Raw genomic sequence first — 144,179 nt, forward strand, 5'->3', positions numbered from 1 at the left:
ATGGGGTCTTGTCCTTACCTCTTTTCACTAGAACTCGGTTCATTTTGTAGACAGTTGTACTTACAGCTTCTTTCCAAAATGTTTTTGTTACACCTCCTTGTATCAACATAGTCCTAGCAGCTTCAACCACTGACCTGTTTTTTCTCTCTGTTATACCATTTTGTTGTGATGTCCTTGGTGCAGAAAGCTGCCACTTGATACCATTATCATCACAATATTTACTAAACTCCACAGAAGTGAATTCACTGCCTTGATCTATTCTTAGACATTTTATGTTTTTGCGACTTTGTTTCTCAGCTAAGGCTCTGAATGCCTTGAATTTACCAAAAGCTTCATTCTTATCCTTCAAGAATGTGACCCACATCATCCTTGAACAATCATCAATGAAGATCATGAAGTATCTGTCACCTTGAATGATTCTTATTCTTATTGGTCCACATAGATCTGTATGAACCAAATCTAACAAGTGCTCTACTGAGAAGGATTTTCTCTTAAAAGTTGAAGAAGTCATCTTTCATAGTTGACATTCTTTACAAAGAGCATTAACTGGTTTGTCTAGCTGAGGCAGACCTCTTACTATCTTAGACTTGCTTACTTTAACAATATTGTCAAAATTTATATTCTAAAATCTCCTATGCCAAAGCCAGCTATCATCTATTTTTGCAATCATACAGTTTCTAACTTTAGGATTGAGATGAAATAGATTACCTCTGGTCTGTTTCCCAATTGCAATCAATTCACCTTTGTTGTTAAAGATTTTGCACATTCCATTTTTAAAATCAAGTGGGTATCCTCTGTCATTAAGTTGTGCCACACTTAAACGATTGTGCTTTAGGCCTTCAACCCAATAGACATCATCAACACTTCTCTTCCCATTAAGAGAAATAGCTCCCTTACCTTTAACCATACAGGGTGAATCATTGCCAAATCTGATAACACCGCCAACAAATTCCTTTAGGGAAAGACATTTTCTCTGATCACTGGTCATGTGATGTGAACAACCACTATCAATGATCCAATCATTAGAGTTATCCATTCTAGATACTAGTGCTTTCTGATATGATATGTCTTCCTTAATAGAAACAAACACAATATCTTCACTAGCATCATCATCATATTCTTCATCAGTAATACCACTATCAATAGCTACAAGACAGTCTCTCTTGCCTTTACCCTTGTACTTCTTAAATTTGTCTCTTCGTTATTCATTTTCACCATTAGGGCAATTTGCTACTATATGACCAATCTTGTTGCATGCAAAACATTTTAAAGGTAGCTTACCTCTATATTTACCAGTGCCTCTAGGCAGTCGTTTTGCCAACAATGATTCAAGTTCCACTAAGTTGTCTTCATCTTCAACATCTTTGTTGGATCTAGATTCATAGTTATGGCCAGTATCTCTACTTGTTCTCACATGTGGGTTAGAGACAGAAGCTCTGAATGCAAATTCTGATTTTTGTACACTACCATCATAGCCATTTAGTTCAAAAGCAGTAAGTTTTCCAATAATAGAGTCAAGAGTTACCTTTGTCTTGTTAATGGATTTCAGCTCCTGAATAGCTACAACTCGAATAGCATAGACCGATAGCAGGGTTCTTAGTACCTTACTGATTACTGTGGAATCTTCCACTTTCCCTTCTGCACTCTTTATCTCACCAACTATCTCTTTAATTCTTTGACCGTACTGTTGGATATTCTCACCTTCAGACATTCTCATGTCGTCAAACTTTCCTCTTAAACTCTCCTCTTTGGCAATCTTAACATGTTCATCACCACTATAAATCGCTTCTAATTTCTTCCATACTTCATATGCAATTTCAAGACCATGAACATCTACATATTCAGCATTAGACAGGGAACTGATAATAGCTTCTAATTCCTAGTGATTTTCTCGTTGTTCTTTCTTGTGATCATCAGTCAGGGATCCAGTAGGTGTAGTATACTTATTTTCTATATGATCCGAATACTGACTACCAAGACTCTTAATGTAAATCTTCATTCTGTCACTCCATATTCTATAGTTATCTTTGTTGAACTGTGGACCTTCTTTCTTCATCATGATCTACAAGATCTTTTCCTCAAGTTGTTAGGCTTTTAGATTAAGAGGACCTGAGATGCTCTCATACCAATTGATGGTATAATGAAAGAATAAGCATCCGGTAGAATACTGAGAGGGGGGGGTGAATCAGTATATTGAAAAACTGATACAAAGTTCCCAAACACAAACTCAGTCAAACAAAGGAAACATATCTCAATCAAGATTAATATTCATAAGAATACTTGACATCAACTGGTTTAACTGTTATGACAACTTTAACAATAAACAACTTCAATCTTGTAAACATCAACAATGCTTAATCATAACTCAACATATTCAACTCTCAATGCTTCTCCTTAACATGCCTAATCAGAAGTTAACCATATCAACAAATAAGATCACAACCACAAAAGCATTCACCACTTGACACAAATGTTTATACGTGGAAAACCCAAATAGGTAAAAACCACGGTGAGATGAGACTACAAAGGATAGCTATCTAAACTCTTCAGAATTTTGCCCTATTAGGAGCCAAGTTTATTAAAGCTTTACAATAATTCATGTTAAGAACTAATTCCGATTAGGAATCACATGGTTAAGGGATTTACAAATATGCCTTGATGAAAAGCACAATACCCTGTTAGGAGTAACCTCGCTGGAGGATTTAAGAATCCAAGCTAATGGACCACCTTGTTAGAGGATTTAGTGAGTAACCAAGCTTGTTAGAGCTTACCCGGTTAAGGGATTTCACTTCTACTGTAATTTTTAGAAAACAACATGTTTTCTTGATCTGTCTAAGTAGCACTACATTTGCTTGATCAAATCCTTCTAAGCTTCAATTTGCCTTCACTCAAAGTGCAGATCCATTCACTGGTTAGGCAACTACACACTCAACAAGTTTCTATCAATCTTGCCAACACTCTTTACAAACAACTTCATCGACCTTAAATACAAATCAATTAGGTCGGAAACACAGCAAAAACCCAATTCTCATCATCGAGATTACAAACAAGTCGGTACAATCTTGACCATTAGAAATCATGACAATCTCTTCACATTATTCAAGAAAATTCCAATCACTCCATGATCACCGCTTCATCGGACTTTGTAACTCATCACACACTGTGCATTAGATGCAATCCACTTTGCTCCTTCCCTAGACAGAAAACAAATGCGCCAAAACAATTTGAACATATCCTCATACAATGATCACACGTGTCTCCATCATTATCGCTTATCATATAATAAACCATCAAACTTGATCGGTTAGGGTTTAACAACTGATAGGGTTTACAAGTTACATTACATAGAAAGGTTTAACCCTTTACACTGGTTCACCGGTTCAACTCACAAAATTTACATACCGGTTTACAACATCTTCCACAAAGCTCTTCTTACCGATTACTAGACAATATCAAAAACACCAATGTCAGCAATAACATGAATACCATTACCGGTTCAATTGACATAATGACAACATATCATTAATGCAATCTCTATGCAAAATGCCAACACAAGCATTTTTTACCAGATCTTGGTGCCTTTATCCCACGCCTTCTTTGATAATTTTAAATGTTGTCGAAACAACCCTTCTAAAGAATATGTAAGCCCCTTAGCTAATGAGTATCAGAATAGTTCAATAGACTTCCATCTGTATAATTTCTAAGAAAAGATCAAAATATTTGAACAACAACATGAAATCGAGCGCCTTTATAACAACAAACAATGCTTACCATATACATCTCTTTCATCAATGCTTTCAAGAGGAAAGCAATACCTGGTAAGTATAAGATGTAACCACATAGATTTGAACACAGAGTGTAACCTATTTCAAACCCCCAAAACTCTCTATTCTTCATGTCATGCACCATGAAACTCTCTTTTCTCATGCAACGTGCTCATAGGTTCATTCTTTCTGCTGCAACGTGGACAGTTTCCTTCAAAGACGTCTTTAATCCTAAGGAAATAGAAACCTAAGATTTCTCACAGGATATGGATGGTTAATAGAACAAAACTCACATTTTCCTAAAGCCCTCTATTCTCTCCTACCAAGTTGCAATCTTTAACTGTCTTTGAATCATTCTTTGTCGTCATCACTGTTGAGAGATATGTTGTAAAAGAGGAGCAAAAGAAAACTAGGGCTTTTCCTTTTACCTAAAACTCTAACTGCAGGTCATAACTCGAGTTGAGAGAGAGTCAAACATAATATTAGTTTGATGAAGACAAAGAAATTTCTCTCCAAAGACTCTAAACTCAATGTGGCCACTTGGAGCTTTTTAGGGAAAACATGGGAATGAATACATTTTTATTTATTTTTTGGACTTTTGACCTCTTAATGAATAAGCATGCAATGAGTAACATTGACTTATCATAATCAATTGGACATTTAAAAAGAGTTGAAAATCAATGTCGATTTATTTTGACACTATTAGGCAAATAAGGTAAAAATATAAAATAAGAATGGCAACAAGTTGTTATGGTGAAAATTAGGGTTTCCACCATTGGATGTTGTAAAACCTCTAATTTTTCTTGAGGACCGCTACATTAGGGAAATATAGGAATTTGATAGATCTAAACCTAGTAGATCTAGATTTTCATCAAATTCTAGGGGGTCTTCATTTTGCATCTTCTTTCCCTTAAGTTGAATTGAATTATTGAAGATGCTGAAATTAGGGTAAATGTGTTGAAATGAAGGTAAAAATGTGGAAACAGTAAGCTACAGTCGTCGGATTAGCCATGAACTTGGATCTGAGCAATGTAAGCAAATTCGAACCTACTCCCCGAAAGAGCTCCCAAAATGTTGAGATCGTAGTGCCAGTCGCCTTGATCTTCCAAACTTTTCGCACTCCGAAGGGAGATTGATTTTTCACTGTAAATAATGCTTATCCTAAAGATCGCAACTCTATACCTATTTGCTACACACAAAAAGAAGGGTAAATAGGTTGTTAATAGGGGTTTTCCTTAGGTTGTTAATAGGGGTTTGCCTAAGTCAAACCCCGGTTTAGGAATTAACCTTGAATGGAATGTTGCAAATACTAAAATAAATGATGGAAAGATATATCTCAAATCTACAATTGTTGATAGTGATGCTTTTCTTCTTGAATGTACTCACATATCTTGTATGAAATGGATGGACATGAAAAAACCCTAATCACACACGCATGCTTGCATATGAATGATGTAATTTTCTCCACAATGGTTGAATGAAGGATATGCAACCTTCAAGATCTCTAGAAATGCTTGAACACTTGAATGCTTTAGGTCAAATACTTACGATGCTTAGAGTCTTAGATTCAAAATGAATTGAGAAGGATGCCTTATATAGGGATTTCATAATTAAAATCACCTTTAAGCTGACCTAGAATTGATATAATTTCACACAAAGAAAGATTTAAATATTATGACACCGCCAAAACATGATCCCAAAATTCGAGGAGAAAAAGTCGAGACCATGGTGTCACGTCATGGTCTGGCTGACTTTTTTCCAAATTTTTAGGGATGCAAGGTATCATGATTACAAAGTCAATTCTAGCTCGGTGCAACAATTCAAGGTGCTTAGATATGTGAAATATGCTTTGGGAATTGAAATTAGGGCAAGATTAAGGAAAAATCAAGATAAAATGATAAAGTGCACACCTAGAATTAAGGGCCCAAATAACAGTGTGATGATGCAACAAAGTGAAATAAGAGCCATAATATTGAATTGAATATTAATTAATTACAATAAAGGTCCTATAATGCATAGAGGAAAGGGAAATACTAAAATAGGTGTTAGGAGAGTGTGAAATTGGACACACTAATAAAGGGTGTACAATTTACGATACACAAGTAGATTTGAAGTTTCACAGCTACTGTAGTAGTGAATTTGCATTGTTTTGTTTTATAGTTCAAATCCAAACATGTATGTGTTTATATATAATGTAAAACATTCCTTGGTGTTGTAGATGAGGTCTTGAGACCCTTGGTGGTCTATAATTTCAGATTTCAAAATGTTCATTCAATGAATATGAAGTTACATTTTTTTCTTTCATCTTGTGTAGTCAGAAACAATATAAATTATGTGAGTGACATTTTGAGGGAAGTTGGATACAATTGTTTTATGAATTGAAATGTATTTTGTATCTTTTATTGTTGTAGTATAAGTTGTTATCAGATTTTCAAAAGTTAATTAGAGAGAATACCCTTAATGAAAGTTTTACCTTGTTGTTTTGTGTGTGAAACGCCACTTGGATGGGTTGTTTGAAAAGACATACAATCCTTGATCTCCATCAAATCCTTGACTAATGATTTTTTTCGAATAAGAATGACAACTGATGCTTTTTTTTCCTACACTAGTTTTCTCTTGTCGGCCCCTACTATCACTAATCCAAAAACCTAAAATATTTCCTCTCCCCCCTATCAATTTGCTTTTACAACACAAAAAAAATAAAAATGCAAAAGGTACAACTCAAAGTTGTGACCTAAAATTAGTAAACACCTTGCCCATTAGAAGATCACCACTCATCATAAATGAAATGCCTAGCATTATAAATATCAAATGTTACTAAAGAATCCTCTACACGTCCAAAAAATTGTATGCATGACAAATTTGGATATTACAGTGTCATAAAATTACGACCCCTGCAATTTTTACCACATTTGGGGTCCTCACCTTGGCAATGACAGCTCCTTCCTTAACCAGGACCTATTTTTGCATTTCTAACCCTTCTCTCTTTCTCCTTCGCGTCTTGTGTCTGCTTTAGATCCTATCCAGGCCCCAAAATAGGGTAGGACAAGGGCGTGGCACCCCTGTCCCCCCTAGGACAAGGGCGTGGCACCCTTGTCCCCCTAGGACAGTGGCATGGCACCCTTGTCCCCACCTCCTAGGGTGGTCCTATGTGCGGGCTGCTCGATCTCCTATGCATTATTTGTCTTTGGGGTTTGTAATTCCTCTTTGTCGGCCTTTGGTGGTTGAAAATTAATCCTTGAGGCATGTATAAAAGGGAATTCAATACCCTCATTCGTGGACGGATGACAGATGATAAGAGATAGAGAGGATAAGGAGAAGATACAAGATTTCAAGGTCATTATCAAGCATTCAAGTCTTCTTCATTCATCCATTGGAGCAACATTACAACATTCATTTGCAAGCATGTGTGTGTGTTAGGGTTTTGTTATGTTACATGCCATTTCATACAACATTTGTGGTTACCTTCAAGAAGCAAAGCAATCATCAGCAACAAGTTGCAGATCTACAAGGTATACATCTCCATTGTTTACATTCAAGCATTTGCAATCACTTTGTTACTAGGTTGATTCCTCAACCGGGGTTTGACTACGGCAAACCCCTATCCACAACCCCCTTTCTTCTCTTTTTTGTGTGTAGGTTGCAGGTGTGCAGTTGTAATTGCAGGTTTGGGCTTCATTTGCAAAGACGAAAGAACCCTTTTTGTTTTGCGGATTTTATGGCAAACCATGTACATTCCCGCCATGGTCTCGACGAATTTTCTCTGAATTTGCAAAGCAGATCTGCATCAATTTAATTAACTCAGATCCGAAGTTACAGCACGGTCCCGAACTGGTAGCACCTCATTTCACTCATTTCCTCTCTCTTTTCCACATAGTCAACAAGTCAACTTTCTCATTTACAAAAGAGAGTAAATCACACTTCAACCCCTTGCAATCCACTCAGAATTCATATCCTTGTTTCCCTCAGATTTGGATCTAGTGGATTCAAACCCTCTTTTGAATGTAAAGTTCCTTTCCAAGTGAAAATCATCCTAGTGACTTCCTTTCTCTCTCATAGGTGGGGAGTTACTAGGACCCAATTTTCCACTTTATATTTTGGTGAACCTGACGTCTTACACATTAACTTTGATTTCTCATTCTTAGATCTCATTAATTGCAATTTGAATTTCAAATTTTCATTTTCAAGTTTGATCTATTTGCAAATTTTAGAGGTTAATTGCATAAAAACCCCAATTTTTCATTTTGAGAAAATTAAGCTTGTGAGGTGTAAAATTTTAGCTGCTTATTTCAGATCTGATTTCTATTTCAAAATTGCAATTCAAATCTGTCTCTTTATTCTAAAAATTCAGTGGTTAAATCATAAAACCCTAATTTTTAAGATTCTTCTATTTCTGACCTTTGACTGCAATTTTGACTGATCTAGACATCTCCAAATTGATTGTTTTTTGGATTCCGCATTAAAATCATAATCTCTCTCATCCCTGAAAATTTCAAAAAAAGTTGGTCGGACCGTGTGCGTTCTCACCACGGTCCTCGTCCTTTTTCCCGAAATTTCGGGAGATGTAATTGATTGTATTTTTCTGCTCTGATCGAGAAAATCAGCATACTTTATCAATTTTAACACTCTCTAAGGTCAAACACAAATTCAAAATTCATCAAATTCACATCTTAAAATTAATTTTCATAAAAGGTCCTAATTTTAGATCTGCTTTTCCACCAAATCCAGATTTCACTTAAGAGACTTTTAATGGCAATTAATAAATTGGATTTACTTGCTCTTTCACATGTGATTACATTAATTTTTGCATATATTTTTCATGTGTCAGATAAGATTTTCTTCCATTTCCTGTTGCTTCTCTTTCTTCATAGCACTTGGTCCTATTGTGTTGTTAGGATTTCCAAATTATTAGATCTCAAAGCTTTCATGTATCATTTATGTTGCATTATGGTGATGTTGTTAACAATGTGCATTTCCTAAATTAATCATCTTAAAGCTTTTGTAGATCCTAAACCTAAAGATCCTCACCCTTGTACCTCTCCTAGGGTATCTTGTGTGAAAGAAACAAGATCTAACGCTTTACCCAATGATCTTTCTAAAAGAGAGCAAGCATTGGAAGGTAATATTGATCCATCTTCTTCTTCTATGCATACCCTTGAGCAAAGGGGGCATTATGAAAACATCAACATTCTTACATCTTTAGATTCCCCTTATTCTCCTACGACCTATCTTCAACATCAAAGTCTATGTAGGGAGGATGATGTCATGCATTTTATTCATGACCTTTCTCCTTGCATGGAAATCACTAAAAATGAGCTTTTAGATGATGAAGATGTTCTTCTTCAATCTTCCAAAAAGGATAAGCTTGATAAAGGCAAAGAGATTCTCATTCCACATGATACTCCTCCTTCATCTATAAATCCTTTTCTACCTCCTTACACATCAAATTTCAAAGAAATTCATGATCTCGTTCCTCCATCTCATCAATTGCAACATTCTTATAGTCGTAGCTTTCATATAATTACAAAATAGGGTTTTAAAGGACAAGGAATTGGGAAATTTGAGCATGGAATTTGTGTCCCTATAAATCCTCCTACACAAACTACTACAAGAGGCCTAGGAAGTGGTACCCCTCTTTCTATGGACGAATTCCTTAGACTTCAAAACTTTAAAGATTACTTGAACAAAAACAACAAATCAAGAGAGCCCACAAGAATGCTTCTTCTTCAAAGTGTCCTTTTTGTTTTTTCATCAAACCCATGACCATAATGCTGATGATTGCCCTGATTTTCAAAAATCTATTCAAGATGGCATAGATAGTGGCAAAATTAGAATTGTGGATAATGAAACTCCTTCTAACAAACCTTCTTTTTCATGGGAAGATGATATTTACCATCCTGATAGATTAGCCGCAAGAATCTATTGGAGGTTGAAATATGACAAGAACATTTCCTTTCCTCAAATAAAAAAACAAATATCTTAAGCAAGTGAAAGGTATTGAATATTGTATTTTTCATGATTTATATTCACATTCTATTGGAAAATGTTATGCATTTAATAAATTTGTTCAACTACAATATGATCTTGCACACGTTTGTCTCACAAAAGATCTAGCTATATTTCTTGGTAAAAACAGTGTGCCTTAGCACTTATTTTCCCTTCATGTTCCTCTTCACCCTATGTCATAATTAGCCCATTTAACAGGAGCTCTTTATCATTAGTGGTGGTATTGTTTCACTTTAACATACTTTGGCACAACAACATGAAGTCCATTTTTCTTTTTCTTTCTATACATTTATCTCTATCTTTGTGCATCATTCATTATTAGATCTCTTTTCTTGCATAGGATTATTCTTATGTGAGCATATAAATGTTCTTTGGTTTTTCTCTTTGCTTAGAGAGGGGCATCTTTAATGAATACTACACTTCTTCTCTTTCCTTCATTCTCTTGGAAATCTTACCTCTTCTATGGTTTAGATTATTTGCAAGTATGATATGCCTCTTAGTAGGGAATGCTCTCTTGAGAAGTATATATCCCTTCCTTGAAAGGATTTATTCCACTAGGACGGAATATCACTTGAAACTAATCACCATCAGAAAATGTGTAATATTTCTCTTTGTTCTCCTCACTTGGGAAGCAAGGATTTTCGTTCCTTTCCCTTGCATCATTATTTCCTTTAGGGGCTGCATTGTTCATATGTGATTATCATTTCTTACAATGGTATGCTTTTATGACTAATCCCCCTTGAGGAGTATATGATACTTTTTCTCTCTTACTTTCGAAGATTACCACTTCTTGAGACATTTATTTTACATTTACTAATGTCTTTTCTTGAATGCATTCATGTAAGTTCATTGCAGATTTGCTTATGTTTAATCTCTACCTATTAGATTGTGTAAGCTCTTCTCATTGTCCCTTCGCTTGGGGGGCAATGATCCTTCTCTCTCTCTTTCTCTGGGGATCCACTTTGTCCTATTCAATGGATGGTGTGAATTGTATTACTTGATGTCATTCCTTGTGCGAAATTGTTGGTTGTTGGCTAAAGGATTCTCTCTTATACAAGAGGTGTAAATCCTTGATTACAACCTCTCTCACACTTGGTAATGTAAATCTATGATAAATTCACCCATCCCTCTAGGGGCTAAAAGTGAGTCATCCCTCATTAAGAATCTCTTTTCACTTAGAAATGGGAGGAAGGATTGCATTTTTGTTCTTTCCTTTCCTTGTTGTAGAAGATGTTATATTTGTCTAAGACAACACCTCTTGGGGGTATATGTCTTTTTGAACAAAGATCTCTTCTCCTCCAAGGATCACCTTTACACTTACAACAAGATATCTCTTTTCAACTATCTTATCCTTGTTTGAAGAGTATTCCCTCTCTTGCTTGGATTTATGACATCGTTGCATAGCGGATATCTTCTCTATGATGAAGGTAGGTATCCTTGTTCTTATTTCCTTAAGATATCAACATCAACCTATGTTGACATCTTAAGGGGGGGGAGGGGGGGGGGGGGGGGGGGCGCGCACACCCACACTACTCCTTTGTACTATACTTCTCTCATGCATTGAACAGTGAGACATTCTTGGAACCAGAGGGAAACCTCTTAGAGAAAGATGTCGTGACTTTTTGTATAGTGGGTCATTCTCGGAACCAGAGCACGGTCTCTTAGAGAGAGATGTCTTCACTTCTTCTTGTCTTATACAGTGAGACATTCTTGGAACCAGGGGGAACCTCTTAGAGAAAGATGTCATTACTTTTCTCTTATACAGTGGGTCATTCTTGGAACCAGAGCACGGTATCTCAAAGTGAGATGCCACTTTTCTCTTATGCGGGGTGATTATTCTCGGAACCAGAGCATGGTCTCTTAGAGAGAGATATCACACCTTTCTTGACACTTGTACTATACATTCTATACAGGTTGTAGCGTACTCGAGTATAGACTCCTATGAGGCGCTTCAAACCTCACTTGCACACACATGCATGAGTTTGAGTGGAACTAATGGTGTTCTCACTCTCTCTCTTTACATGGATCACCTAGCCAAGCTCTAGGGGTGAGATTTTCCATGTCCTTCTCTCCATGGATCACCTATTTTTAGGGGCGAGATGTCCATGGTTTCTTTCTTCTTCACTTTTCTTCTCATGGATCACCAAAGTGTGTATTCATGTTCTCTCTCTTCTTCCTCTTATGAACTCATAGTTTTACTATTGATAGTTCATGGATGATGTCAGCTTTGATCTTTTATGTGATTGCTTGTGTTTATGTGATGGCATTAGTCTTTGTGTCCTGAGTAGTTATTGAGACATTTGAGCTCAAGATCTCTTCGACTAGTTAGTTTGTCGTCTTGTGTCTCATTCTTGTTGTGTATCTTTTTGTGATTTGTCTCTGTTTTGTGTGTCTTGTGCCTTTTTGTTTTGTGTGCTCTTTCATATGTTGGCGTGAGTTGAGACCCTAATATTGGGGGCTTTTTGCTCCTCAATATTAGTGGTGTCTTATACTCCTTGTGGTTTTTTCTTTGCATCTCTCATCTTCATCTCTCTTTTTTTCTACTTTACTGGCAGTAGTAGCATAAGCCATACTCCCGCTAAAGTGGGGCCTAAATGTAGTGTCATAAAATTGTGACCCCTGCAATTTTAACCACATTTGGGGTCCTCACCTTGGCAACAACATCTTCTTCCTTAACCGGGACCTATTTCTGCATTTCTAACCCTTCTCTCTTTCTCCTTCATGTATTGTGTTTGCTTTAGACCCTGTTTGGGCCCCAAAATAGGGCAGGAAAAGGGCGTGGTGCCCCTATCCCCACCTCCTAGGGTGGTCCTATGTGCGAGTTGCCCGATCTCTTATGCATTATTTGTCTTCGGGGTTTGTAATTCCTCTTTGTCGGCCTTCGGTGGTTGAAAATTAATCCTTGAGGCATGTATAAAAGGGAATTCAATACCCTCATTCATGGACGGATGACAAATGATAAGAGATAGAGAACATAAGGAGAAGATACAAGATTTCAAGGTCATTATCAAGCATTCAAGTCTTCTTCATTCATCCATTGGAGCAACATTACAACATTCATTTGCAAGCATGTGAGTGTGTTAGGGTTTTGTTACGTTACATGCCATTTCATACAACATTTGTGGTTACATTCAAGAAGCAAAGCAATCATCATCAACAAGTTGCAAATCTACAAGGTATACGTCTCCATTGTTTACATTCAAGCATTTACAATTGCTTTCTTTCTAGGTTGATCCCTCAACTAGGGTTTGACTAAGGAAAACCCCTATCCACAACCCCCCTTTCTTCTCTTTTTTGTGTGTAGGTTACAGGTGCGCAACTGTAATTGCAAGTTTGGGCTTCATTTGCAAAGATGGAAGAACCCTTTTCATTTCGCGGATTTTGTGGCGGACCATGTACATTCCTGCCACGGTCCCAACGAGTTTTCTCTGAATTTGCAGGGCAGACCCGCATCAGTTTAATTAACACAGATCGGAAGTTACGGCGCGATCCCGAACTGGTAGCTCCTCATTTCACTCATTTCCTCTCTCTTTTCCACATAGTCAACAAGTCAACTTTCTCATTTACAAAAGAGGGTAAATCACACTTCAACCACTTGCAATCCACTCAGAATTCATATCCTTGTTTCCCTCGGATTTGGATCTAGTGAATTCAACCCCTCTTTTGAATGTAAAGTTCCTTTCCAAGTGAAAATCATCCTAGTGGCTTCCTTTCTCTCTCCTAGGTGGGTAGTCACTAGGACCCAATTTTCCACTTTACAAATACTAATGAGGATAAACATTATTAGAAGGTGCCTAAAGAGGAGTGGATAGACAAAAGATGTAGATATTACACTCAAGAAGTGGTGAAGACCATAAATATTCAGATCAATTATATTGAGCCATTAAACATGAACACCCCGAGTAATTTGTTTGAAGAAGAAAATATAACAAGAGTTGAAAATTTCATGATCAAGATCTAAGATGCAAAAGGAAAATGAGATTTAGTAGATGTAGTGATTTGAACTGTGCATGTTTTCCTATTTGCTAACTATATGTGGGTCCCACATGTTGTTTGGCCTTGTGGATGTTAATAAAAACATTCATTCATTCATTCAAGCCCTTGTAATTTTGTCAAGGCTATCTTGTCGCACCACTCCAACTTTTAGTCATATGGGAAGATGAAACCATGATCATACCCATGGATTGTGCTTGGAATCATTTTGTACTTCTCTTTTTCTTGTAATGGTATCTTGAAAAAATCCCTTTATTTAATTGAGTACTCCAAGTCAATTCCATGATTCAACACATGAAGAAAACAAAAGGAGTTTAAATCGTAATTTAAATTAAAGATTTTGAAATGAAACCTATGCGAGAATGTCATGCATAAAGTACAATGAATGAATGAATGAATGATGGATTTTAGTAATGTCCATGAGGCCAAAGCAACCTATGGGACCCACGGACAACACACACCACAAAATTTAGGGCATTAGGATCTTAACTAGTATGTAACCTCTTCTCAAGATCTACTCTTCTGCAATGAATTTTGATCAATAGACTTGTTTTCTCAAGTTTTGTTTCTTCAAATAGTGTGTTTAAATTGTTCGTTTTCAAAATGTCTTCATAAATGACACATATGTCACTGTATGTGTAATGTCCCCGATTTTAGCCTGGAATTGTTTGTGTTAGATTTGTGGAGAAATAAGGGGGAATTTATTTAATTTAGTATTATATAAGTTGTCTCATTATATTTATTTAAAAGCACACGTAAGATGACTTAATATTTTATTAAATTAATAAAGTGACTAAAGTATAAAATAAAAATAATTAAAAAGTCAATAAATAATAAAGGGTACCTACCCTCTTCTAGAAGGAATCTTATTATGGGTTATGAAAAGGATAAATAGAAGAGGGTGATCCATAATCAAGCATCAGTTGTTTGGTTATCTCTTGTGTTGAGTTGTGGAACTCGGGGGTTGTCCGTAGAATAGATCCTAGGGAACGATACCTCCCTTCGATCAGCATAACTAAGGAGGTGAAAGATCCTCTAAAGGGTTGCTTTGTGAGTGAAGAGAACTCAACTTTTCATATCAGGCTTAATGAGATTCTAATATCAGTCATAACAGTTTGAGAGATTACTTCAGATTTTCACTAGCCAAGATTTTGTTTGGGGGCATGTCAGATTGCAAATCTTTATAGTGAAGATCAACGATTTGGTCTAGAAAGGAGGGCAATATTGTTTGTTGTTTTTGGAGGGCAAATCGAATTGTATTGTTGTTGTTGTCATATTGGTTGCATATTGTATCATCCCCGATTTTGTTCATACACCCCCATTGTGCATCGATTTTGACATTGAAAGCTAGCAATGTCAATTGGAGGCTAAGGCGATCCCCTCATGATATTCAGTATGACAATTTGGTGACAGTTTGGGCTACATTGGTGAATCTGATCAGAACAGACCCATGGCAATTGAACCCTCGATTTGGGTTGACAATAAATGGTTCGGCTTTGAGACATCTTGTTTGGTGAAGCACCCTCATTTAGAGGTGAGACCGACCAGTTTGGAGAAGGAATTGGACATTTGTATGTAGATCACTTTGGGTTCTTAGTCCTATCACTTGCAACAGTAGAGCGACACAAGACATAGCTCAATATTGCACATTGGAGTCTCTGTATCAGTGGATATTGCTTGATCCTTCATCGTCTTATCTAAGCAAGTCAAATCAGGTTCTTAGACTTCCTACTTTCATTGTAATTTTAAGTTGTATGCATCAGTCTAAAGAGTGTCATTTGTCTTCAGAAAATCTGAGACATAGTCCTTTGTAATCAATCCATGCATTGATCTTATGATAGCATATTGAACTGGCTTATAATAAGGTTTGAAGTAGTTTGGTGGTTGCATCTTGTAGGATCATTTTTCTGAGGTTGCATGTCATCTATTTGACAAAATGTCATTCCTTAGTTATCATTGTTTGTGAGCTTCAATTGTTCTAAGTTGTTGTCAAAACATTACATGGTTGTCACACATCACTTTCAAGTTATCTATGAGTGATCTTTCATTAAAATTTTAGTGTTGATGTCCCTTATATCTAACTGAAACCAAGATCAGCAATCTGAGAACTGTTAGCCAAGTGTTTGATGAAATACCTAAAGCTAAAAAAAATCAGTATCTTTATATCAGAATTGACAAGGGACATTACAGTATGTTAGGCATTCCATGACAAAATGTCGCTGTGTATCTACTGCTCCTATGTTGCAAAATAGGTATATTATCTTTTCCCATTCTTCTTTAGGCACCCTCCATCTACCTGTTTCACACCTCAAGTGATGAGAGTTGATTCTTAACTGGACCATTAGCATTTTTACTTTTGATTTAATATTCGCTCCCATGTAGGATTTTTCTTCATGGTCTCATGGGGGGTTGAATTCTGTGATATAATAGACTTTTTTACGTCTATCTTGTTTTGTCCATAAACTTCTCCTGAATTTTTCTTTCACATTTTTTATTTATTTATGCATTGGTGTCTAAGCATTCTTGAATACTCATGTTCCATTTTTTAATCCATTTCTCATTTTGTTTCATCCATGTGTTCTTCCTTCTATCTAGTCTTTCCTCCATTATCAACTTAAGCCAACGATGTTTTTCCATATTTTGAGTCTCCTTTAGATAACTTACCAAACACACCATCGTTGAAGCTTCCAAGGATAGGTGTCGGTTTCTGCCAATAGAATCTCATATGGAACAACAATTTTAATATTGAAACTGCTTATGATTAGGTGTTTTTGAATTGTTTCTAGTTGTCTCCATTTCTGATCTGACATACTGCTGCCCCAAATTTCACATCCATAAAGAATCGCCGGAGTGACTAGCAAACCAAAAAGCATTCTCTTGGTTTTTCAATCCCACAGCTCAGCATTTCTATACCTATTTTGTAGCGAGTATAATGCTTTTCAACTTTCTTCAATTCTTTTTGCTCTACATGTTTCCCATCTAAGCTGCTTGTGAAAATCAAGCCCAATATATTTGTACTCATTCACCACTTCCAACAGGCCGCCTTCAAAGAGAAAATCATTTTGTATCTTTTTACTTCTTTGCAGAGAGAAGATCATTACTTTGGTCTTGCTAATATTCACTTGCATCCCAACTTCCTGAAAAAATCCTTCAAGTATCTTCAATTATTCTCTCAACCCCTTGGCAGTTTTAGCAATTAATATGAGATCGTCCACATATAGAAGTAACTTTATTACATAATTAGCCAATTGGACTCCTTCTCTACTAGTATTGTTGAGCCATTCTTCTAACTTATCAATATATAGCCCAAACAACATTGGGGAAAGTGGGCAGCCATGTTTGACCCCAATATCACAACCAAAACATTTTGACATTCCCTCTGAGGATCTGAATTTAGCCTTGACCTGGTCATATAGTCTATGTACTGCAACACTAAGTACCTTTGGGACACCCAATTCTTCTATCATATTCCATAGTTTGTCCTGAGGAACCGTATCAAATAATTTTTAAAGTCTACTAAGCAACAAAAGGCCTCGCCCCTTGGGTATTCCATGTTTTTTCAACCAAGAACCTAAGTGTAACACCATGGTCTATAGTAGAATGTTTTGGTCTAAAACCAACCTACCCTTTGACTCTTTTTCCTTCTATTTCTGCCTAGCTACTAATCCTCTGTTCAATCATGCTTCCAAGCAACTTCCCAGGAAGGGGTTGACCATAATAGTGTGATAATTTGATGGATTTTTTTATATTGCCGCTTTTGTAGAGAGGGATTACAACGCTAGTTGTCCAATAATCTGGAAAACCCTCTTGAGTGACATTGTTGAAGATTTGATTGATATGAGGTGTAAGGAACTCAATGCCCCATTTTAGATATTCTACTTGTAGCCCATTTATATCTCGTGCCTTTCCCCCTGCCAACCTCTTTATGCCCTGTTTGATATCTTTACTGGTAAAAAGTTTAGTAGTGACATTAATTACCAGAGATTCATGTTTATCTTGGCCACACTCATATAACATCTTTGCATATTCAAACCATTGGAATCATGTGATATTGTTCTCTATTTGTTTTCTCTTCTGTTGAAGCTCTTTCCAAAATCTTTTGGGGTTTTGTTTTCCAAGGGTAATCAATTCTATCCTTCTTATGTTCACATATTTTTCTTTTTTACCCCTTAGCAATCTTTCGTACTCTTTTCTACTTTCCTTGTCCATCCCACCTTCTCATAGATTTCTTTTTGCTAACTTGCACTCATCATCAAACCAAAGATTTGTCGAGAAAGTGCTCTTTACCTATCTCTTGGATCTAGTTCTTTTTTTACACACGACTAGAGCTTTGTGAATCAAGGGAACCAACATATCCTTTTAAGATCATTTAAGATCAAAATTTGACGTTTGCTACTAGTCAATTATTTTAAGGATAATCGAGAAGGTTGTTTGCGAGACTGTATGTATATGTATATGAATCTACAATGTATTATATGTACACGAGAACAAGAGCATTACTACAGTACAATCCTTCCCGCGGAAGTGCCAACACACCCATCAAGTTTGACATCAACATCAAGGAGTCATCAAATGATGAATGAATGGCATGTGTGCAACAACCTACACAGAGTCAACATTTGTAAGCACAAGTGTGCCCAAACAAGTGCCGATGGCACCAATACAAAAGGATCAAACACCATCATCCACAAGTTCAGATAAATTTCAGCAGACATTGACACTAGTGACTTCACTACAACTATCTCTATCTCCAGTCTTACAACACTGACTTTAATGGTACAATCCATGCCATCATTAGGCTGGGATCCCATGGAGGGGAGCTTCCTAAAAAATAGAGCTGGAGCTGCTTAGATTTTTTAGGATAATTTTAAAGCTGGCGGTCCCATGGATTTTGTTTTGCACTCAGGTTAAAAAGTTAAGCTCCTAAATTTAAGGATAACATGAACTTTGTTGTGCAGATCAACTTAAGTTTAAACTTCTAAATTTAAATAAATTAGTAGTAAATAAATTTAGTTTTTCTTCTAAAATTCATATGATTGACAAATAGCATAATATATTCCTAAGCTGGTGGAGCAATTTCTAGCCCCACCCCATTTTCACCAGCTTAAATTTTCATGCCTAAAAAGCAGGGGCTCTATTTTTTAGGAAAAGATTTCAAATAATCCAGTAGCAAAAAAATAATTTTTCCGTAAGACCACCTCTTATCTAAAAATAGAGCTTAAGCCCCCTCCACTGCCTTAGACATGATTCTAGCACTGATGTAGGCAACTATACCTACAATAGAGCATACAAGAAACATGCCGCTAGTACCAAAGAGCACAAAAGAAACAATGCCGAGTGATGCAAGTGTGTCGTGCAGGATTTCGACTAAGCTACACAAGGATCAACTCACAAAATTCCATTTTAAGCATGACTTGTTCATCTAGGCAACACTCTGCCAACTTTTGAGTTTGCCTTTGGAGCCAACAAAAGCATATCAAATGAGCCCAACACTGTAGAAATCAACTTGGCCCATGCACCCGAAGGAGTTGACATGATCACCATGGAACCCAAGGCAATGTTAGATGGAAAATTGACAACATTGTAGAGAATACCATCAATAAGATTCAATGCGAAAATGATAAAAGAAATAAGCACATTTTTATCCATAGCACATTTTTCTCACTGAGAAAGACTCCTGGTATGTATTGTAAGCTCAACAAATCTTGTGAAAAAGACTCATGGAAAAATCACGAATATCTTCAACTCGATCTGCAAATCCCTAGCGGTATTCACTAGACAAGAAACTCGTTATTGTAAGCCTAGAGAGAACCTGCAAGTTGTGTAAATTGTTTTCCATTTCTGTTTCCCACTTGAATACTAAAAAGTTCAAGAAATTAAAAAAAAAAATCCAAACGAACTTGCAGATGCATGTATGTTATCGTCCCACAACCTTAATATAAACTGATTTACATCAAGATGACTATTGACAGTAAAGAATTTTGTTTTTCAACTTTAATCATATAATTGTGGCTTAAAATAATTCATTATATAATGATATTGTCTAAGCAGTTTGAGCGCCACGAAGTTCTCAAGAAAACAGAATATAATCTTCAATGCTATTTCTAAAGCTATAGAATGTATGTGATTCATTTGGAATTGCCCAGGCCAGAAATCACCACATAATTCCTGCTAATGAATGCTAACTTTCTTTTTAGCTAGCTCTTAATTGGTTTGATTTGTATCCATCTCCCTAAATATAAAATCGAGCTCAGATTTATGTGATGTTTCAGTTCAAGATTTGTTTTCACGTAGGTGGTCATATTGAGGATATATGAGGAATTGAAGACAGTGCTTTCATATTTAACAAATCCAAAAAGTGTAAACATGTTATTATGACAAGATTATGAAAACAAATTGTATATGTTGTAGAGCTTTATAGGCGAGCAGTTGTACATTTTTTAAATGGATATTGGTTTTAGATAATAATATATAATTACAACTGTACTAATCTTCGATGGCATCTGAATATCGAAGGTAACCATGCAAATACGTATACCTGCATATATGGACATACATAGAAATATTTAAGTGTAGATGCATTCAAAGAGCAGCACAAGACTTTGTATATCTTTGTTTTTGTATTTGTAAGTGTATTGGAGATGCACTAAGCAGTAGCCACTCCCATTCTATATTTTTCATCTGCATAATTCTTTTGCAGACCCATTTCCATAGTTGGTCACTTATGGACATTAATGTTTATGTTAAAATAAATTCATTTTGTATGAGTTGTATGTGAATATAAAATCCTACAAAACCATGAAATAAAGTGCTTTCCATAGAAAGCAAACCTGAAATTTCAAATTTTATTCAATCTCTCATATCATATATACACGAAGAAAACTCATCCACAACACTTACCAATAAACTACTGCACAATAAACATCGAACATGTCACATAATATACTAGGACAATAAACATTAAAACCACCAATTGTATCCCTACTCACAATTTCAAGATTAACTTGCATTATAATCACTTGCAGATGTGGGATACGGTGGAGGTCAATTGTAGATACTGGCATGGGAGTTTATGAGTAAGAGAACTACTATATTACATTTAAATCTAGTCACAACAAGATGCGGGACATTAGCAAGTACAAGGTCTCCATATTGTTTCTTGAGTTTGGTATTCATCGGCCATCTCCTAAAGCCTTGTGGACCATTGATGAAGTCATTTCCTCATTTTCATGCGAGAACAATGTATCAGGCAGCGTGATGTCTCTACTTCTCTGCTGTGGTGTTAGCGCAATAGATGTGCTTCCAGGATCTTGAGCAGCCAAATGGTTGTTGTACTGCCAATCTGTGATGTAACCAGGGCGAGAAGCAACAGGAATTTCCTCTACATCACCAGTCAGCATTGCTACCACTCGAGACATTGATGGGCGCATTGCAGGCAAAGCTTGTGTGCAAAGGAGGGCTACTGCAATAACTCTGAGAACTTCATCTTCTATGTATGTTGATTCTAGTTTAGGATCCATCAATTCCAGCAGTCTCTTTTGCTCATGCAGTTGCCAGGCCTATAATTTGACCAGTAGATGATGGTGATTATTAAAATTTAAAATTACTGCATAATTGAAGAAAAAATACTACAGTAGTACACACCCATTCCAGAAGATAGACACTCTCTTGTGGCAAAGATGTGTCTGAATTACTCCTGCCGCTCACCACTTCTAAAGCAACAACCCCAAAGCTGAAAACGTCAGTCTTTTCTGTGAGGTGACCTCGCATTGCATACTCCGGAGCCATATATCCTCTTCAAACACAAACACTTTCCAATCAGATCATGTAAAAGTAGGCAGTGCAACATCCAACTGCTTTCAAAAGTTTCAACATGTACAGTAGCTTTATTAATCGGTCACACAAAAAAGAAAAGAAAACATTTATGAACAGATGAACAAGATTGCAAACAGGAAGAATATCTTGTTCAAGTGGGATCTTAAAACATCAGAAATTATATTGTTTTTCAATGAATGTAAGGAAATTTCATCTCTGATAGGTATCAGAAAATTAAAATCTAATACTCAAGGTGATCTTACATTGTGCCAGCAACTCTGGTACTGATATGAGTTCTGGTTTCATCAAATAGCTTAGCCAACCCAAAATCTGCAATCTTAGGGTTCAGAGAGTTATCCAACAAGATGTTACTGGCTTTGATGTCTCGATGCACTATTCGGACGCTGGACTCCTCATGAAGGTAAGCAAGCCCACGTGCAGTCCCAATACAGATGTTAAACCGAGTAGGCCAGTCCAGGTTTATTTCAGATATTTTATTCCCTGCATTTAGCATTCATGAAACTCATGTATTTGTTTCTATGCTGTGAATGGATACAAAATAACTCTTACAAATCAGGGTAACTGGTATGGCAATATATTGCTACCAAATAAAGCTTGTGCAAGACTGTTGTTTTCCAGACATTCGTAGACCAAAATACGATGTTCTCCTTCTACACAGCATCCGTGCAATTTAACAAGGTTCCTATGTTGCACTGCAGATATTGCAGCCACTTCATTTATAAATTCGCGCTTTCCTTGCTTAGATTCAGATGACAATTGCTTCACTGCTACCAATTTACCATCTGGAAGAATGCCCTGTTATTATGACATAGTCGAGAACAAGAAAAATCAGATAAATTTTAAGGGGAAACTTAAGGATAGAGAATGATTTGTAATTGCCGTGACCCATGACAAAAATAACATAAATTATGGAGAATGTTATGCATGATCTATAGAATTTATTTGTGTACACAAACCTAAAACAAAGTGAATGCAAATACTGGAACGCTTATTAACATACCTTATGAACTGTACCGAATCCTCCCTGGCCCAACTTATTTTCTTCATGAAAATCATTTGTTGCATTCTTCAAGTCAGCATAGCTGAAAATGTTTGGTTTTGTGTGAATTCCTTTAAGTGCTGATAAAGAAGCAAGATGATAAGAGGATCAATGCCATTACCAAGTTCCCCAAATTAAATTAAATTCAATTGTGAGAAACATGTAGCTACGATCCATGAAATTTGACCTCCTAAAATGTTTTCCATTTACCTTCTTGTTCCTGACCACGTGCCTCTAAGGACTTTCTGACTTTCCTTCGCCACAAAATGATAAACACGAGACATGTCAAAACAGCAACCACACCCCCAAAAACAATTCCAATCACTGCTCCAGTCTTGATTTTCTTCGGAGGGGATTTAGAAGGTGGCTTATTCGAAACAGTAGGATTGAAGTCTACACACATAATAAAATATTCAGCTGTAAAGATGTCTAGGGTTTCCAGTGCATTTAATGTTGTAAATTATGTAAATAAATCTGTAAAAAACAACTGAAGAAATGTATTGTAGTAATACAATGCTTGGTTTTATGCACAATCCTCATCCCCAATAGAAATATGTTCTGTTTATATCTTCTCCAAATTAAATTAAACAAGCTAAAAGTACTGTCGTTTTCTTTACCAGGTGTAACACTAATGGCTGATATTAAAGGTCCATAGGTTCCTTGTTTTGTAATACAGCATGTTCCCTTCCCGGTCCAGAAAAAATGAATTTCAAGAAAATTTTCAGTCACATTTGTCTTGAAAGATCGGTCAACTGCTATGAATGAACCTCCTGCCTCCTTTTGGATGTTGAAATTTGTTAATACTTTATTCCCCTACAGCATCAGTGGATAAGAAGTTGTAGAACTGAGGGATGACAAAGAGCTAGTATTTACCCAAGGAAAAAATAAAGAATCCAAATGAGATTGAATGCACTATGAATGTCACTATTTGAAACGAGCGAAGGATCAAAAAAGGGAAAAATGCATAAAATAATCTTTATCCCCCTGCACCCTCTCCCCGTAGAAAAGAGAAAATAAATAAACAATCTTTTCAAGAGGAAATAGAAATCAAATCATTAGAAAAGTGGTACTTACCTGAACAGAAACATCAAAAATGCGTTTTCCAAGACTCTTCCAGCTCGGTGTGTCTAGAATATCTATTTCAGCAAACTGTAGCTTTACTGTATATTGTCCATTTTCAAGCCCCAAACCATAGTACCTTAGTGAACTGGGAGATAAACGTGCCGTTTGGTAGAGTTCTGTATCTAATGTATTTGTGAATTGAGATTGACTCGATTCTGTAAAATTCTGTGCAGAACTGTCCAGAAAATTTCCAGTGTTACTTACTCCCCACTTTTGTGTATCACTACTCACGTAAAATGAGGCAGCATCAAGTATTTCATTGTCACTTTCATAAACATTGTTTAGCTGGGAAGTCATTTGTGAGCCGCCACAGTTTATTGCAAATTGAGAATCTGAAAATTTAGAAATCAAAAAGGAAAATCAACAATATGTTCCAGCACTATTTCGACAAGAAAACAAAAGGCTAATATTTATTTATAGTGCCAAATTAAACTAAATGCTTCATTCATACGAAACATTGCATCATTGTCATCTTTTTAATTGTTCTTGGTCATTAAAAAATGGCCAGTTTTTATTTTGTTTATCATAAAGAACTTGTCAGTTTCTTCCTATCACATTTCTTCTTTTTTCTCCTCCTCCTATCCAATCCTCTGGATTAAGAATGCAGTTGAAGTAGAGCTGAAGAAACAATGTGCGTATTTATTTTCTTTTACTACAGAAACAGAAATGCTAGTTCCTTGTAATCACAACACTGAAGATTGCACAAGTATTAAAGACCTACTCAAGTCCTACAAGTCTATTTTCTTGAAGTCTGTAGAAATGTGGAATGTTGAAGGCCTTTACACTAACATATCTTGTGTAAGTTCTTGCTAGTAAGTATGGAAATCCCAGAATGAGACCTGAAGCGTACTCCAAAGAGAATTATCTGGATATTTTTGTTGTTCACAGGTTCCAATCACAAAAGTTTTAACCAAAATTAGAGGATGAAGAAAAAGAAAAAATATGGGATATTTTGAAAGAAGTGTTCAAAATCCTTTTTCATGAGCTGTAGAATGATCAGTCTGAAATTAAAATGGATATGTATTTTATAAGGGTTCTTCTACTCAGACATGACAAGTGAATTTGAAGATCTTTAGAAATTTATGACGAATATTGAGGAAGAAAATCCCTGGAACAGATTCTGCATGCATAAATTCCAGTGACTTGGAGGCATTTGGGAAGCCCAGCAATTCTTATCCTTGTCCCAGTTTTCAGTTAAAGGAACAGAAGAGTTTGGAATGAAAGACCACGTGGAAGCAAAAAGGTTTTTGTTCGGCTATAGTCGCAGTTCTGATCTCCCCATACTTCAACTCCAAATGGACCTTGAATGCTGTCTCAACAGTCTTCTGGGCAGCCATCATTATTCTTGATTCTTGTAGTTTCACCATTGATGATAGCACATATTTCATCTGCATGCGCAATAACTTTTTCTAAGCCAGCTTCTAAATCTGATTCTTGTCTTAATGCTGGGAATTATTGGTAGTGATTATGACAAAACATAGAGAAGAAATATCTAGGTAGTTAGTACTAAAATTTGATATTTCACTTTTTAGTGAGATATGACGAATAACATCACATTTGTGATAATCAGGGAAATGTTCAAGGAAACAGCTGAAACGCCTTGAAAATGGCCAGGAAATGCTTGGTGGTATCCATAATGTCCTGGAACATTTTCAAAATGTTTTTGCATACCCCCTGACATTTTAGGGCATTTTTAAAGGTTTTCTTTCAATTGGAAATAGTAAAATGATGAAATGGGGATCCACTATGACATCTCCTGCAACTTATATGAAAAGATTTCAATGGAAGGCAACCTACCATATTTTGGATCTCACGTGGTGCTGCTAGTTTAGAGGATGCTGATAAACATAAATGAGATATATATTTCGAATATAATGGTATCGATATAATAAGATATATCTATGAATAAGATATATTCCTCCCTCTTTTGGGCAAAAATCCAAGTCTAGAAAGGAAGCTATTTGGACCCCTCCTAAGCGCGGGTGGTTAAAATTGAATTTTGATGGTGCTTCCAAAGGCAACCCAGGCCCTTCAGGCATAGGATATGTGATTAGAGACCACTCAGGGTCAATCATTGGGAAAATGGCAAAGCCAATGCCACCGGACACTAACAATATAGCAGAATTTAAAGCCTTACAATTAGGATTAATGGATTGCATCAATCATGGATTAAGAAACATCACAGTGGAGGGAGATTCAGAGATAGCAATCAACGCAATCAAAACGCAAAAAACCCCAAACTGGCGGCTACAGGCAATTCTAGATAGTATATCAGAAAACTTGACAAAGCTAGAGCAATATGAGGCAAAACATATTTTCAGAGAAGCGAACACAGAGGCAGATGCCCTCTCAAAAGTTGCAGCAGAGGGCACTTCTATTCACTAGTGGGAACAGGGAGGCAATTAGCAAGGCTAACTATTACAGGTTATTTATGTAGCAAGGATTCCCTCTAGCTTGATGAGTGCAAGGAATGGCTATCAAAGCAAACGAAAAGGTCTAACAGATCATCTTCCTTCTTTAATTAATTTTCAAATTCAATCCATGGCACTTAAGTTTGGGGAACGGCTATTTTTTTGAATTCAAATCTTGGCCTTCTTCGAGAATAAAGAGGACTCGTTAGCAGTGACGTCACTTAATTTGCTCTTTTAAAATAGCATTACCTTTTCCGTCTCCTGAAAAGCCAGCCAGCAGTAGCCGCCATTTCTAGCCCGAGGGATGCATCGTCCACAAGATAGACATCATTTCAGATTTAGGGAGATTTGGCACGATTAGGGACCAATATCCTTCGCCACCTTTGTAGGCGAATTTAATGCAAGCAACTCCTCATTAATGTGCATTAAAGAAAGTGTTGCCTAGGCTTTGCTACACTTTCTTTGCAAGCTATTATCCTTTCCTAACCTGCAAGAGATCTCATTAAAGATCAATCTACTTCAAACCATTCTCCGGACCCTCGACCACCACCAAGTTGTCAAAGAATTCGGTAGCCATGTCTGGTGAGGAGCCATATGGGTTTATTATGAGCGTTTATCCAAGGCCAATCTCATGCTTTGGTGCAGACACTCTCATTTCCCTTTCACCTTCCACTCGACAAGTCTCATTCAGGAAAATAACAAACTTAAGATTGAAGCGGCTACTGCTTCATCCAGAACCAACAATCGTCTTGGCAGTAAAGTTGATTCTGGGAAATGGGCATTTAAGCAAGGAGGAATACCCCCGTGACAATACAAGCATTTCATCCAAATTTGTTGCCTCCCTTTTGGATTTGAAGTTAGCTATGCAAGCTATTTGGATCCTCACAAAGAAGCTATTCTCAGATGAAATCCTGCTAGATTTGCAAGAGATCCTCAACAAAGTGCGCCATGATTCAGGAGCTCCTCGACCGAGTGATAGAATACTTTTCAATGTTCCCGGGGAACTCATCAAATATTATCCCTTTCTGCTCGACCTTAAAGGCAAGGACCTAGACAATCACAAAGCTCTTGCAGGTATGGGGCTCAGATTCCTCAAATGGCGTTTCCTTGGCGAGAATCCAGAAGATTTGGGTAGGGAGGAAGAACTCCTTGAATTTGCAAGGATGAATGGAATTTTGCCACCAAAAGCAGAAGAAGAGGAACCCCATGTTGAACGGGGCATGAGAGGTGGCGGCAGAGGTTTGGGTCGTGGTTCTGGTCGCGGTCGAGGACGGTCTCCTTGCAGAGGCCATGGAAGAGGCAGAGCTCCAATTCCCCCTACTGAGCCACATGAAGATCATTAAACAGATAGGTTTTATGCTGCTGGTTTATTTTGAAGACATTGCTAAGCCTTTAGTTGGCTGCTGGTTTATAAGTTTTTTCTCAAAATATTTTAGATAATCTCTGTTAAACCTAAACTCATATTTAGAATGTTAAGTTTTGATCTTAGTTGCTATAAAATCTGAAGGTTTTTTGGAATGGATGAAGAAACTGTATAGGGTTTAATGCAGTGCTTTGAAACTAGATTCCCTTATTGTAAATCCAGGGAATGATTTTAAATGTTTATCTTAGGTTTATGATCTTTTTGGAATTCTGGATCTATATAGTGTAATCTTTTCAAAATGAATATATAGTCACGGCTTTGCCTTTACTGATTAAAAAAAAACTATCTCTATACTTTCGAACACTTTTCTGACCTTGAGGAAGCCATTTCACATAAGATGGATTAAAAGCTTCTTTTTAATGAGTAGACGAAAGTAAAATATTCCATACATATTGACTTCATTGAGTTATCAAATCTAATGTTTCATGGGATGTTTTGGAAGGTTGTGTAAGAAGGTGTAGCGATTTCATAACCACTAGCAGTAGTTTTGAGGGTGATTAAAGATAAATGCAATGAGTTATATTACAAAGTGATGATGGTGTGAAGGAATCTACTAAAATTGTATATACAAATGATGAGTCCAAGTACACACCACTTTGAAATATAATTTAATAATAAATAATAATAATAAAAAATACAAAAGAATGAAAATTAAAAAAATTAATTAAAATATAATCAAATATAATTAAATTTGATTAAAGTTAATGAATGGTCAAAAGGCATGAAATGTTAAGTTGTGATTCCCCTAAATATGAAGTATAAAAGGGAGAAGAGAACTCGTTTGAAGGAGGATAATTTGGGAATGAGAAGTGCAGATCTGATTGTGAAAGGTTGTGTCCCTTTCAAAGGGCAGAAATAATGAAGAGTTGCACTCTTTCAAAGGGTGCTAATGGTGCAAGGACGCGTCTCCTGCCTAAAGGCATACATGATGAAGAGGTGTGACCTCTCCCTCACATTGAGAGATATAAAGGAAAGGAATCAAAAACATCCATTGAAATCGCCATCGATCAGATCAATCAGAACTGTTATTAAGTTACAGGCATTAACATACTTGTTCTTGATGATATGCATGGAGATGTGCTTAATATGTATGCCTAATATATGACACCTGATAATGTTCTTATGCAGAATTTAATAATAATATTAATATAGACTGCAATATGTATGACAGTGTAATAATGCCTTTCTATCACTAACTGTTCATATGACAATTAAGTAAATTATATGATGGAGTCTGTAATACCTTTCAATCTCACCATCCAATTATGGAGGGAGAATACAAGGAAACAAGAGCACTAGGCTCCAGCAGTTTTGCCAACCCCGAGTGTGGGCCAAGAGGCCAAGTTGACGAGGACCTTGGTGCTCTTGGACTTGTTGGAGAGGGAGACTCGAGGCGCCTTGTGTGATTCTCCTTGAGCTCCTTAATGGGAACGGATGTAGGGAGAGAAAGGGTTGTTAAATCCTCCATATAAACTGGGCAATATATAAAGAATGTTGAATATATGATCTATCATAGCATAATGGAAATGTTGACTAACATGCTGTGCAGGTTCTAGACCAAGCTTTAGTTGACAATAGTGTCCCTCTATTGTATTTACTATGCACTAAAATTGTGATTCTAGGTTAGAATATAAGAGGGTTCCATTAGGGGACATTGCAGCAGATAGTTACATATCCTCTTTCATGTTGACAGGCATCACCTAAAATGATCTTTCAGTTACAATGAAATCAAATAATTGAGGAGATGTAATAATACATGGATGCTCCTGCAACTGAGACAAGTCAATGATGTTGGGTACTAATTATTTTCTTGAATTCATGATTCCATATTGAGCATATGATTTCTTTTCAATTTTATCTTTATTATTTGAATTTTGAATTTGATCTCTTTTCACACTTTAACGTATTTTGTTAGGTGCATGGTGGGATGATGTTTGCACTTATACTCCTAAGTTAATCTTAACAGAGCAACTTCTGTATTTTGACCCAACCTTATATTGCTTCCACTTATGACCATTTTTGAAAAATGTTAAAACACACACACCAAGAAATGCAACCTGTTACAATAAAAGAAAAGAATGATCTTGATTTTGTGCACCGCAACCTTCACCTATATATAAAGAAATTGAAAGCCTAGATTCAGTTTCTCAATTTTTAATGACTCCAATTCTTTTGAAGTTTGAGCATTTGAATTTTATCTTCAATGTTTATCTAGATTTTACTGCAAACCTAAGTATGATTACGCGATTGACCTCAACAATATTGTTTACAACTCAATTTGGATTACTAAGAGGGAGAAGACTATGTTTTCACAGAATTTTGCATTGTTGGGTGGAGAAATGATGTAAATAAAGGTCAAGTTACAGGAGCTTAAGCTCTTTTTCCCAAAGCTAACAAGATTGCTTGTAGTTGAATATATTTTGTGTAACTTGTACTCAATAATTACTAGTCATACTTGCACTCCAGCTTCTAGAGTATGCAGATATTTGATTTCGACACTGAAAACTCTTTATTAAATTTTGGAATTGATATTTAATGGAATTGAATCATTTACTGACATAATATCAGTTTTCTATTTCTTACATGTTCTATATTTGTTTCAATGACTATAAAAGATCTAATTTAAAGAACTCAAGTTTTTGTAATCCAAAGAATTAGTAAAAAGACTTTGGGAAAAACTTACAGAGTGATTTTGAAAAGCATCAACATTTCAGGACCAAAATGTCAACGAGATGAAGATCCAAATTGTCATGGTCCAAAACATCAATGTTTCTGGATGTCTTTTTGCTAATATCTAGTTTTTTAACAATATCTTTATTTTGAAAATTGCCAAGTTTTCCCAATAACTCTTAAAACCTTTACTCCCCAGCCACATGATCACCTTTATCTATAAATATGTGGGATTATGAATCAATTATTATGTAGTTTGAAATTTTGTCTTCTCTCTTTTATGTCATATTCATTACATAGTATCAAAGGATGCACCCAAGTGATCGGAATCTTTTGAGAAGGGAAAAAAAGAAGGTAAAGAAGTCTTGCATGGCTTGGGAATTTGTTTTGTATCTTTTGTGTTCACAATAATGGTTGTTGTGAGAAAGTGTGGAAGATGGATCTAACAAGCACACTCTAGAAAGGTAGCGGAAAAAAATTTTAGGTTTGCTTCTACAAATTGGAATGAAAACGTTGCTAAAATAAGTTTCTTAGGTATAACAACAGCCCTGGCCAAGCTGGGTTTATTTCTAATGAGAAAGATTATAGAAAATCGAATGGAGCATCAAGGAGATCTTAGCAGTAAGATGGAGTTAGTAGTAGTACCCATCAACTTCATCGGCAAATAAATACCTTTCCACCAGGAATTCAAGAACTAGTTATTCTTATTCTTGAATCTTTAGTATGTTTGGTTACAGGGTAAGTAAATAATGTTTTTCAATATTTTCGAAACAAAATATTGAGGCTGTCCATTAAGATATTGGAAATAGATGCACGGACAGGCATACAATTAGCAATATGATACGTTTAGTTCAAATAAGAGCTTAAGACTTATAATTAGTTATATTTTTTTAAGCATGTGCTATCTACGGACATGCTTTAACATGATTATAGATTCAAATCTTTTATAAATGAGATTAATACACATTTTTTAATGTATTTTCATTTTCTCTTTATTGTGTCATATTTGTTTTACATGCCAAGGCAAACAGTATACTAGGCTTGATACTATCTTTCCTACTGCATTAAAAATCATCAAGTTTAAATGCTTACCAATTTAGTTAGTACTTACAAATTTACTGAGCAAAACAAAGTTGAAGAATGAACTTCTGTGTTTAAGTTGTTTTGTTTCTCCAGGGATCAGAAGTTTTATGTTTTAATGCTTTTTCCCTTTGGCCTTGTATTTTCTTTCATTGAATTGTGATATCTGCTCTGTTTTCTTTGTCTTTTGGGCCTTTGATCATGTGGCCTCCAAAGACTGGTTTAATGTCTGATATTACCGTCTTTTCCTTACTAGAGTACTTTAGCTTTCACAGTAGTAATTTTGATACTGTTAACATTAAACCAGCTCTGAAAAATAATATCTCCGCCTGCTAGGTGTAAGGTCTTATTTACCTCCTAAATGCTATTGGCTAAACTTGAAATAACTTGAATAACTTACAGCGTGGAGCTCCTTTATTACAAGGAAAAGTCCGTTGGAGGCAAGCCAATGTGCTTGAGGCAAGTCTGCAGTCAACAAAATTGCCACTGACTTGAATGTATCGTGTTTCTTAATGCTAGTTTAAAGGAAATATTTATGTCTATGAATATACCAAACAGATGCAAGCTTAAGTTTCAACTGCAAAAAAATTGGATTCATACAAAATATAACCCACCATATGAAATTTAAAGAAGAATAATATAGCAATTTTCCTTTATGTGGTAGAATGTGAACTACCGTGTCGGTAATGTTTGCTCAATATTTCCCTCATCTTTACTCTTTAATAAAATTTGACAATAAAGGGGGATTATTCTTACCCATTATTTGTCTCATTTATTTCCAAGTAATTTCCTACTAGATTTCTGCATATAGAGAAACATAAATTTTAATATGTTGTAAAATGGAACTGATACAAAGAAGCTTGTTGAATATAGTTTCCAACAATAGACACATTTACTGAAGAAAAGAAGCTGCATAAATAAGAAAAAATAAAAGTAAAGAAAGATGTAACTAGAAAAAAGGAGGCAGAATAGTAGAGTTTTATCAAATCCATCTCTAAAGAGCTTGAAAAAGTGCAACTGATGACTTGATTTCAATAAAGCTATCCACTCCTTCACTTACACTTTCAAAGTTGTGTCATTGGACCAGGTTGGAAGAATTCCTGAAAATTGATTGTAAGATAGATCTCTGGGACATAGAACATCAATACTAAAGTCAGTCTAAATTATAAGTAAAATTCAAAAGTGAGATTTCACAAACTAAAGTAACTCAGGTAGTTTGAGATTTCTGCTCCCACAAGCCCAATTTCTTTATAAATACAAAAAATATTTCAGTACATTGGCATTAACACAATGATCCAATTTCAAAACATAAGAATCAACAATTACAAATAGAAAGAAAACAGCAGATACATCTTCTATGAAAAAATAAAATATGAAAGCAAGGGTGCTCGAATGATCTTAATATATTGAAAACACAAGGAAGAGCTCCTAATGCAAGATAAAGTTCTTTCATTCAACGAAACAATTGCTATCAGAGGAATTAAATAGCTTCTTACCAATATTAGTTAATAACCTGTATACTAATGAAATTTGTTTGGCACATCCTATGCTAGCCATATATTCTAAAAAAAAATTATGTTGTTTTTCATGCAACGACAAGTTACTTCTAGTGGAGGTTTATATGTTGATTTGAACACATGTACTAGGAGTTGACAACCTAAAGAGAATTTCCCTTACCTAGAAAAGGTGACAGTTTAAAAATAAAGATTTAGTTAAATGAACCAATGGCATGGATTTTAACAAGCTCTAGGTGTACACCTAAAACAATTCTATAAGAACATCAGTGTCTCATTAAATAAGAAATCATTGCTAATCAAGGACATAGAAAAGAGAATTTCTTCCATAGAGTTATATGTACTCTATATCTCAATTATATTTCTATTGACTCTTCAAGGCTCAGTACTTTTTTCCTTCTTTTATAAATTCTCCAAGATTTCTATTGTTTCCATGTTCCCTAGTTATTTAGAATTTACCAGACATTGTACCTTCTGATTTGTTCTAAGTTTGATGATAATCACTATGCTTAAACACATGTATTGTATTATAGAGACATCCAACCACATTGTGATTTAATTAGCAAAGTTACATGACTAATTAAGAGAATAACCTTCAATCTCCATGTTCAATTTCCATAAACAACACAATTCATGCAATTAGGCTACATATTAGGCAAATTTCAATATCAGGGCCATTATTGGTTATTTTCTTGTAAACACACAATAGAAACAAGAGAAAGCATAGATGTGTTACATTGAAGAAGTAATAGCACTGCCTTCCACTAGATTTGGGAGGATTAGCACAAAACTCAACCAGTAAGAAAGAAACATATTGTGTAGGCACACATCTGTTGATGTCCATAGCTCATCCCCTTAGAATTTGAGCTCACCAACTTGAAATTCCAGTCAATTTGTCATTTCCAACTATTCTATATGAAAATATAGATGACTAAGTTTCATTAATACATTTATAGTACCAAAATGCATAAGATATTCAATAGAAATTAGAAAATAGAAAATTATATTAGTTTTGATGAAGTTCAAAAACAGACTAAAGAAACTTGAACGTACAATAGGTAAATTAGCAAAGAAGTAGATTAAAAGGGCCTCAAGCACAAAGAAAAAAGAATGAAAAAGTGACAATAGTTGAAACATAGGGGTGAAACTAAAAAGAGTAACCCCAAACTAGTTAATTATAAATAGATAAGTGGATAGAAAACCCTACAAAGTAATAGAAAAAAAAGAAGACCGACCTTGCTAGGAATCAATAGCATTAGGTGTTAGTGTTGGGTGACCTGTTGGAGGAGCCAATGATGTTATACTCTATCATTGTAGGAGTGCAAATCCCAAGTTTGATAATGCCCATCAAGAAAAGCCTAGCACTAAAAGGCTTGGGCTAGATGGTCCTAGGAGGCAATTGCTTCTATAGATGACCTCTCATAACATTCAAAAAGAATAAACTACTTGTAGTAGGAAAAAATGGTGATGTGCACTTGTGCAATTGCCCTTATATCAATGCCATGGAAGAGGGATGTGAGACGGTTGTTGACATCAAAGAGAGATAGAGCCATGACAATTAGAATGAGGGCCAATGTGTCAAGGAGCATCAGTTGCAGTAGATCATAAGGATGAACAATGTCTCATTGATTTGTCCCCATTTGTACATGAATCAATAGTATCCAAAGGGTAGTTAATGCCTCCAACATCTGTAGTAGACTGAAAGAAGTAACCAATTTGGTAGATCTAGGACCATCATAAGGAGATTTGTGACTGAATTTGGTGACCTCAAGAAGAAAAAGGAGTTAATAGAAGAAAGTGGATAAAGAACCACCAGAATCTCTATATAAACAATAATATCTCCCACAAACTTGATAGTAAATTTGTCATGTCCCCTCCTTGATCGTTATATATAGCATAAATGAAATAATTATTATTAATAATTAATATAATTGTAGTGTCGAAAATTGCATACCCCTTTGTAATTTGACCTACATCTTTTGTAACCACTTTGGTGTCCATTCCTCTAGCACTTGAGTAGGTTCACTTCAGCCCTTACATCAACCTTTTCCCCCTCAAGATGCTCAAGACACCTTTCGGCAACTATCCTTTAGCTTTCGTTTCGTGTTAGTTGTGTGTTCCTCTTGCCACTTGTCATTTTTGAGCGTGATTCATCTGGACACTAGCACACCGTGTGGATGTCTGTGCACTGCACATTAGTCCCACGATATCTTAATGTTCAAATTTCGATTTTGAGCGTGCCTTTCCACTTGTCACCTGCACATGTCGATGGAAGCGGCCTTGAATCTTTCAAACAGCTCGCCGACCCTCTTTTCCCCTCCTCTTCTCTCTTTTTAAAGTAATCTTTTTGCTCTAGCTCTAGCTCTTGGACTCTCTTACACTCCATTGGTCTCTCTCTAGAATATCTCTCTGATTCTCTTGGCTCTTATTCTCATGCACTTGCTATAACAAATAACAATCTTTCATTTGTTATAGCACTCTAAATCTCTCACGGTAATCTCTTTGCATCTAACTTGGCTTTTGTCAAGCCCATTTGGTAATATCTATCTATTTATCCTATCTTTGAGCATCTTGGGATTCATCAAATCATTTATCTTATCTTGCATTTATTTTATTTATCTATCTATCTAGCTGTTTGTGGAGGTGGAAACACCAAAACAGGGATTTTACTGAGGCAAGTCCCCAAGCAGCGCCAAACATTTTTCCTTTCTAGCATGTGTACAGGTTGCATTAGAGAAGATTTATCGAGCTGGAGGCTTCATAGCGTGGACCTATTGTTCGTCTATTTTCTTCCCTTTTCTCTTATTTCAATTTATTTCCTAGTTGTCTATATTTTTATATTATCATACTTCTTTCATTTATCAATACAACCGTTAGTCCCTTCTCTGTACGGTTCTCTATTTCTATCCGTACAGGACGGTAGCGCGTCGCGCTGGAGTCCTAGTTCCGCACGTTCGTCCTGGTCACGGAGAACTACTAGAACTGTCTAGAAGGTTTGTCTGTCTTGTATTATCTTAGTTCTATATCTCATATCCCCTAGCTCATCCTTAGCACCAGTTTAAGTGAGGTAGCGACGAATAGTTTTTTCTCTAAGATTCATCATCTTAGAGGTAACAAATTCCCACCTCTACAATAATATTTATCAATGAATAATTATTTGAAAATTATTAAATATTTATTTATTTATTTATTAAATATTATTATTTAATATTTATCAAAATTTATTACTAATAATATTCTAAACAACCTCTTCTAAATGACAATATATATTATCTGGCATATATATTATGACAACCTCTTCTAAACGACAATAGAAAACTTACAATATAATCCATCATCGAACTCAGCATTCTCTAACTATATCGTTTAAAGAAGACATAGTCAGCGACTATCTTATTGCTGACAATCAGCATACAAAGAAAGATGGATATGGAACATAGTTAAGCAATTGATGAAAGTGGAATCAAGAACAATTAGGATATATTCCTAAGTATTATGTTGCGGCTAAAACATAAGCTAATGTAACGTATGGAGAGGATATAATAGGAATAAGAGACCCCATGATATTATAACTATCATTGATTAAGATCAACTACACAGTGATTTTATTAATTAATGCAGCGCTTTTTGTTAACAAACTTCATTAAGTTTCCAACAGGTTATTCTCAGGCAAAGGTTGCCACCCTTGGGAGAAGGATGTTTGTTGGAAAGGACACCACCCTTCATCCCATTGAGGAGATATATATAGCCCACCATCCATTCAAGAAAGGGATCGAATAGGAAGGGAGATTAAAAATACTAAAGGCTGTAATAATCAGATCCAAAGAAACGGGAATCGCCCAAAGTCGCCAAGTTTGGGCGATTTCCGAGTCGAGTCATGCTCGTCGAGTCCAGTGGGCTTGGACTTGGACTCGAACGAGTCTGGGTCAAAAAATCGCACTTGCCCAAAATCGCTGAGTTTGGTGAGTCCCGACTCCCAAACTCGGTCGGCGGCATGTAACTTTAAGTTAAAATAAAAAATACTTCTAATATGTTTTGAATTGATTTTTTTTAATTTATATTATGCTTTGACCCTAAAAGTGAACTTCATTTCATTCATTTGGCAAAATAGGAGGAGAAAGGTGAGTTGTGAGGAGAAACAGTAGAAAAATAACACCTGACGCCTATATAACATAATCAGTCTTTTGGCCTCATGGGGTGCTGCCCCTCCACCCCGCCCTATATCGCGACAGGGAGTGCGCCAAGGGCGCTGCCCCTAAACCTCGCAAGGGGCATTGCCCCTTGACCCCAACTTGGGGGCGCTGCCCTCAAACCCCCGTCGTAAAATTAGGGGGGAAATTGCGCTGATAAAAGTAGGGAATTTTTAACCTCCAAGTCTGATTAGGCTCCAACTACATATAACAACATATACTTTCATTTGGTGCATCAAGAGTTGGAAAGGAAGAGTTTGCATCCCATTTGATCATATGATGACATGGATTTTTTATTCCATGAGTTTTGTAATATTGTATACATTTGACAATATTTATATATCTATGTTTGTTATTTCCTTCAACTACAATTTGCGTTTTTGCTTATGTGATTGACGTATACTTGTGTATGTAATCAAATTAGCTTCTATTTGATGATGTTATTGTGTCTTTAAGGTGTATTTAATAAAGGGTGCATGAAACAAGTTTTAAATCTTTAAAAATCTCTAAATTTCTTGAGTTTTTCACTTTGCTGAGTCCAGCCGAGTCTGAGCCAATTTTTGACTCCTGAGTCCGAGTCCCAAGTCGAGTTGGCCTCGCCAAGTCCGAGTCCCATTTCTTTGGTCACAAGTTGCTAATTGAATAAATGCCAAGATGCTGAATTCAACATATAACTCTTTCAGTCTGAATTACATATTGGGGCTTTTGGAATTTGGAAAAGTGAGGGAAGACTGCAAGGATTTGAGTGAGTGCAGATTTTAAAAAATTTGGTTGGAAGTCCAGGAGTGAAGATAGTCTGAAGTATTTGTTTCTAACTTCTAAGATTAAGTAGGAAGTAGTGTGTCTGACATATTCATTGGAAATGATACCTAAGGATGTCAAGCCAAGAAAATTGTTTCTACTCCAAGAAAAGAAGGCTGCAGAGATTGTCAAGGTGTGAACCCACTTGTCCAAAAAAGGAAAATCATGTTGAAGGAAATCAGAAAAATGACACCATAGCATCAGGAGAAACTAGAAAGTGACACATAACAAGGGCTAGTGACTGCTTAATTGTGCCAAGTGGTACCCTAATGTATAAAGTCTGATAATTGCCCTGTGTGGGAATGTTGGAAGAAGTGTAGATTCAAATGGAAGTTCAGGTAAAGAATGATTTTTTGAAATCTGAAGATACATACAGACATGAGATTTAATTTCTTGCAGCAAATGTTCCCAGATTTGATGGAGAAAATTGCAGACAATTCAACAGGTTTGATCTAAGATTCCCTTTACAATTCAATACCATTGGCTTTATATATAAATGCATCATGCTTAAAATAATTATATTTTAAAGGAAGTCTATGAAGGAAATAATTTATGCAGTTTTGCAGCTAAACTTTTTCTTCACCTATACACAATCTGATGAATACCCTCCTTGTTCAATCACTGAAAATATACCTCTTGGTGTTTGGGAAAAAAAGAAATAATTTTGCATTAACAAGAATTGGATATGGACTGAAGGGAAAAAAAGAAAAAATATTTCCAATCCAAAATGTTTTCTAGCTTCCATATTAAAATCCTCTTTTTAGTATGTTTGATTCTTGTATCTTTTTGGAGCAGCATGTAATTTGTATGCTTTGGGTATTAATAGCCAAACCTTGAGAATTATTTTGTTTGGTTTTAAAAAATATTTTGGCTATCTACAATATTATTTTATATCAGTGTGTAGAGCTTTTGTGCCAAACTAACTTTTTGGTTATGTTTTCAGGCATTTAATATTTTCACCTTGCAAAAAAAAGTGGTCTTCAAAGGCTGGAAAATTAGAGTAGATTTCTCCTACAATGAGGAAGGGGACACTATAATGGACTAATTTAAACTAAACTCTATTAGTAGTTAGGTCAGGTTTCTTGGTTATATTCAACCATGTCGTTTTGGGTGCACACTTTATATCCCCAAATTGTAATTTGTGTAGTTACCAACCATTAGACCAATCTCCTTTCCCCTCCCACTGAAGATGTGACATTATAAATATGCCTATGGTACTTTTCCTAGAATGCCATTATTGACCTTCTTATGGTAGCAACTTGGCATTCCAAATTCATGTTAAATTTTATTTATGTGCAAGCATCTTGAGATGTACATTAGTCAATACATGGGCATATCTTTGTGTATTTGTGTTTGTAAGTATATATGTCTATATATGTATATATAAAGAGAGAGAGAGAGCTTACATGTATTTAATGGATGAACTCATTTGGGAAGGAAGCTTCCCAGACAGATTATTATTTCCAAGAAACCTGCAATTGGTGAAACACTGAAATATGAGTTGTATTCAAACAGGCTATATTATCAACTATTATAACGAATTTAGTAAGATAATTTTAGAATGCAAATCCTTATGAATATACCTATGATTCAAACAAATATAGTTTTTTTAAGGAAACTCACAAGAATATCAAAGAGCTCAAATTTTGAAGTGAAGTAGGGAACTCTCCTGTGAAATTATTAAAACTCAAATCCCTGACAAAGAAAATAGTTCAGCATAAGTAGATATAGACAAATTAGATCATTCACTATACACATCAAACGTTTATCATAAATTAGACTCTGCATTTTTTCATACACATAGCCCTTGAAGCTTTGCATAACACTATAGCTTATTGAATACCACAATTTCAATCCCTATAATTATTTCTATGATGACCTTGTGAATTTTCAGTCAATAAAGTGATGGTTAATTAAGATTTAACTGTCTAAATTTTTGAGTCAATGTCATTGACCCATATTACATGAGCAGTGTCTAACAAGAACCCTTCTCATGAGCATGAATAGTCCACTTCCATTGATTGCATCTAAATGATGTTCATAAAGGTGAAGCATCAAGACTGTTGAGAGGTTACCATCCCAATACTACTTCGACTCAAGTGCGCTTAACCATGGAGTTTCCCCCAAGATAAAGCCCACTTAGCTTGCTATCCTATTGGGAAAACCTTCAGCATTGTTGTGCCTACACACACACACACACACACACAACACACACACGTGTATATATATATGCATTGTATGTATGTGTGTGTGTGTGTGTATATATATACACATTATTTATATATAATACAGCCAATCCCAAACATACCATACCCAAGGAAAAATTTTGCCATACCAGCATACCAGAACCCTATACCCATACCAGAACCAACAACTTAGCTTATAGCATAAGATAGTCTGTCTCCGTGATTTACTTAATAGGTAGCTGAGTAGTGTAATAATTTTCTCCCTACATCAGGTTTACTGAAAGAAATCAGTCTAATTGTTATTGTGAATGTAATGAATCTACAGTTACTGTATCTTCACTTCCTGATTTATCAATGAACAAAAATGGGCATGATAAGTGAAGGATAAAAAGGAACAAATCAAACAATGTCGCATAATGAAACATTAGCTTACAAGTGCTGCAGTTTACTTAATTCCGTAACATATGAAGGGATTATGCCAGAAATCTGGTTGTTTCTCAAGACTCTGCACAACACACAACATGTTAGTAACTGCTTGTAATAAACAAATAAAAACAATAGATGAATTTCCGTTTCAGTGCAAGTTATTTTACTTACAGTTGAGTTAAATTCTTCAAGCCTTGTAAGAATGTCAATGATGTGACACTTGAAGTTAAATCACTTATTCTTCTGCTTGAATAAAAATACACGAAATGGCTTTAGAAAAGGAGGTATAAGTCCAATTTTTTTTTTTTTTACTTTTTTAAATTTGAATATCAAGTAAACAAAAACAGGATGAGCACAAACACCAAAATTACAATAAATCAACACATACAGAGTTTTCAAAGAGGTTAAGTTGGAGAAGCTTGAAGGAATTGGACCCTCGAGAGCAGTTCCCTGAAGCCTCCTGCATAACTAATTGGTCAACATATATACCCAAATCTATAGAATAGAAAAAGACTGGACATCAAAATGGTAGGCAAAAGAAGAAAAAAATTCAACACTAATGATATATCTTGGTGAAAAATCCATAAATGGAGGTGAGAATTGTTTCTTCTATGTCCTATTGTAGGAAGCCTTTATTTCAAAATGCAGTCCTTACTATAATATAAGAATGCAGTTTTCTCATTCAGTAATATTGCTACCTCAATGACAGGAAATCACTGAGGAAATCAATCCACAACCTAGTTCTCCAATAAACTAAAAGTTCTAACTTCTAAGTTATATAGGCAATAAAAATTTTAGTTAAGTTGTCACAAGATGCAGATGAAATGTTAGGTGTACTAACAAACCAACATTTTGAATTGCTAATACTTCTGTAACAATATTCTCCTAATCAACGTTAGAAGTAAATAAATTTAAAGTTCCTACACCAAGAAACCTTGCCTTCAAACAGTCATAAGGTATGCTTGTAATTTGTAGTATATAAGTTATATTAAGAACAATATGTGTTCAGGGTGTGGCATAAGCGCAGATTGATCAAAAAAATGGTATTTTAGAGTTTTTGGCACCCTCTGTCAATTTTACATTACAGGGATTGCTTAGTTGCATGTGCAGCAGAGAACAAGGTTCATGGTTAATGCACAAAAAATAATTCAATGAGAACTCTACTATCTATAAACAAATGCTGATGTTGTCACATCAAGAAACTAGTGTCACAATCACACACAAACAGATGCATATTTACACCTTTCTCTTTGTTTTTCTGTGTGTGTCATTTATATATGTATCATACAACAGCAAATTTATCTCGCAACATCAGGGCTATAACTTCCCTACTGTTGCAACAAAGGCCACAAGGTCAATTTGATGGGATATAGTGATTAAAACCGGACTACTGTGAACACACACATTTGCACATGCATACATTTATTAAATAAAGGTATCTACCAAAGAGCGTATACTGAACTGACACATTTGAGTGATTTCCAAATGCTTGATGTCAACTTAAAACGATAAATTCTAAATTGTGCAGAAAAAAGTATCTTACAATTCAGTAAGATCAGTCCAGTTTCCAATGAAATCAGGTATTGCACCTGAAAGTAGATTATCAGATGCCCATCTGCAAGCGAAAACAAAAATAAGGATGTCTACCCTCCCAACGGGTGGAACATATTATGAATTCTGTAAGTCTAACATAAAGAACACAGGCTGTGAAGATTTATAGCAGAATCTCACACTGTCTTCAATTTCTTTAGATTTCTGAAAGTGCTTGGAATCTCTCCAGATATTCCAGCACTATCAATATACCTGTTTAGTCAACAAGAATAATGATTATTCTCATAATCGAACAACATCTACCACATGATCATAAAAAACCTGCTTTAATATGGTAAACAAATTGTAGGGGTGAATGATAAAATATAGTTTTCCTTAAAAATTATAAGTGGGGAAAGGTTGTCATGCATTGAGATCCAACCTTGATCACACATTTGTATAGTAAGGGATCTCCTAGTTAAATTGTAATGACTACATTTTAAAAAATAATTTCATCAGAAAATAATATAATCCATATCAACATTAATTTGATTATTTCTACAATCAAGTTATGATATACCTGTCTTACAAGCCATGACTTCCTAAGATGGCATAAGCCTGCACTATGCATATTGCATAACATACAAAAACTGAGGAATTTCCTGCATAACTGTGCACAGTATGGCAATAGCCAAAATAAACTTCCACACGTGTGCTCTATAACTTAATAGTCAAAAATAAATGTAGACTAGTAAAAACATCTGACATCCAACCTTGTTTCCCACCTTCCACTTGGACATGAATTTTATAAATTATGTAGATTTAAAAAATATCTGTGAGCCAAATGAAAAAATTCTCCTTCCTCTGTATCATCATCCCCACATCCATAGTATTATTGAACTGAAGATAAGTGATAGCCAAAGCTTTTTGAGAATAAGAAGTTTTAATATTTAGAACTTAATTCTCATGGACTCTTCCTCTGTTCATCCTAACCATTATCCTTCTTCCACCCAATTGCTAATCGGTTATGATGATGAGGTAGGAAAGTATTATTCTTAGGAGTTAAATGCATCCATCCTTGAATCAAGACTCGTTGAGGTCTATTGCTAGAATCTGGTCTTCGGGTCCTACAATGAGTGATAAAGAGAGATTGTTTTATAGAAGGCAGTTATTCAGCACACTACCAAGTTTCTTTGAGGCTAGGACTGAACGATTGTTAGACAACAGAAATGGAGAAAAAAAAAATTGGTCTCGGGTTCAAAAATCAGACAAAGTTAGATCCTTTTTATGCTAAAAGGCAGGGATCAACAGGTGACTTAGAATCTTTACTATGGAAATTCAAGTTCAAGGCAAGAGAAGCCTAAATAAGGGTGCACCTTTAATTGATTCATAATGCGATGTACCCTCTAATTTTAACTCCAATATCTAAAGAAAAAGCTTAAAGCCCAATGAATCCTTGTCTTTGAGATTATAATGGTAATTTCTCAAAGTATGAACTTCATTTCTAGAAATTTTTTAGGCTTATGTCAAATGAATACTGACCCTTTATGCAACACCATGGATCTCATCAAGCAAGTTCTTTGTAAGGTGGGAATGATATGAGAAGTGTTTTTATCTAGAGAGGCGGAGCATGAATGGTTGGAAGCATCTTTGAAAGACATGAAGAATAACAACTAACAAGTCTTTATGCCCTGGTGATCTTCCTATGAATTTTCGTAAAAAGACGTGCTCTAGTGTTGGATTACCCTATTTAAATATGTGTCATGAATCAATCAAAATGGGAGGTATGCACAAGCTAGTCAATGAATGACTAATCCTATTTATTTACAGTGTTCCATCAAATTGAAATGTCCATTAGTTTTCTAAATCTATGCTATCACCATTGATTCTCTTCAGTATTTATTGGAGCAGTCAGAATTTAGGGGCAAAGAGGAAACCATTTGCCAAGTGGTAGTCAACTCCCTTTGCTGATGACTTGGCTTTAATCTGTGATCTTACCCAACAATCAATTTTAAAATACAATACACGTTTCAATACTTTTGATCAAATTGTTTGAGCCATTATGACTGAATAAAAATAGAAGTCTTGCTCGATGGGAAAAATGACCTACCTCCATGGCCAAACCCAAGATGGAAGCTCATAAAACCAAATGAAATTATCAGTTATTTGATCACTCCTTTCAGGACTTTCCTCAATATGGCTGAACAATGTTATTGGATATTGTAAGTTTTTTAGAATAAGCTAATAATCTGGAACAAGCTTGATCTTCCCTTGCTGGAAGGTTGCTACTGCTGATAAGTTTATGGCAACAGATATATGATCTACTCTTTCTTGTTATCTTCCAGAGAAGCATATAACTATAAAGTACTTGAGAAGAATCTCAAGAGTCATCATACAAGGAAAATAAGTTGAAAGAAAAGGGCTCTCACTTCTTTCATAAGATGTGTGTTCTTTTTCAAGAGACCGAGGATAACTGAGAAATCCAAAAAAAAGGGCAGAAGAAATAGAAAAGTATTCATTAGAATAGATTTCATTAGAAAATTCAAAGGTAGAGGAGGAGAAGATATTATTGTATATTATTTACTCCAAGAATTTTAATTTATTCTTCCTATAATCATTGTGTTTTGATTTATTTATGGTGGTTTGTGCTGGTTGAAAATTTTGTACACCCGGGAAGATGTACAAAATTGTGGTTTCAGCCACAGTGTGTGAGTATAAAACTCTCCTAATTTAGGGAAGGCTCCCCCTCTACTACTACTAACACTAATCTAATTTGGGTGGGATAACATCTTATTCTCTTTCTTTAGAACAGACGATATTCTTTCTCTTATTTAAAAAAAGAAGGTACAGCAACAATGATAAATACAGAAATGAAACTTTTTGTAGAATTTTTAGAGCATAAAGGGAAGAAAAGTTTTCATGAAAGCACAAAGACTTCCATCACTTCCCCGTGACGGGAAAATAGAAATGAAAGCACAAAGTCTTCAGCACTTGTACTGTCCTATCAACCTTCTCAAAACGATAACAGTGTACAACACACAGCAGCTCAAAGTTTGTCTATATGATGCACTTCACCTTACATGCACAAGTCTTAACAATAAAAGCAGCACAAAGTCTACAAGTTATCTCCTTACTTGAGCTTTCTACACTAGCTTCAAATGTGATAAGCAGCTCAAAGTTTGCAAGACCAAGTCTGAAAACCAAACCTGTAACTCTCTACAGGATTGAATTTAAATCCCTCTTGAACAATAGAAAAAAAACACAATCAATTCCAGAAAATGTCGTCACATAACAACTTGAATTGGCACAAAGTCTCAACACAACTTGCCTCTTTTATTGAAAACAATTTGATTTACATCTAAGCTCAAAGTCTTAGAGTGCACACACAAACTGGCCAAATTTTGTTGCATTGCCAAAAGATGATCATTACAAAGAGCGCCCTCATCTATATATGGGAGAGAGGCTGAGAGCAAAATGTGGGAGAAGTCTAGCCAACTGAGACTTATTCCACAACTAACTAACTAACTATGACTTATTCAACATTGCAAGTCCTATTGCATTTCGACTTGCAATGTGATTACATGTAATTACAAGTTACTGTTGATGTTTGTAGCTAGGTCGGATTCCTTCTAGGGCCGACCTAGCACTTGTGGGTGACTAATTGGCCTACGGCCTTAGTCACATTAAATGTGCAAATTAAATATAACTTGTAATTTGGTCTGGCCCTATAATGGGCGATGTAATTTGTGAATAGGGCTAACCCTATGTTGAGCTTTGTAACTTGCAAATGTAATAGGGTTGACCCTATATTGGGCGCCAAGTTTAGAGCACTATATTATTATTAATTGTCATCTTTGCAAGGCCGACCTGAGGTATCCAATAAGGTCTAGGCACATATAAATACAAGGTTCATTCATACATTTAGAACAAACATTCACTCTGCAATCAAGCACCTTCAGCAGAGTAGCGAACTCTTCTTCTAATCAGCGAATTTATCTCTAAGGCAGCGAATTCATCTCCAAGAACAACGAACCAATTATGGAGCAGCAAATTTTATTCATGGGCAGCAAATTGACTCATTGATCAGCGAATGGTCCTATGATTAGCAGCGAATAGTCTTCTTTGATAGCAAATCATCTTCAGGCAAGTATATTGCAGATAAGTTCCTCATACTGCTGTGTATGCCCTAGTTCAGATTCATCACACTGTTGTGCATGCCCTAGTTCGTATATGCTGCTATTCTTATTGCTTCAAGTGTTGAAGCAAATTGTAAAGACTCATATTGATTTTTTGTCCAATACAAACTAAGATTAGTTGTTGGGTTTTTCACCTCCAAGAGGGAGGTTTTCCAAGGGTACCCTTGTGTTCTGAGTGTTTATTGTGTTATCTCTGCTTATTGCTTTCAATCTGATCTAAAACTAACATGGTATCAGAGCCAGGTTAAGAAGATCTTGATCAGATTATAAGGCGATATTCAGTGGTAAATAAGTGACTGAAATCAACTGTAATTTTGACACTTAGTGATCTTGTTTAGAGCCAGCAAATTCATCCCTTGTCCACAGCGAAGAGACTAGATTTTAATCAGCAACTCAACCTTATAGGCGATTTGGTTATTGATGCCAATTAATCGATTTGTTTCTAAGTCGATATTGAAAGGTTGCATCACAGGGAAATCATTTCAAAGAACAGTCATATAAATATTGTTACCTTTGACCATTCAACATCATAGCATGAGGCGTTGATTTTGACACAGCAGTGAAGGCGCTGGTATAAAATCGAATTAGAGGGAGGTTATCAAATCTACCTCAGCGATTTGACAAACATTAGAGGCTGGTATTCAAGGCTCATTCATCTTTAGAGGTTATTTGATCAAGTGCAGAAACATTGATATATCATTTTGCTTTAAGAACAAGTCGCAAATCTGAAACAAAGCTTATTTCACCAATTTCGTGTGAAAGATGGCTGGAGCAAGGCGAGCTCTCGTCAAGAAGGACATTGCACTTCAAGTCAGTTGATGGGTGTTGCCTAATGAGTTTGTGGAGAAAACGAAGGAGTGAGTGGATGGAACTCAACAATTGAAAGCATAAGCTCGGGGGTGCCCATGATATGCTGGTTGTTTTTTGCAGAGAAGCTAACAAACAGTAGATTTGTAAGGTCGGTTATGAGATGAGAGAAAGTGTTGTAGATGCATCCATCCCTATTCCTTGTGAAATTGTGTTTGATCTAGAATATATGAGGTTGGTTGCATGGGATGGCAACATTGAAGGTGGAAAAGACAAGTCATAGCTATAGGTCTAGCACAATGGTGTACCAACAATAAAGAGATAAAGTGTTTCTTTGTTGTTTGTACCTTTAATTAATGATCATGAATTTTATGTAGAGTATAAATTCATGCAATAACTTTGGTAATGATGAATCATGTATGCTTCATTAGATGAACTATTATTAATCTCTTTGAAATGCTTTCAAGACAGACCAAGAAGCATAAGAGATTGCACTTAAGGAAGGAAGAACTTGATGCTTGCTGCCATGAGACTGAGTTGGTGGCTGAAGACATTTCTTTGAAGAGGAAGAATCAACATTCAGAGGAAGTCTGACAATTCATCAGGGGCAACCTTGGACAAGGAGGCCAGAAGGTTGATATCGCTTCAGAGGGAGCCCAACATTTCAAGTTCAGAAGGAGCCTCGTCGTCTTGAAGATTTGGTTAATGTTTTCTTCTCTGCGAGAGAAGTTTGAGGTGCAAGCCCTTGCTAATGCATTCTTCTGTGCGAGAGAAGTTTGAGGTGAAAGCCCTTGGTAATGCATTCTTCTCTACGAGAGAAGTTTGAGGTGCAAGCCCTTGTTAGTGCATTCTTCTCTGCAAGAGAAGTTTGAGGTGAAAGCCCTTGTTCCACCCTCTGCAAGTAGGTATGGTGGATCCATCCTCTAGGAGTAGCCATGGTAGATGTCATGTGAGAGACTCCATGACTTAGCACTTGTGTTTATTCACCCTATGGGAGTAGATAGTGAACCTCATAATGAGATGACGACATCACATTGAGGATTATGTGATGGGCACTAGTGTTCATTTGTTTTTCCATTCATGGGTGTAGCCATGATGGATCCACCCTCTGGGAGTAGCCATGGTGGATGTCACTATGTGACTCAGATATTAAGGATTCCTCCCTAGTTAAGAGGGAGAGTTGATGTTTGTAGCTAAGTCGAATTCCTTCTAAGGTCGACCTAGCACTTGTGGGTGACTAATTGGCCTATCGGCCTTAGTCATATTAAATGTGCAAATTAAATATAACTTGTAATTTGGTCTGGCCCTATAATGGGCGATGTAACTTGTGAATAGGGCTAACCCTATGTTGAACATTGTAACTGCAAATGTAATAGGGCTGACCCTATATTGGGCACCAAGTTTAGAGAACTATATTATTATTAATGGTCATCTTTGCAAGGCCAACCTGAGGTATCCAATAAGGTCTAGGCACATATAAATACAAGGTTCATTCATACATTCAGAACAGACATTCACTCAGCAATCAAGCACCTTCAACAGAGTAGCGAACTCTTCTTCTGATCAGCGAATTTATCTCTAAGGCAGCGAATTCATCTCCAAGAACAGCGAACCAATTCTGGAGCAGCAAATTTCATTCATGGGCAGCGAATTGACTCATTGATCAGCGAATGGTCCTATGATTAGCAGCAAATAGTCTTCTTTGATAGCAAATCATCTTCAGGCAAGTATATTGCAGATAAGTTCCTCATATTGTTGTGTATGCCCTAGTTCAGATTCATCACACTGTTGTGCATGCCCTAGTTCGTATATGCTGCTATTCTTATTGCTTCAAGTGTTGAAGCAAATTGGAAAGACTCATATTGATTTTTTGTCCAATACAAACTAAGATTAGTTGCTAGGTTTTTCACCTCCAAGAGGGAGGTTTTCCCAGGGTACTCTTGTGTTCTGAGTGTTTATTGTGTTATCTCTGCTTATTGCTTTCAATCTGATCTAAAACTAATAGTTACAACTTTGCAAGTGATATGATCTACTGCAATTACAATTTCTGACATTACATGTAATTTGTCAAAATGAAATTACAAATGCATAATTGAAACTAAGTGTCCAGAGACACAACTTTATTTACATCATCCTCTTTTTGATCTTCATGCTATTATAAGACACTCTATGATTGAAGTACTCAGGTTTGGGAATAGCATCTTGAACTGGAAGAAGAACTTGCACCCTTGATAGTCTTTGTGTCCTTGGCCAACAAACTTCAACCTTATCACATGCTTGGGGTAGTACCATTTCTTCAAGAGGGAAATCCTTCTCTTCGTTGTGTTCTTTCTCCATGCTTGATTCACTTTGTCACTGGATGACTTCATTGTTTTGTTTTTTTTTGTTTTGTTTTTTAATGATTATTTCTTCGAGAGGATTCGGGATCGGTCGCCTGTCTCTGTTTGTGATACTGTTTTAATTTCGACCCATTGACGACGTCTGGCATCTCCTTCCCGTCGAGCGTCCACAACTTAATTGCCCCGTTGGCATTGACCTCGTGTACCTTGAAGGGGCCTAACCATCGTACTTTAAATTTTCCAGGTTTGATTTTGTTCCTCCCATTGAATTTCAACACTAATTGCCCCAGAGTAAACTTCATTCGCCTAAGATGCTTGTCGTGCCAGACCTTCCGTCTTTGCGGGGCTGCCTCTATGGCCCATTGTGCCATCATTCTTTTTTCGTCCAGCTTGCTCAAGGCATACAATCTCTCCCTCAAGCTCTCCATATCCCCGAGTCTATTCTCCACTGCAATGCAAAGGCTTGGCACCATGAATTCCGCTAGCACGACAGCTTCCTGCCCTTACATGAGTTGGAACAGAGTCTGGCCGATGGTCACCTTGTAGGTTGTGCGGTAGGCCCACAAGACCGAAGGTAATTTTTCTTCCCAGTCTTCTCCCTCGACACCACACGACTTGTAGATTACGCCCACGAGAATCTTGTTGGTAGCCTCGGCCTGCCCATTGGCTCACGGGTAATAGGGGCTAGACAGTGAATGGAAAATCTTAAATTCTGTAGTGAGGAGTTTAATAACGTGGTTCACAAAATGTCCACCCCTGTCACTCGTCAACTACATAGGGATCCCATACCCTGTAATAATTTGCTCATAGATGAATCTTGTTGTACTTACGACCGAGTTGTCAGGTAGGGCCCACGCTTCAACCCACTTGGTTAAATATTTCGTGGCTACCACAATGTAGCGACACCTTCTAGCACGGCTCGCCTTGAGTGGCCCAATAAAATCCAGCCCCCAGCGCTCGAATAGTTCTTGAGCATGCGAAGGGTTGAGGGGCATGAAATCCCTTTTCAGCGGCCTCCCCGCTCTCTGACACGTATCACAACCTACTACCCATTCTCTCGCATCATTATACAATGTGGGCCACCAAAGGCCTGCTAGCAACACTTTTCTTGCCGTAGTGTCCGGTCCCATATGGCCTCCCGCGAGCCCCTCATGTGCCTCCCTCATGACGCTTGGCACCTCTTCCTCCATCACACACTGACATAACACCTCGTCGGGCCCCATTTTATACAATAAACCATTAATCAGCTGGAACGTGCGGCTTCTCAACACAAGTTTTCTTCGTTCTCCCGGTGGCATGCCTTGGGGGAATACGGAGGTGGAGAGATATTCCTCGATGGCAGTATACCATGGTGGTAGTACTGCGATCTTGAATAGGTGGGCATCTGGAAAGTCATCATTTGCCCCCTCTGGCGGTTCTCCGGACCTGATCTGAGACAATTGGTCAGCAATGACATGGCTCCTGCCTGGCCGTACAATTATTGTGAACGTGAACTCCTAAAGTAGCAGTAGCCACCTGCTTATCCTACCTTGGATGATGGGTTTGTTTACCAAGTACATCAAGGCCTGATGGTCCACATAGAAGGTGAAGGGTGTCGCCAGCAAGTAGTGTCGAAATTTCTCTACGGCATAGACCATTCCAAGGGCCTCCCTCTCGATGGTACTGTAGTTCTTCTCGGCTTTCGACATCAACCTACTCGCAAAATAGATGGGGTGATCCAACCGTGTGCCCCTTCTTGAGCCAACGTAGCACCAATAGCATAGTTCGAGGCGTCCACGTGTACGTGGAATTCTCGGTCCCAGTTTGGATAGGCCAGAATGGGTGCTGCCACCAGTCTCATCTTGAGTTCCTCAAATGCTTCCCCTTGTGCCGATTCCCATATGTATGGTTCACCCTTTCTAGTTAGTTTGTCGAGTGGAAATGAAAGTTGGGCAAAGTTCTTGATGAACTTCCGGCAATATCCAATGTGCCCCAAAAAGGACTTGACTCCTGTCACATCAATGGGCAACTCCATTTCCACAATTACCTGTACCTTATCCAGGTCAGTTTTCAGTCCAGCTTTATAAACGATATGGCCCAGCAACTTCCCTTGTGGTACCATAAATCGGCATTTCCGTGGATTTAAGGCAATCCTGGCCCTTCGGCATCTCTCCATGCACTCTCTCAATGCCACCAAGTGAGTGTCTTTGCTATTGAAAATCGACCAGTCATCTTAAAAGGCTTTAAAATTTCCCACCGACATCTTGTCGAAGATGTGCAGGACTATCCTCTGGAAGGTTGCGGGAGCATTGCATAACCCGAATGGCATCCGGTTGTATGCATAGACTCCATCTTCCACCACAAAGGTGGTCTTCAACTTGTCCTCCTCAGCTATCGAAATCTGGTTGTATCTTGAGAAGCCGTCGAGAAATGAGTACATTTCATGGCCAGCCACCTTCTCCAGGATACTGTTTGTGAAGGGTGTGGGAAACGGGTCCTTGATGGTGACTGCGTTGAGGCACCGAAAATTCACGCAAATGCGGATCTGGTTGGCCTCCTTGAGTGAAATCACAATCGGCGAGACCCACTCACTTGTATTTACTCGAAATATGATGCCGACATCCAGCATCCATTCGATCTCCTCGTTCACCTTGGCAGCATAGTTTTTATTCATTCGGTACGGCCTCTTTCGTACCAGTTGGGCTCCCGAGACCAATGGTATCCGATGGACACACATTTTTGTTGGAACCCCCTTCAGATCCTTGTAGGACCATGCGAATACGTCCTTGTATTCCAGGAAGATTTTGAATGCTGCAACCTTCAGCACCGGGCTCCAATCGTCGCCTACCCAGATATTTTGGGGGTTGGCAGTGTCTCCCAAGTTTGTCTCCTTCACGGTGGGGTCTTCATACCGCATTGGCCTATCCTTTGAAAATCCGTACGCCGAAACATCATTTACCTTGGCGTCTCCCTCCTTGTACTCAGTGTATTCTAGCAGAAACTCCTTCTCACCTGGCTCGTCCTCAATCTGTAGCATGTGACAAGCAGGGTGAAACACTTCATAGTCTTCCATTTGCCAGTGGAAGAGTCCATTCAATGAGGAAGTGTCATCTTTTGAACATCCACCAAGTTCAAGCACTCCTTCCTCATTTGGTTCCCTCTCGTCTTTACCTTCATAGGAGTCCCACTCCCATCTATTTGAATCCTCCGAATCCGAGTCAGATGACGCAAGTTCCTCGCCGACAAACTGGGTCCTCAAATCAATGGTGTACTTTTGCCCCCCTTTCTCCATGGAAAGGGTGTTCTTCTTCCAGTCGTGGTTCACCTTTGCTGTAACCAGCCACCCTCTCCCTAAGATGGCGTCGTACCCCTTCTTCTTGAGTGGGATTACCACAAAATCTAGTAGGAAGGGTTGTGTGCCGATGGTCACCGGCTTGGCCATCAGGGTGTCGAGTGGCTTGATGTCGTGCTGGTCTGCACCTACCAAATTGAACGTGGGTGGCCATAGTGTTGGCTTCCCGAGCTTCTTCCACGTATCCTCTGGTAGTACATTCACCCCCAAACCTCCGTCCACGATGGTGTCTTTAAGGATAGCCCCGATAATTCCCATCTCTACTATCGCAGGATGCCGACCACTATTTAAGGCCAACAACATTGGGTCAGCCGAGGGGCTGACCGGAACTTCCGCCCGTGTCGCACGCGAAGGTGCCTGCACAGTGGTTTGTATGGAACTAAAAATGGCGGTTCTCAACTGTGGCATTGTCTCTAGAAGGTCCTTTACCCTTATAGGCACTTCCATCTGCAGTACTTGCCCAATTATGTTATTTTCGGCTTCCGTACGAGATGATGTACTCACCACCTCTTTGTTCCGTCGTTCAGTCATCATCTCACGCTCAATGTTGGCTTTTGCCTCCCGTAGTCTCTCCTTCTCCGTATGGGGGTTAGGATAAGTAGCCTTTTTGGTCTGAGCGTGGGTGATTGCCAGTACTTCTTTCTCACCAGTCTTCTCAATGTTGAGGGGAGGTTAACCCCTGGCTTGAGGCAATTTGTCTCATCGTGGTCTCCAGGACCACACCATCTACACAAGTGTTGCGATGCCTCCTCTTTCTGGCAGTCCCGCACAAAGTGTCCCCACTGGTTGCATGCCAGACACTGAATCATCGGCCATCCCTTGGCACCATACTGCATTCGACTCCGATTATTGCTATTATTATTGTTGCCTCTTCCTCCCCTTCGGTTACCTCTGTAACCGCCAGATGATGCCGTGGTGTTGGCTTGGGGCTGCGATGTGCCTGCTGTCGCTGACGGCTGCTCTTGGGTGAAGAGCACTTGGTTCCCGCGTGTCTTCATGTTGTAAGGACTTTCTTTGGTAGAATGTCCCAACACTTGGCAAATATCGCAAAAGGCCTTTTTTGGAAAAGAGCCTTTTGTGTGACCTTCCTCCTTACATTTTGTGCACCATACTTCCTCATTTTTGCTGGTGCTTCCCTTCATGCTCTTGAATTCCTTCATCATGCGGTGCATATTTTTTCGAAGGGCTTGCACCTTTTTACTCGACCCCTCATCGCTGCTACTTCCGTCGAAGGAGTCCTCCTCTTCAGAGGATCTGTCTTTCTTTTTTCTCGATGTCTTCCCTTCACTCTCCAGGTCCATTGCCCGATTATAGGCATCGTCATAGGATGTGGGGGGTACAATTTTCATTTTTCTTCTGAGTGACAATTTTTGGCCCTCCACAAACCACCTTTTCTTTAACCCATCTCCGGGCTGATTATCCATTCTCCCCAACAATTCCTTGAGGCGTCGGCTATATGCGCGGATGGTCTCACTTTTCCCTTGCTTGGTGCTCAGGATCTCTGCTACAGTTTCATTATCATCTCTGAGTCGTCGAAACTCCTTTTCGAAGGCTTTGTGCAATGCATCCCAAGTTGTCAGTTGGGTTTTGTCAGCATCCGAGTACCAATCGATTGCTACTCCTCATAGGGTGGCGGGAAATTGCACCACCCATTCAGCCGTGTCGACCACGCCATTGGCTGACCAGATTGTCTCACATGTACGACAGTGTCGTACAGGGTCTTCTTTCCCATCTCCGGTGAACTTCGGTAATTTTTGCCAATTTGCCATTACGTTTCTTAGCGGCGGCCCGGTCTGCCCTCCGGAACTCAAATTTAACCCTCCAGGAACTCCTCCTCCAAGCACTTGTCCTCCCGAAGGTACTCCGCCGAGATTTGGTCCGTTGGGTCCCACCAAGTTGCTCTGACTACTAGGGTTTGATGAGCCTACCCCGAATAGATTGCTTTTACTACCGTGACCTTCATCGGCCTCTCTATCCTCGGTCTCTGTCTCGTCTTCCCTCTTGGTCTTAGCACCTCTGTATGGTGTGTACATCTCTACCGTACTCCCGTCACCGATCTCCTCCAATGTTAGGGAAAGGTCCCCCAACCGTTTCCTAGTGGTTGCTATTAGTGTGGAAACCTGGCCCTCGCCAGAGGCATTGTTGCCATTTCCGCCGCTTCCTTCCTCGACAATCCTCTTAAATCTTCTTCGTTCTACTTGTTGTTCGAGAATTAATGCTCGTTGGGCGGCTTCAGAGTCCCCAATGTATTCCTTCTTATTTTTTTCCTTATTTAGCACATTGGGGATTAATTCTAAATTCTCTTTATGCAATAGAACAAGGCATCATATTGAAAAGAACACTTTATTAATTCATCCCTGGTATACAATGTATGTAACTACAGTGGGGTGTTCTTGTTTTATTCTCCTTCGCCCGTACACATTCACGAATTATTCATCCCTCGGTCGGTGTCATTGCGCCCCTCTTGGCGCTCGTGAAACTCCCGTAGGATTTGCTGGCATCGGTTCTCCCGATAGGTCTCTTCCCTACGGCTTTGGAGAGCCAAAAATGTCTGTGCCAGAAGGTTGGGCAAAATTGCTCATCAACCGATTTACCGTCGGGCTTACACCAAGCGCACTCCACACAGCGTCCTCTGGAACATCCTCGGTGGTGGCTTCCCTTCGTACGTGTGTTTCAATCGCCACCTGGAGGATGCAGGAGAAATCCTTCGTGAGTACTAGTTCTCCGTCGAATAGTTCTTCAGGTTCTTCGTCCGGGTTACTGCTCGTCCCTTCGGCCAATGGTTGTCCCATTATCCGTGTGCCATGTAGTATACTCCCGTGCTCCGGATAAATTTTGGCAACGACGCCAGATGTTTACCCTCTGGGTGAACAGTTTAGAACATACAGATAGAACACTCAATGCAGAATAATAATGCCATAGATATTAGATAAAACATAAGAGATGCTATTCCATTCATAATCATGTGTGTCTTTACAAGTTACCTTCCAAGGTATATAAAGGTACTGAGGGGGTGCGAGGGGCAACCGTCACACCCGTAACTACCATCCCTCGGTTACCGAACTAACAAGGACAAATACAACTTAATTAACTAGTTTTATTCTCGTACAATATTGCCACTAACATTCACTAGGATTATTGACCCTTGGGCTGCCCCTTGAATTACTATTGTATCTATTCTTCCTTTGTTCACTGATGAAGAACCTATAACACCTTATTCAAGATGAAATTGTTATAAAACAATGCCCATGCCTTGATTTGTTGGTTTGATAGATCGTGTGTGCAAACAAGACTAACAAGGGAAGAGATATATTGATGCAAAAATGGGCTCACAAGTGAATTTCGGGTTTTGAGGACTGCATTACATGTGTGGAAAAACAAGAGCATTGACTTGCAATTGTGGAGAACGAACATGCAACTTCATGTGTAATGGGAAAATAAAAGTTTGCACTTGTAATTGGATCCTAGAGACTCATTTTCAAGTGTTTTTGAGTGCATTTTGAACCAATTTCGGGTCTTGGAAGGTGAAATGTGAGTGAAAAGCAGCGAGCTTGAAAAGGTGGAAATGACCAATGCAAATGTAGGGAAAAAATTTTACACTTGCACTTGTAATTGGGTCTTGGAGATTTGATAGCAAGATAGCAAGTCTTGAATGTTTGGGATGTGCAAAATGGGGAAGAGATGCTGAAACTTTCACTTGCAATCGGGTCTTGGAGACCCGAATGCAAGTGAGTTTGCATATAAACTTGCAGCAAGGACCTTAAAATCTGATTACACATAAAAGAGGCTTAGCAAGATAAATAGACACTTGCATTCATCACTCAAAAAGATAGGTGACTTGGCTAAGACACTTTGCATTGGGGTTTTGTGGACCAATTACAAGTGGAAGGGTAGTACTTGCACACTTGCAGTCGGATTTCAAAGACCCAATTGCAAGTAAAATATACATTGCCAATGGTGAAGCATGAAGGGCTTGCAACGGGTTCTAAAGACCCAATTACAAGTGATTTTATTTTGCAAAGAAAATAACCCCTACATACTTGCAGTCGGTTTTCTAGAACCTGATTGCAAGTGACCAAGTGTGTCTCTTTTCTTTTATAAAGCGAACTTGTAATCGGGTTTCAAAACCCCGATTACAAGTAAAGTTGATTTACTTGCAATGTTGGACATAAAACCCCCACTTGACTTTGACAAGAACGCTCAAATAAAAGGACTTTAGTTGCAGTCATGTCTTAAAGACCCGATTGCAAGTTATAGTGCAACTTGTAATGATCCTCTAGAGACTTGATTTTGCAAGTAACTTGACAATTAAAACAATGAACTAACTTGTAATCGGGTCTCAAAGGCCCGATTACAAGTACGTGCATTTACTTGTAATGTCATCCAAAAATTCTTACTACTTGCATTGAGGTCAAAAAGTTCCTACTTGCAGTGACTTAATTTGCAATGACAGCAAAAGGTTCCTACTTGCAGTGACTGACCTGAAACCCGAAACTACACAAATAGCTAGGAAAATAAAGGCCAAAACCAACCAAAACTTGGGCAATGATGGCAAATTCACCCACACATGATTAGACACTAACCAATACAAGTTTTAACCACCTAAAATGTGCCTTTAGAGACAAAATTGACACATTTTGAGTAAAAATTCCTAGGGGTTGTCAAATTTTTGAAAATCCAAAAATTGGGACAACAGTTTGCTTCATATATGCTGAATGTCTTAAAGTTATTCCTCCTATGATTTATGACTTGATTTGAACTGTGTTCCCCCTTGTTCTTTTCTCAAATATTCAGGTTCAGAAGAATATCAAGAATGATATTTATTTTCAAAACCATATTGTGAAGTTGAACATTTGTAGAAAATTAAAAAAAAGTGCAATTCTTCAACACTTGACTAAATAAAGCAATAGAATTCCTTTTCAAATGACGGCTACAATTTGATGCATTCTTGTATACTAGAAAATAATATAATTTTAATACATGCAAATGAAACCAAACACAAAAATAAAAAGAACAAAATATCAAGAGAATAACCCTGCATGCACAAATTTTATGAAGCCTGAGTTTGTTCATTGTTATATTTCAAAAGTACCAATGTCGAGGCACAATAAATCAAACTTACAGTTGTTCCAATTTAGTCAGGTTACCAAGCTCTAACGGCAATGTTCCATTAAGACTGTTTGATGAAAAGCTCCTGAATTGGGAAAAAACAATCATAAGAAATATTTGGGGTCTTTTCCATTTGAATACTACTCTGAACAATTGTAAAACTAATTGCTTGTGAATGACATGAAAAGGATAAGCATGCATAGATTGAAAAAGATTATTCGACTTTAACGGACTGCACTTTTATGACATTTCTTCCAAAAAGAACAGGGAAATAATATATGCAATTCACATAAAGAAAAATCAGCTGGAACAAATAATTCAAATTGGATCCAGTTGTGATGCAATTGACTTCACCATTGTTGCATCCGTATTGCCGTAGGAACTCTAAGAAGCTTTTGTGACCCTTAGAGAATCGTCCTTGTGTAATTTGATCAATTAAACTTATATTAGACAGGAAAAAATGTAATGGTATCTATAAGTGTTGAAACAGGTGCAGGATATCTAGGTAGTAGTAGAGAAGCCCAACAAAGTTTTCTACAAATTCTGATTTGAATTTTTATTTGAAAAAATAGGTCTTAGACATGGTTCATTGGTTTGTGCTGAACTGAACCCATGGTACTAAACACATGATGGATTCAGAAATGATTGAGCCTGTCACAGAAACACAACACAAGAATGGGTTTGTGCAGAACTGATATTGCCACCAGAAAACTAGCGATGGATTTGTTCAGGGCCCAAATTGTGCTGAATAAGACATAAACTAAAACAATAGTCCACATTGGAAAATAGACCAATTTGCAAGTTGTCTGTTAGGATCGTATATTGTTCGGAGGTATATGTATAAATCTTTTAGTATGCTTTGCATAAAAGAGAGTTTTGAAGAGGAATTGAACAATAATCTGAAGTTTGAGTTCAGTATTGCAGAGCATAGTGGAAATATGGTAGTATAGAACTAAAGCCGTGAGTTCCAGACTAAGGAAAATGGGTTGATTGTTGTCTACTATAGCCTTATGAGTTTATAAACCTGCAATCACTAGTGTTAATGGATTGGACTCATTAGAGACACCCACTTGTCAGTATTTTCCTATAATAGGTCTATCCAGGCTAAATATTTGATGTTTACTATTGTCGGTATGTTCTATGTGTTTATTTTCCATGTTTACATGTATATTTCTCAACATTTCATGTAATTCATGCAACATGGTCACTCCATGAATTGGTGTCTGTGGACATATTGCTAAAACCTGTGCTGAATCACACAATTCAAGTATAAGATTAGTTTTAGTTTTATGATTTAAACATTGGTTTAACCAGTCTAATCACAAATGATATTGGTATCAAAGTTTTGAATGTAGTTAGTGGAGTTCAGTGTAATGTCCCCTACTAGGAGGCTGCCTGTTTCCCAATGAATTAACACTCGCCTTTCCCTACACACACCAACCTATCCTCTCATAGGCATTAGAAAATGAATTGAAGTCTAGCCCATTAATAAAATAGTCTTTCATGTACTATGAATGTATATGAAATTAAGTATGACTGTCATACATATTACAGTCTATATTAATATTACTATTAGCTTCTGCATAAGAACATCATCAGAATTCATATATTAAGCATACATATTAAGCACATCCCCATGCATACCACCAAAAACAAGGATGTTACTGCCTGTAACTTAATAACAGTTCTAATCTGATCTGATCAATGGTGATGTCACTGGATGCTTTTGATTCCTTTACCTCTTCATCATGTATGCCCTTTGGCAAGAGACACACCCTTTCACCATTATCACCCTTTGAAATAATGCAACTCTTCATTATTCTGCCCTTTTAAAGGGACACAACCTTTCACAATCGGATCTGCACTTATTTTAATCAGATCTGCACTTCTCATTCCCAAATTATCCCCCACTTGAGATGAGTTCTCTTCTCCCTTTTATACCTCATATTTGGGGCAGTCACAACTTATCATTTCATGCCTTTTGACCATTCATTAACTTTAATCAAATTTTTGTTATATTTAATTATATTTTTTATATTTTTATTTTATTTTTATTTTTATTCTTTTGTATTTTAATTTTATTATTATTATCTATTATTATTAAAATATATTTCAAAGTGGGGACATTACAGTCTGCCCCACTCAATATTTGCTTGTCCTCAAGCAATGATGATTCCCAATATGAAATGGCTTTGGAAACACACATGGAATAAACATGCTGGAAACATACCAGGCATGAACCAAACACGAAGCATACAAAAAAATACATTATTAGATTCCTTCTTTATTGACTAGAATGATTCATTGATTCATGTTTACCCTGCAGGATGGCAGGATCAAAGCTTTGATACCAATCGTAATGTCCCCTACTAGGAGGCTGCATGTTTCCCAATGAATTAACACGCATTACTATACATTATTATGCTTCAATTCATATTTCTTAAACTATTACACGAATTAGTATTCATAACACATTTAACATTCATTGCATCAAGTCCTATCTTATCTTCTTTCCTAATCCTAATGAGGGATGGGGATTTACTGTAATAGGGCGCTGACACCAACTACAAAGAGGCTCCCTCAAGGCCCAAGACTACGTCCCTACCCATCTTGGGCTCACCATCACTTGCGATGGGTTTACTTGCCTTTCCCTACACACACCAACCTATCCTCTCATAGACATTAGCAAATGAATTAAAGTCTAGCCCATTAATATAATAGTCTTTCATATACTATGAATGCATATGAAATTAAGTATGACTATCATACATATTGCAGTCTATATTAATATTACTATTAAATTCTGCATAAGAACATTATCAAAATTCATATATTAAGCATACATAATAAGCACATCCCTATGCATACCACCAAGCACAAGGATGTTACTGCCTGTAACTTAATAACAGTTCAGATCTGATCTAATCGATTGTGATGTCACTGGATGTTTTTGATTCCTTTCCTTTCTATCTCTCAATGTGAGAGAGAGGTCACACCTCTTCATCATGTATTCCCTTTGGCAAGAGACGCACCCTTTCACCAATAGCACCCTTTGAAAGAGTGTAACTCTTCATTATTTCTGCCCTTTGAAAGGGACACAACCTTTCACAACCAGATCTACACTTCTCATTCCCAAATTATCCCCCCTTCAGATGAGTTCTTTCTATTAGAATAATATCTTTCTCTTTGTGTTATTAATGGTCATTTAAGTTGTTTCTAATTTCGCCTCTAGTTAACGATTGTTTCTTTTAGAAACATCATCTTTGTACTCTATTTAAAGGAGTTTTGTTTTCTTGATTAATTGAACAACATCGATTCTTTGAAATCCATATGCTTTTGCATCTGTATTATGGTATCAGAGCCTTGGTTATTTTCGAAATAATTTTTCAATTAAAAATTTGTCATGAATTTTTAACAGTTTTTTTGAAAAATTTATTTGTTTATTCGAAATTGCTACTAGGGTTTTCTCTCTATTTTCTGCCCTCTCCCACGACCCGTCTCTCCTGCATTTCGCGCAACCACGCGACTTTCCTACCTGCAGATTTATTTTTTCTGCCATTTTTGGACGAAAATCTGCATTTTCGGCTAGGGTTTTGACCCTCTAGATTCAGTCAAAAAAAACTTCTGAGCACGGATTCATAGTGGGTTTTTCGAGATCTCAACTGGGTCGTCGTCAGAATTTTCTGGGTGCTTCGATTTTTGTGCCTCAATTTTCGAGCCAGCGGATCCAGATTCTAATAGCAGATTCTTTCTGGGTTTTTCGCAAGGATTTTTGGGTTGTCTTTGGATTTTTCTAGGTCAGCCGGAATTTTTTTTCTTGAAATTCGTGCTCGTCGTACTTCATTTTTTGAAGTTTGTACCTGCATCTGCCTCTGTTTTTGCATTGGGATTCAAATTTTTTGAATTCCGTGCCAGTGCCTCTTCTCAATTTTTTCGTTTTCCATGCATTGGGAAACGTGCAAGATGGCGTCATTGACCAACTTGATGTTGGAAGGCAGTAAGGTTTTGTGCACTTAGCATCTTCTTAGTACCTTGTTTTTCGTGCCTCGAAAAGCGTGAAGATGGCTTATGGGCATCGATGTTTGTTTCATTTTTTAATATTTTTTTACCTTTAAAAAAAAAATTCTGATGGGTTTTAATATTTTTTTCCCTTGAAAAAATATGTGGGTTTTAATAATTTTGTCCTAAAAAAATTATCTGTGGGTTTATGATTTTTTCCTCAAAAATTGTACTTTGTTGTAGTTTGTTTTTAGTCGCACCTGGAGTTGTTGTGCGAACATCTGCACTAGTCTCTTGTTTGCAGTCTATTTTCGGGCATCTTGCTCATCTGCAATAGTTTGGAGGGTTTGCCGATTTTTTCCTCAAAATCATGACAGTTGTTCTTGGTGTGTCTCTGGTTACAAGGAGGGACAGTTCTCCAACATCAGGTTGGACGGTTGGTGTTGTTTTGGGTATCTCCAGAAGTTCTGCAGTTTCTAGGAGGGTTGGTGGCAGACTCATCTCAAGTGGCAGAGTTAGTGGCAGGCTCTTGTCTTCTGTTGCAGCGTGTTCTGAGAAGAAGGGGGCAACCTTCTCTGTTATTTCTCTTGGTAGTTAGAACAATGACCATTAAGGGAGGGTATTAGAATAATATCTTTCTCTTTGTGTTATTAATGGTCATTTAAGTTGTTTCTAATTTCGCCTCTAGTTAACGATTTTTTCTTTTAGAAACATCATCTTTGTAACTCTGTTTAAAGGAGCTTTGTTTTCTTGATTAATTGAACAACATCGATTCTTTGAAATCCATATGCTTTTGCATCTGTATTACTTTTCTTCCTTTTATATCCATATTTAGGGGAGTCACAACTTATCATTTCATGCCTTCTGACCATTCATTAACTTTAATCAAATTTGAATTAAATTTTTTATATTTTTATTTAATATTTATTTTTATTCTTTTGTATTTTAGTTTTATTATTAATATTTATTATTAAATTATATTTCAAAGTGGGGCATTGCATTTAGATTGTGGTGTTATAGGTTGCATTTGATATCACTGACCATGTTGGCCAGGCAAGAGGTGAATATTTTCCCTAAGGAGGTAGAACTGTCAAATCACAGGAGAAATGACTTAAGAAGGAAACATACCCCAGACATAGAAGAAAGAGTATTAAAGTTGGAAAGGGATGTGTCTTGCGCTTCAGTTAAAAGAGGAGGTATGTTTAAGTAGCAGCACTCAATGCAAGGATGAATTGATCAAGATAATTCATATTAAAATCCAAGTAAAAATGGCCAAAATCGATGCATTCCTTGAATGAAGTTATTCAGCAAATTTGATTTCACAAGAGTTGGTAGAGAAGCTTGGATTAGGGGCATATGATCACTACACCAAATTCTTTGAGATGGGTGGAGCAGGGTATGGAGATTTATATCACCAAACAATACAACATTAAGTCTGGAATTAATAGCTTTTATTGATGAATTTCTGGTAAATATTGTCCCTCTTGATGTTGCTTGTGTAGTATTTAGAAACCCCTATTTTGCGAGAGGGGTGCTATTGGAAATATTATATCATAGATAGTATAGGTTAGTAAATAATGTTAGGAGTGTTGGTGAATAAATAAAAGTCAGTGAATCCTTTATGCTAGTAAACATTTATTAGTAAGTTTATAAGTAATGTTTTTTTTGATCGGTAAAGGCAGAGCCAGATTTGTATTAATTAGTTTTAAATACATAGGTTTGTCACTGAATTCCAAGACAATCAAAAAAGAAAGCCCCTACACTTAGAGAGCACAGAGGTCCCTCCAAAATCTGTAAACCTTTAAACTTATGGTTTAGCCATTTTTCTAAACCATCGAAGGTTTAAAAGTCCAGAAGAAGCAAACAGACTATAAACAGTTATGTCCGATTTTCAACAACCTAGGAACAGAGTTTTTGAACGCAAAATTGATATCTAATAAAAATATACATATATAATTGCATAACCAGTAATCAAAATGAGATATCCACAGAAAGCCTAGCTTGAGGAGGGAATGTCAGGTTGTTGAAGCTGCTTCCTTGGATGGCCTTAGCCTCTGCTTGCTGAAGAGCCCCGGCCACGACCCTTGCTCCCACGACCACTGCTCGGGCCGCCTCTGCAACTCTGATCAGGTTTTGGCTCAGCATTCGCAGCAATCAAAAGCAGGAATCCATTCAACCTTGCAAATTGGAACAGAATCTCCTCTTTCCCTTGAGCCTCTGGGTCTTCACCTAAAAAACGCCATTTGAGATAGCTCAGCCCTGCACTAGCGAACACTCTATGCCTATTCAATTCTTTGCCCTTCAGGTCCAGTAAGAATGGGTAATAGTTGATAAGTGCTCTGTGGGCATTAAAGAGGATTCGGTCGCTTGGTCTGGGTGCACCAGAGTCATGAAGGGCCTTGTTCAAAACTTCTTGGAGTTCTTGAAGAATTTCCACTGGGAAGAGTTCCCTGGTAAGATTCCAGACCATTTTCTTGGGTAGCTTCTGGTCCAGCAAAGACGCCACGAATCTGGAAGAGATGCTGGTGTTATCTCTTGGGTATTCATCTCTACTCAAATGAGCGCTACCCAGAATCAATTTGACGGCTAGAAGAATTGGAGGATCCGAATTGGTAAGGAGACGTTTGAGTCTCAATTCCGTAATCTTCCTGAAAGAAACCTGACGAGTAGAAGCCCTAAGAGAAATGGGGGTGTCTGCACCGAAGCAAGATTCAAGCCTGGGATAAACACTCATAATGAAGCCAAACGAGGGCTCGGAAGACATGGTATCCGAGACCAAGGACATGCAAGAAGAAGAACTAAGGAGGAAGCCAAAGAATGTCAAGAGAGAAAAGGGACGCTTCTGCAGGAAGGCAAGTGCACAATTCAACAAGCAATAATGGGAATTAGAGAGCAATAAAAGCTCGCTCGAAGGTGGCGGAAATTAAATGCCCAAATCAGACCAAATCTACTCAAGTGCGGAGGGAAAGATTAACCTGCAGACAACTCATGAAAAGGACTAGACGGCCGCGCTCACCAGCTGGAGCTGAGTGGGTCCTGGTTTTATGTTGCCGATTTGTCCTAGGCTAAGCCGGACCCACCTTGCGACCCCATGTTGGCTGAATGATTTATTTGAAAAAGAAAGTGACCGTTGGGATTAACCGCCAAAAGGAGGGCGGGTAAAGAATATTTAAAATTTTATTTTTGCAATCCGCCAGTCCGCTGGCAAGCAACATCTCAAACATTTTCTGATCAAGTCTTAATGCCTTGCTCAATCTAAATTATTAGCTGGCTAAAAGCCCTGAGACCACCGGTGAACAAAGGTGCCTTGAGCTGCAATTTTTGATAAGGCATCCACCTCTTCATTTGCTTCTCTGTAAATATGTTTTGCCTCGAAGTGTTCAAGCATGTCCAGGTTTTCTAGTATTCTTTCCAATAGAGCTTGAAGCCTCCAATTGGGGGTTATCTTCTTCCTTATAGCATTAATTGCTATCTCTGAATCTCCTTCCACTGAAACATTTTTGATGCCATGGTTGATGCAGTCTTGCAAGCCTAATAGTAGAGTGGTAAACTCTGCTATGTTGTTGGTGTCTGGAGGGATTGGTTTTGCCATTTTCCCAATGATTGCTCCTATTTGATCTCTGATAACATAGCCGATTTCGGAGGGGCCAGGGTTGCCTTTGGAAGCCCCATCAAAATTCAGTTTCACCCAATCTGGCTTCGGGGGAGACCAGATTGCATCTTTCCTTTTATTGGTTTTATGGCAGGAAAGTGAGGGGATAATGATTCCTTGCCAATTTTGACTAATTTTCTTATCCCATGAAGAGAAAACTTTAGACTGATTCAGAGCAAAGGCTGTTCTGCTATTGATTGAATCCACTATTGCCAATTCTATTGAATTTAGGATTGATACCTGATTTCTAGCTTTGCCTTCAAATAGCCTGCGATTCCTTTCTTTCCATATTTCCCAAATTAAGCATGATGGAGCAATTTCCATAATTTGGCTCAACAAGCTCTCCTTTATATACAGGGGCCAGCTCCGAAATAGAGACTTAATTTCATTCGGCAAGGCTAAGATTAGTTCCAATTTTGCACAGAGCCATCTCCAACATTTGGAGGCAAAGGGTCAATTCAGGAGGAGATGATCCACTGACTCCGATTGGGCTTTGCAAAGTATACATCTTGAAGGTCCTTCATAACCCATTCTTGTGAACTTGTCTACTATTAGAATTTTTTTTTGAGTTGCCAACCATGCAAAGATGCCCGCTTTCGGTATGATTTTGGAGCTCCAAAACATCTTCAAAGGGATATTGAGGTTGTTGTGCTCTGCAGGGCTGACCAGAACTATGTATCCATCCTTTGAGTTATACTGTCCTGTTTTAGAAGGCTCCCAAATGAGAGAATATTCCCCTCTTCTTGGGCTGATATTTCTTGCTTGTAAGTGTCCTAAAAGTTTTCCAAGGTCCTTCCTTGGAATCGGCAAGCCCTCCATTGATTTCCACTTCCAACTATGTGAGTTCGATGCATCTACCATTTCCAGATAGTCTCTAGCTCTGACTCCCCAATTCTATTTGAACCAAATTTCTATGGCAGGGATATGAATAATGTTTGCCAATGGTGGATAACCGCCCCAAGAGTCTTCCCAGGTTTCTACAAGAGGTGATGAAGTTCCATATCCTTGATCCTTTAGGGAATGTCCCTATTCTGAGGATGTTAAGATGATTCTAGTCTGGGAGGTACTTTGTTGCTAGCATTCTGACCCAAGAGGCATTTGGGTTTTTGATGAATTTCCATACTAGTTTCGCCCCCAAGGCTATATTTTGTAATTTAAAATCCTTGATGCCTAAGCCACCCATTGGTTTGGGCTTAATAATTTTGTCCTAGGCAATTAGCGCAATCTTCTACTTCTCTTCAGTGTTTTGCCAAAAAAAATCTCTCATCTTTTTGATGATGTAGGAATTGGCACTAGATGTTAAGGATAAAATAGATAAAAGATAAGTTGGTAAGGCCGAGATCACTGCTTGAATCATGACTAATCTTCCCGCCCAAGACAACCATTTGCCCTTCCAAGCATTTGCACTTCTTTCAACTTTGATTTTTAGTGGATCCCAGAGTTTGGAGTTCCTTACACCTCTGTCTATTGGGATGCCCAAATAGGTGCATGGAAGGCTTCCTTCTTTGCAATTTAAAATTCTAAGAATTCTGGTCTGAAGTGAGATTGATGTTGTGAAGAAGAAAACTTTAGTTTTGTCCTTGTTTCTTAACTGGCCTGAAGCCCTACCATACAGATCTAGAATCTGGTTTAGGTGATTGGCTTCCTTAACATTTGCTGACCCCAATAAGAGATTATCATCTGCGAACTGCTGATGGGTGGCTACAAAGTCTTTGGTTATTTTGATTCCCTCTATCTTTTGATTGACATGACTAGCTTTGATGGCTCTTCCCAGAGCCTCCCCCATTATTATGTACAAAAAGGGAGAAAGGGGGTCCCCTTGCCTAATACCCCTTGAGGAAGAGAAAAAACCCGTTGGCTTCCCATTAATCAGTATTGAAAATTTGGGCGTTGAGATGCACTCAAATATCCAATTTATCCATTGCTTATCAAATCCAAAGGCTTGCATGATTTTACAAAGGAAATGCCAATCTACACTATCATATGCTTTTGTAATATCTAGCTTTATTATCATACCTGGCCTATTTGTGCTTTGGAGGGTATGAATTGCTTCTTGCGCTACTATCACTCCATCAAGAATTGATCGGCCCGGTACAAACCCTGTCTATTCTTCTAAGATGATGTTGTTTATGAGAGGCTTCATTCTGTTAGTCATGATTTTTGAGAGAATTTTATAAACTGTGTTGCATAGAGAAATAGGCCTGTAATCTCCAAGGTTTTATGCTTTCTCCTTCTTTGGAATGAGTGCTATAAAATAATTGTTTACCTCCTTAAGAATTTTCCCTGCCCTTCTTGAGCACTCTAAGGCTTCTGAGAGTTCCTACCCTAAGATATGCCAGCATTTCTTATAGAAATTTGCAGGGAAGCCATCCGGCCCTGGTGCCTTACCAGAGGGAAGCTGGTTTAGAGCTTGGAGAACTTCTTCCATTTTTATTTTCCCATTTAGGATTTGGTTCTGCTCCACTGATATAATCCTGGGGATCCCGGACAGCAGCTTATTTTGATCTTGAAGATGGGATCCTTCAGTGTTATTCAGGAGATTGGAGTAGTAGGAGATAATCTCTTCTTTTATAACCTCCAGGTCCTCTGAAGTTTGGTTGTTTCTGACTTGTAGTTTAGATATCCAATTTTTGCTTCTTCTGACTTTTGTTACATTGTGAAAAAACTTAGTGTTTTTGTCCCCCATTCTTAGCCAATTCTCTCTTGATTTTTGCTTCCAAAAGATTTCTTCTTTGGAGAGGATATCCTCGTACTCCAGTAGGAGGGATCTTTCCTGCTGAAAAGATTCTTGATCCATGCCCGCCTTGATGATCCTGTCATTTAGGGCTGCTAATTGTTCTTCTATGAGTCTTTTTGATGAGAAGATGTTTTTGAAGTGCTGGGAGTTCCATTGAAGCAATTTCTGTTTGACTAGTTTTAGCTTTGCAATGAAACAGAAAAGTTTTGAGCCCTCAAAGGATTCTTCCTTCCACCATTTCTCTATCATTAAAAGAAAACTTGGCTCTTTCATCCACATATTTTCAAATCTGAAAGGGGTCCTGGTTGACCCCTGAGTGCCTTGTAAAGAGAGCAGGATGGGATAATGGTCCCAGCCTAAGCAAGAGAGAACATTGCAGAGAGGAGTGAACGGAAAAAGAGTAAGATCCCCTTGCCAGAAGAATATATCTATTTTTTCTACAATATTGCTAAAGCCTTTTCTCCTGTTAGTCCATGTAAAGGTGTCTCCTGAGTCTATTTCGAAGAGGCCATTCCTATCAATCCAACTGTTAAAATCCTGTTGAGCACTCCCTAAGCGAGTGATACCCCCCTCTTATCTGACGCGCTCCTGATAGCATTAAAATCGCCCCCAATGAAGACTTGTTCTTCAGATAAGGTGGTCAAAATTCCATCTAGAGAAGACCATGTCTGTCTCTTTTTGGAAGGGGCTATTGGACCATATACATTGATTATGAAGAAAGAAATGTTCGATTGCAGGAGAGTGATTTTAACAAGCATCCAGTCCTTATTAGATGCGATACCTTCAGCTTTAATATGAGAAGGCTTCCAAATTATAATTAGTCCTCTTGAGGAAACTTCTGATGCTACTGTAGTATCCAAAGAAGCTTGAAACGAGGAGCTTCTCCCATTCCCAAACGCCACTGCTAACTTCTCTTCCAGTTTAGTTTCTTGTAGGAGGATTATATCTACACTGACCAAAAGAATCTGTCTTTTGATCACCCTCTGTTTGTTAGGGGCATTGAGTCCCCTAACATTCCAAGATAAGATTTTCATTGTTGTTCAGGAAGGGGATTTCCCTTCCCTACTTTCCAAAGATCCAATAGTTTGGATTGATTTTCCGCCATTCCATCCTGGGTTCTGACCTCTATGAAAGACTTTCGACCCTTCTTGGGTGGGGATGAGCCAAAATCCGGCTTCTCCAAGCCCTCCAGGTTTCTGATGAATCCCTAGCTTTCTTTTCTCCTTGATCTGTGAGTAAAGCACTGCCAAGGGGGTATCCAATATTGCATCCTGATCCTCCTCTCCTATCATGGCATTCTGCAGAAGATTCTGAGCATCCCGATCCAAAGGCAAATCCAGGTCGCTTGATTCAAACAGCGGGGATATCAAGGAAGGGAAGGATATTTCCAAAGATAGGTTGAGAAGGGGCTTATGGAAAAGGCAGTCCGAGAAGGGGGAAGTTTCTCCCTCTGGAAGGGAGGTATCCTCATTGTCCTTGAAGTTTGCTTTAAGGTCCTCTTCAATAACCTCCTCCTCTTGCAAAATTTTCGCAAGGTGAATATTATTGGATTTTGTGAATTTGGCTGTGCGAGAATTTCCCCTTAACTTCTTAGGCCTGAGGCTGCTTTTCTTTCTAGAGGCTTTGGATGGAAGTTGGGAAAAGATGTTAAAAGCTCCTCTGCTCAAAGCTGGAGTTTTTTTTTGCCCGAATAGACTCCTAACTGCCTTTTGAGAATGAGGTTTGGCAATCGGGGATAAAATGAGATGAGGGCAAGGACCCGGGGAGGGAAAGGAGGCCAAAGGAGCATGGCTAGGGGGCGGGGAAGCCAAGCCTACAAGTTTGTTACTCAAACTCGAGCAAGAGGAGGGGGAAAGAAGAACAAGGGGATCTGGAGCCGCAGATAAAGCCCGGGGAGAAGAAGAGACATTACCGAAAGATTGGCGCATTGGCTTTGAAAGGGCTTGAACCGGTATCACGGCTTCTGATTCCAGGGCAGCATCCCGCTCCAAGGTTCTCTTTTGAGGAGTTGAGCTCGCAAATTGTTCTGAGTGCTGAAGAGGGATATTGATGACTCCAATAGACGTTGCCAAAGAGCTACTATTGACTATTTGGTTTCTCAATAAGCATTTGCCAGGAACTACTTTACCCAATCTAATCACTTTTTGCTTCCATTTGCCCAGCTCCGAGATGATCTCAAGCTCACTGTAGAAGCCTTTGGACAGGTCAACCTCGACATAAATGTTTGTTGTATCCCCTTTCTGACCTTCAAAAAAGTCTGCTTCAATTCCTACCAGAGAACCAAGAGCATCCCCTATCTTCAGGAGTGATTCCGGACACCAAAATTCAGAAGGAAGGCCTACTAGGGATAACTAGATAGGAGTTTTCTGGAATTTGTGCTGTGCTGGATTGAACCCTGGTTTCCAATCCAGGAAATGGAATGTGGAGCCTTGACAAAACAAGGGACTACCCTTTGTGATTGTTTTCTTTAGTGCCACATCCACACATTCTATGAACAAGAAATCATTATGCATTTGTCTTACTGCTATAAGGTCTGGAAAGGATGATTTCCACCAATCCACGATATCTTTGCTTGTCCCACCAGTGCCACACCATTTCGCAAAGAAAGCATTCTCCTTGAAGCGGACAAATGAAGGGTTTAGAGATTTCGAAGGGAGCACAAAGAGTTTGCTTCCCATTGATTTCCTGAGCCATTTATGTTCCTTGCTTACAGACCCCTGTTGGTCGGGCCCTGAGGGGAAGGCCTTTCTAGAGTCCTTGACTCGCAAACCTCTGTTAGTCGGACCTAATGTGCTCCAAACCTTGAAAGGCCATCCTATTGTTGAAGGAGGGTAGTTTTGTTGTCTTTGTCGCCTAGGCTGCATCTTGGAATACAGAGATTGTTTAGATGAAATAAATCTCTTCTGATGGGTTGCAATAGGAATACAGTTTGATCCTGTCGCAACCTTTTTTGCCCAAGAGTCTAGGTTTTGGTACTCCTCAGTGGCATTTTGCCGAGGAAACCTATGACAGTGGTTGGCCAGGCTCTAAGACCACGGTCGATTTCGATACCCCGATCTTTGGTGCTGCTGGAGGGGAATGAGTCCACGAGTGGACCAACCCTGATTTCTCAGAGGTCCTATTCCGTGGGAAGTACCCTGGTTTCTCAGAGGTCGAAGACCGCGGGGGGTCCAGCCCTGGTTTCTCAGAGGTCCAGTGTCGCCCATTTTGAGATAGTGGATCAATTGCTGTTTAGATATTTTTTAGTTAATAAGTAATGTTAGTTGTGTGCAAGAAGTTACATATTAGTTGGTTGGTGTGGTTACTTTATGTAAAATGCTTATGTAAAATTAAAGTAAATCAATGTGATATTATTCCAATTGTGTAATATATTTTCATAGTGATATTTTGATAGTTGCCAAAGGGGCAATATCAATCACATGGTTGTCCTATGAATGAGAAGCCATTCTTCTCTTGGGACTTTAGAGGAGTTGCAGGTTATTCGTTGATTTGAGTTTTTAATAGTAGCATTGCTAGGTTTATAGCCCATGAGAACTCTAAATATTGCAACAATTTTTTTCTTTGGCTTGTTGACTTTATGTTTTCAAAGGTTGTTTGTTCTGCGTTTATTTCAACAATGCCAATATATTCTATTGTTATTGCATAAGGGCTATGTCAGACAGCATAAGCCTTGGTGCTTCCAAAAGTTTTCCAAGTACCAGGATCAAGGACAAAGATTAACATGATCCCTGTGACAGAATCAAACCTTGGTGAATATTTTGAGAAATTTCTTGCTAGTGGCAAAGGTGCTGATGTAACTTCTGAATTAGATGAATAAATTATTTCATGGTCATTGGTGCTCGCTGCTTGTTCACCTGTTCTCTATCTTAAAGATTAAGATTTGTTTTTTGAATCTTTTGTTGGCTTATGTTAGTTCCAATTTTGTCAATTCCTTCTGAGTAAGCCACTGGTTCTTTATTTTATATTTCTGTTGGAAAAGTAACAGGCAATATTTCTCTTCCAAGATTAAATAGTGATTGGCTGCAAGAATGAAGTGTGCAAAATAGAGGTGGCGGGGATTAGAAAGAAGATTTGTTAGCTTTGAACGGTTAATAAATGGTTTCTAGGCAGTGAAGGGACTAAGCAAAACAATATTTCAAACATCATTTGTTTTTGTTCACTAAATGAATGTTGTTTGAAGAGTTTGTTGCAAAGTTAAGTTGAAGATATTTGCATTACTAAGGTTACTCAAGTAAATATGCCACATACATACATACATACATACATACAAACATATATATATATATAAAGAGAGAGAGAGAGAGAGAGAGAGAGAGATTGCTTACAATACTATCAGGTTCCGAAGATTTCCAAGCTCCTTTGGTACAGGACCAGAAAAATTATTAATGCCAAGGGCCCTGATAAATGAATGTTTTTAAGATTGCATGGTGCCAGAGATCGTTGAGATGCAATTCAAAGTTCTGTTGGTAAATAAATTTGAATGTACTAACCAATATGACATGAATGAATCAAAGAAATTTAACTAATCAACATGATTTTGATTAGAGGAAGAGCAAGAGCCTCACAAGTATTGCATCTTGGTAAGGTTCCCCAAGAAAGCAGGAATGCGGCCGCTAAAATAGTTCTGGTTCAAGTTCCTACCAATAAAATTTGGAGACCCATTTCACAAGGTAATAAAGTGAATAACAAAAGTTTATCAAAGTATTACTCTTTGAAGTGGCATCAAAAGAACGAGGTATTCTTTCTAAGATAATATAATCAATTTATATAACGTTTTTTTCTGATAGGAAAATTTAATCTGTTCTTCAGTAAGTTAATATTTTCACATAGAGAATATCATTTTTATTATCCAACCAAGTAGAAGATAAACTTACTAATAAAGAAGCTTTAAACTTACAAATCGAAGAGGTAAGTCAGATTAACCAGTTCTTCAGGAAGCTCTCCTGTTTTGTCCAATGAATAAACCTTCCTGAAAGAAGAAAGGTCCTTGAAGGCTTAGTATTGAACACAGTTCAAATTTCAATACAACGTTGTAGAGAGTTCTCAATCTCACTCTAGAAAAAATAGGGTAAATAATTACTAACAAACCACAAATCTTTATGATTTAACTGCATGATGTTGATGAAATTTTTTTAGTGTAAGTAGAATCAACAAATCTGAACATAGATTTAAAAAAAAATCAAGTTAAAGTAATACAACAAAGCTGGACTTAAATTTGAGGAATTTTCACGATTGAAACAAATTCAACACAGCTGAGCTGATGTAAAAGGATGTTTAACAACCGGAGCAGATATTTCACCAATTCTTAATATGTCTCAGGATTCAATCTAGGAAAATTGAGGTAACTTACCATCGTTTATAGTGCGGGAACATATTTAAATCATCTTACTCCAATGCATCAGCCAGTAGAAGATTAACTTAACTCTTGTTAAATACAAAACAAATTCTAATTGCTGACCATCGACATCTATATACAGACATGGGTATTAGTTCTTTACAATGCCAATGTAGCAAGATTTAGTCAACTTTTTAAAAAATTTGTTATGAAAGTGCAATAAACACCTCAAACACCAACTAAAACTAACTCTATTTATCTGACAGACTGACACTGAAATATGGCCCTTATTATACCCAAAGGCTCTTTCACACAGCCCTGTCTCCAAGCTAAATAAATAGTCACAAAGATTCTAAGCTTCCACAGGGGAAAAAAAAATTTGGAGACAACTGTGTATGAAAAGAAATAAAATTGATATATCGGTTCTCCTTAGAGATCCATATTGAGATGAAAACCAGTTATTCCCAGATAGATTGAACTATTCTAACTCTTTTTAAAAACCCCAAAGCTCTCCAGTCTTAATTTAACAAACTCATTCAGCCACCTTTTAACAACAGAACTGACTATGTTGCTTTCGATCTTTAGTTAAATCATGAGAAAGCCACACTTCGATGGAATAAATGCAGATAATAGTCAAAAGAAAAACGGCTAATTTATTCAGTTTTCATATGTTGGCTGCATCAGTTTGTTAAGTATAATATTGGAGACAGGACAGGGCTCTGCATCAGCAGTTCTCTCAAGAACTTAACGACTTCAAATACTCTAACCACCTTTAAGTTGTAACCATGTGGTGAGGTCGTTGTGTAACTTTCAGGATGAGACCTAAGCCTCCTGTCACATTGTATTTGGGTTTGCCAAGTTCAAGTTTATCAAAGTTTTATTGGATGTTCAAGTTTATCAAAGTTTTATTGGATGAACTGTTTAGAAACTAGTAAGCTATTAACTTCAAGAATATAACCAGGCCTAATCAGAAAGTTAAAATTATAAATACAAAAGTGGAATAGTATATGAGATAAATGAAATTTTTTATTTAAATTCCACAAAAGAAATCTCAGACAAGTAGTCAACATATCCAGAGTGCCACCTAAAAACCCATCTTTGCCTTTTTCGTTTTACAACCTCAACAAAGATTTCCCAAATAAAATATTAGGTAAATATGATCTATGTTGCTTGAAGAGTTGAGAAAACATTTGCTTCGTTCCACACTTGGGACTGCAAAGGATCCAGTACAACCTCATCTTACTAATAGAAGCTCCTAATTTCAAGTTTTTGTTGGTCCATGGAAAATAACAAGTCGTCTTATAAACAATACAATTCATTGAGTGAAAAGGTTATTCCAGGCATTACATTTGTGTAACATGGCATAGGGCTCCTGAGCAGTCACACTTGATGCCAGGATTTAGAGTTTGAATATCTGTAGTAGAATTGGCTACGCCAGAGCATGGATCTGTGAGGTTCCAATTTGCAGATGATTCAATACTCCACTTCTCAGAAATTGATCTTATTGCAGCAACTGTTAAATTCAAACAACACAACATGGAATAGTCAATAAACAACATGCTACTAAACAAAACAAAATTATGTATAAAATGAACTTGCCTTCAATAGGATCTGTGACTGCTACTACTTGAGCCGCCTGTAGCAAATATCCAATACCGTAAACAATACATAGAACCCAAAATGATGAAGCCGAGACTTCAATCTTTGACATGGTGGAGACAAAATTAATGTTGTGTTTTTGCGCTTCTCAAGATATCAGAGCTTGTATAAACTCCTCAATACTTGAATTATATAGACAGAATTCATGAAGAGAAATTTAATGCAGACTATTGAGATGAAATTGAATTCAGTGTAAGCATGGCTGTTCCATTTAGGACAAAACTTGAAAGAGTCAAAAGAGATAAACTCGATCTCTATGCCTTTCAGAGACTTTTCAAAGTACATTATTTTAATTTTATTATGTGTCTGGGGCCGTACCAAGTTGTTGTAGTCGGGAGAATCCTGCACAATATCCACTCGCCGCCATGGCATCTTTCACATAATATTGGAGTAGGTCAACTCTGGCTGGCGGTTCTTTTGGAGAACTGCATTACAAATGTATATAACTTACTGTGATAAGATTCCATTACTTTTTTATATTTTAATCTATCTTTTATAATTTATTATTATTTTATTTCCAATAACTATTTAATATGTGTGGATAGGTGGTAGGTATGGGTCGGAATGATTGGTTAGACTTCAGTATTTTAAAGTTCATTTGCTTCCGTTAATGGAAAATAATTCTTTACTTAAATATGTTGGGGTAAATTATTTTAAAAACAATGAAGAATGTCGAAGGTTTAGAATTAAGATTAGTAATAAGTGTAGAATTGATTTTATAGAAATTTAATTGTTTAAATATTATATTTGATTCAATTTTGGAAGGCAAATATTGTTGATAAAAGTTAGAGTGAAGATTAATGATAAATGTGACTAAAATTTATGGAAAACAAATAAAATTAATTTAATGTTTAGATTGATTTTAAAAGGTGGAATGTGTTGACAAAGATGTCGGAAATTGTTTTGTCAATAAGTTGGAAGTTAAAGATCTTGTTAGAGGAATGTCTAGGAATTTATAGAAGAATTGTTTCTTGCTCTAAAACTTTTAATTTACAAATGGGAATGAAATAATTGTAGTACCCCTCGTTCAATCAGACTTTTTAGATACTTATTTTGACTATGGTTGACTTTTTCAGTGGATATTAGTGGATACATTATATAGTGATGTTTTACTCAAATATTATGCTATGTTGTGTTGTGCTTTGATTTGAGTTTCAGTGTATGTTGTTTATGCAGTATTTCCTTATTGATGGTTAGATGTAATTTTATTGGATTACTGACCATGGACTAACACATTTACTTTATGCGTGAAATATGTTATGTATATGTTATCATGTATGTGTGAAAGTGTATGGGGTGCGAGGAGATGATCTTCCTTCACTCACTTCCGTGAAACAAGGAACATCACGATTATCCTTCGTCAGTGTGTCTACCATGTTTGAATATGTGTGTGTGTGTGTGTGGTTTGGTGATGTGAAAATTACAAGTACAAGGTACTGACTTCACCTGGTTCCACAGGTCTAAGCGTACCTAAATAATCCGATGGAAGTGGAGGAGATAGTTTTAAGGCCCTAAGTTTCATCCTTAGCTTTGTTCGTCACTGAGCATTGTCAGTTGTCAGTCAATCTACCCTTTGTTGGTATGCAGGTCGTGTTTCTGTATTCCTTTGTTGGGTTGTGTGTTAGGCGTCTTTGAATTTAAATTATTATTGCTTATGATTTTTAATGAATAATTCATTATTAGTACCGTATGGATATTAATAATTAATAAATATTGTGTTTATTAAATTAATTTAGAAATAAAAGAGTAAGTGTATTTTTATGTTTAATAGATTAATCGATTATTTAATTTGATTAGTTAAAAAATGAATTGTTGGTATATTAATGAAATGTTATATTATATTTTTCCAATTGTTTTAAAAAAAATAAAGTTATTTTACCTTTATGTTTATTTAATGTTAAATTGATTTTCATTTTTGAAAAAGGATGAATTCTTTTCAATTTGAAAATTTAAATTAAAAAGTCATTGTTTTGGAAAAAGATTAAAAAATTTCTATTTTTCATTTAAAACATAAATTTAACCTAAAAGGAATATTTTGGAAAGGAAATTCTCTGTAATGTAAAAATTTCTTTCAAACTATTTCTGTAGACACCCAAATTTGTCCACTTAATTGAATGAATATTTAGTATTTATTTGATTATTTAACCATTGATCAACAGTTAATTAAATTGATATTTAATTAATTCATCTTAAACCTCTTTTTCTATTAATTAAATAAATTATTCAATTTATTTAAAATTAATTCATTAAACCATATTCTAACAATTAATTAAATGAATAAAACATATTTGTTTAATTAACCCCTGTCCACATTTAAATAAATAAATATTTATTTAAATCTCTAAAACCCTCCCACTTGCATTCTCCTACAAATGCAAGTTGCGCAATTTTAGTTGAAATAAATGAATTTTATTTTAATTAAAATCCCTTTTTATCCAAACCCACTTGCCCACTAACTTCCTTCTAAATTCTTCTACCCGCCCCTCTAATTAGCCTAATCCCCCTCTCTAATCATTTGCACATTCCCAAACAAAGGTCACTTCTCAAAAATGTCTCAAAATCTTTAAAATGTGTTAAAGACTTTTATTCTTCAACAAGTTAACCTCCAAAGTCTTTCAAAGCCTTTATGGCTCTTACATAACCATTAATGGTTAACTCAACTTACCCACATGGTTAGAGACTTTCCCTCTAACTCAACCCTCATTTGACTCATGGGTCTCTTCAAGCATTCATTGCTTCGACCATGGTTATCCCCATTAACTCTTTCACAAGAGTTTATCCATTGGATAAAAGCTTTATCCACTAACTCAAGCCTAACCAAACCCTCCTAGGGTAATCCTCATGTGATCTCAAGCATTTAATGCTTCTTCCCTCTCCTCTCAAGCCATCTCATGTTGATACTTGCCATCATGGGACTGGGTTGAAAGTCATCACATGGATCACAAACCCATCAATCCTAGCCCTTCACAAGCCCACTCAATCTTGGCCATTCAATCAACATTTTTCCCTATAAAGGGACCTCATTTCTCAAAGAAAGGAGGAAGCATTTTGCATTGTTATCATACTAAGATTCACATAGATATTAATTAGGAGCTTTCTCATAGCAAATCATTTACACTTGCATAAGCATTTGTTCTCATTTACAACCATCTTGAAGCTTCATATGACATCCATGGATAGTGCTAAAAGCTGAGAGATACACTTAGTTGGAACTTGGAGAGGAGAGGAACAAGGGAGGAACAACCAAAAGGATCATGGAGGCATCTTAGGGAGAAGCTAATCCTTCTTTCTTCATTTAGGTTTTCTTTATGTGATTTCTTTTTAATCTCCTTTGATATGCTTGGTTATGGATTTTTAGTTCATTGTTTTAGTTTTATGGTTGGAAACTAACGTATTAATCATTGAGCTTTTGTTGTTCCCTTGCCCCTTTTGCCTTGCATCAATTTCATTCTGCATTTGGGGAAAAATATTTTTTGGAAGTCTCTGTGTGTGGTTTTTTTGGCTAGAAAAGTCTGTGGTTGGAGAATTTGGTTGTAGTTGGAGGCTTGCTCTTCTTCAACTTTGTCTTCCTAGAAAGCTTGCCAGGTTGGTGTTTTGATCTCTCATTTTGCAAAACCTTGGTTTAAAATCAACCCTCTGTTAAGTTTATAAGTTGAGTGTGCAAAGCAATTTGATTTAGTGTTTTAGTTTCCTTCTTGTTGTTGTTAAATTTTATTTTTCTCCATTGTTCAAAATGGGGGGGTTCTGTTGCCAAAATTTCCTTGATTTTGGGCAAACTGGAGATTGTTGTAGTTTGAAATATTTGGGTATGGGAAAAAGAAATTGGGAGAGAAAAAAAAAATTATATACCCTGTATTTGTTTATTAAACCCTGTTAAAACTTTGTTGATTAAAAGGAAAAATCAATTGTTTTTAATGTTGTTGGGGTTCCATTTTTAATTTGCTGGTAAAAAATATATTTTCTGGGTTTTATTAGTTGTTAGAAAAACAAAAAAAAATATGGGTTATTGTATTGTTTTAGAATGGTTTAAAATAAAAATAAAAAAATAAAAAAAATTGTTTTAATATATTATTGGGGGGACCACGATGGGTGTGGACCACACCGTGGTCCACCCACAACCATAGGCTGTGGGGAGGGCCACATCATGGCTCACAAAGCCACCGCCCCTCCCATTTATGGGGTTGCGTGGCAACAACATGGCACATGGATGTTTTTAAAAAATTTAATTTTTTTTATATTTAATTTAATTAAAATATTATGTGTGTGTGTGTGTGTGTGTGTGTGTATTCATTTTTTTATATGATGGAAACAAAAAATTAGAAAATGAAAAAAAGAGAAGGGTATTTTATTTTGAAAAGGAAAATATTAGATTTTTTAAATTTAGATTTTTGTTTATATATATATATATATATACACACTTGTGTTATAGCAAATGTGATTTAGATGATTTTATTGAAATTTTAAATGGATAGAGTATTGTTGATTGAATATTTTTAACTATTTTAGTGAAATGATTATTATTAAATGGTGTATTTTAAAAATTCAAAATTTAGAAACCTTGGTCAATTTTGTGTTTTGAATGAAAGAAAAATGAATTGTTATTCTAAATTAGTGAAGGTGTTTGTTTTATTCTGACTGTCTTCGCATTTAATTTTAAACTGCAAGTCCTTAGTGTTGAATGGAATTAGGCTTTTTTCGTGTGGTCTTTTCCGTTGGTCGGTTATGTGAGTTGACTGTGTTTATCATTTGATTTAATCTATGTGCAAGGGCTTGTATGACCAAGTGTTTCTCAGTGGTTTTGGAACTTCCTTGAGTATATTGGTTTTGGTATTTTGACTTGGGAGTTCTTTTGGGACATTTTTGGTTTAGTGTCATAAGGAAGAGTAGCTTTCAAGTGGGGGTCGCGCCCAAAGATGTTAGCAGGATAACCCATTGATAGTTGGTCAAGTAAGTGATAACCTAATAATATATTAGAGGGTTGGGTAGCTAAAACATTAAGTAAGATAATTGTACCTTGCTCATGGTTGAGGGCTAGTACAGACTCAAGATGCAGTGGGAAGGCCTGTAATGGCAAACCAACAACCTTGTCCTCATGAAAGGATTGTTTGGGTCCGCATGAGACTTGGATGGGGTCGGGGGTTCGAGAGAGGTTACTAGGATAACCCAAGATGGGGGTTGGGACCTATGGAGGCCTGTCAAGATAACCATACCAAGCTATGTGATGACACTCTTCCCTTATGGTCACTAGTGTGTAGCCTTGTTGGTATCACATGAGTTTGTTGTGGAGTCATGTTCTGCGAGTTTATGTTTCATGTGAGTTTCCTGATGTTGTGTTTCGATCATGTGTGTGCATACCTTGTAGGTTGGTAGTGGATCTTATTTCTATCCCCTAGCATGGTGGGCTGGTTCATTTTGAGCCACATGGTCAGGTGGTAGTGTCACTTTCCATCGGGTGTGTTTGTTTCTTCTTGCAGGAGTTGGCTTCACAGGTGTTCCAATTGCTCTCGGATTTGAGCGTCTTGTTCTTCCAGTTGGATCCTATTTGTTATCTTGGATTATTCTTTGTATATCTTGGACCTTTTATGGTCAATTGTACTATTTGATATGTATGCCTTCATGGCAAGATGTAATTGTAATGTAAACATTATATGAATCTTATGAGACTTAGTGATTTAGTGAAATGTAATGTTATTTCAATCATATGATGCAAAACAAATGTATTGATGGAGATTAAATTGTTAAATGTATATGTTTTATTAAAATATTAGATGTAATGTAATGGAAAGAATTATCATGAATGGAATTTAGACATGTTAATGATATCTCATACTATTGAATAAATTAATTATCATTTAAGTGTAATTAAGTCTTTATGATTAAATCATCTTAATTCGATTGATTAGCGTTAAGCAATTCTTAGTTTAAATCATGTAAACCATGTCGGGAAACCCTTTAGGAGTTAAGTTAAGTCTTCTGTTGTGTAATTTAAATGCAGTGTTAACTTAATGCATCATTTAACTTATTAATTTAATATATATATATATATATATATTTACACTCTTTTCAAGTGTTTTAGTTTAATCCCTTTGGGGTTTCCTGGTGGGGCATTACAATAATCCATTCCACCATATTGTCGATCTAGATGTCATATTTTCTCTTCAATTCGATCAAACACCAAGTAACCCACCTCGAAGAATTCAGTATAATGAAAGGATTTGTTTCCAAATTCACTCTCCTACTTGCAACCAAATATTTACTAGCAAACCTTTAGTAGCATTGATCTCTACTTGAATACACATTGATGTAAAAGTGTCCAAATTCATTAGCTTTTGGATCTAAAGACAAAAAACTACAAAACTTATTACATACCTCATAGAAACATTCATCAACCCAATCCTACAAAAGAAAATTTGGAAGTTAGACCTATATTGGTAGAATAGTAAAAGGATTTCATTACAGATTAAAATTTAAAAACTATGATTGTAATCCTAGTCCCTAGGCCCTTTGGCTAGAATAAAGGAACAATATTCTTTTGTTTCAAATAATAAATGAATAATCCTTGCACATAGGAGAAATTTTCAATAGAATATTTATGTCCATACTCCAAAATTTGGAGATCTAATCATGCAAATACAATAAAATCGCCAAAGAGAATGAAACTTGCATATTAGACTATGCTTTCCTAATTTGTCTTCCTCGAAGAAAACCTCTTTTCTCAATACCAAAATAAGAGGTAGGGAAATACAAAGAACTAGTATACTCCATACAAAATCACAACCATCATTTTGCATGTTTAGTTTAATATTAGACTTGCATTGAGTAGTAACTTTTCATCCTATAATATCCTTTGTTGACACCACAATCTCCTTAGGAAATGTTTTAGGGGTAACTAACCCTTTTGAATACTTAAAAATTAGTTTCCATTTCTACTAACATTGAAACATAACTCATTCTCTCTATGGTCTACATTACTAAGTCTCAAAAACTAATTACTTGCAATAATGAAAAGGGATCTTCTTTAAAAAACTCTCCCCTTATTGAATTTGATTTCTCTAACATCCTACATTTCTATTTTTCTCAATGTATCATTAAATATTACTACTATAGATGTAGCATGGATGTTCTATAAATATGATTTTCCATAATTCCTAATTGAATTCAAAATAAATGATGAATGTTCTTAAATACAATAGCATACCATACAAATCCATACAAATGTGTTTTTTTGTCAATGCATAAAATTTAATGAAAAGATTTTTAAGGGTATAAATTTGAATATTAAAATTTAAAATTTTGAAGCTCAATTCCACACTTGTAAAAGTGAAATAAATCAATTTCACATACATAGATTTGATCCATGGTAATGAATGGGAGATCTAGGGATCATGATTGATCTATGCGGATGAGTGCTAGTGGGATAGGATAGGACAAGGTCATAAGCTAAGTTTATCTCAAGAATATTCCACTTGTAGACTTGTTATTGCATAAAGGATTCTCTAATCAAAGTAAACCTAAAACATAAGAGAAAAGGGCATGGGTATACAATTGCACTATTACATTTTTTCCTACTTAATTGCATCTCAACTATTCTAAAGATGTATGAAGTAAACCAAGAACTCAACATAAAAAAAGTAATAATTCCAAGCATTCAAAGGATACAAATATAGATAATAGTTTTTGTACTCTATTTGCAAGGATCTCTCTAATGGAAAGCTACAAAATAAAAATAAATTATAAGAAAAATATGTAATGACTAATTTATGCCACACATTAAAAATAGACTCTAACTTTCTTAAAACAATATCTTTGAAAAAAACTAAAAGGAGATTTATTGGCACCATATGTGTTGTACTTACACAACTAGGTGTTGTTAGGATTGGGTGTGTTATATGTATACCTTCCAAGTTATAATGTTTTAATTGTCTAATTATATATTATTTTATCCACTATGCCTTGCCCATTATTTCATGTGTGATTAAATATATTTTTAAATGATTATATCTTGTCATGAAGGATATGCAAGAGAAACTATGACAAATATATGGTGTAATAGATATTATGATATGTGCAAGAGCATCAATGAGAGAATTACATAGTGGAATTATTAGAGCATTTTTATTACTAGATGGGCATGGGATGTAATTAATTCTTCATAGGAGAGTGCTTGGGAGTTGCATATCCCAACTTGCATAATGGAAATCAAAGATTCTTGCGTACAAGTTATCTTATACCCCTAGATGGACCCACACACATGAGGCAACGTCTATTTTGGCTCCAAAACAAACCTTTTGTATAGCGTGTTAGCGACAGGTTAGTCAATCGCAGCCATTAATTGCAAAATCGACAGTGTAAAATGCATGTCTAACACACATATTGGTCAATTCGTACTATCGTTTTGGAGCCAGAATAGACGCGTCCCACACATGAGGGGTGTGAGAATTTATACCATCATATTTTTGGACCATGTTTGGACCCATGGTATTATTTTTGGTGGTTTTATGGGCCTCCTCAAGTCTATACATTGAATGCATGGAATAAGGTGTTCTTACAAGGTTATGTTGTTCAATTTTTACTAGAGGAAGAGGATGTTGAGCTCCATGGAGGCAAGAGCTTGACATTATACTCTACCAAGTTTATTAATGTTGAATAATACATAGGTCAATATTTTGGAGGAAAAATTATTCTCAAAAGGGTTTACCCATAATACATTCATGTTTATTCTCTTGTATCTCTTTTACTTTTTCTCCCTAATCATTTTATTTTCTAAAAACCATTGTTTCTTTACCAAAATATTGTTAAATTTTTTAGAGAATTGATTAATGTGTTAATATTTAAAAATTCTTGATGTGAAAATAATTTCATGTTTAATAATTATGTTATATTGGATTTAATTAGTAAAGGATTGGAGGGTACTTTCTTAACATTTTGTACTAGAGAAAAGATAGTTTGTTTCTTGCACGTGAGTTGCTTGTACTTGTGCATTATTTGCATGGACTTGAATGCTAGTTGCATGTGATACATCTATGGTGATTTAGTTTTTGGTATTCCTTTATTTCAATTTTATATTTCTAAGTAATCCTCTATTTTGATTTGTTGATATTGGAAACCATGTGGGAATTCTTTAGAAGAAAATGAATACTTACTAATTCTTGTACGAGTGAGTTTTCCTACTGAATATAGTTTGTTATTTCAAGAAATACGATGACAAGCACTAGTGGAATGTTGGAAAGGCTCAATTAAATTTTTTATGTGTATTCTTGTTATATGATTGTGACCTAGAGTTCCTATTTGATAGTATGTGGTTAATCTCTAATATGGAGGTTGTGTTCATGAGTAGTGAAAGAGTGCTCATGTTGGGTGTCTATTTTTCTGGCCTCTTAGTCAGATGGTAAAGCACTATGATTGTAAGGATTTCTTGTACCAAGTGTTTTTTTTAGCCCTTGGTTTCATGAAAGGACTAGATGATTAGCCTGTATTTGCATGTGGATTGCTGAGTTGGTCATTTAGAAATTCAAAAGATCCTAGAAAACTCGGTTCCTCCATTTGTATGTTCTAAATGAGGTTATGGAATTAGTCTTTTGGTGGCCTAGATTTTTCAAAGAACCTCTATTTTTTTTAATCTATAGTATATTATTAAGAAATGAGGTGCTAAGGTACAATGAAAGGATAGATCAAGTTCACAATATTAGGTATATTGTCTCAAAATCAACAATACAAAAGACTAAGCATGAGTAATAAAGCTAAAAAAGGATTCAAGATCACAACTAATACACCAACTATACCACATATTTCTAGTAGACTACATCATACAAAAATTTGTTAGGGACTATACACAAAAAAACCACATACTCAATATCAAACATTGAGGCCCAATATCAAAATGTCAAGTCATTGTTGCCCAAATGTAGCCTACACCTGTAGCATACCATTGCCAAAATTAACAAAAGTATAATTATATAATGGATCAGACACTTGTATATAATGGATCATACCATTACCATTTCCAAAAGTAACAAAAGGATAACCATACACCTTAATTAATATTTCACCACATTGCATATATAATGGAGAAAATATTACAAGGGAATTTCAAGAAAAAATGTGGCTGTAGGTGACCATATCATTCCATCTTAAAGGGGGATCAATGTTGAAAATGTCTTCATTGGCTCTCACAATCACAAGCATAAGGTCATTGTCAACTAGAGAATTTTATTTTATCACAACATTGAAACCTAGGTCTTCCATAAGAATGTCTTTGTACTTCTTATTATGTAGTTTCGAAATTCAATATAATCCTTTACGAATTATTCATTTCCTCTCCTTGAGTTTGTCCAATAACTAACATATTTCATTTTTTACCTATTCACAACTATGTTGCCAAGATCCTAGAGCTCTTGAAACCTTTCCTTGGACATTTCAAGGGTGATAGTAACCTACATTACAACCATATTTAATATGAATCTTTGGAAGGCTCAATAGCTTCCACTTTCAACTTTGTAACCAACCTTCATTTATATACTTCCACATAAGCCAAAGAATATCCATGGACAACACCAACCAAAAAAGTTTATACACTTTTCCAAGACCTTTGATTCACACAAACAAGATCTCAAACATACAATAGTTCTTATCAGAATCCTAAGACTCTAATCCAAAAAGAAATATGGACCAAATTTTTTTGACAAAAAAATAGTTAAAGAAAATATGCTTAATAGATTGAGGAACTCTACACAATGAACATAATTAGCACTAGGATGAGACAAAGGAAGCTTTTTTAATGACAAAATCCATTTAAACCACATATGATTAAGGGCTTTAGACTACTAGGTTGGAGTGAAGCTTACTCCAACAATCATTAAGGTGATTGGTCATAACATTATTTTTAAACAAGGAGTAGTAAATCACTTTAAAGGAAACTATAAGAAATTTTGTGCCATTAGACCATTTAGAAGAGTTGAGCATTTCAACATTACAAGTAGTCTTAGAATGATAGGGAAACATCTTACAATCTTCCCTAAGAACTAATTATATAATACAAGGGGACTGAGAGAGGCCATAATCAATACTTAGGTAAGACCAGATTATCAACTCCATGCTATCCATAATATGACTGAAATTTTATATGTCTTTGATAAATTAGAGTTTGGATGAGCAACCATGAAACAATGCAAGGGATTTATCTTTGTGGTATAGGTTCCACTAGATGGATCTAGAGTCAAATATCTTGTCTCCAACATTGTTTTGAAATCATAATCATCAAATTTATCTCTAACCAATTTTCATGCTTTCGAAATACTCTTGAACACTTGAACCAAAGGAGACCATAGAGAGTTTACCAAACAAGGAGTAATAGATGTTCAACTCTTTCCAACCTTTACCATGTTTAAGATTAGCTTATTGGATGTTATTTCTAACAAGAACTTTCCAGGTCTCATTACCTTCAAAATATTTAAGAATCCATTTAACTGCTAAGGAAAAACCATCTAATTATAGGCCTTCAAGACCAAGGCCATCTTGTATTTTACTTAAACAACACCAATCCTACTTTATGAAATGCCTTTACTTTGTCCTTTTACCATCAAACCAGAGGAAGGATCTAATTTTATTTTGGATCTCATTCACCTAATAGCTACAAAATAACCATACATATGAGTAGTACATATTGTAAGAAGATGCAATCTTTTGGAAAACTTGCAACCTCTGTGCTACAGATAAGTAGAGCTTTTTCCACTTTAGAATTTTTGAATCTGTCTTATCTTTAATTTGATTGCACATGCTCTTAAGGAAAGGAATAATAGTGAATGGGATGCCCAAATATCTAACTTGTTTATTTGGGCCACCCCACTAAAGATCAAATTTCCTAAATAGTCAAGTGGCTTGTCCTTCCACCCCAAAACCATTGATTTATCCCTAAACAACTTATTCCTAAAGATTTATAGAAGATGTCTAATATTCTCAATAGTTATCAAAATTACCTTCATTAAGAGTTTCAAACATGGCAGTATCATCTACAAATCGCACATTGAGTATATTGTCATGATTTGGCATATCATGACCTTGAACACATGGTCCCAACCTTAGGCTCCTAAGTAAAAAGTGAATAGCATCAAAGGAAATCACAAAGAGGATAGTATCCAAAGGGGAGCCTTGCCTAACAAACATCAGGAGGGTGAAAGATTTAGAAATAATGCCATTGCCATTAACTTGGACCACTACATCTTGGAAGAGAGTTTTAATCATCCAAAAAATGATAGGAGGGAAATCAAAGGCTTCAAGGTTCACGTGTACAAAGGACCACTCGACATTGGCATAAGCTTTCTCAACATCAAGCAAAAACATACCCACTTCTTGATCATAATCTGTAGCTCACTCCATTGCTTCACATGTAGTAATTAAATTCATAAGAATAAATCTTCCTTTAATAAAACCAGTTTGGGTATTGTTGATGGAAGTGAGAAGAATATCTAACAATCTCAAGCCCAACATTGCAACTAAAATTTTGTATGAAACATTGAGAAGAGTGATAGGCCTTCAGTTCTTCATTAAGGCCTTATCAACTTCATTTGGAAAAATATTTATTATGACCATGTTAATGTTGCTACCAAGTGATCCATTCTCAATAGCATTAGTATAAATTTGAAGAATATCCCCACTAGTCCATTAAAAATTACTCATGTATAACTCTATAGGGAAACCATATGCACTGGGAGATTTCTTATTCTTTAGGGCTAGAATAGCTTGGATAGATTCCTCTTTATATATTAACCTAATAAGATTTTCAACGTCATCTCTATTGAGATTTCTAGGAATAGCCTTTCTATAATAGTTCCTAGCTTTGACACAATCATGGCAATTGCCTTTAGAAGATAAAAGGGTTTTTATAGAATATAAAAAATTATTTTACAATATCCTTTTGATCTTTTAACATATTACCCTAATTCCAAATCAAATCAATTCACTCCTCGATGTTCCTTTTTCTTAATATAGTTAAAGAAAATTCTAGAACCTTTATTGTCATAATTAATCCAATTCATTTTAGATCCAATTCTTAAGCCATGGGTTGGCTTTCTTTGTTTGCGATACCTTAAGGCTATGCTTGGTAGAGGTCAAGTCATCATTTAATAACTCATTATCAAGATCATACTAGAAGGAATTTTCAATTGAATACAATCTATTATGTAAATCCATCTTTTTCCTTCCTCTCATCTAGAGCTTTCTTTTTTCCTATGATTTGAATGATAGCAATCCAACAACTAACATTCTTGTTCCACCTCTCAATTGTAGAGAAATAGTTTAAGAGGATTTTATTGAGTTTCATCATAGTAAATATAGCATCTTTAAAATCTTTCATATTAAGTAGAGAATTATTAATCATGAATAGGTTATCTTTCTTGACTCCAAAAGACTTGTCCTTATTGCTCAATATTTTCACTAGAATTGGATGACAATTAGAAAGGGAACTTGGTAGGACCTTTACTTTACATTCCTTGTCCAATAGATTAAATGAGAAGAGATATGTGTTTGCATAAAACTTATCAAGCCTAAAATAAATCCTTTTAGGTCCTTTTTGAAAATTGCACCATGTAAACCACACCGCTTACTGTCCTTTCTAAGGCCCTATAAAGGATCAAATTAGTTCAATTTATTTTCATCTTATACTAAAATCATTTTTCATTTTCTTTCTAGCCCATATCCATGCAACTAATATTATATTCATCACCTTCAACCATAATAAAATATCTACCAATGATCCAAGCGATGTTAGACAAGGTACATATCCATAACTCTATTTCGTCACAACATCTATTAGGGGCATATATTGAACTAATTCCTATTTTTTCTCATCAATCACCAAGGTGATCCATATAGCTCTATGACAAGGAGAGAGGCCAAAATTCCTTATATACTTAGACCATCTATTGTTTAAAATTAGCACAATGTCACCTCTACCTTTTACATGGTCGGTATAGAAGTATAATGAATCTTTCTAGATAAGCTTAAAGTTGGTATCTAGAGTGAAGCCCATAGCCTTCACTTCTTGTAAAAGAATAACGCCAATCCTACCACACTAATTAAGAATTATTTTGATGATAAATTTCCCATCAGGGGACTTAAGGCCTCTAATGTTCTAATTAATGCAGTTAAAGTTCATTTCAGTTAGGTTGGGTGACCCTTCTTTTGTATTTCTAAACATCAAAATATTTAAGAATTTTATCATTCTTGCTTCTATTTTATTCATTGTCTCATTGTCACCTCCAGTGAGATAATTCCTCTTCTTTTCTTCTTTATTTTCAAAAGAGGAAATAGCCTTATCAACTTATTTTATTGCTTCATCTTCACTAGATGGTGGAGAGTTATCTAGTGTGGACTTTTGCAACCTATCCTCTATAACCATCTTATTAACTAAAGACTTTAAGCCACCCTCTAATATGAATTATTACATCAAATCCTCCAAGTTCTTCATTCTAGCTTTATTGATTTTGGATTTATCTTGTCTAATTCTAGCTTCTGGACATCTTTTTCTACCTTATTTTGGTATTATAGCGTCCTAAAATTGCACCCTTTGCAATTTTGACATTGAAATTTTGACCACATTTGGGGCCCTCGCTTTAGTGTTCTCATCCTCACACTTGATCTTGACCCATTAATGCTTGTACCATATAATAAATGTCATATTATCACATTATACCTTGCATTGCACCTTAACCCTAGCCCAAATATGGGGTAGGACCAAGGCGTGGCGCCTTGGTCCTCACTAAAACCATGATACCACACCATGGTCCTCCCTAATTGAGGCCCATTTCAAACCCTTTACCCTATCCAAAATTAGGATGATAATCCCCTCTCCGTGTCGGCCTATGTTGAAAAATTAATATATTTTAGGATGGGAAAGAATATAAAGAGATCTTCCCCCCTCATTTGGACATAAGAAGGCAAGGAGATAGGTGAACATAAGGTGAACTACATTCAAGAAATCAAGAATTCAAGCATTTATGTTTTCATCATAAAGCATTTCTAGAGGTCTTCAAGGCTGCATATTCTTCATCTATCCATTATGGAGAAACATAACATCAATCATTTGCAAGCATGCATGTGTTAGGGTTTTGTGATGTTCATGCTATTTCATACAACACATGTAATTACATTCAAGAAGCAAAGAATCATTATCATTCATTGCAAATATGAGGCATACCTTTCCATCATTTATTTTAAACATTTGCAATATTTCATTCAAGGTTGATTCCAAACTGGGGTTTGACTTAGGCTAACCCCTATTCCCAACCTTTTTCCCTTCTTTTTATGTGCAAGAAATAGGCATGGAGTTGTACTCTTCAAAATAAACTTCATTCACAGAGACGAATCAACCCTTTTAAGCGTATGGAAAGTTCGGAGGACCATGGTTTCGCATCATGGTCCCAGCTTTTAGGAGCTTTTTTTAGGGTCAGATCTGATTCGGCTTATTCTACTAAATTCTAGGTGCCTAACTCAATCCTACATCTATAGCTTAGTTTTCTTCATATTTTCCTTCATTTTTCACCACTTTACCTAGTTTCAGCATTTCAACTTACAAAAGAGGAAATAAAAACCAATTCAATCCATTTAGTATTCAGTCCTTATCTAATTTGTGACTGAATCTAGTGGATTTTAACCCTCTTTTGAATGTGAAGGTCCAAGTGAAAGTTGATTTGGTGGTTTCTCCTTCCTATGTTGCAAATTACCAAACCAATTTTTTCCCCTTTACAAGTATTAGGCAATTTGTTAGATAAATCATTTGTCAATTACTTTTCTTGTATCATTTTTCCACTCTAGAGAAGAAGAAGTATATTTTTTCCCTTGAATATACTTTGTGAATATTATTGACTAAATTACACTCTCCTAATTGAGGCACAATAGGGACTTCAACATGGCTAACCAAATTACTCTTATGATTGAAGGAAAGATTCTTTGAGAGCCTTATCTTGAAGCTAGGTAGTTTTTCTTTTCATGGAAAAAAAACATGATTTCAAATTGCCAAGAATATCAATCTTATAGATGAGTTCAAGTTCCCCCTAAATAAATATTATTTTTCTTAAGGATGTCCACACTTAGGGAGAGGGAAACTAAGAGTCTAGCATCCACTTATGGTAGGGTGATTTTAGTCTCTTCCACTTGGAGCACTTTGTTAACAGGGAAGAGGACTTGGGGTTAAAAATCCCATAATTGTGAAGGAACATCTTTCACAACCAACCATGTGAGTGCAAAGATTGCTAGGATCTCTTCATTGAGGACATTGAGAGACAAATTGGCCACTCTAAAAATAGAGCTACCTATATTCCATAATCACTTGTCTAGGGTACACTCTTACATAGAGTGTGATTTAAAGGAGAAAAAAAATCCATTTAAGAATATGTGAGAGAAAGAGATATGAATTCCAACCTCGAAAAACTAATCATTGAGAAATCCCCTTGTTGTGATCTTGTTATCTTGAGAAACAAATTATATAGAAACATTCTTATGCATTTGTTCTTATTTGTTTAAAGCATCAAGCATATCCTCCTTAGGAAAATTAAATATGTATTTAGTCAGGAAGAGGATAGATTATCTTCCTTGCCTCTGGCTTCACCACCACCATTGAGCCCTTCATCTTCCCAAGCATTGAACTTAGTAGAGTCATGTATTTTCTCTCTTTCTTCACCTAAGATGCCCAACATCTCTAAAATATTTTACATCCAAATTACTTCCTTCATTATCTCATTCTACCTCTAGAGGATTCCTTAAGGTACTACCAAATGCAAGCATTTAAATTCTTGATTAGTCACCTCCACAACAAGGAGACTATTGTAAAAAAAGTTTGCGCCCTTGATGAACTATCAAGCTCATCGACCCTATGACACATTGAAACAACCTCCAAGTGCGGGACCTTGCTAAATACGAGGTTTTGTCTCTGAAGAAGGTTGGCTTCCTTATCAATCTGATGCAGGTGGTGGGCCAACCCAACACATATAAAGCCTAATCTAATAATTTTGAGGAGGAAAAGGGGAAGAAGGAATGCTTGAAAGGGAAAAATGGGTTTGCACCCATATTGAAAGATTGATCTTACCTACTTATAATTACATAGAACATCAAGAAAACTACTCCATATATGCACAAGTTTCTATCTAAATCATCTCAGTGAGAGTAAGTGAAGGTTTAAATTATATAGGATGAAGAGAGGAATTGAAGTAATTCATAGTCAACATACACAAAGGGATAAACATAGTCACATACACTAAAGAATCATAAAGAGATGCATTCAAACAAGAAGGTAAACAAATTACACAATTTATATGAACCGAAAAGAGGCAAAAGGACTAGTTCTATTAATGTAGAGGCAAAGCAATTTTACAGTTGTAGAGAAACATAATTTTTATTAAAAAGAAAAGAAAGAAGATCCTTGTAATAGGGTTAACAAATTGCCTTTATAGTTTAGGCATAACTAAGATGAGTTATAGTTAAGAAACCCTAACCCACCAAGGTTAGGTTACAAAATATCAGAGAAGGAGGGATCGGATCGGTTGATTTGATGGTTGCGTGTAAATGAGTCTCTGAAAATATCTTCCCCTACTAGGAAGAAGCAAATTATCCGCAAAATGAAGGGAATCCCTACGCATGATGCATTTGGAGATAGTGTTTGAGTACACCTGCAAGGCACAAAAGTCTTCATACTGCATTAAATGAGCATGGTGGCATCTAGAAATCAACTTGTAGAACCGAGGAGGAGTAATATTCCCCTAAAAATTAGGAAAATTCTACATTGGGATGGCGTCTTAACGTCCTCTGTTAGACCCATAAGTCTTTTGTCTACAATAAATGACACACTTGTCATCTGCAATCGACCTTAGGGTCACCTCTAGAGTAATGGCAAAATCTCCCTATAGTTGAACTGAGATCACATCAGATTTGGCCATCAACTAGGCCTTCAATGGGTTGTCGATCATCTAGTCGACAACCACTCTACACAGAGAATTGAATTCTCACCTACCCATGCCAGTTTGAAAACTGGCCACTCGATCATGGAGGATGTCCAAAGATGAACGCTCCAAATTGCTCCATGAAACCCCTCAAAGGGTTCAACAAAAGTTTAGAATATCACCGTCCAATCAGGCCCATTAGTGAAAATGGACGGTGGAGACTACACCATGAAACCCTATTCCTTTGGCGTGGGATAGTGGGGAGAACCAATATCACTATGTATTTGTTACCCCACGAGCCCCCTTGGTACCTTGGAAACTCACCGTGGGATGGCAGGGAATGCCTATTCTTTGTTACTTTATCCCACAAGGTCGTTGCTCACTTGAAAAATTGCTTGCAGGATGACAAGGAACACCATCCACACTATGTGTTTGTTACCTCAAACCCTTTCTTTATGCTCCCTTTTGTCTTGCGGGATAGCGGGAAAACCTTTCTTCTTTACTTTATTTGTCCCGCACCATAATTTCCAGTTGTTATTTTCCCTCATGGGGTAGTGGGGAGAGACCGATTCTCCATCTCCCACTATCTTGCACCACCTTTGCTCTTTCTCTTTTACCTGTGCGAGGGGAAGAAAGGATAATTTTATTTCTTCCTCACCATCCCGCTTGGCCATTCTACTTCCTTACTTCCACCGCAAGGGGAATTTTTTCTTGGCCGGTAAGGGGAAAAGAGGGGGAACTGTGATGCAAAGGTCGGCAACAGTAGGGTGATAAACCCACCTACACACCTTGGTCTTCTTTACCTTGAGTCTCCCTCACGGCTATGATTCATACCTCAACTATTAAATCAAACTCTTACCCCTAACCAGGGATGGCACAACACTTCTACCCACTTCCTAAGACCTATCAAAATCTTCCACAATGCTATTTTGAAGCACAAGACAAATATTGGCTTTTGAGGCCTAGACAAGCCTACTGGTATAGGTCTACCAACACAGTTTTTACTAGCACCGATCTACCGGTTAGTAGGCCTATTTCACTATCTTTTTGGACTTTTCTCCAGATAACACCAAACAACACCCTAAAAAAATTTAGGTTTCAAACACCCTTTTGGGATTATTATCAGATTCTAAAAGATTTGAATTCCACCTTATTCCTGCACTCTTCAACACCTACTTGGGTCACAGGCCTAATTGACCAGGTTAGACCGATTTCACAAAGGAGGTATATGAGAATGAGATCATAGGAAGGTTCCAACTCTTCAGGAAGTTTCTTCTATGTTCAAATACTCCAATTCCATCAATTCAACTCATCATCTCATCATTGTTCATTGTATGCTCAATGAAACTCATCTAATCTAATCTAAACCCTCAACCGGTTTAGACTAGGGCTTAGTGGTAATGTACCAACCAACTCCTCTGACCTCACTCCTCTAGAATCTCAAAATACATGTCCCTAACTTGTATTCTACCCATGGCCATTGTATCCCAATGAGTAGATTGCGAGTTAGGGTCTTATTTGCATGGTAACCCTTGAAAATGGAGGGTTTCAAACCTATAGAGGATAAAACGCTTTTAACTTCCACTAAAATTTACTTCAAGAGGTCAGACCAAATGCATTAGAAGGGTGTTTCGGGGTTCTTTCTAACCAGATCAAAAATTCATCAGTAGATCTCACGCTCTGTACAGATAGTACGGAAAAATATCATGGTTATGACGAAATCAAGCATGTTCTATTCACTTTCTCCACCAAACTTTCGACCCCTTTCTTCCTACGGTTGTCCAAGCATATATAAACCTTTTCCAATGTCCATAACCAACTTTTGAATAGTTAGGACCATTGGTGAAGTAGTTGGCATCCTACCAACAACTTTGAAAAGTGGCTTGACAACAAATGCAACATTTTGCAACTTAGGACAACATCGGTTATTAACCACCTAGATCTTATGGAAACACATCCAAGGTCATTATTTGCCATATTTTTAGACCCCAAACACCAAAGACAACATCCTAGACATACTAACATTGAAAATCCAAATTCCAAGCCTTCATGGCCTAATAGACCTCTAGGTTTATATGCTCACCTAAGAGATTATTGACCATACAAATAGGCATTCAATTAGATCAAGGGTGATCATTGATCCAACCCATTACTACATCACAAATGAACCTATAGACACCACCATGTGCTTGAAAATAGATGTGTAATGGAATGTGCTCTGCACCAAACTGGCCCACTCATGATTGAAGACCCTCCAAACAGTGTCTGTTAAGTGATTTGATCAGTTGACCCGGTCAACATAAAAATAGAATTTTAGAGCCTGAAAAGGATGTAAGGTATACAACTTTAGGGTTTAGGTTTTAGGGCTGATTTAGAAGGTCTTCTTCAGGGTTTTAGCCATTATGTGATATCTCATATTGGATTTTTTCATGGCTAAGGTTGACACAATTATAGGCAACATTTTTGGTGACTCGGAGGGGTGACAAGCTTGCTTGGTGAATAAGACTAGAAGCCTTATATAATTCATTGGGCATAGAGTCAAGGCCTAAAACAAAATAGATAATATCTACCCCTACAACTTGTAAGACATCAAAATTTCTACCATTCTTAAAGAACAACTTGTGCAAGTGCACTTCTTGGAAGGAAAAAAAACTAAAATGAAAAAACATTATGCCAAAGCACTTGGAGGATAGAAAACCTAATTTATCCTACTCTAATAAATCAAAGTTGAAACCTTTAAACAAATCCATTCACTGATTAGTTAAAGTATCTTGCTTCCCTGAATAAGGAAGGATTAATTGCATGGTCTTGAAACAAGATATGGAGCTAGAAAATAACTAACAATTACAACCCATTGCTGCAAAAAATCTTATAAATCATAAATTGGATCACAAACCTCTAGATTTTGACCAAACACATTGTTGGCTTGGAATGCATATGTAGATTGGGTCAGAGGCTCTGCAATGGATACCTCATGCTTGGCCTCTATCACATAAAGATACCTAATTGGGCATTCTCTCAAAATGTCAAATCTTAGACTCTCTCTGTTGGATTCAACATGCACAACCATCACCTCCACTATGATCAGACCATGCTGATGAAGGGCTCCTTCTCTTAAGGGCAACAACCTTTCATCAAGATTAGAATAGAAAATATCTATGATGGTTGAGAACATATGATCACCTAGGCCATGATCAACCCTTTCATTTATGATATGCTCCACCTCAATATCATAATCCTCAAAATCAGAGATAAAATTTTTACCCTCATTAGTGAACTTTGATTCCTGCTCCTACTTAAATAAATCAACCCCATCCTACAAGTCAACCTTCTAACTTTCAAAATTTTGAAATTCCTCATTTTTCTTCTCTTGGACCTGCACATGACATGGCAATAGAATAGGGACCTCAATGATTTGCTCCTCATGTTTCTTAACAACCAATTCACTATGAGCGGCTGGCCTAAAGTCCAAACTTGAACAAAACCCCTCCAAATAATCCCTAAATAAATCTTCTCGAAGCTCTTCTTCACTTTTTAGTAATATGGGAATAATTTAGGAACTTCTGCAACTCTCCTGGAGGTTTGTTAAACCTGAAATAGGAACAACCCTGAGATCTCCCATTGCTCAACAATCATCATTCTTTTGTTCCACTTTCAATGCAAGCTCTTGCAATATTTCAACCATCAGTTTGGGTGAAGAAAGATCTCTCTCTTCATCCTCAATGAGGGAAGAAAGATGGTCAGAGATGACCAAGGCTTCCTCCCTATTACAAATTTGTTCTTGTGTGGTGATTTGAGGTTGCAATAGGTCATTTTTAGGCTCCTCTTATAGCATCACAGGTTCCTCAACATTGTCCTCATTAGTAGCAGGTTGCTTACTAAACTTGTGAGGAGGAAGATTACCATCTGCCCTCCACACAATAGGTCCATCTTTCTAAAGGCATATCTCATTAGGAAAAGGGCACTAAGGAGGCTAAATGATAGGCTCTTGTATATCTATAGTTTGCATCCCCATGAAGTTAGGGATATTGAAGTTAGAACTCTGTTGGATAGGCTCATTTAAATTATAAGGAGAAAGCTATATCTCATGAATGGGATTCTCATAAGAGTGAATTTATTCAAGATCATGTTCCTTAGAAGATCTAGGAGGTCTCCCCTACCTAAAACTTGGAATTTTAAATCTAGGAGACCTAGGGGCAGAAGCTTCCTCCTGCACATACTGCAACTCCATGGCCGCCAACTGCTTGATTTCCTCTCTCCTAACAGAAGAAAACTACTTTGTAAAAAAGTCTTCATGTTGTTTTTGAGTCTCAAACTATTGATTTTGTTGTTGATAAAATGCCTCCTCCTATTGTTGATCCCATAGTTGTTGTTTTACTTCATCAAGTTGTCTTCTAAAATCTAGCATCATATCTCTTATTTCACAACTTTCCTCTAACACCATAGTCTCTGTAAGGAGGCCTATCTCACTTTCTTTAGGTTGATTGGGCTTTTAAGAAGGCTGAGCAGGGGTGGGTAGGTGGTGAGGACTAGGAAAATTCCCACCTACTATTGGAGAAAAGCCATCTGGATTGAAACTAGGAGCAGTCCTAGTTTGCTCTTGTTGGTAGGGGGAGGGCGAAAGATTTGCATTTTCAAAAAAAGTGAGTGAATAGTAAGTACACCTGTGGTATGTACTCATTGTGAAAGCATTCAAAAGAGATATATTGTACTATTAAAAATTCTTGCAAAGGGAAAATGGATCTACCCAACCAGATAAAGTCAACATACCATGATTCACCAAAATTTGTTTGAGTCAAGTGCTTGAAGAATGATGTCTCCAAAGGCTTGAGACTAAAAAACACACTAGATCTTCAATTGTTTGAGCTCTAGTCTGCTTAACCAATAGATCTTCTCTATAGAGTCAAGTATGTGAATGATGCCACCAAAGGCTAAGTTTTGTGATAGACACACCAACTATCAGCAACAGATAAGAAAGCCTGAACTAGAACTAGTTCAGTCAGTCCCACCGGGTGTGCCCAAAAATGTTATCATAAAAGTCTGCACCCTTGATGAATTCTCGAGCTCATCAAATTTGTGACACATTGAAACAACCTCCAAGTGTGGGACCTTGCTAAAGGTGGGGTTGAGTCTCTAGAGAATGTCGGCTTCCTTATCGATCTAATGCAAGTGTTGGACCAACCCAACACACATATAAGACCTAATCTAATAATTTTGAGGAGGAAAAGGGGAAGAAGGAATGCTTGAAAGGGAAAAAGGGGGTTGCACCTAGATTGAAAGATTGATCTTCCTAGCCTATAACTGCACAGAACATCAAGAAAACTACCTCATATATGCACGGGTTTCTATCTAAATCAGCTCCCTAAGAGTAAGTGAAGGTTGGAATTCTATAGGATGAAGAGAGGAATTGACGTAATTCACAGTCAATATACACAAGGAGATAAATGTAGTCATGTACACTAAAGAATAAAAAAGAGATGCATTCAAACAAGAAGGTAAACAAATTACACAATTTGTATGAACTAAAAAGAGGCAAAATGGCTAATTCAATTAATGTTGAGGCAAAACAAATTTTACAATTGCAGAGAAACATATTTTTTCTAAAAAAGAAAAGACAGAAGATCCATGTAACAAGGTTACAAAATTGCCTTTATAGTTCAAGCATAACTGAGATGAGTTATAGTTAAGAAACCCTAACCCGCCAGGGTTAGGTTACAAAATATCAGAGGAGGGGTTAGATCGACTGATCTGATGGTTGCGTGCAAATGAGTCACTGAAAATACCTTCCCCTATTGGGAAGAAGCAAATCCTCACAAAATGAAGGGAATTCTTGCACATGATGCATCTAGAGATAGTGTCTGAGTACACCTACAAGGCACAAAAGTTTTCATACTGCATTGAATGAGCATGGTGGCATCTGGAAATCAACTTGTAGAACCAAGGAGGAGTAATAGTCCTCTGAAAATGAGAAAAAATCTACATTGGGATGGCATCTAAATGTCCTCTGTCAGACCCATAAGTCTTTTAATTGTAATAAATGGTACACTTGTCATCTAGAATTGACCTTAGGGTCACCTTTAGAGTAATGGTGAAATCTCCCCAAAGTTGGACTAAGATCAGATCAATTTTGGCCACCAACTATGCCTGCAATAGGTTGTCGATCATCCAGTTGGCAACCACCCTGCATAGAGAATCGAATTCTCACTTGCCCTTGCAAGTTTGAAAATTGGCCACTCGATCATGGAGGATGCGCAAAGATGGACACTCCAGGTTGTGCCATGAAACCCCTCAAAGGGTTCAATGGAATTTTAAAACATCACCGTCCGATCAGGCCCATTAGTGAAAATGGATGGTGGAGACTGCACCACGAAACCCTAGTCCTTTGACAGGGGATAGTGGGGAGCACTGATATCACTATGTATTTGTTACCCTGTGAACCCACTTGGTACCTTGGAAACTCACTGTAGGATGGTTTGGAATGCCTATTCTTTGTTATTTTATCCCACAAGGCCAGTGCACACCTAGAAAATTGCTTGTGGGATGGCAGGGAACACCATTTGCACTATGTGTTTTTTACCCTGCACCCTTTCTTTATGCTCCCTTTTGTCTTGCGGGATAGTGGGAAAACCTTTCTTCTTTACTTTGTTTGTACCACACCACAATTTCCTATTGTTATTTTCCTTCACTGGGTAGTGGGGAGAGATCGAGTCTCCATCTCTCACTATCCCACGCCACCTTTTCTCTTTCTCTTCTTCCTGCGAGGGCGAAAGAAAGGACAATTTTATTCCTTCCCCACCATCCCTCATGGCCATTATGTTTCCTTGCTTCCACCGTGGGGGGATTTTTTTCCTGACCAGTAAGGGGAAAGGATGGGGAACCGACCCACTCACAACTAAAGATCCTCTAGTTGATGTTTGTTAAGTGATTTGACTGGTTGACTCGGTCAACACAAAAATAGAATTTTAGAGCCTGAAAAGAATGAAAGGTATAAAACCTTAGGGTTTAGGTTTTAGGGCTCATTTAGAAGGTCTTTTGCAAGGTTTTAGCCATTTTGTGATATCTCAAATCATATTTTTTCATGGCTAAGGTTGATACAATTTTAGTAAATAGAGACATTAACAATTCAAATGTTTAAAATTTAATACATAGAGACAACTGTGCACAAAAGAAAATATGAAAATACAAAGCCCACCAAATACTCTCTAAGGCCAACAAAAGAATCACAAATAGGACTAAAACTGATCGAGAGTAAACAATGAGCCAAAGCATGCACTACTAGGCATGTGAGGAGGGTGACTCTTCACCTCTCTAGACCAAAGAGCTCACTACAAACCTCTAATTTTTTGGATATTTGTACTTTCATATTTCAAATTCATGTTGTTTAAATGTAAGAGCTTTTTAAATTTTCAAATCAAAATTTATGGTTTTGCGTATCATGTTGTCCCATTGTTTTAGATTATAAATTTGGCATTTTCAATTTGTGGGTTTTGGATGTATAAGTAGTTTTTAGATTTGCATGGATGGTTTTGTCGGATTTGTATGTTAAAATAAAATATGTAGTTTTGTAGATATAAGAAGAGATTGTTATTTAGGGTTTTCTAGATGGAGATAGTTGTAGATTCACATGTGTGATTCATGCATGACTTTAGGAGGTTGGCAATAATTGTCACGAGTCTAGAAGTATTGGTGTGTGCTTCACCACTACAAATTTGCTTGTTGTCTTCCCTAATTATGCTTATTTTATTATGGGTTTATGGTAAATTAGATCTATAATTGATCTAGTGTTTGAATTGTAAATAATATATGGGTTATCTCTAGTTATCTCTAGTTATCTCTATTTTACATGTTATTGATGTGGTGTTGCATCTATTTATTATATTGTTTGATATCTGTTTCTTTTATTATTTCTTTGGTTTTAGTTGGAGCATTGGTCTTGATTTTTTTTTTCACTTTTGAGATGTTATGCTAGAGGTATCTTAAAGTCTTTGGTTGAGTTCTTTATCACGATCTATTGGTTGGGGACAGATGATCTTCCTTGGTGAAGATGCAAACCATGGATCTAATGGGAGTTCCTAGAGTCTACAACTTTCTCATCTATAATGGGAGAATTTTTCACAATTTGAACTATATATCATGAAATCAAGGTAAGTTCCTAGATTTTGTACTGATCTTGTAGTGGGAGCTTTGATGATGGTTTTTGTTAATTTGATATATGAGTGTTGTGATAATTATATCTTAAATGATATTTTAGTTATTGTGGTGTTTAGATTGAAGTTTGATTTACCTAAGATAAAAGGTTATACACTTGTATCATATTTATATGAGGATATACCTCTTACTTTTGAATATTGTGTGTAAAAATGGTAACTTGTTTAAAGAGGCTTCATTGAAAATGGTATAGCAATCACATAAAAATTAGATCACACCATTGTTGCATAAGAATATTGAAAACATAAAATAATGTTTGATTGATTCTTCAAGATAGATTTTATATTAATTTGCAATGACTTATAATGCAATTCATTTTCTTGTGTATAACCACCCCAAATCCCTTATGGGAATAACTCCCAACTAAGATATTTAATTACTAATTGTAGACACCTAAAATTGTCCTAGCCTAATTAAATAAATGTTTTATTTATTTAATTATTTTATCTTAAACCTCCTATTAATTAAATAGATTTTTATCTATTTAATCGATTCACCTATTCTCTTCTAAGCCTTCCCAATTAAAATAAATATTATTTGTTTATTTATTCTCTTCTATACAATGCCTTCTTCAATCTACAAACTCCATTAGGATCTTCTGATATTTTGAACCCATCTAGTTGTTCAATGTATACTTCTTCCTCAATTTCTCCATTCAAGAATGATAACTTGACATCCATCTGATATACCTCAAAGTTCTTATGAGCGGCAAATGCAAGAAACATCCTTATAGATTCCATCCTTGCTACCAGGGCAAATGTCTCCTCAAAATCTATGCCTTCAACTTGTGAATAACCTTTGCAAACCAATCTTGCCTTTTTTTTAGTGAATTTTCCATCTTCATTCAGCTTCTTCTAAAACAACCACTTGGTTCACATCACATTTTGTCTACTGATCTAGGTACCAATTCCCATATCTAATTCTTTTATATTTGACTCGGCTCTTCTTCCATTTCTTTTATCCAACTCTTGTATTTATTGACTTCTACATAGATCTTTGTCTCAACTTGAGATATAAACAATAATTTCTATGTTCATTGAATCTTGCAAGTCTTCTTCTTGTTTTAACACCTTTGTTCTTGTCTCCAATTATCTGATTTTCTAAGTGATTCTTTTGCACATACTTTGTTGGTGTTTTAGGAGCATGTTCAAGTTCTTGTTCTTTTGTATTAGTTGCTTCCTCTTCTGGATCAACTTTATTTTTGTAACAACCAGCATAATTTCTATCTCAATATCAGGTTCAAATGCAACCTCAATCTAATTCCATTCTTTATAAAATTTCACATTTGTTGTAATGCCCACCAAAATACCCTAGAGAAATAACTAATCCAACTAACAAATAGAGATAATATTTTTTTTTTAAACATTCACTAATGCCATACATAATGCTACAAGTACTCATATGCATTAGTCATAATGTTGCATGAATGCATAAACATCTTAAACATAATCATATTCTTAACAACATAATACACAAGCGAAAATAACAATACAACAACTATATATCCCTAGGGTACCTCAAAGCCATTACTTAACTATTAATAACACATAAGAACATCCATAACTATGATATCATTAACATCCATAACATTTAGTTCATGATAAACTACTTTCTTCCTAACATGAGTATTATGAACCATCAATACAAATCCTACATATTCCCATTAACTCTTGAATTCATTTTAAAGCACCAAACCATATATTCATATTTCCCTTTTCAAAACCATCTAACATGATATCATATTTTCCATGCAAACATCATATAAAGTTAACCTAATTCTCTTCCTTTAAGTTAACCATACATGCCTACAAACCAATCATGCATATTCATACCCAAGAGGAAATCAATAATAGGGAATAGCATTATTTTTATTAAGAACATCTGCCATAATGCTAATATGTTCATTTGACATTCTCTTTACATCCATAGATACACATAAGATAATCTAATAGCATAACTCATTCATTCAATTGTTTACTTCCAATCCCAAATTGCATACATAATGAATATCCATTTACATCATAAATGTTACAATGATTACAATAATCATAACCTACTACATACATCATGATCACATCTTACTACAAGTCCTATCACATATGGTTACAAGATACATAAACATGATGCATAGTCTCTTACAATTACATCATTCTTCATGATATAAGATACATAAATACAATCTCAATTACATAGAATAAGCTCCAAGAATCCATCCACATGAAAATAAGATAATAATTTACATCCATGCATGCTAGCTTCCAATGAAGAACATCCTAATGGAAGAAGGCAACAAACTACCTAACCATGTGGAACCAATAAGGAACCACCCCCTGTGCTAGGAGATGACACAAGGTTCCAACTAACACTTTAGACCTAGGTTGACACCTAACAACCAAGAGACTCAACATGACATCCACAAATGATAAATAACCAAGTAGAAATAAACCAAATCACATCACAAGGATAATCATAAATCAATAAAATCTCAGAGTCGTACACCAATAATCAAGGCATAAGGATCATGGACACATATAGGGAAAGAGTGTCATCACATGCTATGCTCACAAAGAAGGGATACAAATATAACATCGGGATCTCCACCTTCTCCCTTGATAGAAATGTGGAGCCATCTCAACCTATGAGCAATCAAGGTAGTTTTGCTTACTGTCTCCATGGTCTTCCCAAGCTCATCTCGAGTCTCCACTCAAGTGCTATGAGGTGGGGCACCAAAACCAATTTGATTACCTTGATTAGGTGAATCCTAATTATCCAACCCACTAATCAAATTATTATGGTTATCACTTGCAAATCAAAGATAAACTCTTCATGTGGTTCCATGACAGGTCTAGACCCTAAGCATCCTTACAAGGAACCTCTTAGAAGCCTATTTCTCATGACCCCGGTCCTACACATACAAGAGCCCACTCTCCCTATCCATGGACCGAGACCTTAGGGTGAAACATAGTCACAATAACAACATAATAACATCATTGAAACATCATGAAGGATCAACATAAATTGATTACATCATCACTACTACAAAAATGAAGTACAAAATGAACCATAAGGCCAACATAATAAGCAAGAGCCTCCACCATCAAAAACATAACAAGAAGCAAGAGTAAGGCACACATTCATCTTACTCAATCATATACAATACATCCTCAACAGTGAGGCATAATCCTCTCACTGGATCTCACATAATCCATTCCTCAACAACAAGGCATTCTCCCTCTTGTTAGAATAAATCAACACATATGCACAATCCTCAACGACAAGGCACAAACCATCTTGCTAGAGCACAAATCAACATTAAAATGAGAATTACAAAACCATAAGCATCTTTGAGAAACTCAAGAAAATCATAAAAAAACTTTGGTACAAGCCAAAATCAAAAAATGTATCACAGACTGAAAAAATAATCAAAGAACCATATACAGAGCAGTTTAGCGCATCCACCAATCATAATAGTGCATCTGCAGAACATAGTAGCACATTCACAAAACATAACAACGCATCTAATAATCCTAATGGCACATTGGCCTAACATAACAACACATATGTCTTTTAGAGTGGCACATATACTAGATTAAACAATGCATACAATATATATTTTAGCGCATACAACTAATTTTGTAGCGCATATATGACAAGGACTGAGATCTCAAAAAAATGGAAATAAAGACTCACAATTAACTTATAAGATTCATTAAGGCATACATTATGACTCAAAACCAATCCAGGAGAGACACAATAACGAATATATCACAAGGAACAAGTAAAAATCTCAATAGTCAACCAAAGTAAGAACATAAGATTTATTCCCAAATGCCACAAGAACTCACATCAACACCCAACGCAATAAAAAAACATACAAATATTTAATTCCCCAATCTCAATACATACATTTCAATATTAATAACCTTTCTTCAATTATGTTTCCCAATCGCCCATAGACAATCTTTTAGTAGACAAAAAGAAAACAACTTTTTTCAAAAATCAAAATTGAAGAATGGAAAAAGATCTCCAACCTGGAAGTAGAGTGATGGTAATGCAATTGTGGAAGAGCAAAAATTTAGACTAGCACGATTTCCAAAATCCAATCCAACCAAGCAATTAAAAAATCCAAGAGTTGTAGAAAAATATCCAAAAGCACACACTCGCAAATGCTCAAAAAGACAATAAATAAAATCTCATTAAAAAAATATAGAAGAACCCCAACCAATTAAAATATTTCAATAAACTATACTCTATACCAACCCCCCTTCCAAAAATTGAGGCAAGAATATAAAATAATATTATTTACTTACCCCCAAATCTCAACCAATAAAATAATATAGGTATAAACATAATATTTAATTACTCAATTAGTAACAAAATAATGTAATAATATAATAACCAATAATAATAAATTAAAGCCCAATAAAATAAATCAAAGGCAATATAAATAAATGCTCCAATTAAATATAAAACCACAAATAATATAAATAAGTAAACAAACAATTAAATAATAATATCCTCACAGTCACAACTCCCAAGAGGGCCAATCATAAGAAGGGGTAGGTACATAAATAATAACAAATAAATAACCAATAAATAAAACAAAAAGGCAAATAAATAATCAAAATATTAAATAATTAGATAAACAATAAATAACCCAACAACAAATAAATACATAAACAATAGACAAATAAGTAAAATGGATTTAATAAATAAGTAAATGTATAGACAAGCATAAATACTCAACCAGTAATTAAACAATAAATAAATAAATAATAATCCAATAAATCAAAAGCTCAAATAATAAATATTTAATTAAACATTAGACCATAAAATAATATAATATAAAATTATCAATTAAATACAAATTCATGAAATAAACATCAATAAATATTAAATCTCCAATAATAATAATTCACACATTAATATCAAATAAATTAATGATGTCTATTAATTTAATTTTATATTAAATAAAATATATAAACTGATTAATTATTAATTAATAAATAATCACAAACTCACAAGGCAACCCAACATAGGATTGAACAACATACCACATGATGCAGACCAACGACTCAAATTAAAACACTAACTAACAAGGGTATCAACTTAAGCCTAGAGTGTGTAGAGGGAACTCATGTCATCTCCAATCAACTTGTCATTGGGATTAAGACACGCTCATACCCGTGAGGCTAGGTGGAGTCTATGTCTAGTACCTACAAATCCTACAACCACCAATAACCACGAGGCAACATATACCATAATATATATCATAAATGATTAGGCAAGTGAGAGAGAATCACACCATCATATCATGCTCGTAATGAGTGGCATGCCATCATCTCTATCATGAATATAGTACTAAGACAGTCACAATCAAGAAAGCATCATCTCATCCATTACATTCATAAAATGGAGTTAGCGGATAATAAGATGTCATCATATCCTCATAAGCAATATAATGGATACATGAATAATGAGTGCATCCAGATCACTACACATAAGTCTGATCATCATATTAGTTTGGAATGTAATTTCATCCACATAAATGATAATGAATCTACTAATGTCAAAGGGACTATTAGTTTAAGAATGAGACGGAGATATCAGAACACACACAAACCTAAAAGTGTTTATCACACCCTCTCAAAAGGACGAGCCAAGGAGGGGCACTACATTTGTACTTTCCACAATCTTATGTAGCCTCTTATTGTAACACAAATAAGCCTTGCTATTTGTAGAATACCCCAAAAATATTCATTCATCTGCTCTTGCATCAAACTTGCCTAGATCTTCTTCATCTCTCTTTATGTAGTACTTACTTCCAAATATTTTGAAGTACTTAATTGTAGGTCTTCCATTCCAAAGTTCATATGGTGTCTTTGTGTGATTCACTCTGATTCGTATCCTATTAAGAAGATAAACAATAGCATGCACAACTTCCTTCCAATATACATTATGTAGGTTAGCATCTTTCAACATAGTTCTAGCCATCTCAACAATAGTCATATTTTTCTTTTCAACTACACCATTTTGTTGAGAATTCCTTGAAGCATAAAAGTGCCTCCTAATACCATGTTCTTCACAAAATCTATCAAATTCATTTAATGTAAAATCTCCTCCTCTATAAGATCTTAGACATTTGATTCTACCATATATTTGATTCTCAACCATTGACTTGAATACTTTAAATCAATCTACTGCTTCAAACTTTTCTTTTAAGAAAGTAACCCATGTCATTCTAGAGTAATCATTAATAAGTAACATAAAATACCTTTCTCCTCTTGGTCCTCTTATCCTTGTAGGTCGATACAAATCTATATCAACCAACTTCAATGGCTATGAAGTAGGATACTCCTTGTTTATGAATCTCCTCTTTGTTTTCTTTTCTAATTGACATTTCTTGTAGACAGTATCAACAGGTTTGCTAATTCTTGGTAAATCTCACACAACATGATTAGAGCTATTCTTCACCATATTATCAAAGTTGATATATCCCATTATTTTGTGCCACAACCAACATTTACTGCTTTGTTCCAACAAATAGTTGCTTCCATTATTATCCTTTACATAGTAGACATTTCCATTAGTCCTGATAGCTTTTGCAACTAGTCTTTTGAACCCATCTTTCCTAATTTCACCTCTAGTCCCATGAAATATGACTTGATAGCCTTTATTACACATCTAACTCAATAGGTTATGTCTCAAATCTCTAACAGAATAGATTTCATCAATTTTATTCTTACCATCTTACTTCCTTTTCCATAAATAGGTGTAGCTCCCTCTCCTACAAACTTAATTGATCCACCGTCATACTTCTCAAGATCAATAAAATTACCTCTATCAATGATCATATGATTTGAACATTCAGATTTAATGATCCATGCTTTTGGTTCCACTTTTGCATGCAGTGTAGTCTTCACACTTACTAGTTTCTCACTATTCTACACATCTTTTGAACTTCTAGACCACTCTTTATTCTTTTCTTCTATAGCCAACAACAAAGATTCTTTATTTGAGTCATTGCAATCTTCTTCTGCATATGAGTAGATCTTTGTTGAACAAAAACTCTTATTTTGCTTATCTCTATATGTCTTCTCATATTTCTATTATTTCCTCTGTAGTTCTCCTTTTGTCTATTATCATCATTAGGTATTCTACTATAATTCTCCTTATACATAAGTATAATGTCCAATTATTCCACAATTAAAACATTTTAGGGGTAACTTACCTTTATACTTTCCATTTCCTCTCTTCAATATTCTTGCAAAGTTTTCTTCAATCTCATCCATGTCTTTATTTTTTTCTAGTTCTTCTTCAAGCTTCTTTGTAACTTTGAATGTAGCTTATTTCCTTTCCTTTTTGATATCATCCAATTCAACAATATCAAAGGTAGAGACTAAACCAAGGAGCTGATCCATAGTGTACTTATTCATGTCATGACTTTCCTTAATAGCAAATTTCTTATGTTTACCCCTTTTTGGGCAATGTCGTCATTATCTTCCTTACAATTTCACTTTCTTCTAGAATTCCACCAACACCTCTAAGTGCATTTACAATTTCATTCACTTGATGAATATAACCTTCAATATTTCCATCATTATAAATTCACATTCTCAAACTTTTGCTTTAGATTTGTAATCTTGGCTTGCTTGGTCTTTTCATCACCTTCAAATACACTCTTCAATTTTTCCCAAATTTCTTTAGTTGATTTTGTGCTTATAACTTTGCTAAATACTACATCATTCAAATAAGTGACAATTACAACTATAGCCTATTCATTATTCTCATATGCTTTGATTTCATCTGGAGTTGTAGGACCATTCTAAGGAGCAATATAGCCCTTCTTAATGCTTTTCCATATTTAAACTGGCAAAGTTGTTAAATAATATTCCATCATTTCTTAAATCAATAAGCATAATTTGTGCCATCAAACTTTGGAGCCTTGTAGGTGAAATATTGTGCTATTTTGGATCTTCCTCGAGGAGTTAAGCTTATCAAGAGGAACCTCACTTTAATACCAAATTTTGAACATACCACAAGACTAAGAGGGGGTGAATCAGTCCAGACCTCAAAATACTTAATTTTTGACCTTTTAATCTTCAAACCAAACCTATATAATTACTGCAATAATCAATCATGAAAAGCACAAAGCACAACAAACATATGAACATTAGATTTACGTGGGAAAAATTGAGGGAGAAACTGTAGTCACACAAATCTGTCCAGCTTAATTAATTAAATAATTGCTATTTATTTGATTAAAAATCCACTAGCCATCAGTTAATTAAATTAATATTTAATTAATTCATCCCCAAACATTCTTCTATTAATTAAATAAATTATTCAATTTATTTTAATTAATTCATTAAATCAAATTCCATTCAATTAAATAAATAAAATCAAATTATTTAATTAAAATCCTCCTTTTCCTCTTTTAAATAAATTAACATTTATTTAAATCATTTTAAAACCCCCCCACTTGCATTTTCCTACAAATGCAACTTGCACACATTTATTGAAATAAATGAATAATTTATTTTAAATAAAATCCTATTTTCCCTCACCCACCAAATCCACTTGCAAATCTAATCCCCTTCTAGATTCTTCTAACCCCTTCCTAATTAGCCTAATCCATCCCCTAATTATTGTCACATTCCTAAGCAAAATGGAGTCACTTCTCAAAGATTCCAAAGTCTTTGAAAAGCATTTAATGCTTTGTGTGTTCAACAAATTAACCCCCAAAGTCTTCCAAGACCACTAATGGCTCTTACATGACCATTTATGGCTCTTACATAACCATTTATGGTTATTTCAAACTTGTCTCCCCAAACATTTATTGTTTTGACCATATTAATCCATTTCACATTTGCACAAGAGTTTATCCATTGGATAAAAGCTTTATTCTTTGAATAAAGAGTTTATTCATTCAACCAACCTTGACTTTAACTCCCAAGGTCATATCAAGCATTTAATGCTTATTCCCTCTCCTCTCAACCTATCTCAGATTGACACTTGTCATCCTGGGATTGGGTTGAAAGCCCTCACATGGATTTGAAATCATTCAATCCTGACCCTTGTTGAGATTATTCAATCTCAACCATCCATTGCTCCATTTTTCCTATAAATAGAGCCCATTTCTTCATAATCCAGATCCTGAAAACTTGTATGCATTTAACCTATAGGCATTTTAAGAGAGAATTTTAGCATAATCAACTAATATCTTGTCATTTTGGATAAAATAAATCATTTTTAGTATCAATAGCGTAGTATTAGCTTTTCATTTCACATTTGGAGCACAATACTACAATCTCAATCCTCCATAAGCATCCATAGTGCAAAAAGCTGCTGAGAGCTACACTATTTTGGAACTTGGAGAGGAGAGGAACAAGGGAAAAGGAGCTAAGGCCATGCTAAGAGGCAGTTGGAGATGCCTCATAATCTTTGTTTTGTTTGTTAGATACATTAGCATGCTTTTAGTGTCTCACTTGGTATGCTTGTTCAGATTAGTTCTTGATTGATTAACACTAACAGTTTCTTTTATTGTGTTGTTGATTTTAGACTAACCTTGTCCATTTAGGAGGGCATCAGAAACCATGGTGAGAATTACACTCACAATATGAATATAATTTATTCCAAAATTGCCTCCAAAATTCATTGCTCCTAAGAGGACTTGCTAAAATAAGGTGCACAACCTTATGGCAAGATACAAATGATTTGCAAAATTGAGCCACAGTGTCTCGAGACAAGATACAAAAATTTCCCAAGAGGCTCACTACCTTTCGAAAGAGAAAGGAATAGTTGAATTAAAAAGAACAAGATCTCTTGATCATGAAAATATTCTTTAACCATTGTGTCAAGAGACCAAGATCATGACAAACACATCTAACTTCAAACACTATCTTTAAACACTATAACACAAAATATATCATCATCAAATCTCTTCACAACTAACTTTCGCACATCTTCAACATCAGATCTGCTTGCAAACCATTCAGACATCCCATACCTTCACTTACACATCTGCACTCAGGTTTACATATAAGATTAATAATTAAAACCCTTGACTAGGTCAGCCATAGATAGAATGTACATTATTACATAAATTTAGCCACCCAAACCTAAAAAATTCATGTTAGGCCCCTCCAAGAGATAGAGAGGACCCAAATTATTCACAATTCATCCTTTCTAAATGATTTCAATGAACCACACATGTTAAGACATCCTCCAAGGTTGGCATCAAATGAAATGTGTAGATAAAGATTAAAGCATGTTAACTAATCGGCCCAAAACTACTCTAATATAAATTACATAATGCAGATCTCTACATGCCATGGTGAGACCCAAAAAACAAATAAACTCATTCTCCAAAGAAAACCCAAACCAAAAGAATATGATCCAAGTAGGATACACTACAACAAGCAACCGAAAACCAAGTCAATTTACAACGATGAAATCAAACCATTATGACTTCACATTCCAATCGAACCATCACTAGAAAAATGAATTGGAATACTGCACAAACCAAATAAACATGTCCTCCAAACTGCATCACTTGAATCCACATCTCAAGAAGCCACCAATTATTCTTTGGACCATTTCTAATAGACAACCTCATTGTCAGAAACAATAACAACCAACTCTACCATTTGAGCAAAAGAGGACCTGCAAACTTCATAGTGTAATATACATAAAACATGAACATTATATCCAAAACCACAATATATAATCTTCACAAACTAGAGGAATGCAAAGCATTCTTTACTAGGATGTTACATATTCTTTCCTATATAGATACTATTTCTTTCATATTGAAGATTCCACTATAGCAACCTTTCAGAATCACCTCAACATCTTCACTAGACCACACAAAAAAACTAGAACACTCACTTTTGAACCATCTACAATACATAGTGACATCAATGACAACACAAGACAAGTTGACATCAATGACAACACAACACAACAACTCAAGTTTCCAACAAAATTATCATTGCTATCAAAAAAGTCAGAGCAAAAGAACACTGAAATGATTGAAGGTCCTAAGATAGTTCACTTTTTTGTGTTGTTGATAGAGATAAGGAGAATAGACTTCATTAATTTTTTCACACAAAGTCAATTCAATTTCGCCTAGTCCTATGTAGATATCCTAGGGCTATATCTTGAACTAGTCCTCCATCATCTACCCTTACAACCAGGTGTCAAGCCAGTTAAGAAAAAGATTAGGAAAATGCACCCGTAGATCCCCTTGCTAGTAAAAGTATAATTAAAGAAGCTCTTAGATGTCAGTTTCATATGGCCCATTAAATACACTGAATGGATATCAAATTTGGTACTTGTCACTAAACCTAACGAAGATTAAAAGAAATGTAAAGCCTTAAAGGATCTTAATAAAGCTTGTCCAAAAGATGATTTCCCACTACCCAATGGTGATATGATAGTTGAACTTATAATAGGCTATAAAATTTTATCATTAATGAATGGATTTTTTGTCATATTACATGAATACTACCATAAAAATAATTGCACATGTCTTTGGGAACATACTTCTAGAATGTCGTACCATTCAACCTCAAGAATGTTAGAGCCACTTATCAAACAACTATGACTACTTGATATTCCATGACATGATGCATACATTAATGGAGGACTATATGTATGGCCTTCTATCAAAATTAACTTCTAGAATTAGTCATCTATATGTCTTGGTAATAATCTTTGACATACTATAGTAATCTTTGACATAATAGAGCAATACAAAGTGAGGCATAATCCCAAGAAATCTGTCTTCGGAGTGACTTCAGGAAAACCCTTGGGCTTAATTATTTCTCATCAAGGAATTGAGGTTGACACCACAAAAGTAAGAGCAATCATTGACATCCCTCCTCCTAGAAACCTAACACAACTTCAAAATCTTTAAGGTAAACTACAAGCTATCTATCGATTCATAGCTAAAATTGTAGACAAGTACCATCATTTTAGTATATGTTTCACAAGGGTGTACCATTCAAATGGATAGAGAAATTTCAACATTCCTTTGAACAAATGAAGGAGTATTTACTTTCACCACTAATTTTGACGACACTAGTACAAGAAGGACCATTAATCTTGTATATATCAGCCATGAACGCAACATCAGGATCCCTTTGGGGAGAACATGATCATGAAGGACAAGAAAGGGATATCTATTATGTTAACCCCACATTAGTGAGATACAAGCTTAACTATACACCCATTAAAAGAGAATGTATAGCTATTGTGTTTGTTACACAAAAACCGAAACATTACATGTTGAATCACTACACAAAGCTCATTGCAAAAATAAATCCTTTAAAATACCTTCTAAACAAGGTAGCTCTCATAATAAGGTTAGATAAATGGGTCATGATTGTAAGTGATTTTAGCATTGAATTCATTGACCACAAGTCTATAAAAGGACAATTCATAGTTGACCAGCTCATAGAGGCTCCTACCACTACAAATCATCCCTTGGTATCTAATTTTCCAAATGAGGCAATCTTTGCAGTAACAACATCCAATGAATGGAAGCTATATTTTGATAGATCCTACACACAACATGGTTTAGGAGGAGGAGTTATTTTTCTCACACCTGAAGGGTATATGATCCCTGAAGCTTGCAAATTAGCATTTCCCTGCACTAATAACATTACGGAATACGAGGCCCTCATCACAAGAGTTAAAATAGTTATCACATATAATATAAAACACTTCCATGTCTACAGTGACTCTCAATTGATCATTAAAAAAGATAGCAATCATTATGTGACCAAGGATGAGAATCTAATTCCATACAAGAGGGTGGTGGACAATTTTGAGAAGTACTTTGATGACATTATCTTCAAGAAAATACCTAGAGTTCATAAAAAAGCAACAAATGTCATGGAAATAATAAGATCTCTTCTTGGCGTACCTAACAATGAGCCACAGTGCAAATTATTGGTGGAGCAAATTAGACTACTTCTTTTGATGTTCCTTCATTTGAACTTGTGTGTGAAATAGTTGGTCCCAACTCTCCTTGGTACCCATGACATATATGAATATCTACATGACAAAACTCTCCCTCCTAACCTATCAAAGAAAAAATGTTGGACATTCATACGTCAAGCCTCCCATTACATTATCATTGGTGAAACCCTATATCAATGAAGTTTAAATAGTACACTTCTCAGATGTCTAGATCCCCATGAGGTATAAATGTCTTTATGTGAAGTACATAGTGATATATGTGGAATGCATTCCAGTGATCAAACCTTATCCAAAAAGATCTTAAGAATTGGATATTATTAGATCACCATTGAACAAGATGCATACAAATTTGTGAAGTGTCATGAATGTTAAATCCATGGGAATTTACTTCATGTACTAAAATAAGAACTCCAACCCCTCTCATTGCCTTGGCCCTTCTCCTAGTAAGGACTCAACCTGATAGGCAAGATCCACCCAACTTTTTTTAATGGCCACAAGATCATCCTTCTTGCCATTGATTATTTCATGAAGTGGATCGAAGTTATTCCTCTTACATACATTACTAGTAAAACAAATTGCAAAGTTCATCCTCTATTATATCATATGTTGATATGGTATTCCCCTTATCATTATCAAAGATAATAGTCACTCCTTCAAGAATTAAGATATTTAGGAGCTATGTGATAAGTTCTAAATTCAACACCAATTCTCCACACCATACTACCCTTATTCCAATGGTCAAGTTGAGGCATCCAACAAGACTATCTTGAGAATCCTAAAAAAGACTATCAATGACATTGGCGGGATTGGTGTATCTAGCTTAACCTTTCCTAATGGGCATACCGAACAAATATTTTCATGCATATTAGAGCTACACCATATTCCCTTGTTTATGGATCTAAAGAAATCTTCTTATAAAGTTTGAGTTGCCATCTTTGAGGGTGTCACTACAATGCTTCACAAATTAGGAATAGTATAATGTATACATGCTACAGGAGCTAGAATTATTAGATGAGAGATGCCAAGCTACACTTAACCATTTAAAAGTCTACTAAAATAATCTTCATCATAGCTACAACAAATGGGTGAAAATTTGGCACTTTGTGATTGATGACCTATTTTTGAAGGAGAAACAGAGGAACTTAATTTATCAAGAGAAGTTGGGAAAATTTGAGCCAATTTGGTCAGTTCCATATATTGTCATAGTCAAATATGGATTTGGTTCTTATCAATTAGCTACTCCAAAAAGTTAACTACTACCCGGAGCCCATTAACAACATACACCTTCGCAAGTTCTATACACAACCCTCATAGAATCCTTTCAAAAATACAAAAAAATTTAAAAGAAAATTCAAAAATATATATTAAAATAGTAAAGAGAAATAGTCCACTCTATGGTGAAAACCTAACAATCAGGTGATTTGAGTAAGTACCATGGTGAAAACTTGGCAAACAGGTTCCATTTTTAAGAGGTCATTTCTCTTTCATCTATCATAATTCTATTTGAATCATCTCCATTGTTACAATAAAGATTTCACTTGCCCAAAATTAATCATGTTGGTGTAAATTATGTCTCATAATTACACTTTACTTAAGTTGACTTGGGGTAATTCATTTCATAGTAGTTTGGATATGAGACACTTAGGGAAGAGTGCATGTAGTGATGATGTATGTAGGAGAATTTACACTTTTTGTGGTCTTATCTTCTTGTTGCATCCCATCTTTGGTGGGGGATCCACCTCTTGTGGAATATTTTATTTTTTCTCCTACCTACCTCTACCTACACTTGTTTCTCATTGAGGCATATGTCATGATTGTGTGCTCACATATTCATATGGCCTTGCCTTTATAAGCAGGCTCATCTACACTGTATCTAATTTTAATGATCTAGCTGATCTTATTTTGCTCTTGATTAGAATACAGTTTATTCTTATCAAATCTATTATCTCTCTTATTGTGCTATTCATTGTGCTCTAGATCTTGGCTATATTTGATAAATTCTTACATGGTATCAGAGCCATTGAGGCTTCATTGAGTAATCTATTTAGAGAAATTTTGGAGCATTCAATTTTTGGATTTGGGGCGCCGCAAAAATGGGGGCATCCTATGGAGATTTTGACCTCACTGTTGTGTGATGGAGGCCATTTCCATGAATTTTGAATATAAATTTGCCTATATTTGTGAAAATTGATTTCCAGGCTTTGGAGAATTTTTTTAGCCAATTCGGCTAGTACGGTATGGATTTCTTAAAAAAAATCAAAAAATATATATTTTCCATGAATATTTATTTATTTCTAAAAATTTAAATTCACAAACTTTATTTGTTTATGTAAAAGTTTTATATTTCAAAAAAAAATCAAAAAAGAGATATATTGTTTTACTGGGGGCAGAGGTTATCCCCCCCGGACCGTACGTAGCATCATTTTTTCATTATTTTTTGGGGCCTATTTCCCGTACTGTACATCCTTCAGGATCTCCTTCTGATCCCACTGTGTCCTCTCCTCCGATAGACCTATACTGCCTGGTGTCGCTCGTGCACCGCTCCGACACCTAGCTTCCGACTGTTTGTGTTTCCAGCTGTCGAGCTCCAGCTCCGTGCTCGGCCCCCCACCACCGACACTGCTCCTGTGAGCATCTATCCGATTTCCGCCAATGACCTTACCACCCCCGACCACAAAATTGTAGACATGTGGCATCACCATAGTCGGCATGCAGTTCCCACACCAACTCAGTGCCACGTCACCATCATGCGGCACATCCAGTCTCTACACAGTCATGCCAAAACAAACATGTGGCAGAAACCAATTGAGCCACACACTGCACTATCATAGGTCCAATCAGCAGAATGCTATACTGACACATCCATGTAATAATGACCACATCATTTTGCATAGTTAGCGGACATGCAAGCGTATAAGCTGCCAACTCAGCCACCAAGTCACCATATGGACGCATAGTCACTCGCCCCATCAACACTACCATGTCATCAACCGTACTCTTGACACATCATTTTGTACGATATATGACATTTTTTGGTTGGTCCACATCATATGTCCTTACAATACAGATGCCATGTAGTCGAGGAGATGAATTTTTCATGACGATCATATGATCGTCAAATTTAACCTTGTGAAGGATGATGTCAGCATTTTTTGAAATTTTTTCAGCCCCTCTCCAATGACATTTTTGGGTTTCCAGGTCAACTTTGGAGAACCATAACTTGCTCATTTTAGCTCTTTTTGGGTGTAATTTTTTTTTTATTTGGGCTAATTTTTCATGCGTTTCACAATGGTGGTAGAATTTTCTGATTTCAGTGGACATATTTTTCACAATTTTCAGTTTTTCATGGCTGTAACTATCTAATCCTCAGTTTTGCAACTTAAGAGGCTTCATTTGGGCTCATATGACCTCCTTTTTAGGTGTTGTTTTTTTTACAATCCATAATTTTTTGTCTACTTTCACATGGTGCCATCAAACTTTCACCATTTTCTGTAGGAATTGTACTTTCAGCATTTGGTCATTTTTGGCCTATTTGGTACTTGTATTTTGTTTCGATCTTAGTCTAGATCACTTATAGTATTTGTTGGATTCTCTTATATACTATTTAAGGCAATTGTAAAGTTGAAATCAAAAGTCCACTTTGTCATTTTGCAAGTGGCCCATTGTACACGCACAAAGTATAAAGTGTCAAATCATCATTTTAGCGAGGGTTCTTTGATTGAGTGAATTTGGGGGGGTGTCTTGTGCGATTTTGCCTTTGTATTATTTGTTCTCTTTCATTTTTTTTGCTATGTGTTGTCCTAAATTTCCACTTTTAACTCCACATAACTATGCTTCATGGAAAATTGATGTATGGAGTAAGCTAAAGGGAAAGGGATTAACTCATTATATTGATGGAACTATAACTACACTAGTTGATCCTCCTAGAGATGATCCTAATGCTCACATGTAATGGCTCACTAAAAACATTATGGCTATTGGCACATTGAGGAAGTATATATCAAAGGATCTCATCTTTCACATTGACAAGTGTAAAACAGTTAAGGATGCATGGGATGTCTTGGGAAAATTGTATGGTCAAATTGATGAGATTAAAGCCTATCAAATTGATAATGATCTCACCATGTTGGATCCCAAGAAATTTGATATAATATAAGATTATGTCATGAAGGCAAATGAGCTAAGAGGGCAGCTAAGGAATTGTGACATTGATAAGAAGAATCCGCAGTTGATTTACAACCTTTTGGGAAAGCTTCCATCAGAGTATGCAACATTTGTTTCTAGCTTCCAAAGTCATCACTTGATAGTGGGTAGTTCTTTCACTATTCCCTTATTTGATTCATTCATAGAAATGTTGATGCTGGAGCAATCAAAGTTGTTGAGCATGGGGATTCTCAAGTCTTCAAAGTTCAAGGCTTTGGTGGCTAATCAAGAGAATCAAGGAAAGAATTCCAACAAGAAGAAAAAGAAGTTCAAGCCTAAGACACAACAAGATAGAGAACAATCTTCTTGTCCATAACAAAAGGATTCTACATCCTCACCTAAGGAAAAATCATATATGGAGAGGCTTTCTTGTTCATATTGCAAGAAAAGTGGTCATGATGAGCATCGTTGCCAAACTAAGCAGATTGATGAATTGATCAACATCCACAAGAAGAACAACATTGATTTACCATCCACTTACAAGAAGAAGGATTCATATCCTTCCCCTACCTTGCAATCAAAAGGAAAGGGACAAGCTCTTTGTGTTACTATAAGTCATGATTTAGGGAGATGACTTCTAGATCCAAGAGCTTCTCATCATATGACATCTTTGCAGTCTATGTTCTCTTCATGCGAGCCTTGTACTATGCCACCAATTTTCATGGGCAATCATACATATATGAATGTGACTGGGAAAAGATATTTCCATTGGGGATAACTCCTTCAATGATGTGTTGTGTGTACCCCATTTGGCAAACAATCTTCTTTCCATCTATTAGATCACTCATGGGGCAACAAGAAAAGTTGTGGAGTTCACACATGATTCAGTTATCATTAGAAACTTGGAGACTAGAGCTATTATTGTTATAGGAGTGGTGGATCATGCATCTCGATTGTACTCCTTTGTTGATTTTGTTCCTATTGATGAGGATGATTTTTCACATAATGATGCCACTTATTGTGTTGATTCAGATATCGAGGAGACTTTTGGGTACTTGAACTTGGGTATTCTCACATTTGAATCCATTCTTGAGCCTTAATTTCATCTCCTCCTATTGATATCACATCACCTATTGCACCTGATGATGCAGATATTGCAATATTTTTACCTTCTTGTGATTCAGTGCAGCAGGGTATTCCTTGTCGTCTAGCTTCAGTTCCTTCAGATGACTACTTGACATAAATTGTAGGTTTGTTTGTGGAGTCCTACATTGCAGATTAGGGAGACATCATTAATTTTCATCTTCTCTTTGATGAAGATGATCCTTCTTTGATTGTTGCAAGGGAGCACTTTGACCCTCTTGTTTATTCTCTACATGATCAATCTTTTGAGGTTGACATGATTGTGGATTCTTATGTACAACATTTGGAGGAGGTCTCTTTATCCTTAGAGGAGACATGTGAGTCTTTGGATCTTGTTCTACATTCATCTCCACTAGATCTTGGAGTGCCTTTTTCAACAGTGTGGATCAATACACCTGATTTGGAGGGAGTAACTTTCAACATCGACATGGGGACACTTGAGCAGTTTTCAGAGATTCCACACATCATGAGTTTTTTCCTACATCTTCCCTTCATGATTGGGGAGACTTCATGGATTCACCTTTGGTTTTGTTTCTTCCCAAGGGGAGGAATGTTGTTCGACGATCATGGAGAAATTTCTTCATTTAGTTTCGAGCTTCTGCCATTGGTACAAATTCTACATTCAGGGGGGACTACTTGGTCTTTTTTCTTCTTCTCTCTTATGGGGGGGACTTTTTCCTCACATTGGGTTTTGTCCTTCTCGTACTTCTTTGAGAGTTATTTTGTATAGTTTTCATCTCTCTTTTGGGAAGAGTTGGGTTTTTCTCTCTTTCTCCATTTGTGAGAGATTGCATTGGTTTGTGTACATTTGCATTTGTACATGGGTACCTAACTGATGCAACCATGACCCGGAGGATCCTCAAAGAGAGCAATCTAGATCATGTAGAAAGAGTAACACAATAGAAGCAACAATACATAACAAAAATGGGAAATCAAACATCCACATCATCATAGAACATCTGGTAACATTCAAGTTATATGCAGGCTAACATGCCCAGTTACAGACTACATCCCATAATACAATTCATCCAAACCTCCAAGGAGTATCTGAATTACAATTTATGAAGCTAGATCATCATACCACTTTTCCTCTCTCAAAGGATCACATACAACAATATATATACCGTCCGAAACATATCCAGGTCAGCCACAAAAGATTAAATTTACCAAGGAAGGAAAATGAAACGTGTAAAATATGTCAGCCCAAAATGTGAATATCTCATCCGCCAAGAACAAACATGAAATGCGGACCACCAAGGAAGGTCGGCCAACGGCCAAGGAACATTGATCAAGGTGCCAAATAGATCCGCAAGCCAAGAAATCACTCTGCATAGGAATAAATATCCAACATAAATGATAAGCTCAAAACTGCTTCGGAACCAAGAAACAAACACTTCGAGAGGAATATCTTGTTGGAAAAGAATCCAAATGAATTGGAAATCTAGAATGATGAACAAGAACTAGTTTGAAAGCCGAAAATCTGATCCGCAATGAAAAAGAAACAACTACCAGGAAATGTTGAAAGTAACACAAAAACTACAACAAGAACAAAACTAAAAGCAAATATTTTTTGTTGATGTAAGATTACTCATAGACTGGGGATGCTTCTACATCACTAACATGGCCTAGTACTAGGACCCATTTTGCATTGTTTAATTGAGTCTACGTTCCCCTAAGTTGCACTTAAGGGGGGGTGGGTGTTGGTGTAAATTATGTCTCATAATTACACTTTACTTAAGTTGACTTAGGGTAATGCATTTCATAGTAGTTTGGATATGAGACACTTAGGGAAGTGTACACATAGGGATGATGTATGTAGGAGAAATTCAACCTTTTTTAGTCTTATTTTCTTGTTACATTCCACCTTCGGTGGGTGATCCACCTCTTGTAGAACATATTATTATTTTTCCTACCTACCCTTGTTTCTCATTGAGCCACATGTCCTGATTGTGTGCTCACATATCCATATGGCCTTGCCATTATAAGAAGGCTCATCTACATTGTATGTAATTTTAATGATCCAGTTGATCTTATTTTTCTCTTAATTAGAATACAGTTTATTCTGATCAAATCTATTGTCTCTCTTATTGTGATATTCACTGTGCTCTAGATCTTGGCTATATTTGACAAATTCTTACAAATTCACTTTACCAATTTTCACAATATAACTTTCAATGCCTTTCATGGCTTACGATTGGTGGATGTTTCATGTCTTTACCTCTCACACACCTATCATAATAAATCATTCTAATCAATTGTGTCGACAAACAAGTGACCCTATACCTGACTGGGGCAATACCCTTACTTAGGTTTTTCCATGTCGTAAACAAAATAAAAATAATATAAAATATCCTACAAAATTACAAAAATAATATTAAAAGTTATTAAAAAGTTAAAAAAAAAACGTCTTGAAAAAAATCCAAAAGCATTAAAATGTCCTTAAAAAAAAATTGAAAATGTTATAGAGATTTGAAAATAAGAAAATAAAATAAAATAATCCTAGAAAACCCTAAAAATTAGAAAACATTTAAAAACACAAAAAACAATCTATCAATAGCAATCCATAGTAAGTTATAACCTTGCAACAATAGAGAGTTGAGCAAGAACAAGTGTGAAACAAGAAAAACATTGAACTTAACAAATTGTGCAACAACAGACAAACCTATCAATCTAATTTGTGATCAAACCAATCATATGTCTATTCAAACAAACATCAATCCTTATCAAGTATGATTTGTCTTATACAAAAGAGGCTACATTTGAAAATAGACAGATTGGTCTTAAACGAGGTATTTCATTTATGGAACTAAATACCATGATTGATGAGTAGCCCTTTTGGTTATTTTATATGGACTTATGCCATGTTAAATTTATCATTTTGTGTAACTTAGACATTCCAATTGTGATAGGTATAAGCATTTTGTGTTTAAAACTATGAACTTTTCCATCTATTAAACAACCTTATAAACGATATGATAAATCTCTTTGAATGATATGGAAATGCTTGATAAAATGTTGGTTAGAAGTAATATTGTTCAAATATGTGTTGTGCATATTAAGTTTTATGTGTGCAGTTGGAAGATAGGCTAAGTCAACACAAAGACATCGGTTGCTATTTTAGAAGAGTTACAGTCTTACTCAAATAGGGATACTAAACCAGTCAAGCTGACAGTTGATGACTTTGTCAGAGCTCCTAGTTGCAGTTGATGCAATTATTGATTTAGAACATGTGTTGGTCTATTGAGGAGATCTAGAAGATTTCATGGCCTATATTCGTGCATTCAACTAAGTCTTTGAATGATTCACCCTTCTATGTTTTTATTTCCAATAAAATTTGTCCTCCTAGTTTGTTGGGAGTGGATCGACTATGTAGTTAGTCAGTTGTTAAATTTCCTATAATCCATCAGTTAAGGATGGAGTATGTAATGTGGTTTTTATCTTTTCAAGTATTCAGTGTACTCTTCTTTTATAGTCTAATAATACAAGAAATTTTAGTTCTGTTATCTTTCTATTCAAAATTTCAACATGTGTGTGATGTTGTACTAATCTTTAGATTTGGTTAAAGTTTTGGAAGCTCAATTGAGGTGGCCCACTTGGGAGAGCATCCACTTTTGTTCACTTCAATGTTTTGCTAAGTAAGTTTATATCAAGCTTCTGCTCATAGTTTAGAATCCTTTTTGTTGACTGTCCTGCAGCCACAAAAACTCCATTCTGTGGTTGTTCTTGTAGCCAAAGGAAAAACAAAGTTCATAGTTACCATCTAGTTAGTTTACCTCCTGTATAGAGTTATTGTTAGCCATTTGGGGGAATTGATTATGTGTTACATTGATGTTTTGTCATTGATGTCAACACTAGTTGTTTTGGATGCTTTACCGACACCCTTTTGGTTGCAGTAGGTTGTGTGATTTCTGGTTGGATTAGTTCCGGCATGATCTAGTATGCTCTGGTATGATTTGATTATGGAATTGGCTTATTCATGCTACTTAGGTTCATGTTCAGTCATTTGGTTTTGATCTAGTGATCAGATGCTATCCTATTTTGCTAGCAAGCTTGGTTTGTGGTTCCAGAGAGGGTTTCATCGACAGAGCTTTGATGAAGATATTTGATGAACTACATAAGTGTTGTTGGTGCGGCTTCTGGTGGAGATTCAAGATGTTGATGGTGATCATGTTCGAGACTTGGTTGATTGGGATCATTGTTTTAGCATGTATGGACCTATATTGAGTCCCAGTTTATCTAGGTTATGGACCGACTTAATGTAACGTGTGGATTGGACCTCTCGATGTGTTTTCAAGATGTCTTATGGGTTGGATATTATTTGTTTGGTCTTAGGCTGACATGTTTCGTAATTATGTAATTGGTTTATTTTCTAGAGGCTGACCTTATTGTTTATGGTCGAGGGTTTGTATATATATGATGTAAGATCTCATTGTAGATGATCATGGAATGGGCTATGTGAGGATGTAATGAGCGAATAATGTAATATCATTTAGGCAGAGGATTTGGTCGATCATTGGAGATCGAGTTGGGTTTATGTAAGAGGATTTAGTCCTCCGGTATTGAGCTTAACCGAAACTGTACTTAGGCATAGGAGATGCTATCTTTGCAGTTCATTCATTTTTCTGGATTGTAGTTTGGATATTTATGTAGTCAGTGAGACTCTTTTTGTGATGAGAAGTGCACTCTAGGTTGTTGGCCTTCCTGCAAGTGCAGGACCCTCGATTATAATTCACATACTTACTGTAGAAGTATTATCTGACTGTGGGCAGGCTTCCCATTGTGGTTTTTCCCTTTACCGGGTTTTCCATGTACAAATCTTGGTGTCATGTGGATCGTATTTATTCTTTGATTTTTGTTTATGCTTAATTGGTTTATCTTCTATTTCGGTAATTGGCTTAAGAATTCCTATATTAATGTTTTGGGTTTTGGTATTAAAGTTTTAATTGCTTAAGGTTCTAGTAATCCGTGACAACTGATTCGCCCTCCCCCCCCCTTCAGTTGTCTTCCGGTTATTTGAACTGTCTAACAGTTATAAGCTTCATAGTAAGTAGGTTAAATTGATGTCAATATAATCAATGGTAGAATATTATGTTTTCATCAATTCCTTGTTTAGTTGCTTCAAGTTTGAGTTAGTATTCCTCATGGGTTTCTTAGTGCACATAGAGTGCAGACCTATTTCAAGTATACATTCCTGGGTTGATAATTGAATGAATTCCTTATTAATGAGTTAGTAGTCCAATAATAACAGAGAATTGAAACTTTTTATTAATGAGTTAGTAGTCCAATAATAACAGAGAATTGAAACTTTTTGTTCAAGGAAGTGAGTCTTTATTACTAGGTCATTATAAGGAACCAACAATGATCATAGCATAAATAATCAACATTGACAAAAGATTAGTATGGTTGTTGACTCGATTGGTCAAGTAAGTCTTATCTTTTATTGATTTATATTAGATCATGTTCCTATGCTATTTTATGATATCGACAAGTGATTAGAAGAGCAATGATGGTTCATGATCTTATTTCATTTCCTGTTTGTAGGATGTTTTCATGAAGTTTTAGGGCAACAATGTTTTATGTGTCTGTGATGACACATTCAGTCGACAAGATCATATAAAAACCTAAGGTCATGGATTGATATGCTTGCGACAGTTTCACATACCTTGACCTTTAACACACAATACCTAGAGTGGATGGAAATAGTCCTTGTATGCAATGTGTATGTTAATGCAAAGGGATAAAATCAACACCTTCGTTCTCTATACCTTGGTGCAAACACATCCATTTTCCATATAATAAATCTCAATGATGATATTGTTGTACGCTAGTGAAAGAATAATACAAGCGCAAGACTAAAGCGTTATCTATCTTTAATCAATTGAAATTCAATATACATCAATTATTTCTACCAACCACTAATTATTCTTCAGTTCTTATTAATGCATATTGCTTATTATTTCTTATGTTGATCCATGCAATAATTTCAATCAAGTACTTTGATACACAAAAATAAGTACATCATGCACCCACAAACATGTTAGAGCATATCATAACGTATCATTTAATCATAGATAAAGAATATCATTTCATTATAATTTATAGGACCATCATACATGGGCATTTGAAAAACAAAAAAACATAGGTCATGTCATTTGCATACATAAACATAGTCACGTCATGGTAATACACAAAGGAATTAGGTCCCATGTATAAGATCACAATAATCATGTCATAAGAATTCATAAAATAAAACATCATATTGCATACATTAGAAGCATGTAACCATCAAAATTCCATTGCTTTATAAGCATTCATAGAAAACAAACATGCATCCATATAATCATCATAACACATGCATCAACATGATAAAGCATCCCATGAGCATCATAGTATAGATATTATATCATAGAAAATCTTATAGAAATGAAACATTCTAATAGAATCATAAGCATCATATAACTAATATTATTAGCAAAATCGAAGATGTAGAGGAGAAACTTAGGGTAAAGGCAAAAACCAGATGGTTATGGTAGCAGAGGGAGATTGGAAGACACAAGACACCTTATGCGAGATAGAAAAAGGGACTAGAAGAAACCAATATGGGCTTGGTAGGAATGAAAGAGGGTTGGATACCCTTCCAACAAGAGAAATAGAGTTTTTTCTTATGTGCAAAGGTTTCCCAGAGGCAAAGCTAGAAAGCAACCTTTGCGCCCTAAATTTTTGAAGACATTGGCTGAGGCTAAGGGGGATAGAAAATGCATTTTCTCTAAAGAATGGAAACCTAAGGAACCCTTGAAAAAGGATGAAAGTGACAGGGTATGCCCTCCACCTCCCAAAAATAGGTTGTTTCCTTCTTGTTAGATTCATAAGTATGGAATGATGCAGTTTCTTAATTTAGAGAAACAACCTTTTCTATTAAGTGGGTTGGGGAATGGCTAACTTTTAGCCAGGTCAAACAATGTTGTGCTAAGACATGGAAATCTCCCTATGACTTGAAGACCATGCCAAACAATTTTTATATCGTTATTGGTGAAGACTCAAAACTAAAAAACTGAGTGCTCAACAATGGCCCTTTTTTCATTGGTGGGATCGGTTTGTTCGTTAAAGATTGGGAGTTTAACCCAATCAAAGCTATAATTTATGAGATTCTCATCTAGCTTAGACTCTAGAACCTCCCTAGAGATTACTACAATCTGGAGACACTCCAATTAATTGGGAACAAACTAGGTTTCTCTATTAAAGAAGTTGAGGCCATTGAAAAGAACTTGCGTATGTATGCCTGGATATGCATTGGTTGGAAACCTTTCTTTTCCCTTCCCCATTCCATTTAAATTTAGACTAATGCAGTGATCTAGATACAAACAAACTATGGTGGAGGAAATCCTTGATTATTGTCTAGTATGTGAAGGAGTGGGCCATGTGGTAGGGGAATGTTTGGGAATGAAGGGGAAATGGACTACATCTACAAATTTGGCCAACAAAATCATAAAGGAATTAGATCTTTTCCATCCTTAAGTTATCGAATATCAGAAGGTAATGGGGAAGGAGCAGGTGAGAGAGTTGGGGATTTAGAGTGTATTACAAATTTAAAGTTTGGTCTTGATCTTGTGAAAAAATATTTACTTAGCTTATTTAAGGAGGATAAATCTGATGCCCAAAGGAAATCTTTTACAAGCCAAGATTTGAGGATTTCTTCTAAGGATGAGTGCATGATGCTTTTGGGGAGAGACTGTGAGGGAGCTAAAATGGGTAATAGGGATTCTCAAAAGGGTTAATTCCTTGCCTTGTAGTGATTTCCAATTATGTAATAATGCAATTGTAGATCTAGTGGGTGAGGCTTTAGCTAAAGTTGAAGAGGCTATATTGGTGTTGGGAAACCAAGAAAGAAAATAAATGTGGGATGATCTATCTCAAAAGGAGAACACTTTAATTGAAGAGAATTAAGCCTCAACTACGTTTAAAGATATTTATGTGTCATCGGTGAAACAAATAGAGGAGGAAAGCTGAGATTGAGAACTAAGACCTAGTAATAGGGAGGAGCAAAAGGATGCAGGTTCATATTGGGAGTCCTTAGAGGAGAAATATGTCTAGGGATTCAAAGGTAAGTTAGCCATAAAAGAAAAGAAAACTATTAACCAATAAAACTTAGGTATCGAGGCTTGTAAAGTGGGGGAAAAAATATTTAGAGGGAGAAAACCCAATCGAATGAAACTGGATGTAGCAAGTTGTGCCAAAGGTTGAAAAAAAATCTTTAGTAGGAAGGGGACCACCCTTCCCAAAGTACCATGGGAATCTTAACTTGTAATGTCACAGGCTTAAATGCCCTTGACAAGAGATGATTGATCAAGAGATATCTTGATCAATTGAAAACAAATGTATTATTCTTACAATAAACCAAATTAAGCAAGGATGGTGTAGAAGTTTTGTCCAAAATGTTGGGGAGATGAAATTATTATTTTGTGGAGATAGATGGAGTTGTAGAAGGCATTGGCATAGTGTGGAACCCAAACACAGTGCATTTACTAATTGAAAACCACTTAACTAATTGGCATTTAATCATTAAGATTTCCTCTCTTTTGATTGGATGTGAGTATGTCTTGATCAACATATATGGTCCAACTAAGCTTAGAGACAAGAAAATGGCTTGGAATTAGGTTTCAAAACTACTGGGGTAGAATGAGAAATCAGTGGTTTTAATTGGGGGGAATTTTAATGCCTTTGGAAATTATGGATAAACAGGGAGGTTTAGGTGGTATTAGGGTGGTGTAGAAAGTCTTCCAAAATTTGGTGTTAAAAAATGGTCTCTTGGAAATATCTCCTAAGAATGGGTCTTTCACTTGGACCAATAGGAGACTTGGTAGGGCTCATATTTCTAAACAATTAGATAGATTTTTTGTTGTTGGCCCATGGGAAAAGAAGTTGCTATTGTTTGAAGCTAGCATTATACCCTTTTGGGGGTTAGATCACTATTTGGTTGCCCTCATTGTTTAAAGATATTTTATCCCCATTCATTGTCCCTTTTAAATCTGAGAAAATGTTGACCAAAGATTTAAACATTAGTTTGCTAGTTGATTAGTGGTGGAAAGAGGTCCCCCAAGTGGAAGGAAAACATGCTCATGGTTTTGGTAAGAAGTTACAGTTTTTCAAATAAAGGTTGAAAGAATGGAATAAGAATATTTTCAAGAATATATTTGTAGAAAAATAGAGTATGGAAGTCCATTTGGAGACCCTCCACAATAAAATTATTAATATGGGCATGTCAGTTGAGGACTATGTAGTTGAGAAATCCCTACACAATGAGTATATGAAAATTTTAGCTAGGGAAGAATCTTTTTGAAGGCAAAAGTCACAAGAAAGTTGGCTAAAAGAAGGTGACAAGAAAACAAAATATTTTCATAATTCTTTAAAATAAATGAGAACAAAGAACCAAATTACCATGATAAAAAATAAGGAAGGGAGAACCCTCTCCAAAATAGTGGATATTAATAGGGAGGTTGTTAGGTTCTTTAAGAAGCTCTTGTTAGATGCTCAACCTAGTAAGTGTAATCTTGATTTAGAATTGCTTGTAATAATCCCATCGCTTATCACTGATCAGAATAATGCAACTTTATCTCAACTGGTTACCATGGAAGAAGTCAAAAATGTTATTTTCTTAATAAATGGAGACAAGGGTCCTAGGCTGGATGGTTTTTCCACTCTTTCCTACCAATTTTTATGGAGCACTATCTCAAGATATTTATGGATGGTGGTTGAAGAATCTAGAAATGAAGCTTATATTGCTCCAGATCTAAATAATACCTTCATTCCATTAATATTAAAGGAGGAGCATGTAGTGTCTCTCCTTGACTCGTCCTTTCTTTTGTGCTTCGATAGATTATACTAGCATAGTTTAGACTATTTTTGTGATGCTTTGAGTAGATGTTTATGGATTTACCTATGTTTTTGGATGCTTCTTTATGGATATTAGATATATTATGTTGTGTTTGACATTATGATTTTGGATGGATAATGATATTCCTAGACTATTGTGAGGATGAATTACTCTATGATGATCATTGTCTGTTCACTTCTATGCGTGTATCATGTTTTTTCTGTGATTCTTTGATGTTATTTTATGATGTACTAACCCCATTCTATGATTATGATTTTATATGATGCATTGATGCTATATTGGGTGACTGTCTATGTGAGTAGAGACGATTTCATATCACTCATTGTGAGCATGATATGTCGTCACGATTCTCTATCACTTGTATGTTCATTATACATTGTATATGTTGTATCATGGCTTTGTGGATGCAGGATTTGCAGGTGCCAGACATCGACTCCACCTGGCTTCACAGGTTTGAGCATGTCTTATCCCAATGGAATGTTGCTCAGAGTTGACATGATAACCCACCCTATACTCTAGGTTTAAGTTGACTACCCTTGTCAGTTTAGACTCTTGGCGTGAGTCGTGGTTAGTGTGTAATACTTTCTTGGATTATTTCATGGTGGCTTGCTTTGTGTAGCTTGCTTAATTATTAATTATTTTATTAAATTTGTTATGTGACTTTTTCTCCAAAAGAAGATAAAATGATGAAATAACCCTTTTAGAATTAAAAAGGGGCATAAAAATAAAGGATATTATAATTCTTTGGTTTAAAGAAAGGTTAATAAAGAATGATTATTAAAAAACTCTCTTAAAAGATAGTTATGATTATATTTATAAAAGGGTAAATAAAGATGACCTTTTCGACAGGGTATGATGGTTTGAAAACCACCCCTTAAAAGGTTATATAAGTCATTTATGTGAGTCTTGGAAGGGGGCATGGAGATCACTCAAGGAAGAAGAAGAAGGTGGCTTGGTGGACTATGGGCATGGGATGAAATATAGGAATTTAGAGGGCACAAAGGAATGAAGGTTAAGGTCATTGGTTGGCATGGGCATTGGAGAAGGGGCACACAACGTGTGTCCAAATCGAGGTATAGTGTACACTCGGGAGTGTCCTAGCCAGGGCTATGTTTATTTTGTGCCATGAAGGCATGCGAGGTTCTGTGTAAGAACCTGTCCTCCTAGAGTGCTTACTTGCCGTAAAAGAGCCTAGACCTATGACTACTCCTTTGAATTGTAGATAATATGGTTGGTTCTGTGTAAGAACCAGTTTCCTCTGTGGCAGTGCCATAGGCATAAAGGACCCAAGGCCACTAGAATCTTCTTGGAGTGAGAATGACTATTCCAAGTGCTCAAGATTAAGGTAAGTATTGGAAAACCTTGATGCTATAAGATATTGAGAATACTTTATATATGATTTGCCATTAATATGGTTGAATTAAGTGGTTATGTTACTTTGTAATTATTATCATTTACATATAATTTAATGATGTTTACCTTTAATTAATGAACTATACATTAACATTTAATCTATTAATTATGTTGCAAATAATTAATTAAGTTTGGTTGAAAAGTGTCATTACAAAATTGATTTATATAGTTTAATAATGCTAAATTAAAATAAAAGATTAATATAGTTTATAATAATTAATTAAATAAATAGTTGGTATAATATTTAATAATGAAGTGTTGTTGAATTAATATTAATATTATCATTTAGTAAGAAAGGCTTTATTATTAATTAGAATATTTAATTATGTAAATAACCTTTGATATATTATTATGGCTTTAATTTAATATAGCCTTGGGTTATTTATTTATTATTGGGCTTTTATAATTATTTGTGCCCATGATTTTATGAGTTGTTTATATTATTATTATTATTCTCTTTTTACTCTCTTGGGTTGCTTGGTAGATTCTTTTTACCTACCCTATTATTTTATTGGTTATATTTTTGGGCAAGTAAATCAAATAATATTTTGTTATTCTTACCTTGGGTTTTGGATATGGTTGGTAAGAAATATATTATTTTGTAATATTTTGATTGGCTGAGATTTTCTATAGTTTTACTTTGATTTTCTATTTATTTGGCTTCCTAAGTATTTTGTTGGGTTAGGATTTTCGGGTTTTCTCTTGCAAGTTGGATTTTGGCCGAGGATTTGGATTTTGAAGATTGCTTGAAGATTTCTTGGTTTGGATTGTGGATTGCACTTCATCGAATTCCTTCCATTACTTCTATTTTTCTAGGTTGAAGGAATTATCCTTCAATGCAAATTGATTTCCAGAAAAGATTGTATTCTCCGTGTATTTTTCAGAAAGATTCTCTTCAGGTTATTTGGGAGGAAATATTTAATAAGTTTTACATAGTTGGATTTTGATATTATTTTATATGGAAATATATTATAAAGTTTAAAATTTGGTTGGGATTAATATTTGGGTTTTCTGGCATTGTCATGATTAGACGACATTGGATTTTGGTTTTGTGAATGTGTTTTTCCTGATTGAGTCATCATTTTTTTTCCTTTGAGTTGTTTATCTGGCTCCTTTGATTTGTTATGGAATTGCATCTCTTATGATAGTATTTTTGAGTTTTATCATTTATCCTTTGATTTTCTATGTTGGTCGCAAGTTTCTATTGTTGTGTTTGAGTGAAAGCATTGTTTCTGCATTTGTGTTGTTCTATATGGTATATGTGTTGTTTCCTCTATCGTATGTGTTGTTCTATAGGTTATATGCGATGTTTCTTTTGTCATGTGTGTTGTTTTGTAGGTCATTTGTGTTGTTTTGTATGGTATATTCGTTGTTTTCTAGGGTATATGCATTGTTTTGTAGGGTATATGCATTGTTCTACATAGCAGATGCGCTAAACTATCTGCTTCCAATAAGTTTGTCAATTTGGTTCATTTTCCAGTTTCTATTCTTGTTCTTCCAAAATCCAAAGGCTTTTTTTTGATACCTGAGATGTTTCAGGTCTGTTTTATTGACTGATTATTGGTTGTTTTGATTATTTGGCTTGTTTATGTGATTATCTTGTAGTTAGGCTCATTGGTTGTGCTCTTTGATGAGGATCACATTGTTGTTGGATTGGTTGGATACCTTGGCAAGTCGGGTCTTGTATTGTTGAGAGCCCATGGTTTTGTGGTAGTATTTTATTTTGTTACCCCAAGGTCTAGGTGCATGCAAGGGAAGAGTGGGCTTCGTAGTGAGTAACTAGGATCACATGGAGTGGGCTGCCAGGTCCATCCAGAGTCCAAATCTATAGGTATCTCACTAGGATTTTTCCAATGTAGACAAGTGATAACTTAATTAATAATACTTGGGTTGGGTAGAATAGTTCATCTTAATAAGGTAATAAAACTATGTTGGCCCCTTTGCCTTTCCCTGTGGTTGTGGACCGAGATAGGACTGGGAAGGCCTTGGTAAAACCCAAGTAAGCTAATCTCTTTCACTCCATGAATTTGAGATGGATCCGCATGTGCTTTGGGACATCCGGGACTGGCACCCAGGTACCCACATGTTGCATGTGATGACACTCTTTCTCCATACATGTAGGACCTAGTGCCTTGAGTCTTGCTTGGTTGTGTTGCCTTTGGAGGGATTCTGTGTTTGGAAAGTTTGTGTTGATGGTTTCCTTTTGGTTATCTTATGTTGTTTTGTGTAGTTTCTATGTTGGTCTTTCCTTTGGTTGTTAGGTGTCAGCTTATATCTAGATTATGTATGGGATCTTGTGTCATCTCCTAGCACAGGTGGTGGTACCTTTGGTTCCACATGGTCGGGTGGTTTGATGCCTTCTTCCATTGGGATGTTCTTCATTGGATGCAATGCGTGGATGTGGATATCTTGTCTTCTCAGCTTTGGATGGTTTCTTGTAGCAGATTAATGTAATGCTCATATGGCAATATATGTAGTGATTCATGATGTACTTGTAATGTAAATAGAACTATGGACCTTGTCACAAAGAATAATATATTCATTTAATAATATGTTAGGGGAATAAATAATATAACTTGTAATATTGGTTCATTAATGGAAATTGATTCGTGGATATTTATTTCATCTCATGTTATGTTGGATATATATGCTAGGATATCTTGTGATTAGTTCATGATGATAGAAATGTATAAGTAATTTGGGAGTAGAAACATTTGATATTGGTGATCTAAAATGAACTTAGAGGAAATGGATATCACGCTTAGTAAATGGATATTATCATGATATAGAATAGTGAAAGATCATGTGTGCATTGAAAGAAAGATTCATGCTAGGAATTAGTATGCATTAGATTGAGGTAGTAATTGTGATATCGTGCTTATGATGTTATATTGTGTTATTGTTTATGGTTAGTTTAAGTGATGACATTGAGATGCCCTAGAGGATCTTGATATGTTGTGTTTATTTCCAATTGCATTGTACTCTTGTGAAATTGATCTTGATGGATAGATGTTATATGGTTAATGAATGATTATTGCATTTGAATAAAATGATAGCAATGGTTGTATTAGTTCATTTAAATTTTTTTTTTGTATCTCTATGGCATGTTAGCTAGTGTATTTTATCTAGGGTACTTTGGTGGGCATTACAGAGTAGGTAGTGTCCTTTAAGGATTTTTGACCCATTTCACTATGTAATACTATTTATACATTTATTGCAAAGGCCATAACAAATAGATTGAAGGGGTTGCTATGTAATATCATTTCAGAAGAGCAAAGTGGGTTTGTTCCTCAAAGATCAATTGTATAAGGTATAATTATGGTCTATGAAGAAATACACTCTATAAGAAGGGCTAAAGTGCATAGAATGGTTGTAAAGATGGACATTAGAAAAGCATATCATAGAGTGGCCAAACATTTCTTACTAGAGGTCTTGAACAAATTTGGGTTTGGGGAGGATTGGATTACATGGGTTAGAAGCTATATTATCACTCCAAAAATCTCAATTCTAATTAATGGTAGCCCTTAAGGTTTATTTCAAAGAAATAGGGGATTGAGGCAAGGTGAGCCTTTATCCCCTCTCCTTTTCATTATTATGGAAAAAGTTTTGGGAGCATTCATAACTAAACCGAGGATGCACGGTAAGTGGAATGGGGTTAAAATTGCCCCTAATATGGAATGCATCACCCATTAGCAATTTGTGAATGGCACACTTATCTTTGGAGAAGAATCTTTAAAGGAAGCAAGGTGTATTAAACAAGCTTTGGACAAGTACTACCTTGTTTTGAGACAAAAGTTAATAGGCACAAGTCTGAGATAAAAAAATTAAACACAAATATTAATAAACAAAGAGAAAATTTGAGAATACTGGGGATTAAGTTAGGGTCCCTACCAGGGAAATTTTTGGGAACCCCTTTGTTCTCAGGTGGCAATAGGTCAAAGTTGTGGAGTAGATTAATTGATAGTTATTTGAACAAATTGGAAGGGTGGAAAGGCAAATGGTTGTCTGCGGTGGGTAGGATCTTAATGCTTAAATTAGTGATATCAACTATCCCAATTCTCTATGATGTGTTTTGATATCCCACGGAAAGTGATGAAAATAATCAATCAAAAGATGATATTTTTTATTGGAATGGTAAGAATGAGAAAGACAAACTACCTTTAGTGGCATGGTATTCAGTATGCAAACCTAAAGAAGTAGGAAGAGCTAGCCTGAGAAATTGGAGCTTGATGAATGAAACTATGGGTGCCATGCTTGTATGGTTAATGTTTATTAATCCAAATCAGAAATGGACTCAAATTCTTAGGAATAAACATCTTGATAAAGGATGAAACGATCACATTCTCATTGTTCAAAACCCCCCTAAGGGGCTTACTATAAGGAATTTCATTATCTTTTATAGGCATGTCATCACAAATCATATTTTGTGGTAGATTGGGAATGGGGAGAGAGAATATTTTTGGATGGACTCTTGGGAAGGATATAGGCCCCTTGGAAAAAACTGAGATTGGGATTTGATAAAACAAATCACTATGGAGAAATGGGGAAGGAGAGTGGTGCAGGAGCACCAAGGTCACCTTTTGCAATTAAGGGGGTCTAGTGTTAGAGATTAGGCATTTTGAGTCAATTTTGTGTGTAATAAGGTAATTGTGGACCATTTGTAAGGTTTATAAGGTCATGTAGGTGTTATATTGCAAATATTGCACAAGTTGCAAACTATTGTAAAAGTTGTCATTACAAAATTGTAAAAAAGTTGCAAAATGGGAAGTTGAAGGGAAAAATTTGTAAAGGGGTAGTTGGAGAAGTTAGAAAGGGTGTAGGAAGTTATAAATAGTCCCTTGTGAATAATTTTTATGTGGTTAAGTTTGGAGGAAGGTGTGAGGATGGTTGGAAGATGGAATGAATAAGAAACCTCATTTTTTTCTTTGTTTTTCTAGACATTTGCTACTCTTTTTCTTAGTATGTCCTGTAAAAACGTGATGAGGGTTTGAATCTTCTAAAAATATAATTGAATTAAAAAAAAAATTCATTCTTACCAGGTCAAAAGAAAAGGTTGTTTAAATTGTCTAATGGTCGAATCTTTCCAGTTATCCAGTTCAGAAACTACGTTTTTTCAACGTAACAGTCCATTTTTTAAGGTTATGTTCCAAAGAAACCCTATAAAATTTTGATATATATTGTATAAATTCCAAATGGGTATGTAAAATGGTTTTATATTTCTAATATGAATTCTATAGTGAAAGTTATACCAAAAAAACCTAATTTACTGTTGTAAATTAGCCCTCATGAGCAGATTAACAGTCATTATTTGAGACACATGTTCCAAAACAACCATACCTCAATTTTACATATGTTTTGTAATTCCCAAAAGGGTATCTAAAACTCTATTTGGTTTCTGGGATTTATTTTTTAGGGGGAAGTTGTGATCAGTTTTGTCTCTAGATAGGGCTATAAGAAACTAAGATAGATTATGTGGAAATTGTCACAATTAGAGAAATTTGTGTTTGTGTAAGTTGATAAGGTGTTGAAATATTTTTTTTGGGAGGATATAAGGTTTTATTGAAGTAGAATGAGTCTTGGAATTATTAAGACCCTTATTTTCTATTTGGAGCCTTAAGGCAATGTGTCTTGGTGATAGGGTGTTCTGAAACAACCCCTAGGAAGATCCCTATTCATTCTGAGATGATGAGTGTCAAAAAGTTTGTGTTCCAAAAGGTTAATTGCTTGTGTTGAAGAGGTTTTAAGCCCATGGATGTGAGATATGCCTATTTGGCATTGAAATGTTTACAAGTTGTTGAGTCATGAACCCTTAGCCTCTGCATCAGAGAGTATGTGATTATGTGGAGAAATACTTGAAGAATGACGAAGATTATTGGAAATGGAAAGAGGTAAAAGGCCTAAATATTCCACCTCATCGAGAGAATTTATTAAGGAGGCTTCTTTTAAGTAGAAAGATTTTATTGACTAGGGGCAGTGAAAAAATATTTTGGTGTGCGACAAAGAATAGTAAATATTCTGTAAAATTGGGCTACCAAATCTTGGAGTGGGGCCAAGCAGATGAGTCTTGGCCACATAAACTCTTTTAGAATAAATATTCTCCCTAAGGATAGAACATTTGTTTGGCTTACATTAAAAGGGAGAATTTGAACTAGAGAAAGATAATGCAAATTAGGTTTCCACAGATTGTTTAAATGATGGCTATGCAAAGAGGTGGAGGAAATATTGAATTATCTACTATTACATTACAAATTCATTTTATAATATTGGTATTTTTTACCGCAGAGAGTAGGCAATTAAATTTCATTACTATCTAAGTTAAAGGGGATTTTCCTCAACTAGAATTTGGAAAGAGTAAATTTGTTTATCCATGTATATGGCTCATTGTGCCCTCACTTCTTATTTGGGAAGTATGGAAATAATGAAATAGAAAAATATTTCGAGATAAAGAGGAGCCTATTCAAATTTTTTTCACACAATTGGAGATAGAAATTTTTGAAATGATCAATACTACCACTTTCAATCATAATTTTTAAAAATGTCCTCTCAATATGGTAGATAAACTAATACAATCTCAATGGTCGTTGCTCAAACTTAGGCCTATTAAGGGGCATTGTAGGATTGATCATATCTAGAGTGCCTAAAGGAGGGTTGTTTGGGGAAAACCTGACCATGGATGGGTTAAGATCAATTTTGATGAGGCTTGCAAATGAAACCCTATGACCTCGAGTGTGGGGTGTGCTGCAAGAAATGAATATAGCATCATTTTAGCAATAGGAGACCAAAGAATCGAGGATGGAACCAACAATAAGGCAGAAGCTTATTAAGCTTATGAGTTGAGTTTTAGTTTCAAAAATTAATTTAGAAGGTGACTCTCGGATAATCGTGAATGTTATCTCCTTGGGAGAGGCTCAAAATTGGAAGATAAATTTTTTTATTAAGCTGATCTTGGATAAAATTTATGGCTTTCAAGATTTTAGAATATCACACATTTTGAGAGAAGGTAACATGATTGCTAATAATTCTTTGAATTGGAGGTGTGATATTAATACTATTGATCACATTGAGTGGCGGGAGGATTTGAATTTGATTCCATTCAAGGTAAATTGTAGTACCCCTGCCCTAATCAATTTCTAATCTAGGTTTAATCTTGGTCAGTTTATCTTAATATAATGTTATAGTCAGATGTTTGATTTAATGCATAGCTATGGATGTGGTTTTCACACTATTTGTATGCAAGTTGTTTAGTGTTCCTATTTCGTGGTATTAATATTGGGCTAACGCTTTCATTAAGTTTATATATGTATGCATGTATGACTCTTGGTTGCAGGAGATTTCAGGTACAATGCCGCATGAGTGCGAGGTTCGTCTTCACCTGGATTTATAGGTTTGAGTGTACCTCTTTAATCCTTAGAGTTGGATTAGGTGGTCGTAAGACCCTAGTTGACCATAGTCGTGCTCAAGTGAGCATCGTTAGTCATCATCAGTATCCCTTTTTGTTTGGGTTTGCGAGTCGTCTGTTTGGTTGACCTTCTCGATTTGCGTGCTTGGTGTGTATGGTTAAATTGATTAATTAGTCCTTAGTAATTATTTTGATTAAATATGTAATTGTGCATTAGATATTAATGGACTAAATTAATCAGGATTTCGTTATGCGATTATCATTGATATTGGATTGGTCGTTTTAAATTGGGAGTAAGTTCGATTAAATGACTAATTTTGAATATTAAATGCATTTTGTATATGCTGTTAAAAAAAATAAAAATTATTGCACTCTATTCTTGTGTTATGGCTTAATCCCTTCGGGGTTTCCTGGTGGGGCATTACATTTGGTATCAGAGCCCATGTTGCAAACACTGGGATCTCTGGTGTCGCGTGTGCCCTCTGTTGGTGTGAGGTGTATCGACCTTATGTGTATGCTTGTCCTCCTTTTGCATGTGAGTGATTGAGAAGACCTTAACTTGTGTGTAACGTGTGTGTTCACACCTTGTTTTCACCTTCTTGATGTTGGTGTTTGAGTGTTTATATGTGCATTGTGTGCTTATTGATGTCTTGGTCTACGATTACTCTTATTCTGAAAGAGAGTCATATGTACCTTCCCTTATTGAGTGTTGTGCTCTTTAGACTAATCCATTTGGGTTGGTCAATGCTTGTCTCGAATCTGGAAGTGTGTATCGTGCTTGTTTAAGATTATGATCTAGCTTAGTGTTGTCCACTTGAAGGACTAGTATGACAATTATTGAATGCTTATTTTGTAGAAAATTAAATGATTATCACCATTTCTCTCTCTCTCTCTCTAGAAATTAAAATGATTAGGATATGTGTGCAATTATCTTTGATTCGAGTTTTCTTGTTTGCGAGAGAGAAAAGGGTGTGACTTCTTGAACCCTTGTGTGAGCCTTATGACGCTTATGTTTTTAGATTATTAAAGGGCTATGGGTTTAAAAATTTATATTGGTTATTGGGAGAAAACTGTATGTGTACGTTTAAAGAATTCTCCATGTGTATTTTGTAGGAGTAGCATAATTAAATGTTATCTTGAGTGAGGTGTATTAATATGCGAATAGTTGAATTATGTGAAACCACTTGGTTTGTAGAAGTGTTAAAAGGAGCATGTTATTGTAGCTTCGAGAGAGTATTAATGTGGTTCCCGAAAGATTGTTTTATGTGTTTCATTAAACCAGTTTGATTGAAGATTTATTTTAGCAAATGCTCCATTGAACTCACTTTTGGGTATATGCAATTACCTTAATGTATTTAGAAAGTGCAAATGAAAAGCTTGTTTGATGTGTATGCATTAATATGTTTTATTTGGGTGATAGCTCCTCGCTTACCTTTTGATCGTAATGTGATTTCTATAATAGGTTGCAAATTATGACATGTGTCCGTATTGTATTAAATAGAGAGTGTTTTCAAGAGGTCTGGTATTATCTAAAAGATTGCCTGTCTTGATCTCTGTTTTGTTTGGGAAACTAGAACCTCCTGTTGCAACCATAATTATTGGAAATGTTTTGTTAGGTTGATTGTCATCCTTCTAACGGTAGTGAAATGAAAACCGTGTAATTAAAATGGTAGGCTTATAGTGAGAAATTTTTGTGTATAGTGTGACCTTGATTGATCTTGTGTCTTTGTAAGAAACAGTTTGATTATCAAACTCTCTTTCCCTTCTCCTTGCCTAATCCTAAGATTTTTAGAAATGATATTAAAGAATGCATTGATTTAAATAGAATGTTTATAAAACATGTGAAATTGTACTATTGCATTTTGGCTTCATAGTGATCGATGAAAGTCCTCCTTGGGAAAAAGAATTTGCTTAGTTAGTAATGTGAGTTCGGATGCTTAGTGAAATTTGAGAAAGATATAGGAATGATGTTATTTCCTTATGTAATTGTAAATTGTTAATAATTTCAGTACTTGAATCTAGAGTAAACTTGATTCAGTTATTTATATAGAAAGCATAATTGAAATCTTCCTTGAATAGATGTTAGCGTACTGAAAAGTACTCCTCGTAAATGTGACTAAACCAGTACTGGTGTATTTGTGTGTATTGTAAGAAACCAGTGCTTATTATGTGTGCCCATGGATTGGTGAAGTAATCAACCATGGAGGATATGTAGCTTATGAGTATGGGAAACCATACTGGTTATGTGATGTTGCTTAATTGTTTCCCTACTGAGTACCAAACCTCGGGTTGTGGGTAACTCAGTATGTTAAGGGGTAGTATTCAAAGTAACTGTTCCTTGAATAGTATGGATTGGCATACGAGTAATGTCAGCGCGAAGCGACTTTAGCTTCTCTACTTCGAGGAATGATATAGTTGTACTATTAAACTGTATCAAGGTGTACTCTATACTTTCCCTTTTTGATGAATCTATTTATAGGTTTATGTCTGTCAGCCTATTCCTCTCCTTTATTTGAGCATTTGGATGGTGATTCTTGTGTGTAGTGATGGTGTAATTTGGAGGATCCTTTGCCTTGTCTTCATGAAAGGTAGGTTTGTTCACATGTGCTGCTAGTTAGTGCATGTTGGTGGGCATGTGGGTGGACCCTAGTCATGTATACCTCTGGCTTATGGCGAGTATCCTTATAGATACGTCGCTATGCGGGATGTGACCTGCGCGTGCTTTTTTCGTGAGGTACACTACCATGCGGGATACGCCCATGGCGTGTTTTCTCCGCTTGGGGTATTGCCATGCCGGGTGACGACTTGATGCGAGGTGATGTCGAGGTGCACACCGCCATGCCATGTGGGTAGTGTGACTATGTCGCACCACATGATGAGCTACTGCAATAGCTAGTCAGTTGTTCCTTCCTTCCTCGTTGGTGGCTAGATGTTAGTCACATAGTGATGTTATGTGCAGTTGTGATATTCTTATTATTTCTTTGGGGATCAGCAATTTATTTTACTTTGACTTTGAAGGTTTAGCCATGATCTTGTGATCTTTTGCACTTTTGACTTGGTGTTGCAATTCCGGATTATTTTCTTGCCTTACTGTTGGAATTGATGATTTATTATCTTTATTCATCTGTACTTTGGTGGCTAAACTGGTTTATCCTTATTGTTTTCGGATGCTGGTCTTGTGTCGAAATGTGAAATTCCTCTCCAAGGACGTATGATACGGAATTGGTAGAGTGTGTGCGAGGAAGTTGATGTAGGGAACCTTGAGGATGGGGGTATGTGAGGCTGTGTTGCAGCTAGTATCCACTACCTACCTTTGTGTGGTGACTATCTCTTGGAGGCTAACCACCTTGCTCAACAAGGGATATTCACAGAGGTCTTGTATGGAAGGTAGCACCGTTATGGTGTGCCTAGCACCATTGAGCCTTGAGTGAGATATTGGATATTTTTGATCATATTGTTGTTCTGAGATCAGGCATAGAGATGCTGATCGTGCATGTTATCTTTGACCGAGCATTAGACATGCTCACATGTGGCCTTTTGAGTTATGCATTCCAGTTATGTGGATGGTTATTATTTGTATCATGGAGTAAATTGTGTTAACTTGTCACTATGTTATGGGACATAGCCATTAGAAAGGTTTTTATATGCCTGGCAAGTGTAAACAATTGAGTTATTTATGTTGCTCTTATTTCATGAAAGTTAATTTGGTTGTAGGAATTGATATTTAAGCTAGTTCTATGTTATAAAGTTTATGAGAAAGATGTATTGGTAACAGGAAATTGATCTTGATGGCATGTTTTCTTGTCATGTTTGATAGATGATTATGGTAATTGTTGTTTACCTCTTTGTAATGCTTTAATTTGGTGTAATGAAAGGAAGAAAATTCTTGTTTCTCTGCTATGATTGTGGATAATTTCTAGAATGTTATAAGAAATGTATGGTTTTAGATGTATCTTGCCAATGGATAATGGCGTTTGTAAAGGATTTTTCAATAAACATTTCATTTATTTATGGAAAGATTTCTATGTGCAATTTGATCTTTGTTGAATGAGTTTCAGGGCTGATGCATACGACATGTTCTCCATCTAGCCTTACGACTTCCAGGAGTAAGTCAAAACCTAGGGGGGGAGAATGTAGTACCCCTGCCCTAATCAATTTCTAATTTGGGTTTAATCTTGGTCAGTTTATCTTAATATAATGTTATAGTCAGATGTTTGATTTAATGCATAGCTATGGATGTGGTTTTCACACAAGTTGTATGCAAGTTGTTTAGTGTTCCTATTTCGTGGTATTAATATCGGGCTAACGCTTTCATTAAGTTTATATATGTATGCATGTATGACTCTTGGTTGCAGGAGATTTCAGGTACAATGCCACATGAGTGCGAGGTTCATCTTCACCTGGATTTACAGGTTTGAGTGTACCTCTTTAATCCTTAGAGTTGGATTAGGTGGTCGTAAGACCCTAGTTGACCATAGTCGTGCTCAAGTGAGCATCGTTAGTCGTCGTCGGTATCCCTTTTTGTTTGGGTTTGCGAGTCGTCTGTTTGGTTGACCTTCTTGGTTTGCGTGCTTGGTGTGTATGGTTAAATTGATTAATTAGTCCTTAGTAATTATTTTGATTAAATATGTAATTGTGCATTAGAGATTAATGGACTAAATTAATCAGGATTTCGTTATGCGATTATCGTTGATATTGGATTGTTCGTTTTAAATTGGGAGTAAGTTCAATTAAATGATTGATTTTGAATATTAAATGCATTTTGTATATGCTGTTAAAAAAAAAAAAAAAAAGTTTTGTATTTAAATTGCAATAGATTTAATTGTATTCTGTTGGCTTTTGGAAATTAGAAAGGTTAAATTGAATTAAATGAGGAAATCAATTTGGAATTGAAAAACAATTTAGTTTGTTGTTATAGTTAGAAAAGAATTATTTTTAAATAAAAATTTTAATTCCAAAAATGGAATTTTGGTCAACTCTTCCTTATAACCTAAATTTTTGGGGAAATTTTGGGAGGTTGGATATTTTTGGAAAAATGTTTGTGAAAAAAAAAATAATTATTTTTGGATGAAAATTTGGGGGTTTTGGGAGGAAGGAGTTATGTTGGATTTGACAGGTGGGCTCTCCTTCAGCTATTCCAGGAATGCGTATGAAGGTAGGAATTACCTTAATTGCTCTTCCTTGTTGCCATGGAAATAGTCTGTTGTTGAATGAAATTGCTTGTTGTCAAAATCCAATCTTTTTAAAATTGTTATCAGATTGAAATTTGGAATTGTGGGTTTAGATCTATGCTTATTTGCTTATGATCTTCAAGAAAACAATTTGGTTGCATCATTGTGGTAAAAATAGTTCCCTTTTTGGCCCATTATGAGTTTGGCTGGAAATTTTAATTGAGGTTTTGTTATTCCTCATTTCTTTGCTTGGGTGGTTTGATATCCCATTGTGTTTGGAGGGAATGAATACCATCAAAAGATACTTGATACCAAAACATACTTCTTTGAAACCAGATCTTATTATAAACCGAAATTATAAAACAAATTTTGATTTGTTGTTTTAGTATAAAAAAAAATTAATAATAAATGAACTGTGCGAAAAATGAATAAGTTTTTATGGGTTTGGAGTTTGGAGGGCGGGGAGCAGAGCTCCACCCGCCTCCTTCTCCCCTCCCCCGCTCTTGCTCGTCGTTCACAGTGGCTGCGGGCTCACTGTGGTGGCCGCAGGGCGCCGTGGGACCTGCGGGCACCACAGTGGCGCTGCCACGTGGGTTCCTCTTGCGGCTAGGGTTTGGGCACCCAGCCATCCGCGTTGGGAGGTGGGCCAGCCTTCGCCGCCCCTTTTTAAATGTTTAATTTTTTAGTTTTTAAAATGTTTTTTTTTTATGTATTTTTTTTTATTATTCAAAAAAATAT

At 36.0% G+C, this 144,179-nt stretch overlaps 1 protein-coding gene across 5 annotated transcripts; it reads right to left on the minus strand.

Annotated features, from left to right (window-relative positions):
- Positions 1-20,583: 20,583 nt before the first annotated feature.
- Positions 20,584-75,585, minus strand: LOC131068778 (probable LRR receptor-like serine/threonine-protein kinase At1g56130). Of its 5 annotated transcripts, none has more exons than XM_058004050.2 (25): positions 75,474-75,585; positions 75,096-75,198; positions 74,844-75,009; positions 73,059-73,130; positions 72,727-72,798; positions 72,487-72,558; positions 57,787-57,858; positions 42,193-42,264; positions 42,005-42,076; positions 40,850-40,921; positions 40,633-40,704; positions 40,469-40,540; positions 39,473-39,544; positions 39,256-39,321; positions 32,405-32,470; positions 32,101-32,145; positions 31,745-31,809; positions 23,713-24,092; positions 23,256-23,451; positions 22,849-23,031; positions 22,600-22,718; positions 22,184-22,394; positions 21,842-22,079; positions 21,408-21,558; positions 20,584-21,322 (listed from the first exon to the last, which is right to left on the minus strand). In XM_058004050.2, exons 1-25 carry the CDS (start codon positions 75,525-75,527, stop codon positions 20,936-20,938), a joined length of 3,150 nt encoding a protein of 1,049 aa, XP_057860033.2. In that variant the 5' UTR covers positions 75,528-75,585; the 3' UTR covers positions 20,584-20,935. The 5 variants fall into 5 exon arrangements, with proteins under 5 accessions (XP_057860033.2, XP_057860036.2, XP_057860037.2 ...); XM_058004053.2 differs by having other exon boundaries at positions 75,096-75,132; positions 75,474-75,548; XM_058004054.2 differs by lacking the exon at positions 75,096-75,198 and having other exon boundaries at positions 75,474-75,552.
- Positions 75,586-144,179: the final 68,594 nt, after the last annotated feature.

Source organism: Cryptomeria japonica, chromosome 11, assembly GCF_030272615.1.
Source record: "Cryptomeria japonica chromosome 11, Sugi_1.0, whole genome shotgun sequence".
NCBI lineage: Eukaryota > Viridiplantae > Streptophyta > Pinopsida > Cupressales > Cupressaceae > Cryptomeria > Cryptomeria japonica.

Excerpts from the sequence above, each read along its gene's own strand:
- LOC131068778 (XM_058004050.2), bottom strand. The coding sequence starts at position 75,527 with ATGCCATGGCGGCGAGTGGATATTGTGCAGGATTCTCCCGACTACAAC. Across the intron at positions 42,265-57,786 it reads CTGACTAAATTGGAACAACT|GTATATTGATAGTGCTGGAA; the intron begins GTAAGTTTGATT and ends TTGACTAAACAG. Across the intron at positions 23,032-23,255 it reads AGCCATTAGTGTTACACCTG|ACTTCAATCCTACTGTTTCG; the intron begins GTAAAGAAAACG and ends TTATGTGTGTAG.